The sequence below is a fragment of the Lates calcarifer genome, linkage group LG17 (assembly GCF_001640805.2).
Source record: "Lates calcarifer isolate ASB-BC8 linkage group LG17, TLL_Latcal_v3, whole genome shotgun sequence".
Taxonomy (NCBI): domain Eukaryota; kingdom Metazoa; phylum Chordata; class Actinopteri; family Centropomidae; genus Lates; species Lates calcarifer.
In genome coordinates this window covers 11,843,179-11,965,074 of record NC_066849.1, presented here as the reverse complement: position 1 = coordinate 11,965,074, position 121,896 = coordinate 11,843,179, and the positions used below count along the sequence as shown (strand labels likewise).

The window sequence follows — 121,896 nt, the reverse complement described above, 5'->3', positions numbered from 1 at the left end:
CGCTGTTAACCTAATAGCATATATCCAGTACCAGCACACTTCATTCACTCCATACCAAATCGTCTGTTGTGCTTCAGCCATATATCTCTCTAGATGTCTCTGCCTGCCTGAGCCTTGCTATTTACAACCTCCTGCTTTTAGACTCTTGAGCTTCTGCCTGATCCATTTTTCATACGTTTCCCTGCTTCTTCCTCATCTGCCCAGTTGTGATCTTTGCTTGTTTTTGACCAAAAGTAAACTTCACTTTTCTGTTTCGCCTGCTTGGTCTCTGAGTCGTGCTTTTTGGATTAAAAAGAAGAGATTTTATTTATCCATTGCACATGTAGTATAAACAGAACCATATGCTCGTCCAACGTCTGTGTTTGTATCAGACGCAGTCTAAAACAAACATTTGTTGTTGCATTTGTTGCATATGGCCTGTGCAGCCATAAAGTTTGGGGTCTAAGACTCAGCTTGTCAGATTCAGTCCTATATCAGCCTGAGCTTTGTATATGGACCTATGCTACTGTTAGCATTAGCACGCTATAGTCACATAATCTCAAAGTATAATTGAAACTGACAGAAACTGTAGTTTTCAGATTAGATTCATTAACTTATCTCAACATCATAACCAAAGTCAGCGAGGTTCATTCCTTAAGAACTAGGGATGGGTATCAAATAATTTACGTAATTTAAATAAGAATGCACAAGAGTCAGTAAACCAATGTGAGCATGCATTAAAAAACTGGCTATAGAAATGAAATAGGAGGAAGAAAATGCATTCAACATGTTTCTCAGACCATAAAGCTGCATTCTGTACATTGTGTTCTGGTGAGAAACAATGCGAATGAAAATGTGTTAACAATAAAAAATCCACAGGGTACCTTTAACTCTGGATATTTGTGTCATGTTATTCAGTATGGTGTTTTCCTATATGTGACTTTATACATGATTGTTTTTTTTAATTGAAATACTGCAGTCCCATTTCAGAACAGGATAAAACTCTCTGAATCATGCCTGTCTTTACTCTGATTTCCTGAACTGTTGAAGAGGATTTTGATTTACAATAGTGTGAATCAAATACTAATAAAATCAACTCCATGCATATTAATTTAGAGTCACAATCAAATATGGGAAATGCTCTAGCATTAGCAAAATACTGTATAAATCTAGATACAATGTACTTATCAAGACATAAAGGGTAATCATGCAGAGTTGGAAGAGATACTGACTGTCAGTCAGTGAACATAAAATAAAACAAAACTGTTTTTATGGTGTATAGTTTAATATTTCTGTGTTTTGCTTTTCTTACTTCCATTTTGATAGATTTACCACTGTCAGTCTGAGTTTCAGGAGCTATTAACCTCTGGGTCTTGATTGTAGATAGGTGCTTCAAAGGGACTGTCTGTCATCACTGACATCTTAACATATTTTCACGCTCTTAAATCTGTTTAAATCTGATTGCACTGACATGCGACAGATATATATGTGTGTATGTGTAAGTTATTGGCCATATTTTTACATGTTCAAGAAAGTAATTCCCATCCTTGAGACGGGTCAAGTGACAACTTCAACTCCAAAACAGTTCCACAACCTTTTGACGAGTTAATTATTAAATATTATCTAAAAGCAACTTAAGCAGTCTGGCAGATTTAAATATGTGGTTTATCTCTTTATTAATCCATCCTGTGCTCTTTCTTTACACAGTGCACTGCATTTCAGTTCAGAAAAGTAAATGCACTCAACAGCAGGCATGGAGACCGATTTGATCGATCGTTCCAAAGCCTTTTGCATAAAAATCACAAAACGCTTCATTTATAAAAATACAGACGACAATGGAAGCCTGCCAACATATATTACAGCTTAATATACAAATATATAAATGTACATTCAATAAATACAAAATGAACTATTCTTGAGATGTATTATGGCTATCACGTAGGCCAGTCCATCACAAATTACAAAGGTTTGCATTTTTAGTTCTTTGAGCAATTTTGTAACGCTTGACCTTTCAATATAAGGGCATGTTGTAGACTGACAAGGTAAACTGTTTCAGGTGAGACACTGTTGACCCATTCATAACGTTTTTAGGCTGAACTGCGCTGTCATTGACCTCAAAATCTAAAATGGCTGAAGGGGACTTTTAAAGTGACCAGTGACACAATAACCAAAACGCAATCAAAGAACAAGCAAGGCTTCAAGAGATCAGATATTAACACACGACTCATATTCAAAAAATATATATATAATACTGATTAAAAACAGGTATGTACAATGACCAATGTGATTCTCCATTCAGTAGATAGTAAATATTTCTTTGGTCCCTGTTGATTGTTGGCAATTAGTGGTTAGGAAAAGACAAACATGAGGGACAATGTGATCATCAAAAAAAAAGATGTGCCTACATTATGCCTGTCACTCTGAATCTTTTTTTTTTTTTTTTTTTTTTTTTTTTTTTACATTAACAATAATCCAAGTTCACATAAGCAAAGAAAACACACCAGTTCTGGGTTTCAAATTACATTAAAATCAGTATAACATAACAGTACATATGGGTTACAAAAGCATAAACAAATGATTACAAAGCAAAAGCTGCTTAGAGCACATCATCACAAAGAAACCTGTAACATTTTTCAGCAGCAGAGAGAGAGCTTTCAGAGACAGGGAGAGCTTGTGAGTGGACTGATTTCCAGCACCATGGATGAGGTTGTGTTGGTTGCACTGGGAGTTGAGGAAAAAACAGGAAGAATCAGAGAAAAAAAAAAGCAGCAGTTCACTATATATGTCCTGTTACTTGCAATAGCTTTCCCAGTGTTGCAGTGTGCTGTCAATCTTTGGTTATGTATGTAGAAATGGATGATGTGCATGATGTGGCTGTGTGGCCAAGTGCAACTTCAAGCGTCGTTCTGCCCAAAAAGACTGCCCTGCATTTTCAGCTTGTGCATCCTAGAAAGAGCAAAAGACGACAGTGAGCAGGAGAACGTCTGCTTCTGATTATACATATCAAGGCTCATTGTTTTTAGGTGGCACATCCAGACTCAGGACTTAACTTACAATTTCTCTTTACGGCTCATATTGTCTTCCTTTGACTTGACAAAGACTGCTTCCTCTCCGCCCCTGACAAGGTAGGAAAACTCCCCTTCCTTCGCACTGAAGATCACCCTGCAGTTACACAGGAAAACAATAGTTTTAAATGTCATGAAAACTATCACCAGGTTCTGTTCTGCGTCTTGGTATCGCTGACGGCTGCTCACTTGGACTGGGTCTCCCCGGACTTGACGCGCAGTTTGCGGATGTGGAACTTGTTGCTGCCCCACCAGCTGGACCAGCTGATGATGGTGTCCTTCTCCCAGCGCAGCTTCACGATCATCAGGTCTCCGATGTCGACGTCGGTGGTGATGAGGAAGGACAGAGTGGTGTTACTTTTCAGCTCCGGCCTACGAGAATGGGGGGGGTTAAAGAAAGAGCAACATTCAAAGGTTAGCTGCTCAGATTGGACGATCTTCTCCATGGAAGCAACAAAGACATGTGCATGTGTGTGTATGTCAGCATACTTGTGTATGACATATGAGTGACTATGGTTTTTATTTAGAATTGGGACAGTTGGAAACACTATGCCGACCATCTCTTTTCGTCATACACGTGTGTGTGTCTGTTTTTGGTGTTCATGAGGCAGAGGTTAAAACATTTCACTGTTTGTTTGCACATACAGGACAAAGGAAATGTCCTCTTTCTCTCCGTGGGTTCCATACAGAGAAATCTTCATCGGCTGCTCTGTGAAGCTCAGCTTGTCCTTACTGAAGATGTGGACCTTCACTTGGTAATGGAAAACTGTGAGAAGGGAGGAAACAAACAGTTTACAGAGGGTGAGGAATTCCACAGCAACTGACCCACGTCTCTCGTAACTCTACTTAAAGTTAGTTTAATGCTACAAAAGCCCTTATGTAACCTTGATCTCTCTCTGTCTTCATGTGACTGTCACAGTACTGCATTTAAACACAGCCGGGATTTTGTGCAAAATCCTGATCGGTTTCACTCACCCACACATTTGCATCTCTAAAATATCAACATCATTCCCCTGTCTGACATACATACAGTTGACTTGTGCCAAAATCCTAAATAAACTTTTCCATTCCATCACATGCAGTGGTATCGCATTACCTCAGTGTACACCCTAGCCACTAAAATACCCATGACCTCCTCTCCCTGTGACCTCCTGAGCGCTTGCTACTTGTTGTACACATGTACTTGCAGCAAGTGTTAAGAGTTTCCCTGTCCACAAATCCTGTGCAGTTTTTTTGTAACAATGCTAACTGCACTAATATTAATTCCACCTCTGAGCACCCACATCCAGACTATAAACATTCAGCAACAGTAGCTGATACGCTGAGGATTACTACATACAACTAATGTATGTTGCAGCAATTAACTCAACTCTCTCTAATCCTCAGCAAAGTACATGAATCCAGACAGATTTTCCTGCAGTTTTTGTGTGTGTGTTGCACAGGACACAGAACCTACACATCCCCCCTCCAAAACTTACCTTTGAATGGCATCATTTCACGGGTCTTGAGGTACATCTTGGTGCTGCGGGTGGTGCGGACCTTGTTGATGTTGTAACCAAGCTTGTTGCAGCGATTCTTCCTGCAGTTGAGGCACAGTCCCTTGTTGAAGGCCTCTTTGGTGCCGCAGCGGTATGCCATGCTCTGCTGCTGGGTGTTCAGCAGAGAGTCGATAAACAGGTGGATGGAGCGCTCGTGGGAGCATTTCACCAGCTGGTCCATGTCTGCAACACACAACAGAGCAAAGAAAACTGTGAAACCTCTTCACCTCACTCAGATGACGTCATGTGACAGAGAAAATGTCTTCCTCGTGTGTTGGGTTTTTTACGACTCCTCGCAGGTCAGCCTCGGCTAAGCGCCGACCCCGATGGCGTTTCTCACTTAGTTCTGCCTTGCTCAGTTAAAGCACTTAAGGACATCAGGCAAGGCTTTCATCTCTACATATAAAAGAACATGTCTGTGACATACTGTCAATCTGTAGCTGTTAAGGCTGGAGGCAGGCATATTTTAATTGTAGCCCCAGAAACCTTTTTAAAGAGTGACACTTGATGATTTACATGACTGTTGTTACAAATAGTTCACTTTAATGTGGGCAGAGATGTGTATTTATGCTGTCACACAGAGGAGGTGGAGAAGATTGGTACCACCTGCTGGAGTAACAAGTTGTCCTTAAATTTAACTCTGACCACTGTAGCATGGTGGGACTACATAATAAATAATGAGGGCAGATGCCAACATAGAGGTATGAGGTGATCTGGTGTGTGGACTCCATACTGACTCTATGTACCAAAGTAGTTACAGAGTAGTTTATGGTACATACTTTGGAGGCCCTTGATCCCTTCCAATGCAATCCCCAGCAAGGTATTCTGGATGTCGCAGCCCGGCTGGAAGGTGCCTCCATTGGGGTAAATGTCGATGTGGCCCACAGGCCTCTGGATGCCGATGCTGCGGTCTGGGGAGCCCCTGGTGTTGGTGTGCAGGACGTCCACGAACTGGGCGTCATTTCGGGACAGGGTGCTCTGGTCATCTGCATGCTCGAAGGTGGGACCAGCCGGATCCAGACCTTGGGTTGGAGAAAGGGAGAGTGGAGAATTTGTTTTACACTAAAGCTGTCAGACTGTACATTTAAAAATTTGAGTGCGCGTTTGATTTGGCCTCTCTGTGCCACGTGCAGTTCTGCAGAACCACTGAGGCTCAGAAACAATGTGAAGCAGTGATTATGGGCTTCCAATGGGCTGCTTCTCTCACAGCAAACACACCATTATTCTAAACCAGGTCAGAGTGATTTCAAAGCTTGATAAACTTCACAGTGACAAATCGGGGGGATTGGACCTGCTAACTGGCTACATGCACACGCACAATACAGGCCTGGAATGTAACGGCCGACAGATTATATTTCACTTGAGAGTTTCACGAGCTGGACTGGAAGGAAAAGTGCTGGTACATTACAGTACAGGACAGTCTCTATCAAGTAGGCTGAAATGCACACGACACATGGTCGTAACTAGATTGATTCATCTGTAAAGAGGAAGTAACACGCTGCACTAATAAAGGCAGAATTCACTCTCTATAAATCTGTTTAAATCAGTCATAACGAAACAAAATAAGCGGCACAGTTGTGTATTTTTTGTTCATAAATTCATGATTTAATCAAGTGTTAACATGTGAAAAGGTGCAGGTTTATCTAACATACGCTAAATCGATCAGAACTGAGAGCATCAGCACCTATATATCTACACACGTGCCTTTTTTTCCATATGTAATGTAATGTTAATCCTCTCACCTGTGATCCTGCTGATTTTATGGTCGGTGAGGTCTCCGGCGATTCCAGCTACATGTGCTCCCAGGCTGTAACCCAGCAGATGAATCCTCTCCCAGGGCAACTGCAGCTCTTTCTGGAAGTGAAGAGACAGACGAGACGCGTCAGGACACCGCGACATGTTAACCTACTTAACCTAAAAACAATTCAAAGTGAGTCCTGCAGACTTGCTAAAGGAATTAAAACTAATAACAGGCTGTACCTGGCAAAGCTCTGCAGCAGCTCTGTTCAAGTCTTAATAGATTCTGGGACATTATCCAAGACAAGGATTAGTTTGTGTAATTTTATGCTTTGCCAAAACTTTGCAAGCTTTAAACCTGGAAGTCACGTAAACAAAGGACAAACATATGAGAGCATTACTCATGCGTTGAAGTTGTTGTGCTCCGCAAAATACTGAGCCTTGTAATGAGAGGCTGCTATGAGCCAGAGACACGGCTATAAAAGGTCTTTATGGAGGTTTTAAAATCATAACCAGTAGGAAAACATATCCGCAGCAGCACCGCTGGGCACAACAATACTACATCATCACCTACAGATTTCACCGGCTGCTCTAATTTCTTCTCTGGCAGGTTTATATCAAGGGAACGTGGTCATGATTTGGTCATCCAAAAGTCAACAAGAAAGATGTGGTTAAATGTGATCCAGCTGTTAGCTGGCTGTCAACCAGCTCAGATGCTGCTCAGTGAAAAACACTCACTTGTAACCAGGTGACGAACTTGGCGACGTCACGGCCCACTAGTTTGGTGTAGGCAGCGGAGGTCGGGTAGTGCTGGTTGGCGCGGGTCAGCCAGTCCACCACGATCACATTGGCAGTGGGCTCGCGCTCGTACAGCGCAGACACCAGCTTGGGCACCCAGCTCTCAAACATCCCTGTCACCTATAGTAAAAAAAAAAAAAACACATACTCATGGTCACACAGATTTCTAAGGTCAGCTGCAGTATGGCGTGATTTACTCTGACCTTGGCCCTCATTCTGCGTACTGCATTTGGAGAGCAGCCAGGGTGTCATCAGGTTAAGATCTTGTTGCGTGACTGGCTGTAAATCTCATTATAGGAGAGGAGATGCATGAACTGTTTGCTGCTAACTCACCACTCGCAGCCTGTTTTTTGAGGATATTTGTTGTGACGTTTATCTGTTTACTGAATGGAATTTCGTCAGATTTGGCTCAATTCAAACAGTGGAAAAAAAAGACAACTCAGTCTGGTTGTAAGGCTGCATCAGTTTGAACATGACTCAATATTTGATTAGTTGTATTGGCAGGACTCTTATTTTATGTTTATGCAACATAGTGTTTTATTTAGTCTTTTAGAAGTTATTTTGTCAACTTAATTAAGGAGGACTGAATACAGAAGCACATAATTAAGTAATTATACACCTGTACTATAAAGCCTCTAATATTCCCATGATGATTATAATGCTGCTCTAGAATAAAGTACCATGCTGACTGACATACCGTCCAGCCGTGTATCACAATGAAGCTCTGTGTTTCTGCATTGAATTCACACTCTTTGATGGTTTCTGGCCTCCCAGCCACGATATAGCACATGTCATCATCAGGGATCTCTGCCGTGCGCAGGGAGAACTTGGACACGATGTCACTGAAGTCTGTGATCCATTCAGCTGTGGTTGGCACGGGAGGAGTGGTGACTGTGGTGTTTACTGTTACAACACACACACACACACACACACACACACACACACACAAAAGACAGTTTGCAGTAGATTATTAAATTGTTGTGGTATGACAGGAATGCAGAGAGGACTGTTGATTCTGACCAAGGAAAACATACATTTTCTGTCATTTTTACTGCACTAGCTACATCCTATGCATCATGCAGCTGCATGCTGTTTGAAACACTGATGCCTGGTCAAAAATGTATTGTAACTGTTCAACACAACAAGTTTTTCTTTCATACAAAATAAGTTATAAGCTAACTTGCTGCTATTGCCAATTATATTAAATGACCACTAATCTCACCAGCGTGACTCAGTCAGCCAGCAACAGCTCTGACTCATAGAGCATGGCAGTGTCGCCCCCTTTTGTCTCCCCTGCATTTTTACCAGCATTTGCTTAATGACTGAAAATACTGTTAATACCTGGGTTTGCTAAAATAAAGTTTATTAGCAGTGGAAACAAATTTACCAATGAAATCATCGCATTGTTTTCAGTTCACTTTTGTAGCCAAAAATATAAAAAGAAAAAAACTGGAGAGAAGTCATTAAAAGCAAGTAATGTTTTTCTAATTAAAGACTAAAACTGGTATATTTTTCAGTTTGTAGCATTGACACTAATGTGATTGTAATTTTTATTTAAAATATTCCGTTGTCCACTGTTAATGGGTTTTTTTTTCACTCTTGTCTTTCTTCAGACAAAAGGCCTGTAGCAGCGGCTTTTCTTCATGCACATATGGAGCTGAATGGTATGAAATGGGATGCAGACCTGCAGACCTGAAGTTTTTCACGCGGTTATTCCCGGTCAACACGGAACAGCATGCATTAATTAACCTGCTTCCCGCTTATGTTGATTTCATTGGAGCTGGTGAATCATGAGAACAATATCCTGCTAAACAAGGTACCTCAATTAAAAAAAAAAAGAAAGAAAGAAAGAAAGAAAACAGAGTGAGGTCGGTCTTACCAAACACAGTGGTGGTGGTGGCTTCAGGGACAGAAGAAAAAGTTCCAAATATGTTTCCCAAAATTATCCAAATAGTCAAAAATCTGATATTTTCTTCTCCCATATTATTAAGACTTCTTTTTTCTAAAAATGAATTAAAAATAAAAAAAGTTCTCTGGATGTCGGTCGATCACTTATAGTATATCCAGTCGTTTATTTTAACACACAGACCACCAGTCACTTCGTTGTATGGAGTTCTGGTAAAGGAGTGAAGTTTCTTCTTATGGTCTGTCACAGTTGCCGCTCCAAGTCATCTTTATGGGTGGCTCATTTGAATATCCAAACGTGATTGGCTGGAGTTTTTAGAGGGCGGGGTTTAAACTTTGTCCAAGCTCTGAATCACTGAAGAGCAATCATTCACAATCTTCACAGGGAAGCTGAAGCACTACACCCCCCCTCAGGCAGTCTGCATGTAGTCTGATTTACACGGTATTAGTAGCCTTTATTATCAGCTATCAGTTAAATTGCTCGACTTCGGAGGAACTATACAGGATTGCTGCATTTACACTTTGGACTTAAGGCCTTTTTTGTGTGTGAAAATGTATTTAATTTAGTTTTTCATGACTTATGTTACCCTGGTTCAAAAAACTTTGAATTTATGATATTTGAATAATCCATTTATCATGCAGTATGTTGCATTAACAGACTCATCTCAGGGTCAGAAGTAAAATAAGTTAATTGAATTTCTTATCCCTGTCATAATAAACATTTTATGCATTTCACTTTCCTTGACACATAAAGTTGAAATAAACAAAGAACGAAGGGAAAGAGTATAGATCATATATCACTGATGTTTATTATACCTGAATTCAATTTGTATAATTAATGACCTTAAGTGGTTTTATTGATGGTGTGGCCTAAGAAGCCGCGACAGAGGTAGCTGATGTTCATGGTATGCAGCAGGAAATCTGAGACAGATCTTCTGAGGGGGTGTGGGTGTGTCGCAGAGCCCCTCTCTCTCATTGGTGGAGCTCCCTGTATCTCAGAAACAATGACAAAGCACAACAGGATAACAAAGGATGCAACAATGTCTCGTCCCATTCCCTCAAATCACAAGAAATAAAACACATTCCTGTCTCATATCATGCCATGTAAAATAAAAACAAGATGTTGAGACACACAGGGTATGTATTTTATGACAGCAGTTAAACCCTTTTGTGGCACTTGGGGGCATCAAAGAAGCTCAACAACAACAGAGAAATCAAAGACATGTGGAGGAGAGGAGCGGGCATGAGAGAAATATGGCCAAGTTTTATGATGATTTTCATCCTAAAGTACCTGTGTGAGAAGAATCTCCACACCGAGGGCTTCAAAACCTGGCTGGCCCATGACCTAGATATTTTTCCATCATAATATTATTGTACAGTGTGTTCTCTGATGTCAGCACCATTGTACTGCCTAGAGTTTGATATTAAAGGATAAGGTTTCCATGTTTTTAAACGTGATACATTGATTTTTCAGAGAATTACTCCTGCATGAGAAGAACTGTCATTTGACCTTTGTGGTCTGTTGACACTGGCTTTAACTTCTCATTGTATGTGGAAAATCAGTCTTTTTAAAACCCAACATGTAGAGAAGCACTGAAGTGATGAGCTCTTACATTTGATTAAGGTGGCAAAATATGTAAATGACCATATGATTTGTTATCACACCAAATAATGAAATATGTCATGTTTTATGTTATATAATTATCTGTCCCCTTTGTTTGCCAACAAGTAACTCATTCTATTATATGTATATATGTTTAACAGTTGAGTCATTAGGTATCACAGCTGCTGAAGTGGGCCCATTATCTCCAGAGCGCCATAAAGAGCAGAAAGTTAAATGCAAAGATTGGATGAATAAAAAAGAAGGAAGTAACTGGTTCACTTTCCCTCATGAAAGACTGACATTTTCTGCATGATTGAACCCTTTTCCTCAGTAATCAACCACTGCTCTGTATTTGCCTTCTCTAAATAGTCGTTTGTTTCTTTTTATCTTACATGTTTGAGTATATATGTGTGTTCCTATGTATGTTTAGGTATATAAGTATGCATGTGTGTGTGTGTGTGTGTGTGTGTGCTAGGGATTGTTAGGGGAAGGTGATGCTTATGGGCAGACTGGCAGGCCCAACCCAGTGATTAGACTAGAGCGACGCCCATCCCTCTGCCTCTGATCTCAGTTTTGATCTCTGCATTCACTGCGGTTAGTGAGCTTGACCCCGGGGGAGAGCCGGAGTGATAAACGACACGGCAGAAATGTTTGAGTATGACTGTTAAATATCACAGAAATGATGTTTAGCTTCATGGAAGATGAGAACAAGTGTAGCAGAAGCAACAGTTGAGAATAATTATGTAGTAGACAGAGTGCTGGTGGCATTTTGGCCTGTTTGCAGATCTGATATGTCCCAATTTAATGTTATTCATTCCCTCTGTGCTCCATTTAGTTTGGCTTTGACCCCGAGACCTGCTGAGGAAATTAAAAGATCACTGCAGAGAGAGCATAGATTTCCTGCTGGGGAGGAATTCCTTCACTCTCCCGTTGCTCCTTTTTCTTCTAGAGCCTTTGCAAAACCCTAAAAGGCTGCACGTTTGTTTCACATTCCTCTGTTTGCACTTCTGATAGATTATGTTTGCTGCAGCCTGTGAAAAGCACAGAGCAAAAGCGCTAAGCCACACAGGCTACTTCATGAATCTACTGGATGTTTTGAGGTCAATGTGGTGTTTCTGAACTAAACTCAAATATTTAAATTGGGAGGTAAATACACTCCATGTGTTTCTTTATCTGTTTCGCCTCCCTCCTCGCTTGCCTACAGATTTTTATATGTGTTTACAGGATTTAAAAGAGAGAGAAGGCCGCTGTGGCAAACACTCACACTCTACAGGTGTGGCTACAGGTGCAACTTTAGAACACACAGTCAGGCGTGCACACACAAATCCTCTCAAAGAGAGACGTAAACCTCATGTACGTGTGTTTGAGCAGCCATGCAAACACACACACACACACACACACACACCCTGACTGGTAAAAACCTTAATCTATAACGTCCACTCTGATGACTCACTGAGAGGGCTGTTTCAAGGAAAAACGGAAAACAGGGATTTGGTTTCACAGCACGATGCAAGGGTAAATATTCTGGGCCAGTGAATTTGCAGGAGGCCCCTTGCGTTTCACCATGTGTGTACAGTATGTGGCTTCGATGCTAAAGAGGGTGTTTGATCCTCAGCCAGCAGAGAGGAGATGCAACCGCTGATATCCATGTTTACCGAGTGTTTTCTGATAACTTTTAAACGCACGGTCACTTGACTTGATCCACTCTTACTGTATCTCCATCTCTTTTCCTTAAAATGCTTTCCTTGGCACGTTGCTACCTGTGCAAGGCCATCCTCTCATTGCTTTCCATTACCCTGTTGACACGAGTCATTTTGTGTTCTCCTTTATCTCAGTGTTCTCCTCTCATTGCCATCTCTGTCCAGACTCAACAGGAGATGAAAAGACCTTCGGCAAAATTCTGCTGAAACCTTGAAACCAGCTGTTGGAAATAATTTAAAAGAAAATCCCATGAATCACGGTGTCACCACCACAAGTTCTACTGATGTGGCGTGAAAACTATCAAACACCACACTTAATTTTAGCTGTAATTACCCATTCAGAAATCCATTAGAGAGAAAAAGATTTGCAGGGCAGGACAGAAGGAGAGAAAGAGAGAGAAAGCCGTCTCTGTGGGAGCTCAGTCTTTTACGAGTCTCTTGGGGTCATAAAAGAGCCACAGAAAGACTCGAGGAGGGGACGGGTGTGTGTGTGAGGAAGGCAGTATTTTACTCCTCTATTCAAGGGTGACATGAAGAGGTTGTGTTATACACTCACACTGGCAGTTTAACAAGGAAACTAATTGATGCACGAGTCGTGTGCTTGCGGGTTGCACGGGATGTTTGGGTGTTTATATCTGAAATACGCAGAGCAAGTCTCTTGTTTATATCCACTGTGCACTGTGTACACAAATTTCATGAAGCTTTGAGTCACTTTCCTGTAATTGAAACAGCCCGACAATTAACATCAAGCACTGCATTGGGAAGGAAATAATCAACATCTTCCGGGGGAAATAAGTTGTGTCAAAATGTACTTCTCTGAAATATAGGAGCTAAAAGATTTTGTTTTCAGCAAAGTCTGAGATAAGTTTCTTGGAAAACAGAATGCAGTATGTAGAGAAACAACCAGACTATCCATTGTTTTTGTTTTATTGCACATGCACATGCTTTTACTGGTGAAGAAGCAGATAAAATCACATCTGTGGTTCTGCTTTTTCTTTGGCAGAGCTTTTTTTTCTTTCTCTACCAGTGAAGTGATCTCAGTGAGGAGCATACACAGCAATACACATTAGCAATGTCTACTACATGAGAGTGGATGTGTGGTGGGGTGACTTCATGAGATCAGTGGGAGGCCAGAAACATCAGCCTTCTCCTATGTCATGTTTGACATATATATATATATATATATATATATGAAACCTAAGTTTAAGTGCAGAAGCCAAACCCCAAAGTGGTACTGTTACATGTTAATACTCTACTGTGTGTGTGTGTGTGTGTGTGTGTGTGTGTGTATACTATATGTGCAGAGGAATGAGTGTGAATAGCAACTACATGTTCCTTCCAACATCACATTGTAACATAATGATTCTGTCGTCGTTCTCACACTAAAAATGTTAAATATATGTATGTGAACACACACACACACACACACACACACACACACACATATGCAAACACAGGGGAACATATGGATTGGAGGCTGCACATCTGTTACTGTGGGTCAGATCGTACAGAGCTTCCACTGTCTTTCACACACTGTGTCCAGTTTACACATGCCTACACACATTCGTCACGGATTCATGCACACAGAGTCCCAACAGTGATATCTGAACATAAAGCAAGCATGCACGTATCTGTGTGTGTATACTGTATGTGCACACATAAGAAATACACACTCTCCAGTAGCTGTGTCTGCTCAGCGGAGTTTCCTGCAAGTTTTCTATACTCTCACTGAAAATCCCAATTTCACGCATGCGCATTACATAAGCACTTTAGCACACATGTGTTGTTGGTTTATCTGCATGTTATGATTGGAATGCATCAGACCAGAGACCTGAATGAGTCCTATGTTAAGTCCAGTTAAGTCAAGGCAGTTGGTTATGCCAGTGGGGCTAAAGGGAGACTTGGGACGCTACCTCTGGTCTGACCGGACTTTCTCAACTCACTGATGTCCCAATTCAGAATAAAGAAGGGGTTTTGTAACTATTAGATTTCAGCTGCTACAGGAGCTGCCAGTGTGTGGGTGGCAGCAGAGAGAGGGGGTAACACATGTGGAACTGGGCATGAACTTCTTACAGCGTTAATTTCCTTATTTAAGAATAAACTGCAACATATACACATGCATTTATCATTTTATGTTAAATTTTGGATTATTGTACTGTAATTGAGATATTATGTAAAGTTAGCTGAAGAGTTAATGGACTTCTTAGGTAGTTAACTAAGTTGTTTTGTTCCCTTGTGCAACCAGACAGTTTAACATCACATTTATGGCCCTGGATGACACACGCCTTGTGTTTGACTCTCCACTTGTTTCTCTCCTTGATGAGGTCCTGGACTGTGATGACCCAGCTTGGCTCAGATCTGGTCTTTGCTCTCTTTTCATCAGTCTGGCTGCTGTTTTTGGCCGACAGGAGACTTTGTTTGCATCATTCCTCTCATGTCGCCACCCAGCAGCCCAGCAGGAAGACTGGGTGTTCTGCACGAATGATTGTGAGAGAGGCCTATTATTTCAACAGTGATCGGGAACAGCAGACAGCAGACCTCGCCTAGGTGAGGTTGCCCCGTTGTAGCTGGTTATCAAATACCTGTCTTTTAAGATTAGAATTAACATACTCATAAGTTCATGAAAGATCTTGCCCTGATGTAGAACTAAATGTAGATTTCAAGGGGTACACATCACTATGTGTATTACACTACATGTGTACTATTTACCATGTGTGATGTCATTTCAGCATTGTTTGAGGCTGGAGAAAGAGGTGAGTTTACCAGACCTGCGTCACCCTCTCCTCATCTCTGCTTGACGCAAGGCATTAGTCTATATTAACATAACACATCTGAATCTCTGACCAAACTACTGGCTGTCAAATTTTATTGTAGATGATGTAGGGTGCCAGGTTTTAACAAGAATGTGTGAGATCTAAAAAAAAAAAAAAAAAGTCCATCTACAGTGTTATAGGACTGCTGTGCTAAATCAGTACAGTGCTCTTTAACTGAAATTACATCTAAAACAGACGGATATTTTTATTTTTCCATGAATTCTTCAAATCATCTCATGACACATGATCAAAACACCGGTCAGGAGCAGGGCAAACTGCATGCGTCTGTTTATGTCCCTATCTACCGCTCTCTCAGCAATTCTCTGTGGTCCACTACACCCGTGGTCTGCAGACCTCCCTCTCTTCCCTGCAGGTCAAGCTTCTGCTCTGAGCTTCACTTCAAAATAAAAATGATGTTATCTCAGCTTTGTTTTCTCTCTGCTGTCCGAGGAAGTTCCTGGTGGATCCACCTGTGGTGGGCTCAGGTCTGGAGCCTTGCAGACCAACACACAAAAGAGCTTAAGCCCATGAACGTAAAATCAAATGCAAACATGCAATGCAAACACACGACTCTGCCTCAGCTCCCCTGCTGCAGCGTCTCACATTCACATGCACCACCACTGATTCAGACATGTGAGCCAAGCAGTGTGTTGGAACGTTGTGGAAGATCTTACGGACAACCTGCTGCGTGATAAGACGTGAATTCCACCGTGTTTGTCTGTTTCTCACGTGCACGACAGAGGTGTGGCTCTGGCTCCTGCTGCAGACATCAAATTACCTGCTGTATATTCACATATGATCATGACAGGAAAGAAAATGCTGATTGTAAAATAATGAAAATACAGAGTAGGTTACAGCAAATTACAGCTTGTAAAGCTGCCAGTTACAATAGATAAGACCTAAATATCACATTCCATGATTAATTTACAGCTCACTGCTCAAAAGTTCTTAAACCCACATGGTTAAACCTCTTTAAAGATGCAGTCTGCAGATTCAGACTGTCCTCATTTTAGAACCCTTTTGTGATTTACAGTGGCTTCAGAAAGTATTCACAACAGTTCACTTTTTGCACACTTGTGTTGTAGACTCCATTTTAAATTGTCATTTTAGCCCATCAATCTACACTCAATTATACATAATGCCAAACTGGATCCTGTTTGCTTTACAGCCAAGTACAGAGAGGTCATTAAAGAAAACCTGTTCCACTGAGAGCACTGAGACTGGAGCAACAGATTCACTTTTCAGCACAACAGTGACCTTGAGTGTACAGCCAAGACAAAGCTGGCAAACTCAATCCTTCTAGAACGTCTGTGGAGAGACCAGAAGATGACGGTTCACAGGTGATCCCCATCAAATCTAACGGAGCTTCAGGGGATCTGCCAGGAGGAACTCGTTAAGCTGACCCAATCCAGGTGTGCAAATACCTGAAGCAAAGCAGCTTCTACAAAGAACTGAATTAAGGGGAATGCATTTCCAAATGAGAGATTTCAATCACTAAAATCTTTAAAAAACCAAACCTGCACACTCTCCTGTTGATTCACTAAAACATCTGTGCTACATATTTGCAGCTGCAGGGCAATGAGCTTGTGTGTCTGTGTACTATCCTGCATATAGACATACATATATAAGAGGACATATATAAGAGTGAACAGAGACACACCAGGCACACAGACATGAAGGAGTCTCCGGTTAGATGACCCATCAGGACAGACGTCAGAGAAAATAAACACAGTCATTTCCCAAAGTGCAGGAATCTGGGTGAATGATTTAGTACAGCACAGGGGTGACACAGAGGATCAGTGTGTGTGTGTGTTTGTGTGTGAACCTCAGTGTGAGTGTGTGAACCAGTGCTTCCATTTACATTTTTCTGCCTTTCTATGTGTGTGTGTGTGTGTGTGTGTGTATGTGTTACTTGAGGTGTCTGCGACCTCCTCCACCTCAGACCCTATGACCTCGTCTCCCTACTGGTCCCAGTCATGTTGATTTAGGTTGTTCCCTCTACATCTGGTGGACTATTTGTAGTTCAGAAGCGGTCAGTCAGGGCAAGGGAAGGTAAAAGGCGAACAAGCTGCAGGGACCCTGATACATGTCCTAATTTTATCCCCCGACACCCTCTCACCCACAAGTCATGTCCTATAAGCCTTTTTCCCCCTTCAGGATGCAGTGACTGTCACCCTCAGTCATCATAGTTACCTGTAATTTCTGTTTAACCTGATCCTACAGCTGCACTCATAATCACTGAATATGCACTACAGCATCAACTTCACTCTAACAAATAAATAAAATGTCAAGTTTAAGCTTGTATTTGTGGTTATATGGCACCCTCTTGTGGACAAAAATAAAATCAACAGATCAGCTGTGTTGCCAAAATGAATATGGTATATACAGGAACAAAAGGAAACTGCATTTTTAAGTGCACCAATGATTATCTTTGTATAATGTTATGGTATAAGTTATGATAAACTACTACATTAAGTTGTCTCTGTAATCTAAATAAGTCAGTTCTCATTTGTGAACATGAAACTTTCACTTTGAGGACCTGTCATGCTTGAATGACGATACACAGCCTGATGCTGGGCACCAGTTCCCCATGAGTATACCGTATGTGTCATCCCTATCACTTGATGACATATGAGGAGTCGGTGTCTTTTGAAAGAGAGGAACTCAACTTCTGGAAAAGGAACTTAGAGACACTTATAGATGAGACTCAACAAAGTCAGGGTTCCTCTCTTTTCGTAAATGTTGGAGGAGGAGTTATATCTGGAGCTGATTTCTAATCCAGCACTGACTGTAGGTGTCCTCATGACCTATGAGTGTGACGCACAGAGGTCAAAATCATTTCCTGTTACAAATATATACACCTACATAATCATAAATGAGCCACACAATGTGCTATTTTGCAATGCAAATATTAGATGAAACACTGAAATGCACTGAGGTACTGTGTGTAGAGATGGCATGGCTTGACTCCAACCAGTCCACTGGGTTTGCTGTTGCAGTCATCAGCTCCTCACCTCATTTCTTCAGTCTAAGCTGGAGGTCTACAAGCCATGTGTGATAAGTCATTTTCATTGCACCTCCCTCTGCTATTTGGAAAAGCTTTGAGGCACCAGAACAGCGTCTGACTTCCCATAGACAGTATATGTGATACTGTAACTAGCCATAGTTTGGTTAGCGTCTGGTAGTGAAACAATGTTGATCAAACGTCATGTTATGTATAAAATTTATATAATTTATCTATTTGTTTATGAGAACTGTATAGATAGAACTGTAAAATTCAATAGTTGTTTGTACTAACTCATATGCTCTTTTGTGCTTCATGTTAAACCCTGAAAATAGATTTTTGGCAACATAAGACACGAGGCATTTGTTTCACGCTGCAAAAAGATGAAAAATCTTTTATTGTTGTAGGCAAATTCACCTGGTGAATTTTACATCTGTGCTCCAGCAGACCACTGAGCCAAGCATGGCATTAAAATAAACCAAACAACACTGTCAACAGAAGGTCAAAAAAACAAAATTTTATGCAAAAAAACTAATAACACATTTGAGTTACAGAAAACTTTATACATTAAATTTTAGATTTTATCACAGATCTGTGCACACATACGCACTCCAAAGGCATTTACTACCACTATCCAACAATCACACAAATCAAATCTATGTACAAAAAAAGATTGAAATATAAAAAAAGTCTAACAAGTTTGGATAATCAGAACGTGACATTTAATTTAAAAACCTTTTCTTCAGCAGGAAAATTTTTACCACCCATCTGTTTTAAAAAGAACAATGTCAAAAAGGAGCCTCAAGCTCTGAATGAGTTAATCACAACAAAGGCTCATATAATGACTGTGAAAACAGAAAAACAGAGAGGAGACATGTGAGGTCCATCAGGCCAGATGTTTATAAAACATCTGAATTTACAACAGAGCTCTGGTGTGACAGGCCAACCCGTGCACACAGCACATTCTTGCAAGACTGTCATGTTAAACAAACAAAACAGGTTGGACTGACTGATAAATAGAAGGCAGGAGATCACTACATCGTAAAAGGAAAATGAGAAATAAAGGTTTCCATCAACAATGGATTGGAACTGTGTCAAAAAAGAAACATTTCTGATTTTAAAAAATGTACAAAAACAAGATGGCCACATCCACCCGCCCCTCTTGATATGACCCCTTGAAACAGTGTTGTCAGACAGACATCAGTAGCGTCGACCAAAAGCTCCACCCTGAAGCCCGCCACCCTGCATTAGCTGGTTCTGTCTGTTGAGAGCTCCGGAGAGGGACTGAGATGTTCCTGTGTTCATGTAGCCACCACGGCTGGTGATAAAGAACAAAGAATGATCAGCATTGTTCTAACAAACAATGGAGGCTGCTCCTATGAGCTGCAGTTTGTATTAATGAGACTTAAATAGAGCAGATGTTCACTACTCACCCTGCCATTCCTCCACGTGCCATATGGCTCTGGCCTGGGATAGCACCATCTCTACCTGGAATTGAAAAGCAGACGATCAGACACAATCACCAAGACCGCAGTAAGTAAAGCTCTAGAGCGCCATTAAGCAGGTTAGTTTAAAAATGTGCATCATGTTATCACAAAAGCCTGTAACTGGCAGTTCAGACATTACACACACACACACACAATACAGCACAAGTATTCATACTTTGCCATGCTCTGTCTCCTTCCATCTTCCGTCCAGACTCCCAGTCTCGACCTCCTTCCCTAAAAAAAAAAAAAAAAAAAAAGTAATAATAATAATAAATAAATGTTTTTTACATTTTCTTTTCCTGCTTCAGGAAAATTGTCAGTACTTTTCAAATGGCTTAAATTGAAGAAGCTCAGTGTGATGCTTACCTCGGGTTCATGCGCTTGTCGTAACCTCCACCCCAGTCTCTGCCATGTCTGTCTGACCTGTCTGAGAAGTGCTGTAAGAAGAGACGAGACAGTTAAAACTCTCTCATGCCCTGCTCCTCTGTGGTTGCTACAAACTTCTTTAGGGCAGTTGGCTAACCACTGATCTTTGTAGTCACACTTAAGCCAATGACACGGGAGGAGGGTCTACATCTCTTACCTGACCATCTCTGTCTGCACCCATGCCACGAGCGTTGTCCCGCCTGTCCATCATCATGTCATCTTGGTAACGACCCCGGTCTCTGTGGTCAAAGTCCTGATAACGCTCCTGCCGGCCGAAAGTCTGTGCGGCCGTACCGGTCGTCCATGGCCATGCGCTTCTCAGGCCAATCATCTTTCCTAAGAAAACAGAGCAGGCAACAACAACCAAAATGAATTTCACCCACTGAGCCTGTCTCCATCTGCATCTAGTAGATATCCAGCACATACAGAAGTACTGAAGCGCACTCTCCATTATTTACCTGCCATCCATGTCATAAGGCCTCTTGATGGGCCGTCGCTCCTGTTCATAACGCAGCTGCTCCTGCTGCCGTCTCAGCTCCTCGCGCTCCCGAAGGATCCTCTCCTGCTCGCGCCGCCTCTCGTACTCTATACGTAGCCTTTCACGCTCCAGGAACTGACGCTCCATACGGTCTGCATCGAGGCGCTGCTTCTCAGCCTGAGAATGAAACCTTTCATGACTACAGATATCGCCTGATAACTTCTATATAAAATAAAGAATGTCTGGCACAATGAGAAATTTGACAAATGGCAGTATGGGAGCAATGAAAGCAATAATGTATTCCTATTAGCATTTTAATTGGAAACAGTGTATGTATTCAGCAAGCTAATTTGCACTAGAGAGTACAATGCAAGATATATATATATATATATATATTTGACAATACCTCCAGCCAGTGTCTTTTCCTCATCAAGTGTTTCCTCTCCTCTCTCTCTCTAAACAGACGGATTCGCTCACGCTCACGGTCTGGGCGGTTGTCACGTTCACGATCGCGGTCACTGAAAACAAAGATCAATCACTGCTTAGAGAGTAACTAGCATTAAGTGTTTCCCAAGTATTCACTGTATTGAAAGACAGATGAGTAAATAGATTAATAGTTTCCAGTGTAGGATCATATTAATCAAACATAACCAGTGAGTTCTTCAGTGTTACAACAAAGATCTAAGATTTATTATTCTCTAACCCCTTCCCATGGTCCTTACGTGTATCTCCGTCTTTCCACCTCTCTGATTTCCCTCTCCCGTTGTCTCTGCCTTTCCCTTTCTCTCTGCTCCTTGATCTGGTCGAAATGACAGGATGTCTTTCTTCTCCTTACTAGATGACTTGCGGTCCCGACTCTTTGTGCTCTGGAGAAAGGAGAGAGGGAAAGAGAGAGCAGAAAAAAGTTTAAGTTTAAGGCCACTTACAAAAACACATAAATTACATATTAAAGTATAGCGGTTGTACTGTATGTATGTTTACTTACGCGCTCCTTGCTTTTGGTTTTGACGCTAATAACAGGCTCTCCCTTGGACTTGTCCATAACGACAGTCCTCTCATTTCGCACTATGGAAAAACAAAGATAGTTGACATTGTCAAGAAAAGAAAATAAGTAAATGTTTTCACAAGATAATTTTTTTCAAGTGTTAACTTGACACATGAGAACGATCAAACTTTTCTCACCTTTGCCATCTTTTCCCTCTTCAGATTTCTCATCCTTTCCATCAGACCTACGAAACATAACAGTGTGAGCTACAGCATAATAACATTTTAAACAACACTTCAGTGACTGATTTACTTTTCTCCCCATAGTTGACAGCTCATTCACTCTTGACTTATGTAGCTTCAGGATCTCACAACTGCAGAGGTTACAGGTTACCACTGTGTCACGCTATGCTAAATATGTGTGTACCCGTGATATTTAAAGGCACGCTGTATAAATATTCTGAGCTGCTGGGTCATTTTTAGTAACAGACTTTACTCAAGTATGAGGCAGCTTGAAAGCGGTCTTACTTGGAGTCGGAGGAGTGTCTCCTGTCTCCGCCAGACTTCTTGGTGTCATTCTTGTCTGCTGGCTTCTTCCCCGCTGGCTCATTTTTAGCCTACGGTATTTAAACAGGAACATATTTATCCACAGGAGCTGATTGAACAGATTCAGTTTAACATACTGATCGTACCACACAGTGAAAGTGAGCAATTATGCCTCTTTTATAGGTATCAGAATACTTGTGGAAAAAATACCTTCTGATTGATGATATTTGCTCTAAAAGGTTAATTTGAATCTTAAGAAGATCACATTATTCAGGTTACAACCCTCTTGTGTTAATGTGCCTATTGTTTTCTACTGGCACCTCTTCCTATCAGTGCCTACTATGGTAGAGTGAGGTCATAAACCCAAAATTTAGCAATGAAAATATGTTTAATAAAAGCTTTGCTGGCATTTTGGAGAACTGCGTAATAAAAATTACAACTAAAATGCAAGTAAACTAAGTAAGACTTCTGTCTGCAGCTGCTAAAATTCAATCAGATCCACAAGGTGTTCATCTGGGTGCGACCTTAATAATAAAAGCAGTATAAAGTAAGGTTCTTCCCACAACACTCACCCGCTCCACAGAGATCATCCTGCCATGCAGTTCAGTCCTGTGCAGGTGGCTGATACACTTGGTAGCCTCCTCTGTGGACGACATGGTGACAAAACCATAGCAGCGAGCGCCGGGGCTCTTGGCATTGGTCACCACCTTAGCTCCGACAACCTACACGAAATAAAAAGACAGAGGGGGGGAAACGAGAACAAAGAGGTGAAGAGGAGATAGGAGGAAAAAAAAATGATCAATTTTAGGTTAAATATAAAAATGATAAGTAAATTTGAGGCCTGCTGACAGTGGTGAGGGGCAGTTTGCACAGACTAACCTTGCCATATTTGCTGAAGAGGGTCTTCAGATCAGTCGCTCTGGTAGTGGAGGAGAGACCGCTGACCCACAGGTTCCTGCTACTGCTTGCTGCAGCACTTCCAGCGGCTACACACGCATACACAATAAATTAATGGGCATGTATCAACTGACTGTGAAGGATCAGAACAGGAGAGAAACCGCTTTATTCACTCACCCTTTTCATCTTTTGACTCGGTCTTGCCATCTTTTTCCTCAGCGCTAAAGACAAAGGAAAAACAGCCATGAACGTACAGCAGTGAGGACACCTGGGATCTCCTCACAAAAAGTGTATTTACTTATGTGTTTTATGGTTTAATACAAGAGTTGACAGTGATCAGCCCATCACGTAGTGCCGTGCTTTAAACAGTGAATAAATGGATCTACACCCTACGACAATCCCAATACATTATGCATTAATGGGTAAAAAAGTGGCAATAGGTGAGTGTAAGGAATGACAAATGAAAACAGACAAATGCACAGAACGTTTTTACCTCCAAAAGAGCATCCAAATTTTTCTAGCACAAAGGAGCCAATGCAACAGAGATAGCCATTTTGGTTTCTAGTAGACAGAAAGCGACAAACCTCTTTTTCTGATCATCGCCCTCTACAGAAGAGGACTCTTTCACTGTCGAGGCTGAATCCGCAGCGGCTTTCTCTTCTGTCTTCTCATCTTCCTCACCCTTCTTAGACCCAATTTCTGAATCAACGGTCTCACCCACAGCGCCCTGTTCACTTACACTAACAGCCTGCGAGCTTTTGTTTTCAGCGTCAAATGTCTCTTCTGGGACATTCTGTGAGTCCCCAACCTCTTTGGTGTCACCCTCCACAACATCCCTGTTGCTCTCCCCATCCCCAGAGGCAGCTTTGTCGTACTTGGCACCAGTGTCGGACACACTGTCTTCCCCTCCGGCGGTGGCGGCTTGCTCTTCTTCAGGGCTCGTCTCGTGGCTCTGGTGGCGATCTTCGTTAAGCGGCTCAGCTAAACAAGACCCGGCTACTTTGTCATTTTCTACGGATTTAACAGGAATAGAATGGCACAGAGTTTAATCACTTCTGAAACACAGCAATGGTTAACGAGGAACTGGCAAGGCCTGGATTAGGAACGTCATGACCACTGGCCTGTGCTCTTAGATCTATGTATTAAAACGATGAAGTAGACCCTAATGAGAGACTGGAAGAGAACCCAAAGGCTGGAGGACAACCCAGCAACTAGTGCGACTAGCACTTTGGCTCAATTCTCAAGTTGAGCCACTTCAATCTGTTCACCTGATCCAAAGCAGACAAAGAGTTCAGTGCTGAAGAGATCCACAACATCAGCAGAGGAGCAGTAGAGGCTCACTGCGGTCCCATCTTCTTTTGGCCTTTGACTTTCCAAGTGTCCATTCGTATATCAACCAGTACTTCAGCTCAAGTCCAGCATGTTCATATCCAGCTGATTTCTGAGTCAGTGTCTTTAAAAAGATGCAATAGCTGATGAGTCTTGATGGATCTTCTTAGTCTTGATCTTCATGTGGCAACCTAGAAACACTGCAATCACCTGCAACAGCTCAAACCACCCTGACCATGAAATTTAATTGCTGTCATTGTGCAGCAAATTGTTAACCACTGCCATTTTACAACCTCAACAGCATCATTGGTAACTTGACCAATATTCAATGGCAAAATTATGAATTGTGGATAATCAAATTTCAGCACAAAGCCAGCAATTTCCTTTGGGTTTCCAGTCTCTCTTCCTAAACAAAGTGTTTGCATTCCAAGCACAACACGGTAAAAAGATGCTTCCACCTTTTTATAAGCCATTTTCTACAGTACCTGTTTCTTCTTTGAGGTCGTCTGCACCTGGATCCTGACCCTAAAACAAACAAACAAACAAACAAACAAAGAAGATCTCTTCATGAAACTGACTATTTGTGACCTTTTTTTGCTACAGCATCACAAGCCTTGCATAAATGTTAAATATTTACAAGGGAACATACCATATTGATTGATGAGCATGTCATATATTCATCCTTATCTAGCATCTCAGACTCATCCATCTGTTAAAAAACATACAAGGGCAGCGACATTAAAACTTGCCGAGTTAAAAGATAAAAATTAGTAGACACGTTTTTCATCCTGTCTCACCTCTGGGCCTCTTGCTTCATCCTCTGAATCGAAACCCCTGCTGTCATGTTCATCATTCATTTCTGCGTCGTCTTCTCCGTGGAAATTCTCTGGATAATCCTCATCATCCTCAGCTGGTATTCCATTGTCATTCTCGGTCTCATCCAGCACGTTCATGTCGAGGATGTCCATTTCCTGCATGTTCTCATGATCATCCTGCAGATCCTCCTGACAAAGAAAATTAAATTATTAAAACTGTAATGTATATAACTGTGATAATACAAAAGTAAAACCAGAGCCTAACAACTCTGCAGTTGCTAAAGAGAGCCATCAATTGTGCTAAAAACTATTTACAGCATTACACCCGTAAAAATAAATTCAATCTGTCGAGAAACTCACATGTCCATCACGGGAGTCCTCTTCAATAGTGCTGTCCTCTGGTTCATCATTGTCTTGTCTGGTATCTACAGAAAACACACTTTAGTTTAGACCAACTCCTCATCAGGTGTCTTACAGGCATCAGAGAAAACAGTTGCATGTATACCAACTACATCATCCAAAATTACCAATGGCATTTACAAACAAACAAACCAAGCAATATTTGTCATCATAAAAGCAGAATTTGTGGCAGGGCTGCTCCCTGACATGTGGCAGTCAACATACAACCATTCTACTTTGTGCAGTGAACAACACACTTAAAGCAACAATATACAGCCCCAAATCAAATGTCACCTCATTGCATGTGTGGGTTTGACTACTGCTCTTGACACAGAAACTCAAGGCTCAGAAGCGAGAAACAGCAAACAGATTTTGAAGATTTCTTCATGTTCTGAAATGTCTGAGGAAACCTGTTCATTTATATTTAGGCATAATACTGTTCATCACAGCCAAACATTATAACACAAGATTTTTACTTGTGGTATTTAAGTAGTGTCCTTGGGTCACATGAAAGGTGCTTAAATGTTTAAATGTTTATTATTGCAAATTATAGAGAAATAAAAAATAAAAAATAGAGAAGTGTATATCATTCTATTAATTTTACTCAGCTTTTAATCCAAACTTGGATCACACATTCTTGACATTTAAAAAGTCTTATACGACAGCCCTGCAATAAATCCTACTTTGAAGTAGGCTTTAATGTTTAGCTTTAGTTGTAAGTGCTTTGCAGAGTCATTTGGAGGATTGTAGTTTCTGGTGCTGTTGTGTTATAATGAGAAACATAATCCATCCTCTGTATAACACTTGTAAAATGACCATCAGCCATAAGGTTGAATCATGAACTCTCCAAAAACTGAACATTATGAATCCAGACTCTATACTCGAGTAGCTACTCGAAACTGAATTTTAATTATAAGTGGGTGTGATATTATTTATATAAATGTGTGTATATATATATATATATATAGACGATAATTAATAGAATGTTATATATTAATTTAATTAGTAAACGTCAGATGAGATTCTCAGACACAAAGTTTAGTTGTTTCTTAACGCAACGTGCACATGCATGAAATACCACGAAACCTAGTATCACGTGTCATGTGTCATCTGGAGAGCGGCGGGCTCTCTCACTACTGTTTCGCTTAAACAGAAACTAAAGAGACAAGTCCATTGTGCCACACTGTTCATGTATGTACACTTTAGGTTGAGGCATGTTTGTGCAGCTTGTGCAGACTTTACCTCTGGCAGCCCGTTTAGGTGTTGAGCTAGCTTTCTTTGGGGCTGAATCCGGAACCACAATAATCTCATCAGGATTTCCACCCTCCTCCTCAATGGCCTGTTTATGGAGAATAAAGACACGGACTAATATGTCATTATACTGTACAAGTACGGAGGAGTTGAAAATAACAAGTAGGTAACGAAAATGAGAGCATTTAGCCGTTTGGCGCAAACATTAGCTTATAGTTAGCGTTAGCACACAGTTCGGGTCAGGTTCCTAAGCTAGCATAGCTTTATGTTTGTATTGGGTTTGACAGGGTGCATTGACAAACCAGTAAATGCAAACTTATGTGATAATTCTGTGCCTAGTTGTTAAACAAGAGAGCAGCCTAGACCTTTTTCAAACGCTCGGACAGCACACTCTTGACGCCCGTGGTGTCCAGGCTTCGTTTCTTCAGCTCGGCCTTCAGATCGATAACTCTCAGCTCCGACAGTTTGCGAACCTCTGCGCCCTCTGGCACCTCCACGTCCGCTGATGGGTCGGCCATCGTTTCGTCCGTGATATTATTTCTTCAGCTTGAAGTAACCGTTTTATGCACTTTCATTTATTGAAGCTGCACCACGAATGGGAGCAGCTGGCTTGCAAAACTACTGCAAAATGGAGGCCGCGGTGAGCCAGTGACGTCAGCGCGCAAGCGTAGTACAGTTGTAGTGCAGGGACGAGCACACAGGTTCAACTTGCCTTAATTTTAAAAATACATACATGATGAAATGTACATGCCGAGCACACATTCAGCAGGAAGAACAAAAACAGTCATAGTCAATGATGGCAACGAACTGTTTTTTAACGTTCATGTAAATGCATGTGAGATGTAATAAACGTTTCAAAAAGCCTAAGACACAGAGCAACAGTTTGTACAATTTATCTACAAAGGTTTGCCCATGTTTTATTTCTTCCCTCTTTCAAACAGAACTCATATCAAACTTGATTGCAGTGTAATGTGTCACAATGTATCGATTTCTTATGAAAATGTTCAGAAAATATTACTTAAAAACTTAATGCATAGTTAAAACAAAGATAAGTGGCCATATGCAATGATCTGAGCCCTGGGTCAGCTTAACTGAAATGGCAAATTCAAAGGCTTTTTACCCATGTTTTGACTTTTTCAAGCAGCTTTCATAACGCCTAGTGAGAGTGAAAATTGTACATGTCACTGAATTTGTAGTTTGTGTCATTCACTTGGCTGTGGGGCAAGCTTTTGGTGGCAACAAGAGGTTTAGGGGCCTCAAATAATTCAGCACTGTCAGTCTCCTCTGGTACATTGGCACTCCTGGATGAAGTTGGAGACTCTCTGCCAGATTGTGCATAATACGGCCACGTGTTGGAGGCTGACCCGACAGAGGTGAAGCCGTCGGGGAAGAAGGAGCACTCAGGAACGTTGAAGGAGTCGAGGCTGAAGGATGAGGACTGAGAGCAGGTGCGAGGTTGTCTTGCTTCGTGGAGGTTGAGTTTGGAGACCAGTGGTTTCCCAACTGTCACTGATTGCCTTTCCTGCACTTCTTCATCCATGTTGGAATAGGTGTAATGAAGACAGACGGTGAACGTAAGCTCAGTCTGTTAAGACAGTGAAGAGCAGATTGAAAACTTTGATTAAAATATTCAAAAAAGTAGTGTAAGCCTTATTTCTGACTCTGCTCAGTATTAGTTAACTGTAATCTGGAGGGCACATTAACATTTACCAGGTTTCTCCTAGGACAGAAATAAGAAAAGTAATTATCAAAACAACGACCAGTGTCTGACCCTGAGTCTCTGCAGGCTGCGGATGCGGGTGTAAAGACTGGGGACCTCAGGTGAAGGAAGAGCTTCCTTGATCAATAATAAACTGCCGGCATCAAGCAGAGTCTCCTGGTTACTCTTCTTCAGATCGACATCCACACCCTGCCAAAGAAACACAGATCACAGCATAAAGGTCAGTGCAGTGATCAAGTATCCACAATAACAAATTATCATCTCTGTAAGTAATATCAACTAACAAACCTCAGGGAAGTCAGTAAGCTGTGCAGAGCAGGAAGCAATTTCTTTGGGCTTCTCAAGTATCCGAGTGTAGATGACCATGAGGTTGGAGAACTCTGCAGCAAACCCAAGCTGTACTGTCACTCCACAGTCAAACTGCAGATAAAGGCTCTTAGGTAGCACTATAAAGACAGGCATTGGAATTAGGTATACTTTAAGACATGCCAACATAAAGTAACCTAGAATAGAGACATGACAATAACTCTCTCTATATTTAATCATTAAAAGTTTAGGAGTACCGTGAGCGACGGCCCACTGCAGGTTGCGAGCTGAATAGGACGCGGAACATTCAGCGGTCTGTATCTTGTCAGTGAGGGAACGTCTTTCAGACAGATTGCTGCGGAGCTCCAGAGCCTGCCTCCCTCGTGTGATTACACAACGACCCATGTCTGGTGAGAGTGAAGAACTTTTAATGTGCAGCATGCATTCACTAGAGCTGCTCAAGAATAATTCAGTATTAAATTATTGAGGAGGAAACAACTGCTGTGTTGAAATTCTCAAGAAAACTGCTCATCTGGCTGGAAACCAAACAGCGTGCACAGCAGGTTTTTGTTCCATCAGCTGTCTGTCCTCTAACATGACAGCGTGAAATCAGGCCAGATCTGCAACATGCTCACATTTTCCAACCAGCTGAGAGGAGAACAGCAGTTATTGCTTGTCCTTTGTGATCTTTAGTGTGTAACCAAATCTCTTTTCTGAGTTGTTATATTGCCGCACCCAGAGACAGCACAATTGCAGGTGTAGACAATTAAACTGTCATAGCAAGAAAAACACAGGTGGAGCTAATAACAAGAATGATGACTGTGTGCCTTCCAGGTGTTCCAGTCATGTCAGTGAGCCAACAAGTGCAAGACTAAATAAATTATAAAGAATAACACCAGAGTGTTTGATTAGGCTAATGATATGAGAGGTTTGGCTTGCTTCACTATCAGATACAATGCAGGATAGAATAAAATGAATGGATAAATGTCATATTTAAATACATTTACATACAGAAGTTGGATGTGAGTGATTTTCAGGCCACATGTTGATGCAGAATAATCTGCTCTAACATCCTAGGATGTACAGAATCATCTCAAAGACGCTGAAAGGTCAGGTGTAATCACACCCTGTATAACAGAACAGTAAGCTGCCAGGCCAGTTGGTGCAAACCTGCTGTAAGACGAAAGCAGAGATGTCATGCTCCACATGTGTGCTCTACATACCTTCAGCCACTCTGTCTAGCATGACTGTGACCTTCTCATCTTCACAAACTCGCTGTTTGAGGAAGTTTATGAAGATGCCATTGGACTCGTCTTCCTTCTTTACTTCATACGCCTCTGCATCTACACATCTAGACACAACCGAGTACACATGAGTGACACTTTACAGGCTAAAGAAAGACTGTTATGTAATTCATAAGTGTTTTAAATATTTTTTTTGTCTCAAGCGCTTAGGAATGTCTGATACCAACGTGGTTTAAAAATCCCTGTGTAGGAGGACCAGCAACTTACGTGGCATAACCAAACACTATATTTGCTGTGACCTTCAGCAGGCCCGGTTGGACGATGACATCGTCATTTGGGTTTCTAAAAAAAAAAAAAGAAAACATTTGAAGCACTGAAGCACAAATGTGCACAGCAGATAGTCTAAACTCAACATGACATTAAAAAAAAAAAAAATCAATCTGGTACATCTGTGATGATACCTTTTGCGACACATGTCCAGCAAGAATACGTTGAGTCCCGTCTCTTTCTCCTGCATCCTGGTGAGTATGTTCTGTACACACAGACAGTGCTCTGATGTGTAGGAGGCCGGAGCATCGATGGGAACCATGAAACTGTTGCCGTAATTCTCATAACCATGACCAGCAAAGTATAGCAAGCCTGTGCAAGGTAAGGACACAGTTATAAAATCTGATGAATGCTGTTAATATCCCTAGAGAGTTTTTTACCCTTAAACAGTCTGTTTTTAGAAAGTTAATCTCTATATTGTATTATAATTAGGCAAAGTTGCTTTCATTTATTTCATTAAATGTATGAGTTATTGTGACAGATATCAAACCATCTCCAACCGTACCCCGAGCGCAAATTATACTGTAAACAAAAACACTACATCAACTTGGGTTAGAGCAGTATACAGCCTGTGTAGTCTTTAAAAGTAAAGACACAGACACAAAACAAGTTCTGAACATATTATCTACATGGACCAGAGACACACCGTAGACTCCCTTGTCGAGCAGCAAGAGGAACTCTGTTACAGCGCTGTGCATCTCCTGCCAGTTGAGGTCGAGCAGGGAAACCACCTTGAAGTCCATTTGTCTGAGGAGATTGGTCAGCTCATGGACGTCAGCGATGGGAGCGCACAGCTGAGTGTGGTAGACGTAGTTCATGTTGCCAATCAGCAGAGCAACTTTGTCTGTTGCTGTGGAGGGGGAGACAGGGCATCTTGAAAGGTTCACCAGTCTAATAGATTGTGTAACATATTTATTTACAGTGTATATCTGTTGTACAGATACTGTATTTGTTTGGACAAAATTCACCATAGAAGTGCTTCGCTAACTGGGGCTGCTTGGTCATCTGTTGTAGTGGATTTATCCCTTGTCCTGAAAGTTGATCTGACTTTCTGTGAGTCTGGTAACACATGAAAAGAGAAAAATAAAAAATGTCCCAAACTCTTTGATATTACATCAGAATGTTTAATTTTTCTACAGTGCTGTCTTTCAGTCAGATTGGAAAAACTAACCTGAACGAAATCCACACTGATCAAACAATAAGAGCGTGAACACACACACAGCAAATGTTTCCGAAAATGACAGGGGAACTAAAACACTACTTCCTTTGTTCCCTTTCCAAATATAAATAAAGAATACCTGAGCCACGGTCGACTTCTTCCCAGGGTGCATCAGTAATTGAACTTGGGCCTGCATAAAAGTGCAAAACAAGAAGTTATTCACTTCACAGTACTGCAATTACGCTCATGTGTGACACTGATCCTGTTAAATATGCAGTGTCAAATTTACTGTACTTGGTCTATGCATGTTCACAAAAACCACAGAAGTATTTACTTGATATTCATACAGTTGTTAAAGGAATTTTAACATTAAGGTTTCTGATTTGTCTCATCTACACATTTACATTCTGAATATAGAAAACAGAAATTATGTCTCACCAATGGTGACTGTTGCCGTGTCGCTCCACTCCTCGTGATAAATATTGAACGCTTTACATCTGTATTGTCCTCTGTGTGCTGTGGTCACACAGGGTATCTACAGGACACAGAAACATACACAACATTAACTACACACAGTAGGTAAGCAGCTCACAGCAGACTCTGTGGATATACACTTACTTTGAGTGAATGTGTCTTGTGCTGTGGCATGAGCTCCGAGTTGTGGTACCACTCGTACTGGGCGGGAGGGTTGGCCTCTGCTTTGCACTCCAGCGACAGAGCGTCACCCTCAGAGATCGCTCGGGACTGAGGCTGGTGGATGATACGCAGCCCACTCACCGACCCCGGAAACAGAGCACTGCTGCAGCCTGAGATGACGAGATTTACCATGACATTACATCACATGTAATGAGATGACATAAAAAAATAAAAAAAAACAGGAGGAGAAGATGAGAGGTACCCGGACTTGCAGAGCGAACCAATCGAACATTAGCCCACTGAGAGAAGATGCAGTTTTCTCCATGGTTGACCCTACAGATGTAGTGACCCTGGTGGACTGTGGCCAGAGGACATAGAACCAGCTCTGGTGTACACCCTGTCTCATCCAAAACCTAGAATGAGAAAATAATCAGCACACCCTCAGCCTGCATGATCATTTATAACATCTGATTGTAACCATCGAGAGAACTATTTATTTGTCTCATCACGACACTGACATGATATAAAGGTGGCAGATTTAGTGAAAAAGTAACAAATACAGAACACTCTGAACTGTTTTGTTACTTTTTATAACCCTGTACTGACAAGATGTTGAACTGACCTCCTCTTTGCCTCTGAACCACTGGTAGCTGAGCCCTGAGGGACCAGTGGCTCTGCAGGACAGTACCACCCTACCTCCGACTGTGGCCTGCTGGGACTGCGGCTGCACTGTGATCCGAATCGTCTCTGCCACTACCACACACACACACACACACACACACACACAACACCAACATTCATGAACGGACAAGGTTGCACAGGTATTTCCATTTTAGACATGTAACCACAGAGGATGTGGCATAGTTTTAGAATGACACATGTTTTCCAGGACTTGCTATCAGTTTGTGTGGTGGATCTTTATGACTTACTATAACACATACATGTAACAGAGGCACCATTCATTTATGTCACTAGTTACACCAGTGCTTTTACAGCTATGACCAATCAGACCATGATGAGATAATGTCCGTGCCTAAAAATATACATTGTACTAAAGTAAAAGTATTATTAAAAAAAGTATTATAAAAGTTTACATTTGAATACACATAGCACCACATTCACTTGTATTTTACCCGTGGTGGTCAGGTACTGCACAGCCTCCTGGTGGTCCACCTTTCTCAGGCAGTGGAGCAGGAAGTCCAGGGAGCAGGAGCGATCAGCCAGCCGAGCCAGGAGGGCCCGCCCAGGGCTACCTGCGGCGCTCAGCACCTGGAGCGAGCAGCTGGTAAGCTCACTTTCACTGCAAGGAAGGTAGAGGGAGTTTAATAGGCAGAGGTCGTAGAAGTGGTGACAGACCCCGGGGCCCAAAAAAAGGAATGTACAGTGGTATGGGGCTGGGTGGGGGAGACAAACCTGTTAAACATGTCATACATCAAAGGAGAATCCTTGTAATATATATACAAATGAGTTATAATGGTCATGAGAAGGTGTGGAAACTGCTGTAATCATGTGCTGAGCTGCTTCTCCTTCTTGGCGTGATGCCTTCAGTGTCTCACCTGCAGCGGAAATTCGGTTGCTCGGACACCGCATCGGCCAGCTGCCTCCATCCGCAGGTGGAGTTGTCCAACATCTTCGACAGCCTGTTCAGGACTTCTTCACTCAGAGTACCAATGCTCATTTTCGACTCCTCCATCTTCTCACGTGTCACCACTAACAAACCCAGAGATCTACTGGACGAACGGGGACATTAAACTGAGACTTTAACGCGCTGAATCCGCCCTCGAGAAGACTACACCATGTAGCAACGAGTCCAGAAGGATTTTCCTCCGGTTGTGACTGATAGTAGTGACCGAAAACAGCGGTTTGTATTGTTGAATCACTCTCCACCCCGGCCGCCTACACGGCTGGTACGCTACTAAACTAACAGATTGTAAACACAGCTTCGGGTTTCCCCGTGGTCAGCGGAGGAAAATCCGCCTGTACTTTAACTGTACACATGCGGCGTTTTAACCATTAAGGAAACAAGACATGTAACGGCGACGCTTGAAAATGAAACTATAAGTCGTTTTTAGACCAAAACTAAAACAGCACGTAGTCGCGCTTGCCACTTACCGCTTCCGCCATTAATATACTGAAGCATTAAAAGTCGTGAGGAAAACTTTGGACTTACCCACTTTACAATATGTGGCCTACAAGCCCGTGGTCAAATCCAGTCGTAGAGACAGACGAACGGGTGACTCTTAAATAAAAAGAGATGTAGATGCATTTTACAGTCCATCGCTCTTCCAGTCTTTCATGATTTTGTTCCCCAGATTATTTGCTTTTCATTTCGGTTCCTCTTTTCTGTCATCCCCCACAGGCTCGATCATTTGCATGAAGCATTGTCATGGCAACGCCATATATTTAAGTCAACTTTTTTTACAGAGTGATCAGTGCAGAAACATTTACAAACTGGCAACCCAAATGTTGCTCTATGATTACAACTGCTCAATAAAGCATTAATAAATCAATAAAACCATTAACTATAGTTTATAAACCTTTTATATTAAAAAGGATTAATACAAAGCATAATTTGTTGGATATTTATTCACATTTATTTGTAATAAGTCTTCAAAAACAAAAAAGTGATTTGTGGAAATATCATCAAAACATTATCGCTGTACAAATGCATTAAATCCAATGTGATAGCCCTCTATCTAATACAGTGAACACTGCCTTTCTTAACTCTCACCACAGGGAAAATTTAATAGCCATTCTGAACTTTCGATTGTATCACACAAGCTGCTAAATTTACCTTTTAGTGAAATTGTTTCCAAGGTCAGAGTGCACTTTCAATCTACTTTTCTGCTTCCTCTTGTTGAGTGTGGTGATGTATTGGATTCCCCTGCAATGTGAGTTTCAGGTCTTATACCCCCCCCCCCCCCCCCCCGTATTCAACATAACCAGTGATGAACTTCCTGAAGTCATATACTGCACTGAGTTATAAGCTTTCTTTGAGCTTACAAATACTGTACACAAATGACTATGATTTCAGATTACTACAAGATAAATGGAAACCATTAAAGAGTTGGTCTATTGATATTTCATCCAGGAACTTGGCATACGATCATGTAATTCAGTTCATAGAGTCTGAAGCACATCACTGCACAGGAGGAGATCTGCCCACTGTCAGTCCACTGATGGCTTAAAACTTTTTCCCTTTATATAATCTGTTGTGACGCCAAATGTTTTCCTTCCTCAGACGTTTCCAGTATTCCCAGGTGTCTGACTCCAGCTCGTGCAGCTTTTTGGGCGCTCCCAGTTGCAACTGGAACAACCTGAGTAAAAAAAACAAGAGGGTAGTCTGATCATTAAGGACACATGAAACAATGTGCTTGAACTATATTCATTACATGTAGGTGGAGAGAGCTGCAGTAATAGCAAGAAGGAGCATATGATGTTAGAAAATGTGTAGAATGCGATAAACAACTGGGGTATTATATGTGTAAAATGGGCCTGTGGCCAAGAGTTATACAAGAGTTATACATATATGTAGATGACACATTCATCATTATATCTTTACTTATTTTTGGAAAACAATAGCATTCTCCTCATTGTTGGCCAGGAGACTGATTTTATGTAACTGGATAAAACATAAGTATAGTATGACCTGTTTTGTTATTGCAGGAGTCTTAATGTCTTCGTCTGAATGGGATGTTTGCTGTGTTGTATAAATATGAAAAATCAGTAAAAAGACTTTGATTATTATTATTTCTTTACTTATTTTTAACCAGCTTAAAAACGGGTTTCTCAACAGCTAATTAAAAAAGGAGGAAAGGAAATCATACAAACAGAAACAGTTATTTCTAAGTGATGATAAGGTGGCAAAAGAAAAAAAAGTGGCTGAAACAGAAGAAGTATGTGCTCTCACCACTCTGGGTATTCCTCAGGAGGCTTCAGTTTGGGGTCTTCTCCTTGTTTGAAAATGTTAACCCCTACTGCATGAGTAGTAAGTCTGACAGCGTCTTTACACACTTCTGGACCTTTCAGCTCCTCCTTCGCCATGCCTTTACCTTTTCCTTTGGCCGCTGGAAAAGATAAGGAAAAGAGTCAAGTGTTATCATGTTATACAAGGATGTGTTCATTGAGAGTGGCTCCAGATTGACTATAAACAAGAGCTTTGGGAGAGGAATGTGAATTAATTTCATATATTGTATATATTATTGCTAGACCACAACAGCTATTATCCACCACCTTAAAAAAAACTTTAATGGCACTCAGTGATGTAAACAGGTTATAATTGTAAGCTTAGCTTTGCACATATATTTCATCATCAGAGACCATTTAAAACTGGCACAGAAGAAAAGAGATTTGTAGTAAATGTATACTGTATAAATATGTCCTCTTTACTCACCAACTTTCTTCGCATATCCACATGTCTGTACTCTGTTTAACATGTTCGTCCGACAGAGCGCTGTCGTCGCGTTGGTTGAGATGTATTTTGTTAACGCTACTACCCTAAACAAACTGTACCCAGACATTTTGGTTTTTGATTACTTAAAAGCGCAAGCCACCATGCTACAATTTGACTTTCATAGCACCGCTGAACTTCCGTTTTCTGCTTTGTATCTGGCTCCGTGAAAATAATATACTGCCCCTCTCTGGACGGGAAGACACACTACAAGACGGTAAGTGCTTGGGTCATTTCCCTTTATTCCGACAGATGGCAGCATAGATGTAACTGTGCCGGTGCTGTAATAATTAAATACACGAAGGAGAGGAGCGATAGCTCGTCGTCAATTTCAACAAAAGAAGAAGAAGACTGAAAGCTTCTCGAAGATGTCGGAGTACGCTATGGCTCAGAAGAGTGCCCTGAAATTAAAAGGCGTAGGAGCGGTTTCATCTGGAAAAAAGTAAGTATTGTGGTATTTGGTAACTTATTTTAGTAAAAGACTTCGTATTAAAACTGACAAAAATACATAAATACCCGGTCGCCACTGATAAAAACCCATGATATTCATGCGAGGCTAATATTAGCCTGTTTGCTAACATTAGTAGAACAACAGTGTTGATGTTACGATAACGTATATTGAGACTTTGTGAGCACGGCAACCGTTTATTTATGGAAATTCACTATCAAAATTGTATTTCACGTTGGAAAATAACTGATCTCGTTGGTGACGTCGTCACAGTTCACCTTAATATCAAGAGGTGTTTAGAAAACATTAGCTAGCTAGCATTAGCTACATCAAAAACAAACTACATAGAACTAAGGACTCAACATGTCAGACTAACTGCGAAATACATCATAGGCTTATTAACAGATACAGTCAATTCACACAGGACGAGTATAGTAGATATGTACAATTTCAGTAGGATAACGAATAGTGTATTGGTCAACACAGACTATGAGTTTGGACGTGTTTGTGGATGCGAAAGGATGGCCTGACACGCCACTTGCCAACTTACGTGTCATTACGTGTCTATTTATTAGGAAGAAAAAGAAGGATAAAGAGAGTAAGCATCGCCTGGAGCAGGTCGTCACCAGTCAAAACGATGAAGAGGTGAAAACGAAGAAAGCATATATTGACAAAAGGACACCGGCACAAATTGCCTTTGACAAGATGCAAGAGAAGAGGGTAAGTTATTGTTCTCCAGCATTAAATAGCTGCAAGGACTGGTTAAGGATTTGAGTCAGGGGCATAGTTAACAGAGGTAGTTGTAGGCTGTAGAAATCAAATTCAACAGCTACCATAAATCTCTACTATAGTTGCCACAGTGCCATATTAGTATGGAAGGTATGGAGGTCCACTGATTAACAGCAGCACACAGAGTTGATGTAAGAGTAAACACAAACAGAATTTTAAACAAAATAGCGACCTTTTGGATAGGAAACTTTCCAGGCCTGTGGTAGATGTAGATTCCACACTTAGCTTCACAACAGGCAGTGCCACAGTGGACCAGAAACACCAAGTTATCCATGTGGAGGCAGTAGATTATTAACTTACCTGTTGTTTTGAACTTTCCAGTGAGAGAGGGAGAGACAAATGTGTCCAATACAAGTCTTAACTCAGCAGAGTGATTCCAACCTGAAACAATTTCAGAATAAATTTTATTAGCTCTGCAGTGTAGTTACTGATGTTTCATAGCCTCAGCTTAATAGTCTTCACACCGTATAATGACAGCCTTTATCAGTCCATTTCCACTCAAAGGACAAAGTCCATTGTTTGAAACAGTTGCAGTATAATGTGCTGTGCAGCATGGTACACATAGTGAGGTGAATATTCTTACAAAGTAATGATCATCATGTCTACTGCCCAAAAGCATGGGGTAACTTCAAAAGGTAGCGTATACCATACACATGCTTTGTGTATTTCCAACTACAACAGGTAATTGGCACTGCAACAGTTTGAGAGCATTATGGCAGTTTTAACATGTGATTTATTGTGAACAGGTGACATTGTCTGTTGTCACTGACAGTCACAAATGGTGACAAGCCCACCTACCTTTTCTTGAGTTTGGAGTATTTGAATGTAGTCATTGTCAACACATGGTGTTTGTGAAGTGTTTACAGTGTGCCCACACTGACAGTTATAATATGTATTTTTCAAGGTTTCTTTTGCATTCATTCTGCCTCTGTCTCTATCTCTTTCCTCACAGCAAATGGAGAGGATTTTGAACAAAGCATCAAAGACACACAAACATAGAGTTGAGGTAAGTCATGCATCAGACCTCGCAAAATTCAATTCAACTTCATACCCACTTGTAAAGTAGTACAAGTGTTCAAGTAAATAACTTGGGAGATTGACATACATCTAATTGTTTAAAAAATATGGAACATTTCTGTTTATATGTTTCTACTTTTCAAGTTGCATCAGAAATGCTCTCTTATTTATGTACAGAGAAATGATTAATGTATCCTCTGTTGTTTTGTTTGCAGGATTTCAATCGCCACCTGGACACCCTGACAGAGCATTATGATATTCCCAAGGTCAGCTGGACCAAATAGAACTGGGGCAAATGTTCACTTTGTTGTTTTTTTTTACTGCTTGTACAAAAACATTGCTTTTTTTCCCCCTAAATGTATATTTGTCATTAGCCAGCTTTCTATATATCTACAATTAAAATTTGTTCAACTGGCATTCTTTTATTCTTTTGTTGTATATCTTGCTCTATACAATAAAGGATTTGTGTAAACTTATCATTTGTCTAATTTTTCTGTCTTACATAAGGTATATCTTTGGTGACATAATAATGACTAATGTTTCATAAATTAACAAATACAAGTGTGTATGTGTAAACAATAGAAATGTCACAGAAATGCCAGAATATATTTTCTTTTTAATTACTACACTTTTCATTGAAGTGGAACACTGCACAAATGGCACACATGCTGTAAACCAGATAACAAAGTACAGTTGTCCATGTTGAATTATTTGGGATGGCACAGTGTGAACATGTGAACTACCCTGAAGGTTCCAACTAAAACCTGAACAGAGTCAAAAAGTATAAGACTGACCACCAAAATCATAAGATTATATAGAAATGTACACATTTTACTACAGAAGTATCAATGGTGAAATGTCACACTAGTGACCTTAAGCAATAGGTGTATCTGCTATCAACACTACATTACAGGCTAAAACAAGGAGGTTTAAGACATACAGGTGTATATGTGACAGACCTGGGTGAAGCTACATTCAGAAATATGTGGGATTTACTATTGTACTACATTGATTTTCAACATTTTGACTGTCCCTGCATCATGTGTTGCAATTCTTTAACCAGCTAAATAAAATGTTTTAATTCCACTTGGCTCAGGTGTAATATGGACATAAATAAACTTTTGTTTTTCTCTCAAACGTATTCAACTGAAGTGAACACCAGTAAGAGGCTGCATCAAACAACAGCAAAGGATTCTCAAAAATTTTATTAAGAGATAGGCGATGTAAGAGATTCAGGATTCAGAGCATGTTTCGTTCACATAGAAACACTCTTTTCTAACAGTAGAAAAGGTATTTTCTTTGCTTTGTAGTGTCCTTGTGTTATCAGAGTTCACTTTGGCCCCAGCATGTCACTTGGCTTCACCCACTGGTCAAACTGCTCCTCGGTCAGATAGCCCAGCTCCACGGCCACAGCCTTCAGCGTGGAGCCTTTCTTATGAGCCGTCTTGGCGATGGTGGCAGCTTTGTCGTAGCCGATGTGTGGGTTGAGAGCGGTGACCAACATGAGAGACTCATTCATGAGCTTGTTGATTCTCTCCGTGTTGGCCTGGATGCCCACCACGCAGTTGTTGGTGAAGGAGACGGACGCGTCGCCCAGCAGCCGCGCGGAGTTCAGCACATTCTTGATCATCATGGGTTTGAAGACGTTGAGTTCAAAGTGTCCGTTGCTGCCTCCGATGGTGACTGCGACATGGTTCCCCATCACCTGGGCTGCGACCATGGTCATGGCCTCACACTGGGTGGGGTTCACCTTGCCTGGCATGATGCTGCTCCCGGGCTCATTCTCTGGTAAGATGAGCTCCCCAAGGCCAGAGCGGGGTCCTGACCCCAAGAAGCGGATGTCGTTGGCGATCTTCATCATGCTGACAGCCACTGTGTTAAGCGCTCCGCTCAGCTCCACCAGGGCGTCATGGGCTGCCAGGGCTTCGAACTTGTTGGGGGCTGTCATAAACGGCAGGCCAGTGAGAGAGGCGACGGTGGAGGCCACTTTCTCAGCAAAGCCAATGCGGGTGTTGAGTCCTGTTCCTACTGCTGTGCCTCCTGCTGCCAGCTCATACACCCTGGGCATGGCGGCCTTCACTCTCTCTATGCTGTACTTCACCTGCTGGACGTACCCGCTGAACTCCTGTCCGAGAGAGAGCGGCACAGCATCCTGGGTGTGTGTGCGCCCGATCTTGATGATGTCTTTGAACTCTTCAGCTTTTGCAGCCAGAGCATCGTGCAGAGTCTGCAGGCCAGGTAGCAGGACCTGGTGGACCTCTGTGGCTGCAGCGATGTGCATGGCCGTGGGGAAGGTGTCATTGGAGCTCTGACTCTTGTTGACATGGTCATTTGGGTGGACAGGATCTTTGGAGCCCAGTTTCCCTCCCAGGATCTCAATGGCTCTGTTGCTGATCACTTCATTGACGTTCATGTTGGTCTGAGTGCCAGAGCCAGTCTGCCACACCACCAGAGGGAAATGATCATCCAGTTTACCAGCTGAAACCTCATCTGCAGCCTGGATGATTGCATCTGCTATCTTCGGGTTGAGGCCGTAGTCCTTGTTCACCTCGGCGGCCGCTTTCTTCAGGATACCAAAAGCCTTGATGACTTGGATCGGCATTCTCTCACTTGGTCCCCCAATCTTGAAGTTCATGGTGGATCTGACAGTCTGGGCGCCGTAGTACTTGTCAGCCGGGACCTTGAGCTCACCGAACGTGTCCCGCTCAATCCTGTACTCCGAACTGGCCATTCTGGACGTGCAAAAGAGGAGTTTAGAGTCGACGCTGGGTCTTTGCAAAATCAGGGGGTTGCAGTTAAACTGCTGGACGCGTCTCAGAGACCGAAACATGGCTTCTCATTAGAGGTGAATCCGGGGGGAGGTCAGTGTAGCCTTCCACATTGTAATCTGTCATTGGACGAATAGGAAACTGATCACAAGTCAGCCAATAGTGAAAGAAAAAAGGCGGGATTTCCGCTCAGGTTGTCGTATCAGGTGGAAATGATCAGGTCGCTTTATCCGGATCAGTAAAGCTTCTTACAACATTGCACGACTGTATATCCGCTATGGCAACCAAGTTCGATTTGCTTTGTAAAATAAAAGTCAATAACTTTACATAATCTAGTAATTTACCTGACAATTTTTTAAAGAAACATAAATATGACATTTGGCACTGAAACATTCTTGTATATACTGAAGAATGTATGAATCAATGTGTATGTGCAAGACAATTTATTTATTTATGTTTTGTTTGTTTTGTTTCCAGTACCAAGTTTTATACTCATATTTTTCTTGGTCATTCTTCATATTTCTTTTAGAATTTTGTACATTAAAAACAGTCAGTGACTGTTTAGTGACACTGGAACATATGAAAGTTGACACCTTGACAATGATGAGACTGGCAGCTCTTCCAAAATAATTTCACTTTACACCTACACTGTATATACATGGAGCCACCTGGAAACTGTTTACCCTTTTCATTGTCTATTCAGCAGTTGAGACACAATTTATGTTTATTATAACTAAGATTGATTGTTGTTTGTGTGTCCGTTTATTTTTGTTGTCAACTAACCAACTGAGTGCATATAGCCTGCTGTAGTTTGTACCTTTACTGTGATATTGTATACTGTGCTAAAATATATGATTGGATTCCGTTTTTCACTGGTTTTGTGTAATTTCATTGCATTTCCGTATTTTGGCTTCGAGTAGAAAGACCTTTATTTTGAAGTCTCAGAATGAACCTTCACCGGAAGTGTTTAGTGCGTTGTTGCTATCTTCATTCCGCTGTCTCTTCTCGCGGTAACGTTAGTACACTGTTAGCTTGCTAGCTAACCCCATCGTTTCCAGGTTTCGTGTCGACCTGAAAACAGCAAACGAAGAGAGACACAGAAAGGCTACGCAGCTGAATATTCTTTAAACCCAGGCTGCATAAAGGAGCGGGACAATGCCACACAATTTCCAGCCCGGAGACCTGGTCTTCGCTAAAATGAAGGGATACCCCCACTGGCCAGCCAGGGTAAGCAAGTAACGTTAACAGCAGCCGGAGGGGCGGAGGGGGTGGGCTGCTCTGCATGGGACGCTGGAGAAGGTTCTCTGTGTATCTTCGGTCCTGTCCAACATGGATACCTATCACACAGATACATGACTTATTTTATACTGGGCTGACAGACTGCGTTACAGGCCCACAGTCAGTGCACCAGCAGTGTAATTTGCATGAGATGCTGTCGGCCTCATCTATATGGAGACGCAGAGCAGCAAAGCTAACGCTTTTACTTTGGAAATGACGTTTGCGATAACCGCGTAATTGTTTCTAGATAAAAAAAAGGCATCTCCTCCAAGTTAAGATTGTTTATTGTGCACTACATATCCCTAACAGTTTAATTATGTTAAAATTAATCTATACCGTTTTGTTTTCTAGAAGTAACCCACATCAGTTAATAGTACTATCATCATGTTTAAGTCCCAGGTCCACAGAAAACTTGTGTGATATTTTCTGTTTGCCACTTGGTTTTTACTTCAAAGTTTTGCTTGTTTACAGATTGAAGATGTGGCTGATGGGGCAGTGAAACCACCTCCTAATAAAATCCCAATTTTTTTCTTTGGGACACATGAAACGTGAGTACAGCACTGTATCATCTGTCACTGATAAAAGTTCATTGCATTTGCAGAAATGTTAAAAGTTAGGTGATTACAGCTGACTCAACTTTATCTGCTTGAAAGGAAAGGAATTAAATCACATTACTGGTTGAAATCTACTAACTGTAGTACATTTGTTTTTTTGTTATTCATTGTTAGATTGGCCGCGCCAGGTTTTAAATTTAGGCCCTGACTCATTTGTTTTTAAACCTGATATCCTCTTTGTGAGAGCAACAGTGCGAAACAAAAACAAGAATCACTGCTTTTGTCTCACACCACTGGGTGATAGCTTTCTTAGTAAGCTTTGCTCTTTTCTGAAGGCCCACTTTTAACCACTGACTTGTGTCAGTCAGTTTGCTTGTGCATTATGTTTCTGAGAGATGTGTTGACATGTTTGATCCAGCATCAAACACCATCTGTTTGACAAGATGGCATCTGCAGTATAATAATCCATCACTAGGTGGCACAGTGTACTGTTCTAAAGGCTCAAGTCAGTGCAAAACCTCCTTAATGTCAATGTAAACAACCTTTTATATCAAGATAACATTGATTTGGTTTTAGTTAAGTAGGGAAATTGTTATAATTTTCTTCATCTTGCTGTTTCACAGAGCATTCCTTGCACCAAAGGACCTTTTTGCCTATGAAAAGTACAGAGAACGCTATGGAAAGCCCAACAAAAGGAAGGGATTCAATGAAGGTTTATGGGAGATTCAGAACAATCCACATGCCTCCTACAGTGCCCCACCTGTAGTAAGTCAAAGCATCCATAATTCAGCATTATCTCATACTTACAAAGATGTTCTGTTGATGTTGACTTGGTGTGATACTGCACCCGCCTCTTATTTTAGTTTTGGTGCTGGCTCATTTGTTATTTCTGATCTGAATTTCAATCAGTTTTAGAAACTATTATGTCCACTGTTTTAGAATTCAGTGGCTTGTCTTTACTCAGTGGTAACTAAGGAGTTTCCTCTGATTATAGTTCACTGTATCCTGGTACCCAACTGTGAAAGATGTAATGGAACCGTAACTTCACTCATTTGATTCTGACCATATGTTTTTGTTTTGTTTTTTTGCACAGCTCTCCTCTCCCTGTCCCTGTGTTTACTAAAGGCAAAATGTCATAAAATTGTCCTTAAAACACTGAAGTTGCAACTGAGAGACTTGATTTTTTTGACGGACTTTGTAGACCGCATTCCATTTCAGTGAAAATTTTGTGTTAATCTTCTTGTCACGCTTCGTCTGCAGCCAGCCAGCTCATCTGATAGCGAGGGCAACAATGCTGGAGGAGGAAGTGATGAGGATGAGGATGATGAAGAGGTTGCGGTTCCTCGGAAAGCCGACTCAGGAAGTGAGGTTGACTCTGATTCTGGGAGTGAAGACCGTGGAAGGGGAGGAGGAGTGAAGCGAAAGCCACCAGCACCAAAGGTAGTTTTTCAGATTCTCAGTTTCATGAATGATTAATGCCTGTGATCATGATATAACTGTGTTGTTGATGTGAATGGAAAAAGACATTCTTGGTCACAGTTAATGGTACAAAAAGGATGCACTTAGCATAATAGGCTACCAGGTTCTATCAACAACAGGAGATGAGAGGTAAAAAAAAAGAAAAGAAATTAGCTTCCTTTTTTAAATCAGAAGTTGTCATAGCAATGACAAAAGCATAATCTAACTCATCTGCATGGCTTGAGTGCAAGTTTGGCATAAACAACTGACCGCAATGACAAATAACTGCAATACTATAGTTAATTCACTTCAGTTATATTTGTACTGTTTGTGTTTTCTGTTTTAGCGACCTCCCCCTCCAAAAAAGGCCAGAGGCTCGTCCAGTGACCGAGACGAAGAGGAGAGTGGATCCCCATCTGAATCAGAACCCACACCTTCAGAGTCTGACTCTGGAAAGAACAGTGACCAGGTAATTACACACACATGCATGTGGAACATTTTGGGGCACTCTGAAACTAAACAGCCTACAAATGTTACTCATTTGTTTTTTCAATAGGATTTTACTCCAGAGAAGAAAAGCAGTGGACGAGGTGGAAAGAAAGCAGGAGGCAGAGGGAAGAAAAAGGTGAAGCACTGCTCCCCTTATACAGCAAAAGTATTTTGAATACCTTTTGTGATGGCAGTTGTTGATGTCTTGCCTCATCCCCCTCCTCTGTCCCCTTTTCTCTGTGATGTTGCAGAAGGCTTCGTCTGACTCAGATTCAGACTCAGGATCAGGGTCAGAGAAGAAAGTAGTGGACAGCGACTCAGAAGACGAGAAACCTCGACCAGCTCTGTCCGGCTCAGAATCCCAGTCTGGTTCAAAGTCTGAATCAGAGTCAGATCCGCCTCCTAGGAAGGGCCCACAAGCACGCAAGAAAGGTGCAGCTTTAGCCCAGTTTATTTATCAAGTACAGATTCACACAAAATCATAGATGTGTATAATTTGATATTAGAAGGAAGGTTTCACATCCATGTTTTTGCTTTTGTAAAAATGCTTGTTTTTCTCGTCCACAGAGAAGCCTGCACCAAAGCCTCGTGCACGGAAACCCAAACCCACCCCGGCAAAGCGAGCACCTTCATCATCCTCCGACAGCGACAGGTCAGGCTGCTTGAATGCTTCTTTTAACCTGTTCTAACACACTAATATTGAATTATAAGGCACATTTTAGCTTAATGTAAAAGTTTTCATGTTTTTGTCACAGTGATAGTGAACCCGACCGTATCAGTGAATGGAAGAAACGTGACGAGGAGCGCAGGCGAGAGCTGGAGGAGCGGCGGAAAAAGGAGGAGGCAGAGGAGATCCGCCGGCTACGTGAGAGAGAGAAAGAGGAAGATGAGAAAAAGAAAAAAGACAAAGATAAGGGCAAAAAAGGGAGTGACAGTGATAGCAGCAGTAGCTCAGACGAAGGTGTTGATGATCACCCGCTAAAGAAGTCGAAGAAACCTCCTCCACCTCCGATCCCTGCACCCTCCGACTCTGATTCTCCACCACCAGCTGAGGTACAGTCTCCTTTATAAAAAAAAGTCAATTATTTAAATTGTGTGTTACATTTTGTTTTGTATTTTTTATAAGTAATAAGACTGCAGGTGAGTCTTGGTGCTATTGATAAATGCAGCTTCTTGTGCTTTTCTCATCAAAAGGTGAAGAAACCACCCAAAAAGCCAGACAACCAGAAGAAGGCGAGAATAAAGAAAGAGAAGGAGAGAAAAGAAAGAAAGGAGAAAGAGCTGAAAGAGAAGAAAGCCAGACGGTTAGAGGAGAAGTCCAGAGCGAGGTGAGCACACAATGAGGAACAGACTACAGTATGCAAACCTCATTAGAAGAACTTCATTAAAACTTAATACACACAGATCACAGAGTTCCCTCTCTCTTAGGTCTAAGCCTGAAAAACCCAAACGCAAACCAGAGAGGCCACCAGAGAAGAAAGTGGAAAAGAAAAAGGGTCAGTGTCTCATACATTCACCTGCATTGTTCTTGTTTACCAAAGCTGACCAGCAGTTATTGCCTGGAGAAAACTTATTTGCATAGAATGAAACCATGCAACACTTCATGCTTGGTTATGTTTGTTGTTTCAGTGAGAGCGACAGTAGTGACTCAGTACACTATATTGACTATTACTTTGTGTGTCCATATGCAGAGCCATCACCGGAAGAACGGCTACAGAAACTCCACACAGATATTAAGTTTGCACTCAAAGTGGACAACCCAGTAAGTGACAGTTTTTATTCTTTCTTTATTTTTATGTCTGCCTGAAAACTAAATTATGATGTATGTATTTGTGTGTTTTCCAGGACATAGAGCGGTGTCTACAAGCCCTGGAAGAGCTTGAGGCTGTGCCTGTCACCAGTCAGATCCTCCATAAGAATGCTGAAGTTATTGCCACGTTAAAGAAGGTGCATTTTCTTGTCTTTTTTACTATGTTTGTAAATTCATCTTGCATTAAGATGGGATAACCCAAATGTTTAGAATGGAAAATGGTATACATGGTTTCCCAATTGTAACTGGTACATATGTTTTCTTATAACATAAACTGTATTGGCCACAATACTCAGGAAATTATACTTGGAAAAAGTGGTGTCCCTGGATGTGACCCGTTGCTTGTTGAGTGTTAATGATGGATACTACACTAATCCACTGTTAATGCAGCCTCTCTTTATGATGCTAGTTTTCTTTGTTTATTATATCATATTTGAATAACTCAATATTTTTTTAATGGTTTTTGTCACTGACAATTTAGATCCGGCGGTATAAAGCCAGCACTGCAGTCATGGAAAAAGCTAGTGACGTCTACAACAAGTTAAAACTTCGCTTTGTGGGCAAGGCAGAAGTGGCAGCTAAACCTCAAACAGAGAACAAGGAACCAGAAGATAATGAGAAGCAAACACAAGACACAGGTAAAAAAAAAAAAAAAGCGCCACATTTTGGATCTTGGATTTACATTATGTGGTTTGCCCTGCATGCTTATATCTAAATTGGTCTTTTCTAGACTCCACTCCAGTGAACGGGGAATCAGACCAGAAAAAAGATGATATGGAGGTAGAGGAAAAACCAAAATCACCTGCCCAGGAGGAGAATAATGACGATGCTGCTTCAAGTCCAAGCAGGTGAATATCCTGTTTGAAGCAATAGACAGTATCTTTGTTGTTGTGACATTTGCAGAAAAAGGATAATAAAGCAGGTATCTTATTGACAATAAAAAAAGACAAGAACCTCCTTGGAAAAATGTCATACTTAGGTTTAAGTCGAACCATTGTAGATCATCACTTAGCACTGTGACTTGCTTATGTGAACATCTTCCCTGTTAAACAGACCAGTTAATTAAGCACAGCAGTAGTTGCAACTGACTGCATACTTTCTCTTTAGAAGGAGCCCAGACTGCCCTGCTGAGCAACAGACACACACCTACGAAGAAGCTGACAACTCCATCTCTGCAGAGGTGGAACCACCTGCTGTTGAAAGCTGAAAGACCCTTAATCTCCATTGCAGTGGACCAAGTACTAAAAGATGGTGGCCTCTTTGTTTGACGTCATACAGTGCCCCTGGCCCAGCAACATAGCAACACACATCCAGCATTTCCTACAGTATCTGTTACATCAATGTTGATGTTCTGGACATTTTGTACTATAACGATATCAAGCCAGAAGGCCCCCCGTCTCTCACAACCCTTTGGTCCATTATTTATCCCAGCAAAGATAAAAACTTATTAGTGTGATAGTTTGTGGCGCTGCGCGACCCCCCTTTGTTTCTGAAATGTACCTTTCCTTTTATACGACACTCGGCCCGTCCTGGATTCTGAACCCAAACCCCTGCTCCTGGCTACTTTGTTCTTTCTACCACATGAACTCTTCCTTCGTCTTTCATACCGTATGTATGTTGAATGATTACATTTTTAGCACTTCTAACCAGAATACAGGCTTTGAGGATTTTGCGCAGCCCTTACATCTGTTGGCTTATTTTTTTTTTTTTTTACAAAGCCTACAAAACATCACAAAGGCCCCTTGTCTGTGTGTATGGCATTGTGAGAGTGGTGAAGTACTATTTGTGAGTCTTTTATGTTTAAGTATTTTTTTAATTATCTGGCCTTGATCCAGTTAATCCAGTCTGAAATGTAAAGCCATGAGTTGAGTCACTTAAAACTGTTTTCCAACTGAGGTCCACTTACTTTTTTATAGCCTTGTTTTCAGATATTTGCATCTACAGTTTTGTCTAAAATAATAATTGCTGTGGAGTTACACACCTTGCACTCTCATCTCCCCATAGTGTCTGCATTCAGTAACTTGCATAATAAATGGAATAAATGTACAGATCGCAAACTGCCCTTACAAGCAACTGAGATCTCATGTAGCTGCAGCCTATTTTGACATTTTCCCATCATATGCATACAACAGGTGTTTTTAGTGCTATGTAAATTGGTAAAGCATTTCTATCACTTAGTTGAGACTTGAATAAAAATCTCAGCATGGTTTTGTTTCTATCTCATTTCTTGGTGTTTAAAATTTGCTTTTAGTTCATTTGCTGTGCTTGTGTAAAAGAGGGAGGTTTTCCAACAACAGCATCAACACTTAGTTGTTTGTTGGTTTCTGGTACTCAACTGATCTGAGTCAGACTTCTTGTATGCCACACTCCTATTTACTCCACTTACTATAGCCTTGTGAATGACATTAGACTCATTCAAATTAGTTTCTTGCCCGACTGCATGCTAGATTGTATATGTTGTTATTATTTTGAAATTAACAGTGAGATAAAACAGTTCACAGTTCTGAACGGGTGGGGGGGTAGTCCTTTAATTCCCCCGATTCCCATATGAGAATCTCGCATAATACTCAAGTCAGCTGACTTTAGACGCCATTTTGTCAGCCATTTCCTACACTGATCCATTGCCAGCGTCTCTGCACGGCACGGGACGCCCCGTCTGGCCTCAGCTTCATCTGCCCGGGCTTGGCGAACAGCAGCGGATCCTGCACACACGGTACCCGGGTGGATGAGAGACAGTCTAGCGGGTCGGTCGGCACCCACTAGACCTCCGCAAGGCGCTTGTCCCCGCAAGACAGAAGCGGTACAAGTCACAGACAGACATGGCTTTGAAGATTGTCAAAGGGAGCATCGATCGGATGTTCGATAAAAATCTTCAGGATTTAGTACGTGGCATTAGGAATCACAAGGAAGATGAGGTAAAACGACCGTACGGCAACCGCTGTCACCTGCAACATTTTTAACTTGACGTTCACAAATGTGTTTTAACTCACAACACACACTACCGTTACCGTTATCGTTGGCCAGCTAGCTAACGTTAATAGCTAACGTTAGGTAGGCTGGTCAGCTAACGTTAGCGTCCGCTCAGTCATTTCACCCGCTAGCTAACAGCTACTCAAAACAGTCGTTTCCAGCCGCTAGTGCAGCCGACTGAGAGCGAATTTAACGTTTGCTAAATAACAGTTCATGGTATGCACACGGTTACTAACTTTACAGTAATGTTACCAGTCAGGTTTTAAGCAGGCAATCTTAACGTACGGTTGTTGCTGACAGCTAGCTAACCTAGCTAACTGAGAGCCAGTTAGAGGAAGCAGCTCGCCAGTTGATCTCGGTTTTCCAGATTACCCTCCTTCATCACACCGGAAGGCACTGCTGCTGTCAACAACCCTACCATTTGACAGCTGCTGATAACTTTATCGATTATTGGCTTTCAGTGACTGCCTCATGTTGGGAGAAATACCCAGAGGTCCTGGCTTTAACAGTGATATTTGTCACTTATTCGAGTTGAGGACACCAGAGTCACTTGACCGCTGAGTGGATGAGGTGATGCTCTGGTGACACTGTGTGACAGAGGCCTTCAACTGGGAGACTTTAATCTTTCAAATGCAGAAGATATGACCACTTTATATGTTGTTGGTAAAAATCATCTCATAATCATGTATGAGTCATTCAGCAGCTCGGTTTGAGCACCCCATTAGTGATCAAAGGGTGATGTCATCCCTGTCACAGCTCTGTCTGTGGGTGAGGATGGTGAGGAGTCAGGCTCCTGGCTTCATCACAGCACCGGACCTGAGTGGGAGTAGGGTGGGATGGGCCATTAGAGGGCACTGTTTGGGGGCCAGCCACGTTTCCATCTCTCACACGAGCCTTCTCCTCTTAAAAGCCCCATCCTGGCTGTGTCTAACTGTAAAAATGTCCTGTCTGGTCTTAAACATGGTGCAGGATCCCTGGGTTGTTGTTGCACAGAGCGGCAGAGCTGTGCACACCTGTTTCAAGCTACAGGTCAGGTGTGAAATGTAGAGGATAGCGTGTCTAACCTGAGGGTAGCTTTCAGTTGCAATTTCTTTCTCAACGTGGCAGATTTATCCTGGTTACTGTTTCATCAGGGAAGCATTTTACATTCAGGGCCTGAAGCAGCAGGAAATCAACTATATGCACATTTTCCTGTTATATAATGTCACCTGTGTTGCATCTTAGTGATTTTTGGTTATAACAAATACGCACCTAGCTTAACTATGCTGCGCAAGGCCATCAGTGCTTGATCTCTTGATTCAGTATATGTTCTAAGCTGTTCGCCACTGGTAACACAACCTGGGCAGCCTAGATACGGTGGTGGTTGCCCAGTCAACAGTGGACAGTTTGCTGAAATATTCATATGCTGTGTGTGTGTGTGTGTTTGTGTATCTACACTTGAGTGTGTGTTGACTTTTTCCTGGCCAGCCCACAGTTTCTCATACACTCTATTTGCTTTTCACATGTATGCTGTGCAGTCTTTGCACAGTTCATTCATTCACTCCCCCCTCCCACGCCTTTGGAACAGCAGGCATATTGAAGAAAGGTGTGAGGATGTCCTAAGTGTAAAGCAAGGAGATTACTAATAATCTATTTCTAATTGCTGTCTGTTAAAGGTGTGGCACTACTTAGTATCAGCTCACGCCGAGCCTGCTCTTTCTTTACTTTCAGTATATCTCCAGTTCATCTTGCATTACTGGCAGAAAGGATGTCTCTGTTGGCCCTGTGACAACTATTTCAGTTATTTCAATGAGTTCTGAATTGGTCATTGAAGACGAGTGAGATGGTGAAGCACCGTGTGTGTGTCTGGTGATAGCGTTTTGAATCCCTCCTGGCTATGGCCCTGCTGGCCACAGCTTCTCCAGGAGCAACAGCAGAACTCACCCACCCCCGTGTCACTGTGCTGTCTCATGACTGCACACACATGACCAGCACACTCTCACAGTCTACACAACTATATGTGTGTGTTTGTTTTGCAAGGTTGCTCCTCTCAACAATGGTTGACTGATTGCCCTCTCTAGAGTTTTCACTGTTCTTGTCCTCTGCCTTCTGGTTTTACTGTTTCAGGAAATAAAATAAAAAATCTTGAGTGTTATAACAGGGGTTAGGAGAGCAGCCATTGTTTTTCACTCATTCATTCAGACATGAGGCTCCTGGAAACACTCATTTGTTACAATGCCTTAGGTAATGGAAGAGCTGTTTAGTCACCCAAATCCCCTGTAGACCCACATAAAACAACCTGTGTTTAGTAACTGTGTAATTAGAGTGACACAGATGAATTTTTTGCTCGTGATAATGTTATGGTGTCAACAGCTTTTTCCTGGACCTAAACTGTTTCAGCAAGTATAGCATGTTTAAGTGTGTTCTAGCCATCAAGCCATGGATGATGACAACCTCATACTATTCAGTGTTTCTCAGTAATGGCCATGAAGGGAGGAAGTGTTTGTGGGCTTGAAGCCCAAACCACATGGCCTATTTCAACTGCAACTTGTCCCACGGCTTCAAAATGTTGTGTTTTAGCAGTCAAACTGTGCTGGCGCAGCTGTGGAGCATATTTGGACACAAGTCATGAATTTGATGACTTTAGTCTTGGCATAACTTTGAATCCCGTAACCAATGACTCCTGACTTGGGTTTAACTTAGGACGTTATGACTTTATAAAATCTAGGATGAAGTTTAGGACCTGCCTGACTTGACTTGAGACAGGCAAAACAATCATTCAGCTTCACCTCTGCTTGCCTGTGTCTTGCAATAGCAACAACACGCACACCAGGATTTTCCAGCTGGTTCCTGGTGCTCGGTACCAGCCTCCAATTCCGGGTATCACTCCAGCTAATCTGATTTTGTGTCTGTTGTTTGTCCTCTCCTTTGTCTGCCTTCAGGCCAAGTACATCTCCACATGCATCGATGAGATCAAACAGGAGCTCAAGCAGGACAACATCGCTGTCAAAGCCAATGCTGTGTGCAAGCTCACCTACGTAAGATCTCTCAAAGCCCTCCACTGATTCACTGACTCTTTCTGTCTGACACTTACACTTGATACACAGGCATTGATAAACTTGAGGATAGTTACTGTCTGTCTATGACTCTCAGTGCCGTACAGGGTAATCAGTATTCAGCTCTGATGATTACATTTTAAAAAACAATTGTGTGGTTGGGAACTTGAAACTAAATATAATTAACTGAATTATTTAAGTCAGCTAGAAAAGATTTTTTTGAACAGGTAGTGAATTTGGTGCCTTCCTCTATGCTCAAACTTTGTAGGTGTGGCATTTTTTGTTGATACACACAATGGAAAACTCAGTCAGACTGTGATAACTGTAGAAGGGAACCACACACAATCTTTGTATATTATCTTTTCTGTTCAAAGTGTGCATGCTGAATCAAACCCATTGTTTTGGCCCAGGCCTTCATAGGGGCAGAAGAAGGGACTGGTTAGAAAACCGCCTCATGCATTTATAGAAATTATGTACAGACTTACTTGTGAATATTTTGTTGTTAGAGCTGAAGAATAGTCACTACAGAGGCAGATAGCCAGCACTTATTTAGAACAGTGTACAATTGCTGTTTAAATGAAAGAATTCTCTCTATTTATAGCCTGGGCCTGCATTTAGGTTTAGATGACTTGTTGCGATGGGCATCGGTGCTCTCTATGAGAGCTTTCTGCTCGAATCATTTAGCCTCTCTGTGCACCACAGGGACATCTTAGAGCCCTTCTCCTCATTTTCTTTACCCACATTTCTCACTCTGTCTCCTCTCTTTTTTGTGTTACAGCTGCAGATGCTGGGCTATGATGTCAGCTGGGCCGCTTTCAACATCGTTGAAGTCATGAGCTCCTCTAAGTTCACATACAAGGTACGACTGCAATATAGCAACTAATCTTAGAATTGGTCAAAACACATTAAAGTATAAATATGCCAGATACCTGTTCCTTAGTTACTGAGGCTAATAACAACCACAGATGCTAAAGAAAAATACAGTTTGTGAGACTAAGGTCTCTTCGTATTTAATCACCCAAAACTAGTAGAAGGACTAGTCAGAGCAAATTCTTAGATCTGTACAGGTAAATCTCTATGGACTGCTGCAAGTTGATGGATGCTTGTAATAATAACATTTTACTGAAACAGTTAAAATGCAGCATAATATGTAATGCTCCCTGGTTGTTGCCTGTCATACAGAGGATTGGCTACCTGGCAGCGTCACAGTGCTTTCACGAGAGCACTGATGTCATCATGCTGACAACCAATCAGATCCGAAAGGTCAGTTATACTCTTGGTCTGGTCGCTGTGTGAATATCTCTTGACTGTTATTTATCCCTCAGCTAACCTTTTCTGTTTTATGGACCTTTTTTTTTTATCTCTTCTCTCTCAGGATCTCAGCAGTCCCAACCAGTATGACACAGGTGTTGCCCTCACCGGTCTCTCCTGCTTTGTGACCCCTGACCTGGCTCGGGACCTGGCCAATGATATCATGACACTGGTGAGTCATGGAGACTGTGTCAAAAGGTTTATCCACAGGGCTTATTCTCTTTATTTATTTTCCCTAGCTGCTCTTCGTCCCCCCTTAACTTCCCCTCCATCTTTATTTGTCAGGAAGAGGTGTTGCTCCTTTGCTCCTATACACACTGTCTCTTCTGCATTTGCTCCCTAGATGTCCCACACTAAACCCTACATCAGAAAGAAAGCGGTGTTGATCATGTACAAGGTGTTTCTCAAGTACCCAGAGTCCCTGCGCCCTGCTTTTCCCAGGCTGAAGGAGAAACTGGAGGATCCAGACCCAGGTATCAAGAAATGCACCATATTCTGCATAATCCCAAAACTTTTGCCCCACAATTTACTGCTGTGAGGGTTGTTACTTTTTGAGTGTGGCTCTTGGTTTCGGCCAGATATACTTTTTCTCCTTTCACGTAGCTAAATCATAGACACTGCTGGCACTGCTGGTGACAGGTGCTCTCTGTCACCTGAACCCCTTGAATTATTCAGCAGTTAAGAATATGAGATTAAGGAAGGCTCATTTGTGATTCTGTCAGGGCTGCCCGGGAATATTCAACGGTTCACAGAACTGTTTTTGTTGCACAGATACAAACATCTCACAGAACATTTATCTGGCTTTATTTCATATAACAAGGACGGTGCCGGTGGTGTCTTACTTATTTACTGTTTTTAGTGAGTCAGCTTTTGCCGGTCTGAGATTCTGAAAACACTTTATCTTAAAAATAAAAGTGGCTTCCAACTGTCAAAATAATGTGTCTACTATTGCTTCTGTTTTAAAACTTTAAAATGTTCTGAAATGAACTTTCTCCAACTACAAATATTTTATAAACATTTTTTCTTTACCTTGTTATACTCTCATATTGTTGCACATCATTGTCTTTTATGCTCATACCCAATTGACCCTAACCCTGTTAACTAACAGATCACAGTTTTGAAATGCTGGTTATATGTAAATAATTATTTTGTCTCTCTTTTTGAAACTTTCTGATTAATTGCTGTTTTCTGATCATCCTTGGTCCTGTGTTTTCTCCTCTGTAGGCGTCCAGTCAGCAGCAGTAAATGTCATCTGTGAGCTGGCCCGGAGAAATCCTAAGAACTACCTGTCTCTGGCCCCACTGTTCTTCAAACTCATGACCTCCTCTACTAATAACTGGGTTCTCATTAAGATCATCAAGCTGGTTAGTCAACAGGACACAGTGGTTGAGTGTTGCTAAGCTGTGTTGGACGCTCTCACAGTATTGCACCAATCACACAGGGATGAATCCATTAGAAAAGAGGAATTGATTCTAGTTCCTCCATCATTGTCTGCCTCAGTAGAACAAATTGCAGTGAAGTCATGTGACAGGTTGCATTGCATATTAGAAATCTATCTTTATGTTAAACAAACTGTTCTTTCATTTGTATTTATTATAAGTGCAATGCAAGTAGAAATTAGATTATAACACATTTTTTCAACATGATTTATTTAATGCGGTTAGGGTCATCTGTAATGTTGAAAAGGCAGAACAGTACCTACGGTGCTTTCATTTTAGAAAACTAATTTTCCCCATTATCTAGTTTAAATGTGTCATGGCAGTATTTGTGTTTTTTACAGTTTGGTGCTCTCACACCACTCGAGCCACGATTGGGGAAGAAGCTGATCGAACCTCTGACAAACCTGATCCACAGGTGAGATGAAATCTTTCAATTATAAACTCCACAGTAAAAGTAGTCTGAAGTGACGAATACACCAATAATAATCTTCAATCTTTATGTTTCATCCTCCTCGCCCTCTTATCTTAACAGTACCTCGGCCATGTCTCTGCTGTATGAATGTGTCAACACTGTGATTGCAGGTCAGTACTGTTCTTCTGTAGGCAGCGTAGTGGCCAAACTCAGCAAAGTGTGTGTTTGGTATAGTGATGAGCACTACTCTTTTGAAAGTATTGATTATTTTAAAGCATGCCAACATTTAAATGAACTGGAATATGCTTATAAATTCACTCATTTGCAAAAATATAAAATATTCTATAGCAAGGCTGTGTGATTTACAAAAGTATCTGCATTTGCTCTTTTTCTTTCCTACTAAATACAAAAACCATTATTTTGTAAAAACTGTTCAACTTAGTTAACTTGAGTTCACTAATTCACTTGAAAATTGACCTTTAACTAATCTGCAGATTTGGCAGGATACTTTTTTTTTAACTACTGAGAACTTTGCCTCGCATATAGATCCTAATCTTTAGACTTCTTTTTTTTCCTCCTTATGAAATGTTTTGGTCATATTCAGATCTAATTTCCTCTTTTTCCCACATTACAGTGTTGATTTCCTTGTCCTCTGGGATGCCTAACCACAGTGCTAGTATCCAGGTAAGCCTCTGAGGTCCTCTCTGCATTTCAACATGGTTACATGTTCATTTTAACCCTTTCCACTCCAGTTGCATCACAATGCATGCTTTCACCAGTTTCTTTCTGTTCACGTGTCTGTCTGTCCTAACAAAGAAAATGTCAGACAGACTAGCAAAGCTGTTTTTCTCTTGCTCTAAGTCCTTGTGACTGTCAAATATATCCTATGTCCTCAAATATATGTCCCATTCCACTCACTTTTGTTTGTCTCATTTATGTTCTTTGAATTGTGCCCGTGTGACGAGACTGAAACTGGTGTGGAAAGGTTCATGGTGATGTTAATGGCCTTTTCTCCTGCTCTCTCTCTTCTCTCTCTCCCTCTCTCTCAGCTCTGTGTGCAGAAACTGCGAATCCTGATAGAAGACTCGGACCAGAACTGTGAGCCCTCTGTCAATGCCTGCAGTGTGTCATTTTCTCATTGTCTGCGTGTTTCTAACTACGGAACAGTCCGCCCTTTTAGACGACAATAACATAGACCCCCTGACTCTGGATAACTCGACCATTTTTACCTTCCCACTTTCAATTAGATGGCCTGCTTGGAATACCATGTCACTTAAGTCTCAACACAAAATGCGTGTGTGACAGAGAAAGTCAGCAACTTACAGCTTGTTTTTCCCAGTTTGTTGCGCCAATCTGAGAGTGGGTAAAGTTGCCAGTGTGCAATTATCAAACATAAGGCTTGGCTCTATAAAAACACTGCCAGCAGGAGCATCCAGCCATTCGAGTTATCTGGATCCCCCATATGTAGATAGTTATGTGTGTGGAGTAGACTGTAGACCCCTGGTGTTCATAGAGCAGACTGTGAACCTGTGGTTTAAGGTTTTCTTTATCCACTTTAATAATTTGCAACACATGAGATGAGTAAAGGGGTGAGAGAACATGTCTACCTTGGATTTTGAAGATACTTCACTGATAAAGTCAGTAAGGTAAAGTAACAAACTTAAGGCTGTCAGAGCCTATTTAAAAACCCTGAGTAAAGAAGGAAGAGGACACATTGGAAGTCCATCATTGTTCAAAAAACTTTATGCAGGCAAAATATGTATCAAACAAATTTAACTTTAATTTAGATGGCTCAAAGAAAGTCAGCTGATGCACTTGCAATATCATTAGATGTATAAAGTCTACAAGAATAGGAAAATCAATTGCCATAAAGTAAGTGTTTTAGATGCATTATGTGTTGCTGCAAACACCAGATGCCTTAGATTTATTCTACTTGCATGTTAAATGCAGGTTGTGTCCGAAACATTTTTAATGAACAGCAAAAACCCTGGGAAGGAATCGATTGAAGGCAGCACCGTAGTAAACAATCTTCGCTTGCTCCTTCTCACATTTTAATGAGCAGTTGTGCTTTTGTTACTCATACAAAGTAGCACATACAAGGTTTTTTTTTTTGTCCCAAACATTTTGCTGAACTGCCCCTGTCGCTTTTCCATAGCTGAGGTAGATTCAGAGGCAATGCCTGTCGATGTCCTCTCCTGCAGCTGTGCTGAGTCCATCTCCCTGGTCATTTCTGCAATGTATTCACTGCAGTGACCAGCCTCACCTCACCCCAAGGTCACTACCACACATGCACGTATTGATCCAAGAACCTGAGAGGCATTTGTCTCTGCCAGATTAGATGATCGAATAGAATGCAGTGATTCAGCAGATTTCTGAATTTTTAAAAATCCTTTCGGTGAGTAGGAAAAGCTGCCAGGGTCTACGATGGAGGATAAAGCAAAACAAAACTACTGTGTCCAGTGTGTGTGTGTGTGTGTTGTCCCATGTGTATGTGTTTGTATGTCTTTTCCATTTTTGTGTGTGTTTTGTGTTCCTTTCCTTTTGGTATTTAGTTTGTGTCATTTCCTTTTTTAAAAATTATTATCATTACAATTGAAGATAAGACAACAGCAAATTATTCATAATCTATTTTCATGTAAATTATTTCTGCATACATTCAGCTAGGTTTTGTTGAGAATAGATGTCAGGAAGTGTAAAGTGACATTTTGAACAAGTCTTAGCACATTTTCTATAAGCAGATATTTTACTTGTTTTATAACTGCAGTCACAATCAAGTAAGTATAGTCAGGTTTATAAAGGGCACGATCTTGAATAAGAAAATATCACAATAACAGATGTCATTGTTAATGCAGAGAGTAACATCATGTGATAGAAGTTAGAAGTGAACAGACGTTTTGTTGGTAGAGTGCAGAGAACTAAGGATGTGTGTCAATCTGTTTTTAAATGCTCTAAGGCCATGCGTGTGTGCTCGTTTTTGTAGTGAAGTACCTAGGCCTGCTGGCCATGTCAAAGATCCTGAAGACCCACCCCAAGTCAGTGCAGTCTCATAAGGACCTCATCCTCCAGTGTCTGGATGACAAGGATGAGTCCATCCGCCTCAGAGCTCTGGACCTGCTGTATGGCATGGTATGAAACCAAAAATTTGGGCTTTTACATCACTACAGCTATTCAAGTTTAATTTTATTGTATCATTCAAGTATTGTTAAAGACTTTTAGGTTCAGATTATCTTTGATAAAGTGTCAGGTTTTAGCAAATCTTCTCAGTTCTAAGGTTATTTTCTGCTTTATGAAAAGAAAAACTCTAGATTTTCGTTGTGCATTTGATTTGATTATTGTTGCAATGGTGTCTCCTCTCTTCAGGTATCCAAAAAGAACTTGATGGAGATTGTAAAGAAGCTGATGCTGCATGTGGACAAAGCAGAAGGAACCACCTACAGAGATGAACTTCTCACCAAGATCATTGACATCTGCAGTCAGAGCAACTACCAGTACATCACCAACTTTGAATGGTCAGTCTCTCAGCCAGTTACTCCACACCCGCCTGGTCTCATGTTTCACCCCCAAATTTTTGTTTGATGCTGGTACATGTTGTTGAACTGCACCTTTCTTTGTCTCTGCTCGACAGGTATATCAGTATCCTGGTGGAGCTGACCCGATTAGAGGGCACGCGGCATGGCCATCCTTATTGCCTCTCAGATGCTGGACGTTGCTATTCGGGTCAAAGCCATCCGAGTGTTTGCTGTCGCTCAGATGGCCACTCTGCTGGACAACGCCCACCTGCTGACTGGCAGCATGCAGCGAAACGGCATCTGTGAAGTGTTGTATGCCGCGGCCTGGATCTGCGGCGAGTTCTCAGAGTAAGTTGATTTCTCCCACTGGGATCTCCCACTGGTTTACGAAGACACAGTTGAGCAAAATAAGGCTTTAAAAGCACTCTCCCACACAGTTATTTGTACACAAGTGGGGCTGTAAATTTGTAAAGCAGCAGACCTGTATAAAAATTTCATGAGTGAAAAATAGCAGTAATAAGTTATCCTGTCACCTCCATTGTCTACAAAAATGATCTTCAGTTATTACCCCTTTGGTTTCTTACTCTGTTAACGGAAACACTTCTCCTCCTCTTAGACACCTGGAGAACCCATTGCAGACGCTGGAGGCCATGCTGCGGCCTAAGGTGGCAACCCTACCAGGCCACATACAGGCAGTGTATGTGCAGAATGCAGCCAAGCTGTTTGCCACTGTGCTGAAGAGCCAGGAGGGGAACACGGACAGCACAACCGCACAAGAAACCAGCCAGCTGATGATAGACAGGCTACCACTGTTTGTCCAGAGCGCCAACCTGGAGGTGCAGGAGAGGGTAAGAGAGGTTTTTGAGAAACATCTGGTTTTCTTTTGCCCCAAACCATCAGTAGAAATGTGAACTTAATAATTACCTTTTGGCCTGTAGCATTAAATACCTCACAAGATTACTCACTGCATGCAAATATGATGAATGCCTTTGCTAATTTACATGTGTGTCTGACATGCTGTCACGTCCGCAGGCGTCTTGCATCCTGCAGCTTGTCAAGTACATCCAGAAACTGCAGCAGAAGGATGTAGAGGTAGCTGAGGAGGTCATCGCTCTGTTTGCTGGAGAACTCAATCCTGTAGCCCCCAAGGCACAGAAGAAAGTGCCTGTCCCCGAAGGGTACGTTAGCGCTCTACGTGAGGAACGCACACACACGCAAAAAAACTGCAACATTACACAGTTAGACTTGACTGTATTTTGAATATTCAGTAAGATCCAAGGCATTTGTTTTTGCCATTTGTGGTGTACCAGCAAGAATAGCTTGTGTCTTGATCTGTTAAGTGTAACTGAGTTTCTTTCTCGCAGTCTGGACCTGGATGCCTGGATCAACGAGCCTCCATCTGAGAGCGAATCAGAGGATGAGCAGCCCAAGGCTATTTTTGCAAAGGAGGAGCCCAAACACTCCCGCCCTCGTCACACAGAGGTGGACGAGAAGGAGCTGGCGAGGGTAAGCTGGTCAATGATTGCTGAATTCAAAGATGATTACTTTTTTAATGAATAGTTCAGGGCTACAGTACTGGATGTTAAAAAAAAAAAAAAAGATTAAAATTTGAGTTCTTTTTGAACTGAAAATTTGAAAAGAAATTGTTTTAATTGTTTTAGTGTTTAAATGTGTATTTCAATGTCAGTTTATAGTTTGCCCTTCCAAAGTTTAAATTTTTTTTTCACCCATTTGCAAATATTTAATTTCACTTAAAACTGGGAATAATCAAGACATCCATGTAAGATGCAAAAATTAGCTGTAATAATGCATATCCTATCTCCAAAGCAAACAATAGAGGCACTATTGACCCTCTCTACTGTGAGTAAATCTGGCTTCCCATGTGGTTCCCCTCTCATGCTGTAACCAAGGCTGGCTTTTTCTTATTGATTTCATTCATGTTGCTGCTTGCCCCCCCCACTCCCAGAGGAGAGAAGCCAGAAAGCAGGAGCAAGCCAACAACCCCTTCTACATCAAGGCCTCCCCATCCTCTCAGAAGGTGTGTTTACTGGATTTCCCTGGGCTATTTGTTTTTTTTGTTTTTTTTTTAAATATACAGAGTACATGTCTCAGTTTAATCCAGTCTGTTAAAACCTCACATTTATTAGTAATAATTACAGTACATTGAATAAATGCAGTTGGACTTGTGGATGAAATGTACACACTAACAAACATTGCCTGTTTGCTATGTTTTTAAATGGGTGTTTTTTTCTGTGCAGGTTTACCAGGACGCCCCTGGAGTGGAGCACATCCCAGTCGTGCAGATTGACCTCAGTGTGCCTCTCAAAGTCCCAGGTGGGACACTACCACAAGACACAAATATCATACTTATGACTCTTAAAATTATGCTGAAATGGTTTACTTTTCTGCAATTGTGCTAGAAGCCAAAATATAATAAATACTAAGACACTAATGGTAATGGTTCACTTTTTTTTTTTCAGTATCTGCATGTTTGTAATACACCCATGGCTTTTTCCTGTCCCACAGGTCTGCCTATGTCTGACCAGTATGTCAAGCTTGAGGAGGAGCGTCGGCAGAAAGAGAGAGCAGAGAAGAAGAAGAAGGAGAAGAAGAAGAGGAAAGAAAAGCGCAGTGGACGAGGGAAAAAGCATGATTCGGGCCCGGAGAGCGAGGAAGACATCACACCTGCACACATGGTCGACATAGTTACCGAGGAGATGCCAGAGGTACGCTGTGTAAACACCATAATACATTTTTAAAGAAATATCACAAGTAATGTTATAAATAATAAGGCACACTTCAAAAGCCTGAAATGTTTTTTTTCCTCCCAGTGTTTGTTTTTGTGTTGTTAAAATGGATCCAAATGTTGAGCAACATCAGTTTTCCTAATTGATAATCCTTTCTAAATTATTTTGTTGTTTACATATTACTCTGACCTTATTATTGTTCCAAGCACAGTAATTCCAACTGCGAGAAACTCTGAGATACTGGGAATGTTTCTCTGTCAGAATTAAATACCGCAATCATTGCTTCATTTATTGGTTTCTCAGCTCCGAGACTAGAAGTCAATATCTCAATAGATCTCTTCACATTTTGTGTGGTAATAGATTCATTTAGAAAGGAATTAACTCTGTTTTATTGATTCCACCTTCTGGTTGCTGCAGAATGCCTTACCCAGTGATGATGATGACAAAGACCCCAATGACCCTCACAAAGCCCTGGACATCGACCTGGACAAGTGAGTTTACACTTCATAGATCCTAAGTCTACATTTTTTCGGACCTTTGTGTACATTTAATTAATTTCAGAGCATCATATTTACATTGTAGAAACTCATCAGCCAATCAACCAATCATTGAAACTTTGATTTTCAGCCCAAAGCTGAAAAAGCCGAGAAACTCTGAAGCTTGTATGGATTGATTTTTAATCTGGATATTTCCTTATCTTAAGAAATTCAGCATTTATTCCTGATTGTGTCTTGAGCTTCCCGGCCACAGCATCACAGCCGATGCGACTTGGCCCTTTCCCTCCTCTGACTCCTTCTCATGGCATTCTGCTTTGTGCTTCCTCTTTTCTATGCCTTACACACACCCCATTACTGCCCTTCTTGTGTGGGCAGCTTGGTGGAAACAGCTGGGCGTAGGTGAGTAGCACCCCAGCCACAGGACCTGGGCTCCAACATGTACATGGACTGCTTCTCTCTCTCTCTCTCTCTCTCTCTCTCTCTCTCTCTCTCTCTCTCTCTCTCTCTCTCTCTCTCTCTCTCTCACTAACATAGCTGTCCTTTCCTTACTCACTTGGAGTTTGCAGTACCTGCTTCCTCTTTTTGCTCTCTTTTCCTTGCATTTTCAATATCTGTCGTTTAACTGTAGCTTTTCACCTAGTATACTATCTAGTATCCCTCTCTCTTACCTTCCTTATTCCTTATTATTTTGTTTTACTTATATAATCTTGACAATATCAGCAGCTCTTTCTAAACAAACAGCACTATAATTTCTCTGCCCTTAAAAGAAGAAGGGTTTTTTCAAATAGATGTCCCTTTGATATAAGGGACATAGTTTCATAGAAAACCGTTTTTAAGTGGCTGCTGCTGATCTTCCCAAGACTTAATCTTTCACCACCTTTCCTCCTGGAATAGGCTTCTAAAAGCATTTTGGCACTTTTTTGTCTCAAAGAAGATAATCGGCATCAACATGCTTTTAGGAGGCCTATCCCCGGAGTTAGGTCTGGTCTAATTCCTTTGCTCAGAATTCACAGATCCTCCTCAGTTGACTTTGTTAGTCTAGCCATACCTCCAAATTTTCACCAGCTGTTATTTCAAGTGAATCCACCTTGCCTGCCCTTGGTTGAAATGACAAGCACATGTGCCTTTAGACCAATGTTTTCATTTAAATAATTTAAAGTTATTTTAATAGTATTGGAGTAATTGAAAACACTTGGAGGGACTGTCTGCAGTATATACTGAACATTTATATCCGTATCTATAACTTAATAGAAAATTGGCCTTAGTAGTAATGACTTTGTCTCTTTTTTTTAGGCCATTTGTCAGTTAGATGACTGCTTTTATTCTGTTACTGTAGAGTGCTGCTGGTGTCAGTCTCTGGATTGTTCAGTATGTCTGATGTTTCATTAGTTTAAGAACAATCATAGATACTGCTGGATGTATTGGACATTATCATTATGAATGTAAACGAGCACATACACTAAAAAAGTTCCTGTTCTGTTTTCTGTTTTTTAAAAAACACATTTTGTGTGACAGTGTAAACTAAATTAGCCAAAATTAGCCAAAATTAAAACAAAGTCTGACAGTAAATGCATCTTCCAACTACACTTGAAAAAAAGACAAAGTTATACAGTTAGGTGTAATGACAGAGCATGTGTCTTTATGGAGAAGAACCAGCAGGGGGCTGCAGTGAATTGGTTGCTGCTTACAAGGGCCAGGCTCTGGGGAAATAAACTTGACAGCTCTTATCAGTTCAATATGGAGGAATTTATTAGTATAGTTTCTAGCTGTCTGGGAATGTCCAGTGCTTCCAGCTGTGCCGGAGGAATGGCTTAACTCAGCGCTTTGAATGAGACCTGGCTGCTGCACAGTGCAGAATATGTGCCTGAATACTCTAGATTGCTGCACCCTACAAGCCTTGTGCACCTTTTCTAACAAATTGATAACTCACTAAAAGAAGAAAAATGTATTTTTCAGATGATGGCACTAACTCCAGATGGACCCTAATCACCTCATATGCGTTAATCAAAGCAAAGTTCAAATGCGTATCTGTGTTCTTTTGTTTGTTCAGGCCTCTCGCAGACAGTGAGAAGCTACCAGTCAGGTCACACCGTGCAGCAGAGGCTCCCAAAAGCCCGGCAGAAGATGGAGATGCAGAGAGTGCTGCCACACAGGAGCCCAAGAAGAAGAGTGGCAAAGAAAAGAGGGAGAAAAAGAAGGATAAAGACAGGGATAGGAAGGTGAGTTTAAAATGTTCTGTTTTTTTTTACACTCAATGATTCTCCTCCTCTCTTACTGAAAACCACACTCGCCTTCTGTCTAGCTGACGGAGCTGCTTCTTAAAAGCAGTAAATCAGATTTATGGAGTGGTTTTGAGTGAGGGGAGGACAACAAGAAGCTCTCAGCCATTGTGATGTGAGGACTCAGCAGTGGTGTTTCCCAACCTTGCTGTGACAGAGCTGAAATTTATTTTCCTGTTTTTGCAGAAGAGCAAAGAAGAGAAGAAGAAGAAAAAACACAAACATGAAGAAAAGGAGGAGGATCTTCTCGGGGGTCAGGTGGAGGAGCCTGTGGTCCAATCAGAAGAAACCAGTGAGGTGGCAGCACCGCCCACTTCCACCACTGCTGAGGTATACCCTTATAAAAGGGTAGAGCAGGGCTGTTTTCTACCTAGCAACAGAGTTTGTGTCTAATATTTTATTCAATGCCAAAACCCAATTAAATCAAATAATCTGATCTAAAAGTTGTATTTTAAACTGTCTCTTCTAAATTGTCTAAAATACAGTCACACATAGCCTACAGTTTACATGCAAACACATATCTTTGATCATTTTCATTGACTCAGCACTTCCATTGCTTCGTCCCAGCCTCTCTTTCAATCAGCTTTAGTGATCAAGTATCAGTTTCCTCGTAGCCGACCGCGCAGTCTCTTGCCAAATACTTGATTTATTCATGAAACTGAACAGTGTAATCTCTGTATCCATTTTCATGAATAGTAGTAAGATACAGTACCTGTTTGGCCCTCACCCCTCTCACCTCCTCGCATTCCTTTCCCTCCCTCCCTCTTCTAGGTATCGGATCTGGATTTCTGGCTCTCAAACGCACCAGTGCCCTCTAACACCCAGGTTGAGTCGCGCCCCCCCCTCCCTGTCTCTCTCTCTCCTTCTTCCTTTCATCTCCTCAGTTTAACACATTCCTCGTTCATAACTCCCATGTTTTATTGATCTTCCACTTCCATTTTTTTTTTTTTTTTTTTTGGGCCATTCGTTCTCCCTCTATTACCTCACCTTTCCCTCCACGCCTCAAAATTTTTGACACAACTTCCTCTCTTTCACAGGTCACATAACACTCTCCTCTCTCATTCTCCAGCCTCCCTCTGTTTCCTAGCATGTGTGTATGTACGTATGTGTGTGTTTGTCTCACAGTTCCAGTGGTTCTCTTCCTCAACTTTTGTTTTGCTCACTGGATGTGGTTGTCGGTGTTGAGGTCAAAGTGGTGGTTGTAGTTGTTGTGTTGCTGGTGGTGATAAGTGAGTGCAGGTCGCCTGAGGTTCCCCTGGAATCTGGCCTGGAGTCAATCCCTTTTGTTCCTGTCACCACCGCCTCACCACCGTGTGTTCTCTGACTGCTTTCTCCATGGTCACATGTGGGGTCATGCTCGTCTTTGTTGCTGTTTGAACTTTTTAGTGTGAACAGCTGAACACATCAAATCAGAAAAAACATTCATAGAAGTAGTGTCTAATTAAAGGTTCCCTAAGCACATAACCTCTATGTCAAGTCAAATTTTATTTATATAGCGCCAATTCACAACAGAAGTTATCTCGAGGCACTGTACATATAGAGCAGGTCTAGACCGTACTCTTTATCTTATAAAATTTACAGAGAGAAACCCAACATATCCCACCATGAGCAAGCACTAGGCGACTGTGGCAAGGAAAAACTTCCTTTTAAGAGGCAGAAACCTCGAGCAGAACCGGACTCAAGGTGGGCGGCCGTCTGCCTTGACCGGTTGGGTTTAGACAGAAAGAGAGGGGGGTGGGGGAATGGGGTAAGAGAAAGACAACATTGCAGATACACAGACTAAGTCAAAATGTAAATAGTAGTAGTAGTAGTAGTAATAATAATAATAATAATAGTAATGATAGTAATAATTATTATTACAGCTATCTATGAAGCATACTATGTTGCTTTTCACTGTCTGTATCATCTCATCTTTACATAGAAGGCGTGTTCAGTAAAACCAGCTCTGTCAGGCTTTTTAACGCTGGTTTTGACACATTCTGTTTTCAATCTTGTGAGCTATCAGCCCCAGAGTAAAAGTTGACCTAGAAATATGACCTCTCAAAGTCATGCCTCAACATGTTCGTTTTTATATTGGCTGTCACACAGATGAGAGTTTACAGAGGTATATTTGTAGGCTGTCAGTAAGATCCTGTAAATCAGGCTCTGAAATATGCGAGCAGCAGCTTGTATGGCTGGTTAGCACTACCAATCATGCACACAGCATGCTTGTTGGTTTCTGAGGCAGGTTCATTTGTGGTTTAGCACATTTGGCTCCTTCGTAATGTTGCATGAGACCTGTGATTAAGCAAATCAGGTTTGTGTTTGTGGCGTCACAGAGCTCAGTAGATTGCAGCTTATCACAGATGACTCTTTTATGAATGAGAGAACTCCCTAACTTCACTTACCTCCATCAACACAGACGTGGCACACATTGCCGTAGGTGTTAGATGTTATGGTTGCTCTTGCTAAAGCCTTTATGTGTGTGTGTGTAAACAGGAAGCAGCAACAGTAGCAGCAGCAGAAGCAGCCCCTGTGCCCGAGGCAGCCTTGGGCGCGGCGCCGGACTCGGAGCCCGATGAGCCCAAAGACACAGAGATGGAGGAAACTGTGAGTCACCGCTGATGACTTGATAATTGCAAAGTAGAAAGTTTGGCTGTGGTGCTAGAGATCCCAGTTCACAGTGACCTGACAGGATGCAGCACACTGGCAGCTCCTCTTCATCTCACAAGTCTGTGTAAATGATGTACCAGAGACCTGTCAGTTCTAATGTGTTCTCTGGAGGAATATTTCTACCAGCAGCCAGGTTTCATTACAGATTCAGTTCTCAACCTCTAGAATTTTTAATGAATTGTCTCCTTCTTCCTTTTGGGTTTTCAATGAAAAGAAGTCCTCCAAACACAAGAAGAAGAAGCAGAAAAAGGAGAAGGAAGAGAAAGAGAAGAAAAAGAAGAAGAAGAAGCATCATCACCATCATCACCACAGTGACGGTGGTGGAGAGGAGTCAGTGCAAAACGGCACTGTGGAGGAGGAAGAGCCTCTGCCGGTCAGTGTTTTTCATTTGCGGTAGTGAAGTAAAAAGTAATGTAACATCCTTGTGTCACTCTGTAGTTTCATTTTTATTCAGTATTCCAGTGTGTGTTTTTTTTTGGTGGGGGGCGAGTCACTGACCTCAAAGCCCTAATGCTGCATGTAGGCAGCAGAATTTATCATCGTTCTGATCTTCCCAGCTCCTACTGTTTAAACCCACTAACCGCTGCAGACACACCACACACACACACACACACACACACACACACACACACACACACACACACACACACACACACACACACACACACAGACACAGCCTCGCTTGTTATGCATCAGCCAGGTAGAAGCAGCTCCTGTTGCCTAGTTAGCATACTGAGTGACAGAGAATGCCTGATCTGACCTGAGCTCTTCTCTCCTTACAGCCCATGTCCAATTACTGCCTGCTGGCTGAGAACTCCTACATCAAGATGGTGAGTGATGGCGAATGGGATGCTGCTGAAGGAGGGACTTATTAATATTTGTTATTTTCACAGTTACGTCACCATTTCTCCTCCTTCTGGTCATTATTTTTAAAGATGTAATCAGTATCATTGATGCTAATATCAGATTGTTGTACATCCCTAATCTGCCTGGTGTTACTATGTTTATATCCTTTCACTCATTTTGCAATACATGGATTATAAAGAGGACGGCACCAGATTTGACAACAATACACATTTTTGTCTGGTTACTGAAAAGGCAAAACATATTTGATTTACCCCATGTGATGTTTGCCCTCAGTTGACTCAGTTGTTATGTGGCATTACTGTGTCACTACATACCCATATCTCTGCAATAAGATTAATACGTAAAATGTCATAACTAATATTTCCTTTAATACTGAGTAAATTCTAACCTTTGCACTTTTCCTCTGCATAGATAAATGTGCAAATGTTTGTCTCTAGGTTATTGATATCAATGTCCAAGTTAACTAAGACAACAGTAGCAGTAAGAGAGCACACACAGATTTCTACTTTCTCTCCCTCTCTTTAAAGATGATGGAAGATGCTGATCAGGTATTGGTTAAAGTTCTGTCAGTGACAGAAAATTATTAAAACTTCTTCCCTAGATGTGTTTCTTTGTATTCTTGTTGCTCTTCACAGCCTGTCCTCTGAGGCAGACTAGCTTAATATTTTTGCAGCACAGCAGTGTTGCATCAGCTTCTGAGAATGATTCTGTTCTTGTGACTTTCTCTTTGCACTCTAACTGGTTTCTTAGAGGCAGTGGTGTGTGTTTGGTGTTGTGTCGGACTTGCTGTGTTTACTGTTTGCCTTCTGAAAATAATCTGTGGTCAGTTGTAAATATACAGGGAGGGAGGGAGGACTAGACAGCCTGACTTTGAACAGTAATTCCAGCTGCAAATAATTTCTATAATAAATTCTTTTCTCCCCCCAACCCCCCCCTTTCCTCTTAGGTGTATGACATCCAGGGGAACCTGCAGGACGGCAGTCAGGTCGTGGTGTCTGTTATATTTGAAAACAAGTGTGACAGCTTCCTCAAGTCCATGGAGTTCAATGTCCTGGACTCTCTCAACTCCAAGCTGCAAAGGCCAGAGGGTTCGGGTCCACATGATGGCCTCACTGTCCCCTTTCAACTTCCGCCAGGTCAGTCATTATCTGCAGAAAGCACATCTTCAATATAAGACAGTTTCACAAAACAATAGAAATATACAACATACAGCTTTTGAGCTTTGTGTATTGTCAGTGCATTTCATATCTCACTTTGCGACGTTTTGGTAAGTCTGATCACTGATGATGTTGCAGGGGTGTCCAATGAGGCCCGATTTGTCTTCACCGTGCAGAGCATTGTGATGCCACAGAAACTGAAGGGAACACTCACCTTCATAGTCAAGGTAAACACGAACACACATACATGTGCACAAGAAAAGCTGTTTTAAACATTGCAGGAAAAGTCCACACACCAAAACAAACATGATTTACAGTTTCTTTTGAGTATTTTGTATCATTTTTAAAACCAATCATAGTTTCCAACTTTTCAGTTTTTTTCTCTCATATTCTCCACCTTTTTTAGAAAATGTATTTTGCAGCTGCCAATCCTAGTATGACAAACATAAATCAGAATGGTTGGATATTGGGAACTTGGATGTGCAAATATAATTTTGTTTGGTGGTAGCAGGGTGGATGCAGCTGGAGCTGTGTCACTAATCCTTCACCCAGGTCTCTACAGGTCAGCAGGCAAAAAGAGGACAACTTAATTTGTTACTGATTATGTTTATTTGTTGTTGTGGTGTGTTCCCACAGAATGAGGACTCCTCTACTCATGAGAAACTGGACTTCAAACTGCACTTTACCTGCACCTCGTACCTAATCACTACTCCTTGCTACAGGTTGGTTATTACTTTTCTGAAGTCACTGGATCACTAAAAACTTGGGGACTATGTTTTTTTGGGGGACTAAACTCTTGGGGCTACGAATAATAGCAATGTTAAATTTAGTGAAAATCAGGTCGTTCGTTTTTGAGTTGGCTTTGCTCTTTGTCCTGGTCAAGAAGAAACTGAAAACTGGTTTGTTTTCTGTTGTTTTTGTTTGGCCAGTGATGCGTTTGCAAAACTGCTGGAGTCAGGGGACCTGAAGGGCAGCTCTGTCAGACTGGAGGGAGTCAACATGCCCTTCCACCACCTACTGGCCAGGATCTGCTTCCATCACCACTTCTCTGGTATGTGTACACCAGGATTTGTACTGTGTATTTGTGAAAGACTTTTGCCTTAAAACGTCAAGGTACCAGATACAGAAAACATTAACAGGAGGTTATAATCATCACAGGAAAGTTTAGAAGTGACGTATTACTTTTCTGTGATGGTGAATTTAACTTGGACCATGTGTTGATCTAGAAAGCCCTAGCTGACAAGAATTCTCATAATCACATCCGATTGTTCTGAACATGGCTGACGAGTGCATTCTTGATTTGTGGTCTTGTTTGAGCAGTCGTGGAGAGGATCGACTCCTGTGCCTCCATGTACAGCAGGTCTATCCAGGGTCACCACGTCTGTCTGCTGGTCAAAACTGTAAGTCATCTCTGATATTCGTATAATTGTTATCGTTGCACCAGTAATGAATAAAGTATAACAGTGAATTTCCTGCATGTGACCTTGGCTTTGTCTTTCTCTCTCCCTCTCTCCCTCTCCTCTCCCTCTCTCTCTTCCTCTCCCAGTCTGGTCAGACAGTGTCCATTGACGCTAAATGTGATGAGCCAACGCTGCTTGGGAATGTGCTGGATGAGATCAAGCAGACCTTCTCTCAGTGCTGATTGTGTCTGACAGCCCCAGGGTGCCCCCAGCCCAGCCACATCACCCTCCCTGCCACCCTCCCTCGCTGAAACACAACATAATCATGTTACGAAACACTGCGGCTGGCACTTCCAGTATCGCCCTATTTATTAGTCCTGAGATTCACAAAAGATTTCTTTCCCCCGTACCTTCTACTTCAGTGCCCCACACTCTGTTGTTCCTCTGCACTCTGAGCTCTGTGGTCACTCCCTGACACTCGATGTTGTTTTACAGACTCACTGTGTACACGCTCCGTCTTCTCTGCAACGCACTTTCATTTTTACATCCTGGTTTTTTCAGCCCCTAACAGCCACCCCTTTTCCACCCCCCTGACTCTAACACTGTACTGAGCTCCTGTTTCTGGATGTCCCACATCCTCTGCTCTTTCCTGTAAACCTTTCCACCCTCCACTCTGTTGGCAATTCAGTCTATGACAGTCATGTAATGTAATGTAATGTTGGCAACTGGACTTTTGCTGTTGATGGTTGAATTGTGTTTTTACGGTTTTGAAGTTTGTTTTTTTTTTTTTGTCTTTGGTTTGTTTTTGTTTGTTGTTTTTGTCTTATTTTTGTTTTTGTCTAAAGCCTGTCTGCGCCTTTGTCTCACCTTCTTCTTTCTGCCCACTAAACATCTGTGTGTGTGTGTGTGTGTGTGTGCAGCTCATCCATGTAAGCCTGGAAAAAAACCATGTGACTGACTCCTTCTCAGACTGGTCCTAGCTGGAAAAAATGGGAACTCTTTTAACTTGCTCACCCACCTGACAAGGTGCCTAAGGGACACCAAGACACACTGGGTGACTGCAGTGAGGATGGTGCAGAGATGAAACCAAAGCTTCATATAAGGCATGGGTTTTTAACTAGTATCAGAGCTGTTGCCCTACTTGCCTTTTGGCAAGGCTCAGAGCAGATCTGCAAGTGTTAGTTTAACAGAATCCTTGTGTGGCACCTTGGGTGATTTGTATAGTAGATCAGTGGTTTTGCTCTGTGCCTTAGCCGTGCAGTCCGACCTACTCCAGCGCTTCATGAGTCTCATAGAGCCCCACCACCTTCTCCAGTGCATTTGTTCCCTGATCCAACTGTGCTAAGTGGCAATTCCCCCCCCACACCCCCATTCCAAGCCCAAAGAACTTCTTACATATCATTCCTTTCACGAATCAAAGAGGAATTTGAAGATGGGACAACATAAAAATAATTGAAAGAGACTCTGACACCAGAGTTGAAGCGTAACGTCAGATTTCTGTTTCAGCACAGGACAGTTTGCTGTCAGGCCAATGCCAACTTTCTCAGCCTCCTCTTCAACTCACGGCTAGAGTTGTTAGTTGTATAGAAGATGTTATATTGTTGTAATTATAGAGAAGTATACTCTTATTCTTATGAAGCCTCTATGGTGACGACGGCCCTCGTCTGCATCACCAACATGGTCAAATTAGTGACAGAATAATCTGGCATGAAGAGAGCTGCTCATGTTACATCACTGTCCTGACTCCTCTCTCTGAAAAAGTCAAACTGTGACTAGCTACAGGACGACAGTTACACTATCAACCTTTCTCCATTTTTAAAACCAGCTGCTCCACATATCAGGTTGCTGAAGTTGTTCTCTCTGTAAGCAGAGACTGTGAAGTGGTCAGTGGTTTTAGGTTCCCTCTCAATCAGTATTAGGCAGCGTGGCTTCCACGTTCTGTCAACAGCAGGACAGAATTTTGTCCGTCTTCATATGAAATCATGTGAAACATTTGCGCCTGTGCCACTTTGACATTTGCATCACAGTAGCTGCACTCAGGCTGGCTGACATGCAGCTGGTGTGCACCCAGACAAAATCCCCAATGTTTCTTTTTCCCTTCAGTAACTGCCTTGCCACTTTTTTGTGCATTGACATGTTATGATGAACATGAAAGGCCATTTTATTTCAAAAAAGAAATGGCTTCCTCTTAGAACTCTCTGAGGTACTTGATGTTTTAGTTTGTGTCATTCATGTCACTGCCTGGTCCAGCACGACTTAGTAGTAGCAAGATAAAAACTGACTTGGTAGCGTCTCTGTTCATATATACTGATAAGGCCCTGTCACATCTGTCTGCTATTGTAGATAACAACTATGATAATGATGTCTGTGACCGGAAGGTCAGGTCAGCCATTCCATGAGATCTTCGGTAGTAGAGTCTGAATACAGAGGTGGCATACAGCTGTACATCAGGAATGTCAATAGGAAATGAGTATGTATGTATTTCCTGTTCCTGAAAATGACTGATATCAGTGGAACTGAAAAAACTCCCCTAATCATACATTGTCCTAATTCTGATCATTATTCCTGTGCATAATATTTGATTAAAATTTGTATATTGCATGATTAGGAATGTACATTTTTTATTTCTTTTTTTTGGTTCCATGGACATGCTTACACAAACAGAAACTTATCATTCCATCTTGTCCTTTTTCTTTATAGTCTTTTTTTTAATGAAGTTTACTTGACCATTCTCTGTTTTTGATGGTATTGTGTTTTTATCTATTCTAAGATCAGACAATTAAAAAAAAAAAAAACAGTGATAACGTTGAATGTTTTAAATTATTAAACACAGGGAAAGGAAGGGGGTTCTATTTGCTGTCATGACACAGAGGCCTCGGGGCTCCGAATAATACGTCGAATACAACAGGTCACGTGAAGCAGTGTACTGAGAGGCAACCCACTCTGTCTTAATTCTCTATTGGTTCAGTTGTAGTGAGTTAATTTACCAAGTTTGGCTTGTGACATTGAAATATACTCCTATATGACTCTGATTTTTGAAGGTCCTGTCTTTTTATTTCTCCATACTCAGTCCTCCAACTGTATAATGTCATATGTTTTAAAGGGGGAAACATAAATTATCTACATTCCCTTTAAAGAAAGTCCACCCAAATTAAAAATAAAGGCTGTAAGAAGCTGCTGTAGTCCTTTTTTGTGTTACAGTGAACCAATAAACACCTACATATGCCAAAACGTTTATCTTTTTTGTGCAATGAACAGAATGATGTGTGTGAGGAGTGTGTGTTGTCACAAATGTGTCATTAGTTTACATAGAAAGAATGCTGCTGGTACATTGATCAATACAGCAATTGTAGATGTATAATTGTGAACTTCAATTCCCAGAAATCCTTGCCTGGCAGCAGAAGTAATCGAGACCTCCTAACTGACTGACAGCGAGCAGCTGAGTTGAGTAAAGTTCAACAGACAGAGTCACTGGCTTTAGTTGTGTTGTTTCATGCTTAACTAGTTTGTTTGAACGCAAATGTCGTTAAGCCGATCTCCTTTTACTTTTGACCCGAAAGAGGAGACGGGCTAGCTTTCGTTAGCATCAACACCAAGCCAATCAGGATAAAAACATAAGCTTCCGGAGTCTACTTTCAAAATAAGACATCCACTCAAAACCGACGGAAAAGGGACGTAAGAATTAATGTGAACGTAAATTAAAAAAAATAAAAGTTAAGTGATACTGGGGTGTATTTTACAACAAACAAATACAAATACACTATGAATATGTAAACTGTTAACTATGGAACGAAACTATATTTTAAACAAATAGGGGCTAACTTTCGATGGCTGTAACCGGAAATGGAGTAACCGTGTCAGTGTCTGGCTTGATAACAGTAGGTTTAGATGGTTGTTAATAACTGGGGCTCCCCGGGATTGTTCACAACAACAGAGGAAGGCGCACCAGCTCTGACCAAATAAAGCGCAGTCGCGATTTTTTAGATCCTGATTCGGAACCACACAAACGGAAACTAACGTTAACGCGTTCTTGTGCGACAGGGCTTCGTTGTTCTACGGAAAGCTATTGTTTGTTACCGAGCTAGCTTTGTCCTTCTTCGCAGTCACAGCTGTGGTTGGTTGTGTTGCTGATATATTTATACAAATCGTTGTGGAATATGGCTCAGCATGGTCATCATGTAGCCAGTTCCCAAAAAGCACTAATGCTGGAGATGAAAAGTCTCCAAGATGAGCCGGTCGAAGGGTTCAAAATAACTTTGGTGGATGAGTCGGACATGTACAACTGGGAAGTAGCGATATTCGGACCCCCAAATACACACTACGAGGGTGGTTATTTTAAGGTGAGTAGCTAATGTTAGCTAGCAGTCGATCTATTGTTCTTTAGCTGGTTGATTTAGCCTACATTTAAGTAATTTACTCTCAGAGGACATCTCAACGGTTAACCATAGCCTTTCAGTAACCGTCTTCATAAACGGCAGGTAACAGTTAATAACGTTAACTTGGCTAATTGTCAGTTGTTCCCTGTTTACTGTGATAAAACAGTCTGCCCTTCTTTGTTCAACTTTATATCAACTCAACTCAATCGGGACTATTAGGTTTTAGTGGGGCAGGCTGGTAGACACCGAAACTTTTTTCCCTATGGCTTATTTTTATTTAAAATACAAGTTAACTAAGGGCCATTGTAGTGACAGTCAGCGCATGATCACGTCTGACAGTCACTTTTGTGTTAACATGAAACAAAAGGTTGTTCGCACAACCGCCTTAAGCTTATTCTGATTAGGCGAGCTCATCATTTAACTAATTCACTCATTTTCTTTGTGCTTTGATCAGTACAAATCAACAGCCCTTGGACTGTACGACGAAACAGGCTTTTTGTTTGTTTGTATATTCAGATAAACTCAAAAGCGTGGATTTCGTTTGAAAATGTAGACACTCGGTACTTGCCTAACTTGGGCAAACTCAGAAGCCATTTAATTTGTTTTCTGACATACTTCCTCCCTTGAGAGTGAAGATGTGTTGGTTTCACAGATATGTTGTTCCCGTTTGTGAGTATTTGTGCAATTGACCAAGAGGGCTGGCAGTTTAGAAAGCTCCTACTAATGTATTAACTACTATCTTGTCTTGGCTGCATTTTTTTCTTCTAACACTTAATATTTGATTGTAATATCTTGAAAAGAATATCAGGTCACATTTGTTTACATGGCACTCATGTCTCTGACCCTTGACCTGTTTAGTGGTTGTTTAAAATGTTTTTGCTGTAAAGGTTGGAGCTACAGAACCTGACTCATTTTAAGTCCCACTGTAAGCTACACACCTACATTGTAAATATAGAATAGCCTCACATTTGTTGGCTCAGTTGTCTGAAACCCAAACGAGTGTGTGAAAATCAGCTTCAGATGTTGCCAAACACTGAGGGGATTGTTGTTCACCCACATTTCAAGTCCTATACTAATGTGGTTCTTTATCCTGTAATCCACTTTGATTTATTACTTTGTCTGGCAAAAAAAAACACCTGGTGGTTCTTAATTGTACATCAAACAAAAGATAATCAGATAATGAAGGTGGTGTAATAGTCCCGTCTTTCTGAGAAAAAGGCAAGGATAATAGGTCGGGGTCCTGAAAGAAGATTTAAGTATGTTGCAAGAGTAACCAACAAAAATAACAACACACTCAAGTTGTACATGGTCTATACACAAGGGCTTTTTGTCATGGGCTCATAATGCCCATAAGTCCCACATTAGCCACAGTTGTTTCCATATAACAGCAGTAATGGGACCCACTGTGTTCAGACTATCCAGCATATTGTATCACTTAAGCTTTACAGTGCTTTGTGATTCCCAGTTCTTGTGAAGCCTGTTCATTTTGCCTCTAGTCTTTTTCAAGCCTGTGAACAGAGGCAGAGGGCCACGGCCAGGCTACCGTAGACGGTGTTCAGTGTATCTGTGTGGGTGCTGTGTACAGGATTCCTTTGTCGGGCCAGGAATGCACAGCCTGGCTGTGAAATCCACCGCATGGTTGTGACTCATTGTTCTGTGCCGGGTTTCCATCCAACCAGTTAGCCATATTCTAACTAAAAAGAAAAGCCAAAATAAAAAAATAAAAACGCACATACACAACTGTTAAGGCCAGGTTACCCAAACAAACAAGCAGCTATGACACACCACAACTGCCTGTTCATTGGAAACACGGCAGGTAATGACAACACATGAAACCTGGCTGAGTCAGGTATTTATTTCACATGGGTGTTGCTCTCAAAGAGTCACACCATGAATACATCATGACTACAGGCACACTGTAGACTGAGAAGTGTCATTCAAGCGGCATTAGGTAACTGTCCTGGATCCTCAATACATATGTAAACACTGCCTTATCATAATGTGGTGACCACTGACCTGAAGGTCTCACAGCAGGCCCTGATGATGATGTCCATTTGTTGGTTCTGAGACATTTCCAATTTTAAAATCCTCTGTGTGTCATGTGCATTAATCGTCCAGCTTCGTCGAGTCTGATGATTTCTAGCAGAGCATTCAGTTTTGAATGTCCAGACTATACAGTGACTATGAGCTTTAAACAAAATATTATATTTAGTCCAATACGATGTTAAGCCTTTATTACAAAAACCTTGAAATGGGAACACTGTTTATTTTATTTTTTTTTTTTTTTTAAACCGTGCTAGTCATTTTCTTGCTCAGCTTATTTTCTAGTACATATCTGGTCCGCGAAACATTCTTTCTCTTTCTCTGCACACTTTTTTCTTTCTCTTGAACATTTTCTTGACCCCAGGAACAATTCAAGATGTGATCATTTGTTTTAACACTGTCACATTCCTGTAAACAATCACTCACAGCTTACTTTACTCTATTCAAGATTTCACGAGGAAAAATCATGCTAAGCCTTGTCCCTTGCCACAGTGTTTGCTTGTTTGTTTTGGATGTTTGGGTCTCATCAGAGTCTGTATTTGCTGTTGAGCTCTTTTGGATCCCCAGTCAGTCTTCTTGAGAAATGTGATATCTCAGAATTTGTTAGTGCCTCCAGTTTAATCCTGTATCTGCATTCAAGTATCCAAGTGCAAGAATAGTAGTGAATCACAGCACTGCTTGTAGTAATGTAATCCAGAACTGTTGGTTTGACCCCCAGTTCAAAACAAGTCACTCTTCAACAAGCCAAAAGTAATCACTGTACTTTCCAAGGGGCCCAGGCAGTGTACTGCAACAACAGGCTCAACCAATAGGTTTTACCTTACATGGCATAAAGTACAGGAACGTACCTCTGTCACAAGGTTTGAAGCTCTGATGTAGATTTGCTCTTTGTTTGTTTGTTGAACTCTAACTAATATTAGATTAATAACAGTTACAACCATAAAGAGCTACATTGGTCTATGAACTCCTCTTGAGAACTACGACATTGCTTTTTCTGCGACTTCAGTGCAGTCACAGTTGACGCCTTGACCTCCTCCTGCTGTGTTTTGTGCCATGCACCACAGCAGCAGAGAGAGATGCTAGCTACATGCACAACTATGAGGTCATGTGCTTGTGTTTCGCAGAGAAGTTCCTCATGCTGACGTACAGCAGCAGCTATGCTGTGTGTAGTGACACAGGGCTGAACTGCACTGCTGTGGAAGTGCGTGTGAAATTGGATGGGTGGCCGTGTTCAAAGTGCTGCTGTGTCAGCACCTGGTAGCTTTAACTGTAATTTCTGTTGCATGTAAAAAAATATTTAAATGGGGTCTCTGCAACTCATACTGTGAAACAAAACCCTCTCCTCTGTCAGTCGAGTGGTTTTCACGACCAACAGACCAAAGGGAGGTGTTTGCCCTTCACTTTTTGGACTGGGCCTCTCTTGTCTTTTTTCAGCCTCTGACAGACTGGAGTTGTGTTGAGCAGCTGACTGTGTGTTTGCGACTGCTTTCCTTCCTCCTCGGATGCGTGCTACATAATTTGTGCAGGCTCTGTGTGTTAGTCTTGCAGTAGCAGCGGTGAGGGGAGGGAGGGCACAGGCAAAGACGACCCAACCCGGGCTGCGGAGGGCTTGGCTGGGCTGGGCCTGGCCTGGCTGAGTTGCTGAGAGTCATGTTTCCCCCCCCTCTCACTGTGTCACAGAGAAACGAGAGCAGGATTGGGGGGTGGGGGGGCAGATCAAGAACAGGCAGAACCTTTCCTTGCAGTGGTGCCCCTTCTGAAAGGAGAGCCTGCTGCGAGTAGAGGTGAGCGTGAGGCCCCAGAGGAAGGTTATAACTGTCCCCTGAAGCCATGGCCATGCGTTCTTTTTCTCTTCCTGTTTGGGCCACCAAATATGGGCTGGTTGTTTTAATTTTCCATGTGTTACAGTCACCTAGGAATCAGTTTGTAACATAACACCAGCTTTTGATCTTTTCCCTCTTCTCTATATCCTCCTCCTGAGTTGTGTTAATGAGGCTGGGGGTGTTGGGTATGAACATGATAATCTCTGGGACCTGTGTGTGTGTGTGTGTGTGTGTGTGTGTGTGTGTGTGTGTGTGTTATGGAATTTGCTCTACACAAGGACCTTTTTCCTCATTATTCTGTGTGTGTGTGGATAAGGTCTGTAGAGAAGGCAAAGAGGTGCACAGGGAGAACAGATTTTTTTTTTTTCCTGTTCAGGGTCTTTGCATTGACCTGGTTTACTTTGCCTTGCTGTCATTTTCCACAGGGTGGGCACGTTCATTCTCATTCCCATTATCTTTTCAAGGCAGCTTTTTTAGGTCACAATCCAAGAAAAAGTTTCATAGAGAGAACAAATTGATCTTGTATTCTATATTCTCAGTAACAAGCCCTTCACTGGTCTTTTCCTCCCTCCTATGCATGACTGGAAATTTCTGCATTTAATGTCCACCGTTCAAATGAGCTGTTCAGAGCGAATCACCTTTTGTCCGTGGATGCTGTTAATTCTGTGCACAATCCAATTATGAGGCATGACACGCAAGCCAGCGGTGGCATGTTGCAGCAAATTTACTGAGGCTAGCACTTTGTGATGGGCAGAGATCCTGGTTGAACTGCCCTATGTGAAGCAATACCTCATTTCCAGTACCTGTTACTGTGTGATCCAGAGGGGTTGTGGTGTGGGGAGAAAGTGAGTGTTATGTAGAATATGCTCAAATGTCAGTCTGTAATAAGGACAGGAACTCACATAGAGAGGATGATCCAGAGAGGGAGAGATGATTTCCTCCTATGACCATGCTGTATTATCCCTTTCCTCCTCCTCCTCCTCCTCCTCCTCCTTGTGTTTCTTTGCTTCTGTCTGCTCGGTGCTGATGAGACAGGAGACAAGCTGCTCGCTGCTGCAGAGCAAATGAGCCAACCAAGCAGCCTGTCTGTGTTTAGGCCAGCTCTGTCACTCTTCTCTAAAACCATCCATCCTTCCTCTACTCTTTCCCTCCCTCCATCCATCCACCACAGGTTTGGTGTCAGCTCGCTGGGTGGGCAAGTCAAGAGTTACAGCACTCCGATCTTCCGTCCAGCAAAGTTTTACACCGCATTATCAGCGTTTTATGGTCTCCACTAAGGTTTATAACACACCCACTGGCTAGAGTGAGATATAGGATCATTTTTTATTCAAATATATACTTTCATAAAGATGTTCCTGATAGAATGAGAGCGTTGGTATCATTTCTCTGTGGATCACCAAAGCGCTCTGGTTTGCTTTCCACTGTTGGACGGAGTGTAGGTTTTCTTCCATGTCTGGTCGTATTGTCTGTTTCCAAGATAGCTCAAACAGCTTTAGATGAAAGTGGGTGGGCAGACAACTCTTTGCCAAAGGATGAGTGGATTAGATTTTGGTGGTGTTTTGGGATTTTTTTAAATCAATTTCTTTTTTGGTGAAACTTTTTAGTGCTACTAAAGAGATCTGGGCCTTTGAGACTCTAAGCTGTTGAAGAGCTTTTCATTCACACACTGTCATGTTGGAAAATCATACCTGGAAGACAAACATAAACCACTTTGCCCCACTGGAAATGTTGGCATAAGTTTGTGGCCTGCCAAACGCCCTCTAGTTGTTTTTTTTCCCCCACCATTTCTGCCTCCATTTGAATTGGGCCAAATGGTTTCTCAAAGTAATGCTGAATGGCTACTGATGGGAGCTGCTGTGGCTTGTTTAAAATACCCTCGCTGGCAGATGCTGTAGCTGTCCGCTCATCTTATCGAGGTCAACAGAAAAACCAGCACTGCCTTGTAGAATTCAAACGTGATGTGACGGAGAGTGTGTTTTCCCAAACATATGAGCAAAGATTTTGGACAGAGTGGACAGATATGATCTTGATGCTTATATTGTTAAAGACTAACCAAGCTCTCACTGTTGCAGCCTGCCCCCCCCCGACTGGCTGCTATGTGTTGCACTGTTGCCAGTCTGTAATGTGTACAATGTTGGCTTGAACCCTGCACTCTGAAGGGCCGCCTGTTTTTTTGGCAGGGTCAGTCAGACCCTGGGATTTGATTGTGTGTGTGTGTGTGTGCATGTTGTTTTGTTTTTTTTTCTTTCCTACAAGCGGCATTCTCTCAGGGCTGAGTCACTATTTCCTCTCCGGTCTGATTTTTATATGGTGAGAACAGGTTTATTCTGATTGCAAATCACAAAAGACATCCAGCACAACAAATGTTGATTTTGTACTGGAGGTCAGGAGATACTGACACACACTTGTAAAGACACAAGAGCCTTAAATACAGCTATAACAGACAGACACTTGTAGAGTTTTGGCTTGAACATTGACATTCAGTATGTTTATGCTGCATACAGCCTGATATAAATACCACAATGCAGTCAAAGAGTGCTAAAAGCTTACAGTATTATATAGAGCACAACTCCCTTTTATTCCAAGTAAAATCCCCCTCTCCTCCTCCCACTACCACTCCACCACCTCCCTGCTCCCATGCAGCCAACAACCCCCCACCACCACCACTGCCATCACCGCTCAACGGTTCACTGTGGCGAAGACCAGCTGACCATGCCGAATCAGCAAATGTGAGCAAGTATGTGTGTGCACGTACCGTATATGACGGGTGGGGATGGGGGGTTGTCAGCAGAAGGTTTCATACTGTGAGTGACGTGAGTCTGTGTAATCGGTGTAGTTGGTGTCCTCTACACATAGTAGGATTTATACTGTGTGTGTGTGTGTGTGTGTGTGTGTGTGTGTATGGGTGTGGTTTCAGTGTGAGGGCATATAATAGCAGAAACATGGGTGTGAGTAGTGGATTGCCTTGGGTTGCAGTGACAGCTGGAGAGGACAAACCCCCACAATGTCTTTATACCAGCAACTCACCACCACCCTCACCCACCCACCACCACTGGTGTTTCTCTAAGCTCCACGCACTCGGCAGCTGAATGCACCGCGAGCCTCCCTCCCCTCTCCCCACACCATATTACATTACACTGTCATTACCTCCTCCAGTGTTCAGCCACCTCAGTAGGGTTTGCTGTGACTCTACAGCTACTATTTATAGGTTTCTTTTGGTCACTATTGAAGCTGATCAGCACGATTGTGGACAAGTTCATTGAGCTGCTGTTTGTTGGCAGCAGAGTCGTAAAATGTGTGTCCCTCAGAATGAAGCCCTCTCTCTCTCTCTCTCCTCTCAGCAGCTGTATGTGTGTGTGTGTGTGTGTGTGTGTGTGTGTGTTTTCCTTCTGCAGCACTGTACAGACTTGAATTCAGTTAACCCTGGGAGACTGTGGCCACCAGCAGGACAATTTTTAGCAAATATATATGTGGATCTGACGCACACTGCAGGTTTTCTTGAGGCAAACAACTCCACTGTTCTGCTAAAATTCCATGCAGCAGCTTAACTATGATTAAAGAAATCGCCCTTTACTTTCCTAGGATATTTTAAGCCTGCATGTCACTAGAAATGGTTCTCCCAAACGGTAAACAGTTTAGAGGGAAGTAGTCATGACTTGTCTGTTGGCGAGGCAGAAGTGTAGATAAACCGCCCCTGTCTCACATTATTATGTGTCTTCTTTCACCCTCAGGCTCGGATCAAGTTCCCCGTCGACTACCCATACTCCCCACCTGCTTTCCGCTTCCTTACCAAAATGTGGCACCCCAACATTTACGAGGTAACTCAGACCAGTGTAAATGCTGATTTAAAACTTGCAGTAGCTCCTCATAGCCTTTGTTAATATACACATGAGCTACTGCTCATATAAGTAGGGCATATAAGATTGAAAATAGGAGAAACACTAGATCTCTCTCTTGTGATTCCTAGGTAAAAGCTCTAATGTTTTTAAATATTAAGACATTTAAGACAAACTGTGTAGCATGTCCAATCCTAATATTTAAATCTTAAACTGTATCTGAGTAGTAATGATTAAATTATCATCTCGACATGTTGGTGTTGGTTCTCTTGCGTCCGTAGAACGGGGATGTTTGTATCTCTATCCTGCACCCACCAGTGGATGACCCACAGAGCGGTGAGCTGCCGTCAGAAAGGTGGAACCCCACACAGAACGTCAGGTACGCAACATAAAGCTCTCTATCGCATCCAAGGACCTTTTGTTTAAGAGTGGTACACAAAACCATATCAAGTTACTTTGTCCAGTGCCTCCTTAAGTATAAGTATTTGAATTATCTATCTGTTCTTACAAATTGATGGAAGTGAGCATTACTTCCATTTGAAGTACACTGAAGTGCCAAGAACAAGCTTTAATTTGAGTAGTTTTACATCAATATAGACAGAACTGTGGGTGATACAGACCTTTTAATATATTTAATATTTTCATACCTTTCCATTTGTTTTCAGACTTTCTTACAATCATAGCAGGATTTTGATTGATGTATTTCATATGCCTTCCAGGCAACTCTGATTTACCTCTTGTTGTGGTATGACAGTCAGAGACCTGCAAAGACTTGAAAGTTTCCATTTTCTTTTGGATTTTTCAAATATATTAATGTGTGCTAACGTAGCTGACAGCACCAGCTCTTTTAAAATGCCTCTCTTGTGGATGTGACTGACTGATTCCTGAGTTCATCAGTAAAATTAGGGAGAGACAAACTTACACATCATGGTTGGTGAAACTATTGCCACTACAGTTGTTTTGGACTGACTGATTTGTCAGTTGTGCACTGAATACCCAACCTGGTTTTCTCACAGCCTCAGACCAGACAGGATCCAGGAGCAACAGCACTAATAAGATAATAATCTGCTGTGTTTTGGCTCATGGACATAAGCATAAAACCAGGCAGTTGTTTCCTGATCTTCCCTCAGTTGCTAACCAACTTGCTGCAGAGTAAATGCAGCAAACATCCAAACATGATGTATAATTCATATCCCTTTTATTTCAGATATTTACTTGACACACATTCATTCAACCCCTGCAGCTTCCTCATTCTCTCTCTCTCTCTCTCTCTCTCTCTCTCTCCTCTTTCTTCTCTCCTTAGCTTTTCCTTTTAGGCATTTTGTTCATGCACAAAGTCTCACAGTTGAATAGAAGTGCGTACCACAATAATGGGTCCTTTGTAGCCCCCCCCCCCCGAAGCTGATGATCAAAACAACAACAAAAACAAAAACACATTGCCACATTTTTGCTCAAGGAAAGAGAAGATGAGTTGAGTGAACTGGTACGAGAGCAGTTTTAAGGATGAGGTGTACTGTAACAACCTGCCTTTTTACTCCTTCCTGTATAGTGATGAGTCACTTGGTCAGTCCAACTAGTTGATTCACAGAGGCATAAATAATATATGGTAGTATTGTCTGTTAGTATCTCTCTTAGAGCTAAGAGCTAAAATCAACAGATGACAGCAGAGACAAATGAATGTTTTAGCAGACTGCTTCATATCTCCCCCTCCCCCCTCTCTGTCTCTCTTTGTCCATATGTCCTTCTTTCTTTCCATTTCTGCGCACGTCTTTGTCCTGCCTTCTCAATGTCTCTTGTCTCATCTTACCTCCGTCTTTGCGTCCCTACCCCCCTCTCTTCCTCTGCGTCGCCCCCACCCCCACTGTATTGCTTTCCTCTATTTTAATCTCTGCCTTCATTTTCCCTCGTCCGTTGTCGTCTCCCTCCCAGGACCATCCTGCTCAGCGTGATCTCTCTGCTGAACGAGCCCAACACCTTCTCCCCGGCCAACGTGGACGCGTCCGTCATGTACCGCAAGTGGAGGGACAGCAAGGGCAAGGACAGAGAATACATCGAGATCATCAGGTGCCCAAAGGACACGCAGCACTCTTCCCTTCACACTTCAGGGAATTTGTTAGTGTAGCAGGTACAGAACGTACCAGCTCTCAAAGCTCTCTGTGGCCTCATCTGACTGTTTTTTATCTCTCTCTCTCCCTCTCTCTCTCTCCTCCTCTTTTTTTTCTCTCTTTTCTTACTCACAGGAAGCAGGTGCTGGCTACCAAAGCTGACGCAGAGCGGGACGGCGTCAAGGTTCCTGTCACATTGGACGAGTACTGTGTCCGCACCCAAGTCCCGCCCACAGACGACGGCTCCAACCTCTTATATGACGACTACTACGACGACGAGGAGCTGGAGGATGACGACGAGGACGACAACGAGGACTGTTGCTATGATGAGGATGACTCGGGCACGGAGGACTCCTGACCTCGCCCCCAACACCCCCACACCCCTATCCCACCCCACCCCACCCCACCCCTCCCCTCACCCCTGACCAGTCCCTGTCCCTCTCAGCCCCGAGCACATACACACACACACCTCCCTCTTCTGTCGTGGACTGAACTTTAATTTCCTGCTCCCTCTTCTTCCTCCCCTCAGACTCCCCTCATCATCCTCACTTAGCACAGCCCCCCACCCCTCCTCTGTCCACCTCCTGTCACATGTGCAGTCACCGTATGCACACTAAAACCTGATGCATTGAAGAAAAGAAAGCTACAGAGTTGTTTTTGTTGGTTTCTTTCTTGTTTTCTTTTGTTCTTTCATTCAAGTAGAGCTTACACACACACACGATACACACACAGCAGGAAAACGTCTAGTAACAAGCGCTTCCTCGTCTGCTTCTGCTTGTCTGCACTGGTAACTTGTTTAAATTCCCACAAAAGTGGTTTTAGCTCCAAGACTTATTTCCTCCTCTGGCTTTGAGAGGAACAAAGCCAAGTTGTTGTTTTTCATTTTTTTGTCTTTTTTTTTTTTTTTTTTCTTTTCTTTTTTAAATTTGACCAGTGGTCACGTCTTTTCTTGACATCATCAGCATCAGGGAGGAATGTAACGTCACAGGTCAGATCAGAGTAAAACAAGCGGAGAGCATTTGCAAAGGAAGCTAATTTTGAAAAAAAAAAAAAAAAAAAATTACACAGCGTGTGTGTATTTGTGTGTGGTTTTTTTTTTTTTTTTTTTTTTTTTTTTTTTTTTTTTTGTGGAAAAGCTGAGTCACGTCCGCCTCTGAGCCACCTGTGTGACCTCCAGTTTTCCAGGCTGGTCGAAGCCCTTCCATGCTTCACCTCTGACATTTTTTTTTTTTAATAGCCCCAGGGCTTGTGCTGCTCCGAACAGGGAAGCTGTTCACACTCCCTTGTTGTGCCTTCCCTCGCTACCCCGATACCACAGATCTGAATGACTCATGGGACAGACCGTTCAAAGCAAAAAAAAAAAAAAAAAAAAAAACCTACCCAGCAGCCAGACAAACAAAGGTGGCAGAGGGAGATGTTCAGGCTCACAAGGTCTCAGGTGGGAATAATTGTGCAAACAGCGCCCTCCTGACAGAACAAGTTATTTATAGCAGCACCTGTCAGATTTGTCCGGGTTGTGAGTGAGAGAGGTAAGATCCAACAGCTGAACTAAAAGAGTGGAATGTAGATCAGGATCCCGCAGACGTCCTCTACCAACTGCCACACAGCCTTCATCACACAAGCACGTGCTACCAGTGGCCTGGATGCCTGGATGCATTAAGAAGCTAGCCAAGCCTGCTGCTGCTCATGAAATCCAATGTACTGTATTTAAGAAAACAAAACCTATGCAGTCAGTGCTTGAACTCCCTTTTATGCAGTGCTTTAAACGTGGCAGTGAAGCTGAGCCTTTCAACACTCTGACCTGAACTCCAGCTTGAGTTTTACAAGCCAGCTACGTACCCTGTTAGGACTTTGGACTGACGGTGTCTTCGGTTTAGAGATGGACGTGTGTGTAGTTGCATCCGTTTTCAGTGTTTGTCAGTGGGTTTGTTAATCTAAACCAGAGTAGCACAAGTCTCCAGAGCAGCAGAACCAAGAGTGAGATTGTGCACTGGCCTTCACAGAGCACACCCCCCCTAGTGGTGGCTGTGTGTACAGGTGGTGTTTTTGTTTTTGGGTTGTTTTTTTTTTTTTTCTTTCCTCCCCCTGCTCGGAAATGTTCAACTGTGCCCCAGCCATCTTGACTCACCTGAATCAATGACCCCCGTTACCTCACAAGGAGATCAGGTAGCAGTGCGAGTGATTCAGGAGAATGAAAATGGCCTGATGTTTTTTTTTTTTCTTTCTTTCTTTTTTTTCAGTCAGCGATTTCTTCGCTTCAAAGACACATTACCACCATTCAGCAGTATTTCCGATGAAACTCTCAACATTGCTGTAACCATGTTTCCGTTGTGTGTGCGTGTGTGTGTCTGTGTGTCTGTGTCTGTGTGTGAATCGTTTATGAGACGTGCCGAGAAGTTGCAGAGAAGAAGAAGAAGCGCCGAAATGGGAAAGGCGTTGGGATGAGGGTTGATCTTTTGAGCATGAACAGGAGAATGTGGTTCTTCACTAGCATGCTGTTAATGACGTGTTTGTGGTTTTAGATCTGCTATAAGGGTCGGGGATTGTGTCCAGGGACTGAGGTTCTCAATTTTTTTAAAAATCTAAAACTGTTGCATTGTGAATGGGCTGAGGGTCGTCCATTTTTTGGATTTTTTTTTTGTTTACTGTTTTTGATGTAATCTTTATTTCCAAATTGTGGTGTGAGCTGCAATGCTTTCTGTCTTATATGTATTAAAGTGCTAAGAATATTGACCTGATTGTTAAAAACCCAGGATTGTTCACGGACGAGCGGATAAATGTACCAACCGATCTCACACACACACACACACACACACACACAAAAAGAAAATCAAACAGAAGTCACACAGAACCAAATTGACACAGCACACCACACAAATTCTTACAGCCTTTTTCTTAGCCCTGAATGCTCAGAAATGAGTCACTAATACTCAGTAATTGACTGATGTCCGTTACACAGCCTATGAATGATTCTCCCCCCTCAGTTTTGATGTTTTAAGGGTGAATGGGATTTCATTTTTTCTTCTTTTTTTTTTTTTTGTAAAACCACTGTTATTTTTATCGTCTTTTCCTCCCACTTCCCACTCGCCCCCTCGTTCTCTTAGCTCTGATTGGTGGCAGCAGCATCACTGAGGGAAAAATAAAAACCCAGCAGTTAATTACAAAAAACAACAAAAACCTCAGGAAAATAAAAAAAAAAACAACAACAACAACCAACCAACAAACAAACAAATCCTTTTCCAGCTGAGTGAACCTGACCCCGGGGAGTCTCACTTTTTGGCTTCAAAGGACTGTTTACAATCCCTTGATATGCACATGTGGATATTTTGACGATCACTTGATGTTTTTTTTTTTTCTTGTTTATATTTTCTTTTTTTCTTATGGTTTGTAAATCTATTTAAAATCTGAAATAAAGATCTTTATTAGATATTGACTGTTTTTTATTGAGAAAGGAGGGAGAGGAGTTGGATAGCTCAGTTTGAGAGTTGTCACTGATTTCACTGGTTTCTCCCTTTCCTCTGTTCTCTTATAGACACTGAAAACGCGAGAGTGAATGAAATTTGAGTGAAACTCAGGGCTAGCTCTGAGAGGTAAGACTCATGTCCTTCCTTTTCACTTTCACTTGATGGTTTTTCGAACCTTTCAGTGGAGTTTAAAGTGTGAGGAAAGTGCATGATGAGATGTGTACCCAGTAGTCACCCTGCTGCACTCAGAGGGTGGTGGAGACTTTAAAGGATTTCCTGATGCTTTCCATGTTTTATCTGTTAAAAGTGAGCCTTTAAGAAATGCCCTCTCTAAGTGGCCGTGGTTTCTTTTTCCATGTCTCCTGTTCCCTTCTTGACCACTGGCAATTTGAAGTCTTGGAAGAGAAATTATGGTAAGACATGTCTGTGTGTTTTGTTAAGTTAGCCCTGCTGTGCATGAAATAAATGCATCATTTCTCTCTGCCATTTCCTTTTCGACTTGTAGTGAAAAAGATCAAAAATAGTAACACGTTACACATGCAGCTGCACTATGCAAATCAGATTTCCAGTAAAGGGGCTGAAAAATGAACATTTAAAACCCTTCCAACTAGTGCTGAAATGATAAATCACTTCATTGATTAGTATTTACTCATCGTAAAGTGAATATATTTGAGTTTTAGACTCTGGGCTTCTGGGAACTCTTGATGGACATTTTCAAACAGATTACTCCGTAATGAAAACAATCCTTGGTTGCAGCCTATGTCACTGTCTTTCTCTGCTGTGACAGTCCGTGTATTGAAGGTGAACAGGCTAAAGGGGCACTCAGCCAATTTTACAAGTCAATTTACTTATCAGGAGGGGTGCTACTCAGCCTGTGAGAACAGTTATAGAAGATCTTTGTAAAGTCCAAAAAATGTACCCAAATGGCATCACTGGAGTCATTCATTTGATATAGAAAAATGTAAGGAGGATTTAATAAAAGATACTACTCAGTGTCATTATATGAAGTGTAGCATTAGGTTCAGTGGCTTTGTAAAAGCAGAGTGCCTTGAAATGTCACAAAATGAATGAGAATAATTCATTGTTGCTGGAAAATTCTGCATAAATGTGATGGTTAAAAAAATGCTGGAACTAAAGGAAATCCAATTTGCTTCAGCGTTGGACAAGTGTAATAATAATGTTATTAACTGATCATAATAACAAGCAGCTTACTTTAAAAGTATAGTATAAGCATAAGTAAGCTATTGACTGAAAGCAGCTCTAGTGAGCCTCAAACAGCCTAGAGCATATTTACAGCACTAAATGGGAAGTAATGAAAATGCAAAATAAGAAAACAGGGATTGACAGCATATCAGTAGATCACAGATCACACTGGTGACAAAACCCATTTCACACTTTTCCACATGTAACTGCCTCATATCTGCGTGTCTTCAGTTCACCTCTGTGTTCGTGTTCTGCTGCTTTCAACTTGTTGTTGACACTAAAGTTTCAAAGCTCCCATCAACTTTTCCTGTGTCAGCCTCCGTGTAGACAATGAGTATTTTTCTAGTATGTAGATCCTGCTTATTGGACAACAGAAAGTAATAAAGGCTCCTGTCACTGTGTCTTTTCTTACAGATGCTGTAAGGCCTGCATGTGATCCTGGAAGAAAACTGAGGTAAGACGGTGTTTGTTCTTGCTTGAACAAATGTGCAAACGCCAGAATGCAGTAGGTTTTTCTTAGATGAAACAAATGAGCTCATATTAACTGCTCTCAGGGGAGTGCTTTTCTGTGTTTTGTTTTCCTCAGCTCAAATAGTTTAAATCCTTAATTTAATAAAACAACTGCTGGATGACAGCACTCCTTTTGGTGTGTAATTATCTCCACTGTGTTTCAGTTTATCGTCACTTTCTAAAGGCCATTATTTGTACCAACAATCCCACATTCAGCAGCAGCTCTGGGAGCTTTAAACATATTTTTCCCACGAGCCTGTATTGGTTTTCTGTCCTGTTTTTTGGTGTGTTCAAACTGTGTGAGGAGTGTGTGTGTGTGTGATGAGATCTGTACCCTGCAGTCACCTGTAATAGATCAGGTGGTGGAGACTTAAAGGACGCTCTCCTCATATTATGAACACTTGCACCAAACTCCATGCTTTTTTCCTCTGAATTTACTCTGTGACAACTTTATGCCTCTAGGGGGCAGCAACAGCTTGTCTTTAGAGCTTTTTGTCAGTGGTTTGTACCAACCTGAGTGTACCAAGATTAAAAAAGAAAGAAAGAAAGAAAGAGTCAAAACAGTCTCTGACATAAGTGTAGTTTTATACTTGTGTCTTTTGTATATTTATTTTCAATATGTCAGCGTATTAAAGAATCTTTTGTTTTCTTGCAGTTTAAACTTCTGTGATTCTGCAGCTCAGCGCCACAAGCTGAAGCCTGCAACGTTCCCCTGCCTTTATTCTCCAGTTGGGGGCGCTGCCATCCTTTCACATGTAGAGAAATAAGAGAGTAATACAGGCTCTATAATTCACCTTTTCATATCAGAGTGTCAAAGTATCATTTCCACATTACTCATCACCCACTGTGACTCTGTGAGTAAACTGTCAGTATAACTCATGCACTGTGTGCACTTATATGCTGCTCCCTACACATGACTTATGTGGTTTATTATCTCCATGTTCTTATTTCTTCCTGACAAAACTGAGTCCCCGCAGTGTGCCAGTAATCGTGAAGCTGGAAAATGAAAATCATCAATCTGTGAGACGCTGTAAAGGAAGCTTCACCTGACAAAAATCTAGATGGTCGTACTGTATGCCGGTGTTTCAGGCCAGCTCAAACACTCCTCTCTTCAATATGTTTTTTTTCTGTCTTGCTTACTCCCCTAAGCTCCTAGGTCATCCCATCAGCCCCTCCCTCCCCCAGAGAGGTATATCAACGTTGCCGCTGAGTCCATCAAATTTGTTTCCTGTGGCGACAGGTCTGACCTTTTGCCCCGCATGTGTCCAATCCAAATGCCAGTTCAGCGGACCAGAAAAAGCAAGACGGTCAAATGGTCCTGGCATTTGCAGAAGTGCCTCTCTCCCTCTGTGGTTTTCTTTCATACATCGTGCTGTGTTTTTGTCCTGAAAGGATAACACTCTGCTTAAACTGCAGGTTATGCACCCGACACCCCCCCCCCCCCTCTCTCTGTGGTTTCACACTGTGAGCCATTCAGTCACATGTGTTACTCCTGTCTTCTTACTCCAGAAGCTGGTAGTTTGGCGTTGATCTCCTCCAGGCTGCCAGTGACCAGAAGCAAACTGAGTCAGAGCCGTTGGTGACCTGTGAATAGCTGCACAGCCTGAGGAATGAACTGTAACAGACCGCAGAGGTGAAGAAATGTGAGATGAGAGGAGTGGAGAGCTGGTTAGTGATGGGGGGAGGGGATTGATCCATATGTCAGGATATGAGTCTCCAAGGCAACAGAAGTTGTGTGGAAGGTGGGAGTGGGTTGGCAGGAAGGAAGAAAGATGGATGGTAACAATAAGAGGCAGTGGGGTAAAAATGGACCCTATGATGCTGTCAGGCCTCTTCCTTTTTTTTTTCTTGCCATAATGAGTGACCATATGTGCTAAGAGTCAATGCAGACACACACACACACACACACACACACACTGTAAAAGGAATAAGTGAGAAAAGCTAGAGGTATACCCGACCTCCTGCAGAGCTTTTGTGCTGCCCCTGTTCAGTCTGACATCTTAGTTTCCGCGTACAGGCCCAACTCCTCCTTCCTGTCCTTCCAGGAAGCCAATCGAACGTCAGCAGGGGAAAGATGTCGCACCACAGTGGTGAAACACTCTCTGCATTGACTCCTCCAGCTGTTTTTTCTTCATATATAATTGCACCCCCCACCATTGCCTGTGTGTAGGTACATCTGTGTATCTGGAGACGACAGGAGAGAACACACGAGCACAGCTACAGTGAATCAGATCTGTATTACTCAATGACAAAGTTCACCCTCTGTACTTTTGGGGTTTTATAATAGCTCCAGTGTTGCTCGCACATTTTCGGACAGACAGAGATGTAGAGAGCGGCTCCTTTAATGAGAGCAGAACAGACACATTAACCTTTTCTCTGGGCTGTAGCCTGTCCTCGTCTCAACGCTGAAGATTCTCAGACGCTTGAGTATCGATCTCATCACTTTGTAAAGGAAGCTGTTAACAGTGTGAACGTGGAGCTCTTCACAGAGTGGTATGACATTCAAATATTCCCTAGGAGAGACTGTTTCCCCTTTTAACACATTTTAATTGTATGTTGTCTTCAGAAGATAGTCTTTCCCCTTTTTTTGTCCTGTAATAAAGTTCTGTTATAAACTACAGTGTTGAATTGATTAGTTGATTAATTGATTAGTTAAGGGACAGATCATCAACAGTTATGAAAGTCATTTAATAATCCAGTGAGAATGCTCAGACATTCACTGGTTTGTGTTTTTCCAAATTTTTGTGACAGCTTTTTTAGTAAATGTTTCTATGTGGTTTGGTTGGAGCAAAGGGACACAACATACAGATTTTAAAGCACTGGTGCAGAGAGCGTACACTATATAATTGAATATATACATACATGTACACAAACAGGGGACAGTTGTGAACAGCACCTAACAGTCCAAATGTCAGTTCCCAGCAACGTACTTTTATCGTCATTTTCAGATCTCTGGGTTTTAGTCTCTTGGTCTCATGAAACAAACAATTTGAAGATGTCACCTTAAAAAATTTACAGCAGATTTGTCAGCAATGAAAGAAAAAATATTTGTTGCACCACTAATAAATTGGGTCCCATTTTTTTCTTAAAACCTTAAAACACATTTTGCTCGACAAGTGTAACAGGTCGGGTTTCTCTTGGCTGCTGAGTGACACGAAGGCAATGACTGAGTCTCTGCTCGCCTTAGATGACAGACAGCAGTGGGTGAGAGTTCAAATGTGCCTCTGCAATCTAAATGGTAAGTGGCTTTTTGCATGAGTTGATTACATCAGATAGTGGCCTCTGGGAAGACCTCTGAAGGCAAGATGTGTAATTATCTCCCCTCAGAGCTCAAACAGCTGACATGTTTTACATGCTATGCCATGGTTCTCATGTACGTCCCAGTCACTGTATGTCCAAGCACACATAACATCTGCATTTGGCAAGTTTATCTTCCTCTGTGGATCCTGATTTTTATGTGTGTGCATATTTGCACATGCATGTGTGAACTGGTAAAAGGCTTTGTAAAGATTAATATTATACAAATATAAATGACGATGGTTACATATGGTTTATGTGCCTGAGAGCATGTATCTTACACACACACACACACACACACACACATTATTTATCACATATTTTTGCTCTGGTTTGAAGTGGGGAGGCCCTTAGCTGGAATGTGCATTAATCAGGGTTTAGCAATAATCTGAATCTAATGATGTGAGACTGTGGTCAGTGTCACTCACTTCTCATCCAATGACATCCATGGTCCTGATGAAGTAGTTCAACTAAGGTCCACTACTTTGATCCAGACTGAAATATCTCAACTATTTGATGGATCACCACAAACTTTTCTACCGACTCTGGTTCCCAGAGGATGACCCACTCTGACTTTGGTGATCGTCTTTCTTTTCCTTTGTGAACATGGTAACACACTAGCATGGCTGTAGACCTTTAATCTTACTTTTCCATAACTTCATCTTTCATTGTGGCTCATATAGTCATGAAATGCAAATGGAGGTTGAATCCAAAGGCTCATTTACTATAGTAATGCTCTGCTTGTTTTGCTCTGCGAGCTCCCAATTAGCTGTGACAAGAAGGGCAACTCCATCTAGAACAATCAAGCTCATTTCATTTTCCATCTGAATGAGGTAGAGACAGGCAGAGCTGACACCTATTCCAGGGCTAAACGCATTAAATGTTTGTTAATCCGCTGTTTGTAAAGCTGCTGTTGTCCCTTCCTGTCACCAGGTATCGACTCTCACAGCGGCTGAAATCTCTACATTTCTAAATTCCTCCCCGTTAAGTCGATGCAGTGCTGTTTTTAGCTCTATGAAACTGATCTCTGATAAAGCAGTGGCCCGTAACCCTCTCAGTCCACACAGGGCTGCATGGCACTTGACTCAAAACCAAGCAATCTGGACAAACAAAGTGCTTCTTGTCCTGTGGATCAATGAAGTCAGCGAGGGCCTTCCTATTTTAGACAGACAAATGTATTTGTTGCCATAGCAAAGTTTCCAGGGAAACCAATCTGTTGGTTTAAACCCGAAGACAGACAGACCAAAAGAGAGAGAGAGAGAGAGAGAGAGAATGAGGGGAAAAAGCTGCTGTAAATTGAATTAGACCACGCAGCACACAGGTGCATGCTCTCCACACTTCATTGTCTGTTGAGCTGCATGTGCTTTTCCTGGTCAAACAGGAACAGTCTTATTAGACATTATGGTTTACTAACACAGAGGAGCGTTGTGTTGTGTGTGCTAGTGAGGAAAAGACAAACAAATTTGTCCCTCTGAATGGGGTTTGAGGCGATGAACAAACTGTCACATCTGTCTTATCTGGATTTCATGCATGTCTTTGGCTGAAAGTTTGACTTGAGTTTAAAGTGTTAGACTGAAGGCTTGAAATGTAACAGGAAAAACAAAGAAAGAAAAAAAGGAAAAAGGAAATAAAATGAGTGAAGTATTTTTATTCTTACACCAAGGTAATATGACAAAGAAAAAACCTACAGCTGTGATGAAAACAGCGCAAATACTCCCATAAAACACCAGCTTTCTTCAGCAACTAGCGCCTGTGAACAAACCTGTTAGACCTACCTGTAAGATTCCTTTTCCTTTCACATGTCACCAGCGTGTTTCTGTCTGCTTCTGCTGCCAAACACGGAAACTCTAAGTTTGATCTTATTGGTCAGCCGTATCCGCGTGCCGTCTATAAAACGCGCGACATGAGCTGCGGAGCGGAGACCGCGAGCGAGGGCGCAGAGCAGCGCCGCGGAGCGCACGAGCTTATCCGAGGAGGAAGAACACCTGTTACTGACAGAGCAAGCTGAAGAAGAGAAGGACGCCGCTCTCTGTAGAGCTGTAAGTGTGTTATTTATGTGTTTCTGTAAATTGGAGCGGTGTGTTCTCTCAGATTTCAAAGCGACTTAAAATTTTAGAGGTTTTGAGAAACGGACTGGTGCGTAAAGGGAGGAATCCTACTCGTACCTGCCGACGTGAATTTACTTTGAAACTCTTTCTTTCTCTATTTTTCTTCATTTTGTTCCCTCAAAACTTACAAATGCATATATTCTTTAAAAAAAAAAAAGGGGGGGAAAAAAGCATATAGATAATCTGTAATTGACAAAATATCAACTGTAAAGTGATTTTTGTTGTGAAATCACTTTTATATTTTGTTTTTTATATTTAAAACCATGTCTAGTGAAACTGAAAGTGAGAATTAAATCTGAATTTCCTTACTGTAAAGAATAAAATGCACATTAACAGTTCTCAGTTATATCAAAAGAGGATGTAGCACATATTTTAGTTAATACAATGTCAATACAATGCGACTATACTGTTTAGTCCTTTAAAATATCAAGGAGCAAAAGAAAACAGAGAAGAAGCCCCTTTATTGTTGTTCAAAGATTCACACTACCAATCAGTGAAGCCTCTCTGCTGCCTGAAAACAATTATAACTCTGTTTCATTTGTTGTAAATGTTGTAATGTAGCTGAATTCTGCTTGATTTTGTATCATTTGTCAGTTTAAATATTGCTGCCTATTGAGACCTGTTAGTTCCCCTTTCCCACAATGTAGTAAATGAACAGCAGTTCTTTGAAGAAAGCCTTTTCAAGCATTCATAGCATCTGTTGCAGTCAAAGGCTCCATAAGTTAAGCTCAGATTCAGTCTGCTGTAGCTGTAATATTTCTTGTTTATTCAGTCTTAAGCCTTTAAATACTTAGAATTTAATCATAGTCTGTGTTTGCTCATCAGAGCTACACCACCTCAGGTGTTATTTTTATCTTGCTGTTCCCTTCTCTGATCATTTACACCCCCTCCCCTGTGTGTTATTAATTGCAGACACACCTGACTGCACTTAGCCCACACACCCACACATCCCCACTGTCTGGTGGGACCATGTGGGTTCTGGATAAGATCCGCGGGTCGGTGGAGACCGGTGTGCTGCGACAGGGAGAGAATGGAGACAAGAAAGGCGTCGCCCCAGGCTACAGCAACGTCCTCACCCCCGACAAGATCCCAGATTTTTTCATTCCCCCAAAGCTGGTCAGCTGCCCTCCAGAGCCTGAGATCCCTAATGTGAAGCCCAAAGAGGGGCTGCAGCCGTCCACGTCAGAGCACACCATCGGCAGTGGGAAGAAGATCAGCACCCCAAGAAGTCCACGTCTGGTGGCCAAGATTGCAGGAGACACCAAGAACTTGCTGAGAGCAGCAAACCGCCACATCATACAGATAGAGAGCGCTGATGATGTCGTGGCTGGAGACACCAATGCAGATCCCCAGTCGCAGACAGCTATGTCCCTACCTTATGTTCCCAAGACTCAGACATCTTATGGCTTCGCAACCTTGAAGGAAAGCCCTCACACTCGCCGAAAAGAGTCGCTGTTCCACTGCGAACTCACCAGTCCCATCACCTCCCCAAACACCCAGAGAAAGACCTCGGGGAAAAGCAGCGATGCAGGAAACCACCTGAATCCCGCTGACTTCAACACCTCTCACATGAATCCTTACCGATACTTCAGCGGCGGGGAGAGTGACACCTGCTCCTCGGCCGAGTCCTCTCCCTTCAGCTCCCCTCTGCTCTCCCGTTCTGCGTCCCTGCTCAAGATCTTCACCCATGAGACGCAGGCCAAAGTCGTGAAAGCCAAGCGGACGTTTGCCCGCCACAGCTCCCTCTCCACCGACGAGTGCAGCTCGGCCGAGCCGAGCCCCAACATCCAGAGACGGCTCCATATCCACGGCGGTGCCGGGGCGTCCGACCACAGCCTCCACCGGGAGCACACCATCAACCTGCACAAGGGCGGTTCAGTGAGGATCAGCGCCAACTACGACTCCGGCACCTCCCGCCTGCTCATCCGAGTCCTGGCGGCGGAGAGTCTTTACGACAAGCACTTCGACATCAAGAGCATCAACTGCTGTGTGGCTGTCTACCTAAACCCAGGCAAGCTGCAGAAGCAAAGGAGCAACATCATCAAGAACAGCCGCAACCCGGTCTTCAACGAGGACTTCTTCTTTGACTCAATAAGCTCGGTTCAGGTGAAAAACTTGTCGGTGAAGTTCAAGGTGGTGAACAAAGGCACCAGCCTCAAGAGGGACACGCTACTGGGAGAGCGAGAGGTGCCGCTAACAAAGTTGCTCTCAGGGCTCTAAAGCTGCAGGACCTGGAGGTCGAAGGAGGCAAAAAGCAAGGATACCGATTGAAATTTAAATTAGATGTTTGCACTGGTTTCTATACAATCTGCTCTTTTCACTCTGTTAGATTAAATCTCTGAACACAAAGATAAAGAGAGAGGAGAAATGAAGGGTTTCCAAAAGAAAACAGATTCCTAGAGGGAAGAGAGGCTTTATTCTCACATCTGAAAAAAAAAAAAAAAACACTCAAGAAAAGTCTCTTGAAGTCCGAGGCCCAATGAAGGATTTGCAGTGGCTGACGTTTTTCTGGTTCCTTCTCCCAATAATGAATGCTTATTAAACCAAGCTCGGCTCGACAGCCAGCAACAGATGAAAGCTTGTTTTTTTTTTCTTTCTGGACTTGTCTCTCAGCCAACTTCCTTGGCCAGGTCTGGTTCAAAGACACCTGAGCATCAACCTGTCTCTGTGTCCTCGTCTGACGCTGTTTTCGTCACATGTGCCGTGGTTTTACTGCTGCAGTGTGACATAAATGCACAGAATGGGATCCTACATTAGCTGCGCGGTGTTCAGCACAAAGATACCTTTGTGAATCAGCGCGAGCTTTGAAGTGGCACTACATCCTGATGTGCAAATGACCCTTTGATCCCAGTTGCCATGGCCCACCTCCTACAGGGGAGGGCGAGGACAAACAGAGCAGTCACGATAGTCCCATTTACACACACATCAAAATACAATTATAGTGCAATTGATAACGCAAGTAAGACTAAAACCTATGATTGCCATAATCTAATTTCTGTTATGCTAATGATCTTACTGAAAGAAAAAAAAGTCAAATGATATACATGCCCTTCAGAAACATTTTGTCTGTAAATTAAAGGTGGCCTGTGGAGTGAACAAAACTTATATTCCCACCAAAACACACTGTGTGTATCCTTGAGGTCTCTCCAATTTGTTGAGTGAATTTGCCTCCTTATGACTCAATTTTATAAATGTTTTAAATCCTTCAGTGTTTGCATTAGCGTTCACTTGTGAGTGTTCTCGGTGTTGACTGCCCTTTTTGTCGTGTTATAACCACTAGCTGTCAATGACATGAAACCAGTAGCGGGACGAGAACAAAACAGGGGCCCAGTAATAAAAACATTGCTCCATAGCGCTAATAGTGGTCAGAAACTCCACAGGGTGCCTTTAAAGTTTTTTTTTTTTTTCCTTAAAATTTCAAAAATCTTTATGTGTAGAGGGAATATTTGAACGTGTTTCCGATACAGATTTTACAAATTTGTATTGATTTTAGAATAACACTGAGACACTAATTTCTAGAAACAATCTTGGAAACAGGTTGAAATATTTTTTCTGCACTTGCACGTTTTTTCTCAAAAACAGAGATAAACTCTTTAGACAGAAATTATGTAGTAAGATGTGATTTTATGGAGTGTGGGTTACATGGATTTTAATGTCTTTAATAGCCACCAGTCATGTCTTTAACTGCATGAAATCCAGCTCACTGAGTTGATGAAATGAAATGTGGAGCACAAAGGAAAAAAAATGTTTGCAGGGTATATGCGAAAAGGTCCTTCAATTATTTTACATATATATATTTGTTCAGTTGATAAAATCTCTCTTCAGCCTTATGAAGGACCTGTGCAGATTTTCAAGCCACAGCCAGTCGCACATGCCTCATCCAGTGTGGGCACCTTGATTAAATCTTGTGCAACTAGGCAACGGGCTCCCACCAAATAGGTGCGCCAACATCTTTGCTCTGCATTCAGACTGGTTGGCATCACCTCGGCATTGCTGAGCCAAGTCTCAACACCAGGAACACAGGAGCAGAGAGGATTTCAATCATGTAATCGGTCATACAGACACATGAAAGATCCTCGGGGCATTTAAAATTTCTTTCCGCTCTGCTCCACTGAGGTCCCTCAGGAACATTTGTTCCCTCAATTCTTACTAATAGATATCTCAAAATGTTCATGCTTCAGCTGAACACGTCAAATTCTTCTCTCCAACATTTTATTTAGCATTATCATTTTAACAGATTTAAGCCTGTAGCTGTGACAAAGTGCTTTACTTGCTTTTTGGTTAAATCTGATAGCAGTGGGACATGGACCGAGGTTATTTAAAGTCACACTTTTTAATCGTATAATAAAATTAAATACATTGGTCATGTAAACATAATGTAACACTCAATTTATGCAACCGGGCTGTCGCCTTAGTCACAGTATCGGCAGTGGACAAATACAGTACTTGTGTGCATGTAGTTGTATTAAATGTCTCACATGAGAAGATTAGAGCACCATAGTCAAAGTGCAGAGTACCAGTTGCATGGCATGAATATGTCAGTAATACACTGGTGTTTGCATGACATGCTCAAAGTTTAATGAAACCCTAAAGCCTTACTATGTATGTGTGTGTGTGAGAGAGAGCGATATAGAGGGAGTGTGTGTTTTGATTAGCATGATATTTTGTCCAAAGTTGTTCTTTTCTATGTAGTATTTTGTAAAATGCTTTTGGACGGTTTGAATCGACTGTAAACACGTGTTGGATTTGTACTGTATATAACTACATATGTACTAGTTTCTACTCTTGTCAGTGAAGTGCCAATTATGCACCAGCGAGTGAGAAGTGCTGATGAGAGGCATTTTAATTATGTCTGTTTCAACTGTAATGAAGCCCAGGAGACTGAGAAAGAAATATGAGAAACAAGGCAACAAAGAAAACAATATTATGCGTTTTGACATGAACGGCAGCCCCTCTCCTGTCTCCGTGTACTCTGCTGTCCTTCTGAGGAATTAGAAGAAATTACATATGATTGTAGCCTCGAGTGCTCGGAGGAGGGGGAGAGCAGCTGCAGAGTGAAAAGAAGTCGGAGACATCAGAGTGATCCAAATTACTGAGGTTTCTTACACACTGCCCCAAAGCTTCACTTTAACTCTGCTAGGAGGACTCTCACCTGGTGTTTGTATCTCACTTGTAGCACTGCTGTTGATATGCTCTCTATATATTTTATATACTGTGACACTGCTGGTTGGCTTTGTGTGACAGTCGGTGATCTGTTGTAACCCCTGTTGCATTCGTTTGTCCGAACATACAGTGCCTGCTCGTTGAGTTATTGTATTTTCTACTCAGACTTCCTGAATTCTACTCAACCCTGGTGTTACCAAACTCTTTTCTGGGGTTTCTTAGCATGACTTCAGTAGTGTCAGTACTAAATTTCAGTGAATTCTTATTGTGAAGTGGTGGGTCACCTTGTGCTCTGATTCTAGGTGAGGATTTGCACAAATGTTCATAATAGTAATGCACTTAAAGTATGGGTGGCGTGTTCTGCAAATTGTCACACTGAGTCCTATTTTTATAAGTAATTGCTTTAACTGTTTACATGTGGCTAATCATTTAATAGAACTGAAATGTAGGGTGGAGAACAATAGGCAGTTATCAGAAAACCTCTGCATGGGCAGGCTCACAGCCTAACTGTGGCTGCTTCACAGCTTCACAGTCTGACAAATGGTAAGACAAAATGTCCACATCTGAACAGAACAACCTTATCAGTAAACATATCGGAAGAAATATCTGTCATAGCCGAAGGAAACAGTCAGAATGAAATGCCACTTGTTTTCTACTCTTAACTTGACAGGAGTTAAAACCATTGCTCCACTTTTTTCTTCATTTGCCACAAGCTTCCAGTGGTTTAAAAAACTTTAGAAAAGTCACAACAATATCTGATAGGAAGCCAGAGTCATGTTCCATTTCTGTGCTCTGACCGATTTCATAAAAAGGCAGAGACCGAAGACAAAAGTTTAGCCTTTATATTTTACATTTGAGACACAGAGCAGCACAAAGTTGCATCATTTCTGCTGCTGTGAACAGGGGATTTAGTAAATTGATTTGTGCAGTTTTTATTGCTCTTTTTGTCGATTTTGAGCTGAGCTGGAAGCTTATCTCTAACAGAAATATATTGGACACTGTTCAAATCTGATAAGTTCTGATAAGCCCACTTGAGAAAAAAGTCCTGTTTTTTCCCCTTGCTGATTATTTTTACTATCTGAAAACACGTCACATCCTAATGATCTATACAGAAACAGTTAGGTTGTGAGGTGCAGTCAGACTGGAAATGGAGAGATAGGCAGCAGTTCAAAAGGGTTCATCCTCTGTACAGTCAACATTTCAGACTTGGCTCTTCTTCATCTATTTAGGTTCAGTCGAACAAGTCCTGCAATCTGAATGACCATAGGTCCTGATGCAAACCTTTTCACTCTATATACTACGCCACTTATTGTAACTTCCTCTTTTGCTCCTGTATTAAAGACTATGGCCACTAGAGGTCGTCTAACAATAAAATGTAACTCTGCCGCAACATGCTGCTGAGATCTCCTTCTATCATTAGCATGTTAGCGTTTTATGTTCAGTCTTTAGTTTTAAAGAGAATAACTTGCTATTTTGGGATATACGTTGTTGTTTTTTTTAAGCTGAGCGTTAGTTGAGAAGATTGATACCTCTAATGTTAGTATGCTAAATATTGAGCTGCAGTCAAGAAGTGATTAGCTTAGATGAGCTAAGCTTATTACCATCGTAAAGACTAAAAGCTTGTTTAATCCTGCACAGAATAAACTAAAAACAATAAGTTGAGGTTTCAAGAGGAGTCATGTGCTGTAACTAAACATATTTCCAAAAGGGGTCAAACTATTCTTTTAAAGGTGTTCTAACAGAAGTGTTAGACGTGTTGGTGGTGTCAGAGAAAATGTCCAGCAGAGTCATCCTCCGAGGACCATGAATATGTGTACCAAATGTGATGACAGTTCAGTCAATATTTCACTCTGGAACAAGGTGTTGAATACCCAGACTAATGCCACCAGTGACACTAAAAACAAGTTGGTCATTTTAAATGCCAACCTTTATTTGATCCAGTGAGGAATTACCAGAATTAACTTTCCCAGCATCCAACTCACTGTGATAAAAATCAGTCCTTATATCCCAGCACTCAATAGCTGTTTAATTAGGTAAAGGGGGGCAAGGCTTGACTGATGACATTAAAACTGAGTATTGAAGAAAGCGTTAGTGTCTGTGTGTGAGTGCTGGTCAGTTGGGTATTGTATTGTTTTTTAAATATACTGTATATATATTGAAGTGTCTCTCAAGTCTTCCTGTCTTGACAGGTTCTCTCTGAAAAATGAAACTGAAAAGTGCCGGTCCGTTACTTGACACTGAAATCTTTAATATCTCTCCAGACGTAGATAAACAATGGAGGCTGATTTCCATGTGCTGTTGCTGTTCTTGTGTCCCTGGCCTGTGCAGGTAGATACTTTAATTCTGTAATGCTACAACCACTGACAGCTGCTCTGTGGTTACTTACTGTGTTAATGGGTGTGAAATACTTTAATTAAAGGAAAAGTTCCACAGCATCTCTGCTCATGTCATTATTGATTTTCAATTAATCAGTGCACTTATTGTGTATATATATATATATATATATATATATATATATATATATAAAGAGAGAGAAAAAGACACACTCTTAAAAAATGCTTTCAGATAAGCCAAAAGGTTAAATGTTCTTTTTACTTAATAATCTTACTGGCAACCTTTACCAACTTCAACAATTGCATTGTGCTGTAAGACCAAAAGTTAAAACAGGCTCAATAAACACTCAGTCATTTCAGAATTTTCAACAAATTGCATTTGCTTTGTGTATAGAAACTCAAGTCTAACCTCAACAGTTGTTTATAGCCTCAGCTCAGTGTTTTCACAGAGACAGCCATACAGGCATTCTATCTGCACATAATAACTAAGAGAGGAAAGGGTGCTCGACACTCAGGGGTTGAAAACGTCTGTGTGGCCCTCAAGGCTTGCCTCTGACTCTGAGTAAAATCTCAACATTTTCAGTCAGGAGAGCATCACCACCACCGCTTTCTCCCTCTTTGCCTCATCTCCTGCTGCCCTGCCTCTGTCCTTTCGGTCTTTATAATTGCTTGATTCACCACAGTGATGTGACACTCTTGCTCCCTCAGACTAACCCCAAGTCTTCTTAATGATGTCTTCCCACTTAAAATCCCATAGCCAGCAGAGTTTTAAGGCCTCCCATCCTTCTCAACCCCTGTCCTTCGTCTCACCTGAATTAACATTCACGGCATTCTACAAACAGCAACATTAAAAATCTCAACTCTGCCAAGCTGTCTTTAATCACCAGGGCAAAAATACTGCTTCATCACCATTAGCCTCAGGGAGGAGTTAGTCTTGGAGTCGCTGGTTTGGAGAGGAAGTACGTGGGAGGAGACAGGAGCTGATACACAACAGAGTAACACAGATAATAACCACTGCCAACTTCACATTTCTACTCCACTGCAAACTTTTTTTTTTTAAAAGAAACTTTAAAGCTGCACTGATCAATATTATATTAACAATAGCTAAAATGTATAATGTTAAATTGATCGCTTGTGAGAGAGAATTGCTTTAGTTTCTTGCTCGTCGGGCCCCAATTTTTAAGCTTTGGTCATGTGTCACTGCTCTCATCAACATTATCAGCATAAAAACCCTAATAAAGCATAAATAAACCATGGTCACAGTAATTAAAACATAAGAAAGAGAACATGAAATAAAAGTCTTAAAGATCATTTTTATATATATTGTAACATTCATATGAACAGATTTAAAAAAAGAGCCTAAAAAATATATTACATTTGGTTTCATTCATCATTAGTTGATATGAATCTGTCATTCTACTACTATTTTAATCAAATTAATCTTACCTTTTCGTCGGTGGAAACAGCTAAAAGTGTACAAAAACGAGCCCAAAGGAGCACAACCCACCTGAGACAAACTGACCTGCCGGTTGAAATAACAATTAGGCCAATTAGGCGGAAAACCGCCCGATCTGGCAACACACGTAGATACGCAATGCGCACTGGGAAGCGTGAGCGTTGATACTGTGTCGCGTTAGCTTGTCAAGCTAGCCAAAGTAATCGATGAAATACAGCCGAAACTTGCAAAAAGGGAATTTCTTAAGATCCTGAGTGATTCAGGGGGAGCCCATTGCATCGTGGAAATGTTAATACCTCGTTGTGACAACAGAGGAAAGCCTCCAGCCCTCCATAAAATCGGGATCGTGCCCGTTCTGGATTATAACCGTTGCTACTGTTGACATATTCACCTGGGACAGACGTGTAGTGTTTAGCAGTTCATCTGGTCCACACTGGGAAACGACTAAGTTGAGCTACAAACCGGTAAGGAAAATAATTTATTATTTTGTGGCATTGTGGTGTTCCATGCTGGTAGTTTAGAACAATGTAGGACTCTGAAGTTAGCTTCTGGTCCGCAGCGAAGTTTCGCACTAATGGGAAAGCTTACAACACTTAAGGACAGGTTCTCAGTTTTTTGTATTTTCATAAATAGAAGGAAAGGTTTACAGATCTGACAGTGTGTTTCAAGAGTCTTACATATACAGTTTTCACAAATTCATAAGTGTCTTTCAGTGTTCAAGCTCTAACTACAATGTCTAACACCCTGTCTCAACAGTAAAAAGTTCAAAAAACAGAGAAGCTGTGATTCAGTATTTTATGATAACTTCACTGCAGAATCAAACTTCAGCCTGTCACTAAATGTAAGGCTTATTGGCGTAAATAATAACTTATGTGCTGTGCCACTTTATGAGCTGGTCTACTGGCCTTGTAAGATTTGTTATTTTTATTTGTGAAAAAACTCTCCAATGCAGCAATATGACTAAGAGCCTCCTCTGAGACAGGTTCATTTGAGTCTGGTCTGAAAGGTACAGGTATGTTATTGAATGGATTGGATTTGAGCTGTTACCAGACTTTGCGCCATGATAATTTTTTGATCACACAAATTTTGTTATTTCTGTCTGCCTACATTTGTGACCCATGAGGCTCTATGACATTAGAGGTGTCGACGAGATACTGTCAGGTCTATAGACAGCCAAACCCAGGTAGAAAAACTATTTTGGCAAATACTTGGGCCACATATTTGTGTTTTTCCAGGCTGAATGTATGGACATTGGATGTATTGCATATGTATGGTTCTGTGCCGGGACAGAAGTATTCACCAGAATAATTTTATCATCAGGGTATACACACAGCTATCTAAATTTGTGATTCTCTATTATCTGCATATTTATGGTCACACTTTTTTAAATGGTTTTAATGACTATTACCATTTGTAACCCTGTCTAAATACTGTAGTGGCACAATTTTTGTCAGTACCCACCAAAATAAAATATATGATGAAGTAAGATCATTTACATATTATTTAAAACTTTAAAACGAGCTGCCTAGTAGGAAAAACAGTTCACATGAGAACTACAGATAACACTAATACACTCCGTTCAGCTAATTTAATAGGACCTATCTGGTTTCACTTGGTAACAAACTGCTACAAATATGTACACAACAAAAGTAGATAATTTAGGCTGTCAGTGTGATGTGACTACCAGGGCTAACACCTTGGAATAATAATAACACCAAAGCACTTTCATGTCAGAAAAACAGGTGTTTTTCCATTCTTTCCATTCTGTGGACTTTGCATGAATGCAGCATAATTTATTTATTTATTTTACAGTGACAGTGCAGCTAAGACTCCCATTCAGATTGGCAACATGTCCTGGTGACAGAAACATGGCTGAAACCTTACACTTTGACCTCACTGGTGAATACATTAAGCCTTTGAGTCTTTAAGGGTTGATTGAGGTGATAATCTCCAAATCAATAGACTCAATAGATCCACAGGAGCCACAGCGCAATACACTCACATCCACATATTCACTCATGATAGCTGTGGTGGATGTGACCGATGGTTTATCAGAACTGAGAGCTCTTTTTTCACCTCTCCTCCACCACCTCATTCAACAATTGAGTTACCTCAAACAACTTTGCCTGCTATGACTGAACATTTCCACTATTTATTATTCAGGATCCCACACCAGCAACAGACTCAATAGTGATCCTCTTCCTCTCTGCTCCTCCCTGCCGTCCCTAATTCATCACCCAACACGCGCACGCACATGCAAAAATACTATTAGGTTTCCTGTGCCAGCTGCACACGAGATGCTGCGACTGCCTACACCCCGCTCACTGTAGCAGCAAGAAAATGTTTTTTCAATATCCTTCATCTGCCATTGTTCATTTCCATCCTGTGCCGGATGTCTCTCACAGCCTGTAAATTGATTTATAATGCTGTCTTCTCCTTAGTAGGGTTGAGGATGAGGTGGGGGGAAACACAGTGGAGGTAGGGAGTATGGAAGTGTGTGAGTGTGACGTGGCGGCAGCAATGAAAACCTATATTCTGGAGGGCAAATTTGATTGGGGCAATTTTCATCCCTAGCTTCCTTGACTTCAGGGAGGAAAGGTTTAGGGCTGTTATTGGCTTTGGGATTACTATGGCAACCGCAGAGCAGAGTGCTCTCCGAGTGAAGGAATGAGATAAGTGTGTGTGTGTGTGTGTGTGTGTGTGTGTGTGTGTCTGGTGGGGGGTTGAGTATTGCTGTTTAAATTGCCATCTAGTATAATTGTAGCATGTTGTGTTTTCCCTTTCAGTGCTAACCATCAAACAAAAGACAAAATTTGGGGAGATCTTTAATTAGCGGCCTTCACATAGGTTTGCAGTGCGTGTGTCCAGTCACAAAATTATATTTTTTGTTAGCTCACTGTCAGAGGCCAAGAGTAGAAACTATATAAACCTGAGACTCCCTTGATGTAGTAGCGCATCTGTTGCTTCTGCTGGTGTGCTCACTGAAATTTCATGCGTCACAGTTGTTTGCTGTTTACTAGAGACTGTGCTACATTTTATACACATCATATATACAATAAACTCTTTGTTATTAGAGATTGTTTGGTAGCACTTTATAACATAGCCTGTGATTTACAGTGTAAATCAGTGTATTTTGTTGTATGAAGAATGTCACAATAGAACACTTGTACTTAAATGAAGTTACAGTGGAGGGGAAAAACATAATAAATAGTTTCGAGGGAAAAATGGCGTTAAACAAACATTAAGTTGTAAAGTTCTTAAGTGGAGGTCATGTTACGTTATGAAAAAATTGTAGCAGTCTAATCCTGTTTGGATTTTTCCTTGTACAGTAACTGCAAGAGCTGACTCGCTCTACCTACCAATATCAGCATCAGGGATGCTCCTTTATAACCATGCTGTGAACATATTGGATGCAGACATTTTTCCTTAGTCCAGTAAATTGTACACAGCTGTGCTGAGATAACATGATACAATGTATAAAACCATCAAATGAATAGTAAACATGCCTCTCCAGGATTATCATTTTCAGACAGAAAAAAAATCACCTGGAGTTTTAACAGCTCCTGGAATTGACGTTACTTTGCTTGCTACCTACAGAGGACAACATTAATTGGCATCTGTCATTTTCAGTGGCTGAAAAATAAAATTTTCTACAAATGCCAACTCTTTGATTCAAAGCTTTACAGGCACAACAACAGTAACTAAGGGAGGTAGGGCTTAGCTAAGGGTCAGTTACAGTCACATTTTAACGAAGTCCTCCGTCATCTCAGTCAGTGACTCTGGAGAGTATGTGACAGTGACTCCTGACAAAGGCAGGGCGCCCACGAGGAGCATTTGTGCTGTATTTATCACCTGGCAACCAGCACTGTTAATGATCAGCTCTCTGTTTCTTTGGTGGCCTGGCCTTAGTGACCTCTAGCTCCCGGTGGCTCTAACCAGTAAGATGGCCAACCCTCAGCCACCAACTGCTGTGATCACATGCGACACTTGAGCAGTAAACTCTGTTAGGGCTAAAAACTAGAGCCGACTGTGCTGTCAGACCAAACCCATGATGTCCGTGTTACCATAGCAACCCACGGGACATTTGCCACAGGTGAGGGGGAAATCAAGGTACTCTGGACGGGAAGAGGGTCATCCTTTTCTTTCTTTCCTGCTTTCTTTTCTTTTTTTTCTGTTTTGTTTTGGAGGAACATCAGGTGGTCAGTATTGCAGAAAAAAATCCCAAGCATTTGGAATCAGGTGGAGCAGGCAGGGAGTGTGTGATTAGCTGCCAGAGAACAGCTCATGTAGAAACTGGTTTCTTGACAGAGCTAAAAAAGGACCTCATCGGGGGTCATGTGATAAAAGCGGCTCATCCTCACCGCTCCTGCAGCTCGCTATTGTTTTTTCTGTGTTTATTTTGAATTTAAGCTGATGGGGAGAGCATGAACACTGGGCCAGTAGTCAGAGGATGCCTAGCACCCAGAGGAGGCTGCCTTGGATAAAATTGATGATTTGGAGAGTGGACAGAGGACAGTGGTGCAACATTTGTATCAACAGGCTCCCTGAAGGCAGTGAGGGCAGCAACCCTATTTCCTTCTTCAAAACCTGGCTGCCTGAACTTTTGATAGTGGACTTCAAAGGTGGAGTTGTAAAGTTAGATTGTGCCCTCTTCTGCCGACCCCCTCCCAGACAGTGGCCCCATGCTGTGATTATAAATGATCATAACTTTCAGGATAAAGTCCGGATCATGCAAGCAGCAAGAAATGCACAGGCTCTGGCATACAAGGGTGCTCCTATCATGTTATTTGAGGATTTCTCTGCAGCTGTTGTAAAGATCTACCTACCTCACACCTTTCAGCAGTTATCACTAATGTGCACAGATCTAGTAATTTTAGAACTGGACGGGGCACTAGACAGTGGTGCCCCCTGAGCCCATTGTTGTTTGTGCTGGCTTTGGAACCCCTAGCTGCAATCATAAGACAAGACGACAGCATAAGAGGAATATAGGACTGGGATCAAATCAAAGAAAAGGTGTTACTGTTATCAAAATAGTTGTTTCTTTCCACCAATTGACTAATGGTTGCAGCTGTAGACTACATTGAATAAAGGGTTAGTTTCAAAATAAGACATTAATTGTTAGAAAGTGTTGGCATCTACTCTCCCAAAATAACTCACAGAATAAATACAAAGCTCATGACAGAAGATTATTGATGTCATTATTCATGCTGAGATGTACTTATAAAACCGTATCATGATATAAATTAGAATCTGAATTAGAATCGTCCTGAAAATATTTAGTGATAAAGATGAGGCATTAGGCTATAGCTTTTTTAAACAGAACAATCAATATTCATCGTGATTTACCCGCTTTTTTTCATTTACCAAACTTCACTGCATTGATGGAGGAGGTGCAGTGATGGAAAATTGCTTGTACTCGTCTTCCCTTATTTGTCACTGGAAATAAAGAACAGGAAGAGTCTCACCTCCGCGGCACCCGTATTGATTTTTATTATGGAAGTAAATTTGCCATTATTTCCCCCTTTCCACTGAAAAAACAATAAACTGGATGAAAGGAAATAAAAGCAGTTTCATTAACTAGTCATCAACACCCTGTAGACAAGGTGAGGACTATTTTCCTCCCCAGTCTCTCCTCATATTAGGATGATACTGAGGGAAGTACAGTGCTGTTTGTTCCCTCACAAAGCAGCAAATTATTCATCTCTTCCAAACAGGGTGACAACATCCAGACAAGACGTCTTTATCAACAAATGTAAATGACACTCTTTCAACTCCAAAACTCGTGTTCTTGCCTTCACACTCGTACTGCATCATGTTTCCTTTTAAACCTGCTTCTCTCCTCATCACGGCTTCACAGGTAGAAACAGCATCACATAAGGCTTTGTGATTGACATTTTGACCGGGAGCTGAGATGAAAGAGGCTCTTTGTGTGCATTTGATTGCACAAAATGTTCAATCAAAGACAAAAGGTTCTGTACAGACCAAATTGTTGCAATCATCCCAAAGGATCATTTTTAAAATTTGTCTAACAGAGTCAACCAGAGACTATTGACGTCAGCTCTTTGGGAACGAGTCCTCAAGACATTGTTAGTGTCCGAAATACAGTGCAATGAATGAATAAGTGACATTTTCTTATTGTGTCATCCATACAGCTATTCTTAGTTAATCACGTAACCTAGACTCAGGATGCTGTGTTTTTATTTTCAAACAAAACAACAAAAGTCTAAAAATAAAGAAAACCAATTTGAGCAATTTTCACAATTAGATTTCCAGACCTTCATGTCTGTGATAAAATGGATAAATCACTAACAAAACATGGACTGTAGAACACTGGAGAATCTGAATAAATACTACTTATATTATGCCTTCTTTTCCAAGGCAAAATTAGCTGGAAGTAAAAAGATAAATAAAGTCTGCAGACTTCTGAGCGATAATGGAGTAGTTTGACATTTTGGTAAATATACTCGTGCTCTCTTTCTGAGAGATGAGAAGATTCTTCCATGGTAAATATGACAGAAGACAGTGAGGTTGGTATAAAGAGTGGAAACAGGGGAAACTGTTAGCCTGGCTCTGTCCAAAAGCATCAAAATCCTCTCACCACCACCTCAAAATCTCACTCAGCATGTTATCTTGTGTGTTTAATCCGTACCAAAGTCAAACTGTAACCATGGATGTAGAAGAGGGCACCAGAGTCACAGATGGTGCATAAACAAAAACGTATTCTAGCTTTCTGATCCATCACTCATGTGTACTCACGTTTCGGCTTGACCCATAGACTTTACATTTGGATTATTATTATTGTTATAAAAAATAAATAAATAAATAAATAAAACTTTTCTACGCTATAGGAAACTTTTACAAATTAAGAACCTGAGAAAAGAAAAGAGTAACAATCCTGTCAACAGTTTTGCAGATGTTTCTATTGAAGCAGTGGTCTAATTGTTGGTTGCAATACTGCACGTGGCCACTGAGACAAATCAGTAGCAAGACATTCTTGATTAAAAAGACACAGTGTTATTTATGGAACTGATGAAACCTTTTGGATGAGTGGTGAAATGTCTTCAAAAAACAAAAAGAAGTCCAGTTGCCTTAAACTTGAGCATGTAAGACTATCATGAACTGGATGACTGAGAATTCACAGACATCATTGAGTACCAGACTATACACTGGTTGGTTTTTACTCTTCAGTTTTTGTAAGCAAAGGAGACATAGCGTGCTAACTAGTGAGCTCTAGAGGTGTTGGTAGACAGATTTTGGTTCCTTTCCTTTTTCCCCGTTTTTGGTCTTTATGCCAAGCTAACCGAGTGTAGCTGTAAATGAACTGTACGGATAAGAGAGTGTCACCAATCATGTCATTTTATCTCTCTGCAAGAAAGTGAAAAAGTGTATTTCCTCAGAGTTTGTCAAATGAACACTCTCAAATCAGTATGTTCAATACAAAAGACAAAGGGGCGCTCTTTACACTTCTCCAAAATCACATAGCTCACACATTCTATTTTCCTTCTGAATATTTTTTTATTTTTCAAATGTCGATATCTAGAATACCAGGTCTTATTTGCACAACTAAAGATCTTTGGCTTTTAGATGTAAGATATGTAACATATGATTCAAAGCCATTACTATGCAGTATGGATTCGTGTATCACTAGCACTTAACACAGAGAGAGGTGGAAGTAAAAACATTAATGAAGACTGCAGACCTCTGAGTGATGAAAGAGAGAGATGTAGATGTGTAGTGAATTAACCCCTAATTCCCATGTGAGCTCATCAATCTGACAAGCAGGTTTTTGAGCAATATAAATGTCTGCCCGCCCTGAGACTGAGCATTAATGCTGACATTTACGGTGATCTGCTCTTCATGGTCCAAAGTAAACATCAAGGGAAGTTAGGCAGCTAAGGGGCTTTAGTGCTCTCTCATGAACAAGCCTTTACGATGTGTTTACTATCCAGAATGCGCTTTAAGATCTGACTTAAACCAGACAGCCCCAATTTCCTGTTCAGGAGAAATCAGCGGCAGGTTGCCCACGCCAGAGCGAGCATTGTTTGTTGTCCAGATTAATCAGTCCTGATAAGAGGACGAAAATATATATATGTGTGTGTGTATGTGTATGTGTGTGTTACAGATGAGACAGCATACCTTGAGGTTGCCATGGTGACTGGCAGGCAGCAGACACCTGTGAATTAACATTTGCGCTGCAGCACCGGGATCTTAATTAGAGACGTAGGGAAAAAGCAGGATGGCCGCATGATTCAGTGCGTTATCCCGGCCCTTTATCAACATGCTGCTTCCATAAAATCAAAGAGAATTAGCTTTCAAATGAACAGGTGATAAAGACACTGTGAGAGGGGGACGAGGAGAGGGATGGAGAGAATGAGTGAGGGGGAGGTTTTTACATTCACATAAAAACTGTTCAGTCCAAATGTAACTCGGTCCTCAGGATGTTTAATGCAGCAGATTGAGAGGGTGAAGACCTGCGAAATGGAGGATCCTGGCTGCTTCCCAAGCAGGGTTTCTTTCTTTTTTAAAAATGATTTTATTTTATGTCTAATTTCTGGCACAGCTGCTTTACTCATGTTTGGTGAAAACAGATGAAGCCGGTGGAAACATTAGCATCTCTGTGCGCTCACAGGTACTTCTGAAGAAATTTTTGTTTGTTCTTGGCACACCAGTGCAACACTGACTTCTTTAGAAAGAGCTGAAAGACATTGCAGTTGAGGTGTCAACAATTACAGGCCAAAACAGATACATGAACTACTTTGATATTTAATTTTTTGTCTTAACTTGCAGCTGACTGATTTTGACCCCTACATACTGTTCATACCTTTCAGACTCAAGGACTGTAACAGCATTTTTAAAATACTGGGATCATTGATCTGAGCAATTTCCAAATAATGTTAAAATTCCTCCATGTGTAATTCCTTCATAAATGCTTAAAAACAGCTCAGCTTCACATGATGATCTATATGAGATGTAGCTGGAGCTACACTTTATTTATTAAATAAACATGGCTGCCTCATGTTTAACAGGAGTTAGCTGATACAGATCAAGATACACCTGTAGATAAAGAGAAATCATCAGTTCCAGTAATTCTTATCATGTGATGTTAGGCATGAATAGTGTAATTATTTAGTTTGGTGAACCAGCAACAAGCTATGATTAGACTGATAGTAAAATCTGAACTTCTCTTATATCTATACTAACATTTTCTTGAATAAATAAATGATTGTTGGCAGAGCTACCGGTATGGTTGGTCAGGGCAGCCTAGGCTAAAAGGTTGATTTTGATTGGTCAGTGCCAAAACACTGAAGCTGGAGAAGTAAACGCTGCATTGTGCTGCTTGAAAGTAGTTCCTGAAATATAACTATCTTATTAAAATGACATTTGTCCTCTCTGTTGCCTCCACCTCACCTGAACTGGGTCTTGACTCATTTTGGATTAAGATGTTTCACTTTAATAACGCCTCATTTCCTTGACTTTAGTAACTCAGCCTGGAGGGTAACAGCAGGCTTGTTAAAACCCTGAAAAAGTCTCATTCATATCCGTCTGATTCAGGTGAAACATATCCCTGCTGATCAGTTATTGCACAGTGCCGTTCTGTGGAATTTCTCTCATCGTTTCTTTTTCTTCTTTTCACTTGTGACTCATGTCATGGATCGCTGATTTATTCATTTTCTTCACAGTCCTGCTGATCGTTTTATTGATCCCAGGGCTTTGCAAATTTCTCTCTTTGAGCGCTCTTATAAAAGCTCTTGATTGCTCAGAGAGCGTGCTGCGACTGTCACCTGTGCATGAAGTGTGAATCAGAACCAACACTCGACACAGTTGTGTCATCTTCCCCTGATAAATTATTAATCATTGTTCGCATTTAATGATCTCCATGATCTGGCTCCCAGGTAGATGAACATGACTTAATATCCTCTGATTCAGTGTTTGTCACCCTGATGTTCACAGTGGTGACAGGTGAGTGGATGTTTGCTGATAGAGTTTAGTTACGGCCTTAAACTCCATGACTCGGACCTCCTTCACCTTCTGCAGACAAACAAGAGCTTTAAGGCAAATTAAAGTGGGTGAGAATGTGAAAGCGAGCCGCTGGATTTATAGATGAGCAAACGACTAATTGTCTTATATTATTCCATTATTGCCTTATTAATTACGCGTGTTGTGTGGCAGGAAATGTCAGATTGGTGCCCCTTATTCTGTCTGTCACCTCTTTTAATGAGCAAGTACAGGACGATTTTTAAATTGACACGAAAGCTCCTGCAGAGAAGGTTTTCATGGAAACTCTGGAGGGTGCTTATTAAGGTAATTTATGTTCCAGACAAAGTAAATAGAGCTGTTTTTTTGCAAACTGCATGAAGATACACATTAACTTTTTACCTTTAAAACCCTTAAAAGATGGAGGAGTTTCATATTTTCTGTGTGCGTAACTGTCATACTTTATCTCTTAATGTTAGCTGGTGGAAAAATGGAGAGATGGGTTTTGAAATGTATGTAAATGTGGATTTTTTTAAAAGCTTAAGTGCCTTTTCAGAAATCTCACATGCTCGTGGTTTTGAATTCAACAATGTGAGACTGACGTTTAACACAACTGAAAGGTTTCTTTGCATGGTGTCTGCAACTGCTATAATGTTTTGTGAAGCTTCATCATGGTGAGGATGCAGCAAGAAGTCAGAAATACATGAAAGAGAAACAAATATTTTATATACAACATATTTAATGTAATCATATCTTACACTGATAGAAAGCAGGGATAAATGGCTCTTTAATTTGTTCTTTAATTTGTCCTAAAATAAACAATTTACCTCTGAGTTTATCTGAATGTACTTCTAAATACAAATTGTAGTTGACTGTATGTAGATAGAGCCTCGCTTTGTCTCATAGATTTAAACTGTAGTTTGACTATATAGATTCAGACAGAGCAGTCAAAACAAAAGACCTTTATCTCTGTTATACTTGACAAAAACAATGTGCAGGCATCCGTTGTGCTAGACTCTTAAACATATGATTTGTCCTCACCGCCGGACAGCCACAATGCTTTTTCTGAAAGTGAATTTTTATTGGCAAGTTGCATCTGCAGGTGCAGGAGACAGCACCTTCTGCCAAGGGAAATGTCATCAAATCTCTCACTGAATGCAATGCACATCCAGTTTACTGTTGGCTGCACAGTGTGAATGCAGCCTCACGGCTGTTAGCTGTACAAGGATATTCATTCTTAGGTTGCAGCCGAACACAACCCACACAATTTACAGTCGTTTCCACTGTCCACATACATTTCTGGGAAAGGTGTTATTAACTGTTGACTTACTGCGTGTTTTCTCATGGTCCCGTGTGGTCGGGTGTGGCAAGGCACATCAGTGATGTTTGCTGAGTTCACACAAGGATAGGGACTGGGAAAACTACCCACTGAGATCATGAGGGAATCAGAGAGAGAAATCAAAGAGACATTTGTGACATGAAGAGTGAGCTACAAGTGAACAAGTTACCATCTCATTTAACTTAGAAAAATATTATTAGTTATTAATTAGGTTACAACCTATCTTACTACAGTAGTAATGCTAACATTACTTCCAATGCCAAAGAGCAAATCATTCACTAACTAGAGTTTACACTATAGTTACATTACCAGCTCGGTCCAGTAGTATGTAAAGTGTCATGAGAGTGAAAGACACAGGGTGAGATTTACAACATCAACAAGCATGGCATATTCTTTTCTTTTTCTTCCTTATTTTTCTTTTCACTGCAAATCTACGCACAAATGATCTCTGCACGTAATTGTCTGTTTAAAGCTTGATTTGTACTTCTGCATTGGATCAACACTGTAGCTGGTAGACAACTGCGATGTTTTCACCTGGTTGGCCCGTACCAGGTTGTACATGTCTCTCAGTGGCTGGACGAGCATGGAAAACTCACCCTTCCATCTCCCTCACTCAGTTCAGTGGTCATACACACCATCTCCTCCAATGTCTTCTCTCTTTACTGCCTTGCAGTAATTTCAGCAAAAGTAACTGTTATTCAACATAATTAGCTCCAACTCTGACATTTAGTACGTGAAGAAACTCAACACAATGGTACAGAAATCCCATCGCCAGCTAGCATGTTGGTGTTGGTGGTATAACTGCAGATGGACACAGACACACCGTGTTTAAATGCACATGACGGCGTAGGCCACTCGTGTAGGCAACGGCGTAGGCTCTCTGTCAATACTATACAGAAGTATGAATGTCACTCCAGTGACATCACCTGTAGGTTTTTGATGGGTTGTTTTAAAGCCTGAACTCCTTTCAAGTTGAATAATGGGTGCCTGTCAAGAAGATGAACAAAAAAAATCTCCATGTTCATTGTGGTTTCAGTCAGTAGGAGTCATTTATGATCACTGCTTCAGTGTGGGTGTTTCTAAAGTGTACATGTCATGGTAACTTCACAGGAAGTGGACAAAGTTTTTCTCTCTTGAGTGCGTCACAGGTCGAGCCTGTTACAGCTGATAATAATCACAGAGTGAACAGAGTTTAAGGTTGACTGCACTTTGTTGATCCATCTTTACTTTCAAACTTAAAGAGCAGAGTCAGTCTCACTGTCTGTTTCTGCTGGGTGTTGCTTCTATTTCAGTCCAGCTGCCAAGACAGAGAGAAAGCAAACATGAAAATGGTCTAGTGTACATCCAGTTTCAACAAGAGCGTTATTGTTAGTGTGTGTGTGTGTGTCTGTGTGTGTGTGTGTGTGTTTGTGAGCGAAAAGAGACAGACTGGTGTTACTGGTTATTAGGTATGTGTGTGCTGTGTCTGTTGGCAGTGCTGCTCAGACTCAGCCAGGCAGGTTAAGACGCTGCTCATTAGTTAAGGCTGGAACTCATTATGATTTCATCACCTAATCTGTCAGTTTTTACAAAATAGATTAATTGTTGCTTAACACCAAACAGCACAAAGACAAATTTAGCAACAAACAGGCGAACACAGTGGAGCATTTGGCAGCTAAATATTTAGCCAAATATTGCTCTCTGGAATTGGCTACCAGAGCTAAAAGATGAACAGTTTTACAATAATATATCAATAGTTGAGTTTCCATAATTATCAAGCAAGTTTAAAGCAAACTTTTGAATAGCGAACTAGGCTAGTTTGCATCAACTGGTTTGGAGCAAATAGATGTGGCTGCATAGTTTAAAATGATCAGACTTTTTGGAGATTTTATGTTCTGCTAATTAACTAATTCACTTACTTAACTGATAGTTTCAGCACCAGCTTAGAAACTACGTGAAGTGCTGGGTGCTGATACACAGACACACTCACACACAGACAGGTAGTTGTAAATCCCTGTCTACTTCCAGCTGGGCCGATTTCATGACTTTCAGGAGGAAAACGAGCAGCCTTCTTGCTCTATATTCATTCATTCACAATGGGTCGAGGGCAGAGGGGCTTAAACGTATTGATTGGTCACAGAGCTGTGAGAAGCACAGATAGGAATCAGACCTCCAGCTGCATTTGGGGATTGAGTGTGATGGTGCTGATAATGATGGTCTCAGCTCACTGTGTCTAATTTCTCTTTTTTTGATCACAATAGCCCCGACACTGCAGCTCATGTATTTTTATACACTGCTTCTGTTTCTGTGATGGACTGGCTCTCTGTTCAAAGTGTTTCCCTGCCTTCTGTCCAGTAAACGAATGCATGATTTAATCAACGTGTCTATTTTGGGTTTGCATATTTATTCTGGGCTTCGGTGTTTATTCTGACATGGTATAATAGTCTCTTACAGTTAGCCAGTCGTGAACCCTCATCACAACAGGCGGCACGAAATTAACCTGAAAGAGAGAAGGAAGCACAGAGACGAGAGGAATGGTTAGAGATGCAGTTTTTCCTTCAAGGCCATGTGAAGGACCTGGTTTGGTAGTTAAATTACAAAAGGCCATCACAGCTCGTCTATGAGCACATGCAGAGAGAAATAGCTGTGCATTCTGGGTTTATCTGTTTGTCTCACAGCACACTAGACGAGACAAATGTTAGTCTCTCCATGGGCTTAAAGAACACCACAAAAGGTTTTATCATATTTAACTATGACATTTTGTATATCGTGTAACTTAATAAAAAGCAACAGTTAAAACCAAGTCCTTAAAGCAGGAGTTTGACATTTGATGTCAAAATGTTGATGAGAACATTAATCCCATACTCATATCTAGCAGTTGCTTAGCTAAGCTTATTTTAGTTTAACTTTACTTACAATAGCTTAGCTTAGCATAGACTGAAAACGGGTAGACAGCTAGTTTTGCTGTGTCCAATAATAACTACCCACCAGCTCATTAATGAAGACATTATATCTCATTTGTTCAATCTTAATCTTCAAAAATCTTCATATCTGGGAACCAATGTTCCCTCTAAGCTGCGCGCCTGCTGCTCCCGCTTTCTCCGCGCACAGCAAAACTATGAAGCGCATAAAATTGCATTGTGCGACAGTGTGCACGTCTGATGTTGCTCACAGTGGTCCAAGTAATTCTCAGGGAGTTTGTGTGTATGCTCAGACACATGAAAAATTAGGGGGAACATTGCTGGGAACCCCTGAACGTCCTTCACATCCTTTTCTGCCACAAAAGTTAAAAGCAAGTGGGCTACTGCTTTAATTTAGCTTTACCCGACAGAACTGTTACATTAATTCTTCTAAGGGCTTGAGCACAGAAACATAAGTGTTTTGAAGTATGGATAAATAAAAGATTGCTCTCACACTTCACTATTTTCTGGCAGTTGCCAGGCAACCAGTGCGGACTGTGCTAGGCAAATAAATGTACTCCCTTAAAAAATGTCAAATTCACATTTTTATACATGTTTTTGTATGTACTAAACAAACAAGTGATAATGTGTTAATTAGCTTAAGAGGTGCTGGGTGGTGTATTTTATTAACTTTGGACCGAGCCAGGACTAGCTGTCTCCCCCGTTTCCAGTTTTTACGCTAAACTAAGCTTATAGCGCACCAGCTGGCTGGATATTATATTTACTGTACAAGAAAGTGGTACCGCATTAATTTTCCTCATCTAAAGCTCAGATAGAAAGAGAGTAAGTGTATTTCACAGAATGTCAGACTGTTTCTTTAAGTCCTACAGTTATAAACTTAACAGAGGAGTGTTTCCATTGTGATTTTATAGTTTCATCTGTTTCATCTCTGCCTTCTCTACTTTTCTTATTCAGTCACCTCCACCTTTTTCTTCTTCTCATTACCCTCCTCTCCCTCTCCCCTCCAGCCTCATCTGGTCACATGGTCTCTGGCTGCAGATTTAGGAGAGCGATGAGAGGATTAGCTTTAGATTTGCTTTGCTTTTTCTCTGCAGAGCTGAGGGCCATGTGCTCCTAAAAAGGCAGACAGACAAGGGAGTGTAGCTTTCCTTTGCAGGCTTAATAAATCTGTCACTTTTACTCTGCATTAGCACCCACACCATACACCACACAGCAAGAGCTGTTTAAAATAAAGGCAATGCACAATGTACAAGCTAGTAATGTGCAGTCAGAAATTTATTGGCATCATTTAAGATGATGAGCCAACATGACTATGGCAGCTGAGTAATACCGATAATGAGCTGCACTTCATTTTAGTTTTTCATTTTTAATTTCCCTTTTTTGAAAGCAGCTCTTCAAACGTGCTTTCATGGTGTGCAATAACCATTCTTCAAAGGTCAAACTTTGTGGCAATCTTACACAGCTAATTAAGGTCTTAAAAATCAGATGAGGAGTATATTACCAATTTGTGTCTCAGCATTTCACATGAACCCCCCCCCCCCCCCCCCCCCCCCCCAAAAAAAAAATCCCAATCAGCAAGCCTGCACTTAATATTGCCATCTTAAATTTAATGAAACTTAAATCAATTTTTTTTTCAAATCATGTTTTTCAACCAGTTGTTCAGTATTGTTTTTTGTAAAATGCCAAACAAGAGGAGATGTCAAATTATCATGATGATATTTAAAACAGTTTAAAGCAGTTACTTACATGCACTACTATATCAACATAAAACTTGTGCATTTCCTCAAGTTATTTTACTATTGTTCTGTATTTCGACTTATTTTTCTCTCATTTTTGATTAAAATTTAATTTAATGTAATTTGATTTGAGTATGCACTTTAACGCTAGTCACCTGTCAGCCAATCACCAAAGACATAGTGATCATCACCTGTCCACACACCTCTCTCTGTCTCTGCTAATTATCTCAGTCTGTTTTTGGATTGATCTTCCTGTACTCTTTGTGGACCTGTTTGCTATTGCCGACTACCTGTTGCTGACCTTTGTTTATGAATCAAGACCAAGTAAACTGTCTTGTAACCTTCCTTGATTTTAAACAATACAGGTTCCAAATCTATATTTTTTTGTACTTTATTTAATCTTTAATTTAATCAACTTAATAGACAACATCATAGACTGATCCTGCTGTCAGTTAGGGTAGATGATAGTAAAAAATGGGCCACACAACATACTTCAGGCTTTATTTATTGTCTGTGAAAAGCTCTGCAGTCTCTGCTGAGGATTAAAGGTCTAACTCAATATATTTGTGACCTTCATGGTTTGTTTGACGTTATATCTGCAGCTAAAACACCAAAGCAAAAAGGACAAATAATAGAGACGTGTGTGAGCTCACATACTGAACATATCAGCAAAGACTGGCCCAGAAGACGGGAGTTTTAATTAATTTTACTTCCAAGTCACAGATGTATCAACCTTAATTGTAGATC

General features: G+C 41.5%; 10 protein-coding genes across 11 annotated transcripts; 5 read left to right on the top strand and 5 right to left on the bottom strand.

The window, feature by feature from the left end:
• Window positions 1–1,638: 1,638 nt before the first annotated feature.
• Window positions 1,639–9,283, bottom strand: lpl (lipoprotein lipase). The gene is made up of 10 exons (XM_018673395.2): window positions 8,997–9,283; window positions 7,815–8,020; window positions 7,058–7,237; window positions 6,325–6,436; window positions 5,362–5,604; window positions 4,523–4,765; window positions 3,690–3,810; window positions 3,234–3,416; window positions 3,034–3,141; window positions 1,639–2,925 (listed from the first exon to the last, which is right to left on the bottom strand). The coding sequence occupies exons 1-10, from the start codon at window positions 9,097–9,099 to the stop codon at window positions 2,874–2,876; spliced, it is 1,551 nt and encodes a 516-aa protein (XP_018528911.1). The 5' UTR covers window positions 9,100–9,283; the 3' UTR covers window positions 1,639–2,873.
• Window positions 9,284–18,504: 9,221 nt separating this feature from the next.
• On the bottom strand, window positions 18,505–27,414 carry safb (scaffold attachment factor B). Its single transcript, XM_018673396.2, is given in 23 exon segments — window positions 18,505–19,460; window positions 19,576–19,630; window positions 19,805–19,863; window positions 19,996–20,066; window positions 20,213–20,332; window positions 20,334–20,391; window positions 20,514–20,710; window positions 20,940–21,051; window positions 21,256–21,341; window positions 21,343–21,399; window positions 21,519–21,598; window positions 21,716–21,762; window positions 22,046–22,134; window positions 22,636–22,785; window positions 22,943–23,049; window positions 23,138–23,181; window positions 23,545–23,971; window positions 24,775–24,814; window positions 24,939–24,998; window positions 25,087–25,293; window positions 25,465–25,529; window positions 26,746–26,842; window positions 27,120–27,414. Coding segments are annotated over 23 exon segments (2,499 nt in total). The 5' UTR covers window positions 27,273–27,414; the 3' UTR covers window positions 18,505–19,342.
• A 38-nt stretch (window positions 27,415–27,452) lies between these two features.
• On the bottom strand, window positions 27,453–34,517 carry malt2 (MALT paracaspase 2). The gene is given in 18 exon segments (XM_051077372.1): window positions 27,453–28,339; window positions 28,526–28,663; window positions 28,763–28,920; window positions 29,038–29,187; window positions 30,004–30,131; window positions 30,292–30,366; window positions 30,486–30,663; window positions 30,998–31,201; window positions 31,320–31,377; window positions 31,379–31,410; window positions 31,650–31,700; window positions 31,949–32,045; window positions 32,129–32,316; window positions 32,409–32,559; window positions 32,769–32,899; window positions 33,280–33,446; window positions 33,703–33,876; window positions 34,317–34,517. Coding segments are annotated over 17 exon segments (2,472 nt in total). The 5' UTR covers window positions 33,840–33,876; window positions 34,317–34,517; the 3' UTR covers window positions 27,453–27,910.
• Window positions 34,518–34,714: 197 nt separating this feature from the next.
• On the bottom strand, window positions 34,715–36,754 carry mrpl54 (mitochondrial ribosomal protein L54). Its single transcript, XM_018673401.2, has 3 exons — window positions 36,540–36,754; window positions 36,057–36,213; window positions 34,715–35,463 (listed from the first exon to the last, which is right to left on the bottom strand). Exons 1-3 carry the CDS (start codon window positions 36,664–36,666, stop codon window positions 35,331–35,333), a joined length of 417 nt encoding a protein of 138 aa, XP_018528917.1. The 5' UTR covers window positions 36,667–36,754; the 3' UTR covers window positions 34,715–35,330.
• A 128-nt stretch (window positions 36,755–36,882) lies between these two features.
• On the top strand, window positions 36,883–39,326 carry fam32a (family with sequence similarity 32 member A). Its single transcript, XM_018673403.2, has 4 exons — window positions 36,883–37,038; window positions 37,620–37,764; window positions 38,786–38,839; window positions 39,066–39,326. The coding sequence occupies exons 1-4, from the start codon at window positions 36,965–36,967 to the stop codon at window positions 39,132–39,134; spliced, it is 342 nt and encodes a 113-aa protein (XP_018528919.1). The 5' UTR covers window positions 36,883–36,964; the 3' UTR covers window positions 39,135–39,326.
• A 714-nt stretch (window positions 39,327–40,040) lies between these two features.
• Window positions 40,041–41,747, bottom strand: fh (fumarate hydratase). The gene has a single exon (XM_018673400.2). The coding sequence runs from the start codon at window positions 41,678–41,680 to the stop codon at window positions 40,181–40,183; it is 1,500 nt and encodes a 499-aa protein (XP_018528916.1). The 5' UTR covers window positions 41,681–41,747; the 3' UTR covers window positions 40,041–40,180.
• An 861-nt stretch (window positions 41,748–42,608) lies between these two features.
• On the top strand, window positions 42,609–49,414 carry hdgfl2 (HDGF like 2). 2 transcript variants are annotated; one of them, XM_018673399.2, is made up of 16 exons: window positions 42,609–42,845; window positions 43,368–43,444; window positions 44,074–44,215; window positions 44,711–44,890; window positions 45,255–45,377; window positions 45,465–45,533; window positions 45,649–45,829; window positions 45,965–46,049; window positions 46,153–46,450; window positions 46,592–46,725; window positions 46,826–46,893; window positions 47,089–47,159; window positions 47,243–47,344; window positions 47,689–47,845; window positions 47,938–48,055; window positions 48,318–49,414. In XM_018673399.2, exons 1-16 carry the CDS (start codon window positions 42,774–42,776, stop codon window positions 48,412–48,414), a joined length of 1,974 nt encoding a protein of 657 aa, XP_018528915.1. In that variant the 5' UTR covers window positions 42,609–42,773; the 3' UTR covers window positions 48,415–49,414. The 2 variants fall into 2 exon arrangements, with proteins under 2 accessions (XP_018528915.1, XP_018528914.1); XM_018673398.2 differs by having other exon boundaries at window positions 48,315–49,414.
• A 374-nt stretch (window positions 49,415–49,788) lies between these two features.
• On the top strand, window positions 49,789–74,713 carry ap3d1 (adaptor related protein complex 3 subunit delta 1). The gene is given in 34 exon segments (XM_018673404.2): window positions 49,789–50,122; window positions 53,099–53,194; window positions 53,991–54,071; window positions 54,395–54,475; window positions 54,588–54,695; window positions 54,867–54,996; window positions 55,748–55,887; window positions 56,304–56,377; window positions 56,495–56,544; window positions 57,009–57,058; window positions 57,424–57,472; window positions 59,355–59,500; window positions 59,735–59,883; window positions 60,000–60,054; window positions 60,056–60,231; window positions 60,500–60,731; window positions 60,916–61,061; window positions 61,248–61,389; window positions 61,850–61,921; window positions 62,142–62,217; window positions 62,410–62,609; window positions 63,048–63,121; window positions 65,178–65,346; window positions 65,593–65,736; window positions 66,178–66,231; window positions 67,885–67,995; window positions 68,273–68,431; window positions 68,841–68,888; window positions 69,872–70,061; window positions 70,221–70,309; window positions 70,719–70,804; window positions 71,012–71,133; window positions 71,403–71,482; window positions 71,629–74,713. Coding segments are annotated over 34 exon segments (3,771 nt in total). The 5' UTR covers window positions 49,789–50,026; the 3' UTR covers window positions 71,725–74,713.
• Window positions 74,714–75,337: 624 nt separating this feature from the next.
• cdc34a (cell division cycle 34 homolog (S. cerevisiae) a) lies at window positions 75,338–89,092 on the top strand. The gene is made up of 5 exons (XM_018673405.2): window positions 75,338–75,822; window positions 83,456–83,542; window positions 83,842–83,939; window positions 85,490–85,624; window positions 85,801–89,092. The coding sequence occupies exons 1-5, from the start codon at window positions 75,640–75,642 to the stop codon at window positions 86,021–86,023; spliced, it is 726 nt and encodes a 241-aa protein (XP_018528921.1). The 5' UTR covers window positions 75,338–75,639; the 3' UTR covers window positions 86,024–89,092.
• Window positions 89,093–96,062: 6,970 nt separating this feature from the next.
• LOC108881408 (C2 calcium-dependent domain-containing protein 4C) lies at window positions 96,063–103,839 on the top strand. Its single transcript, XM_018673406.2, has 2 exons — window positions 96,063–96,178; window positions 97,160–103,839. Exon 2 carries the CDS (start codon window positions 97,217–97,219, stop codon window positions 98,465–98,467), a length of 1,251 nt encoding a protein of 416 aa, XP_018528922.1. The 5' UTR covers window positions 96,063–96,178; window positions 97,160–97,216; the 3' UTR covers window positions 98,468–103,839.
• Window positions 103,840–121,896: the final 18,057 nt, after the last annotated feature.

What these genes read in the sequence shown, in the direction of transcription:
- cdc34a (XM_018673405.2), top strand. Translation starts at nt 75,640, where the DNA reads ATGGCTCAGCATGGTCATCATGTAGCCAGTTCCCAAAAAGCACTAATG. An exon ending in ACGAGGGTGGTTATTTTAAG is followed by an intron (nt 75,823 to 83,455) that starts GTGAGTAGCTAA and finishes TTTCACCCTCAG; the next exon opens with GCTCGGATCAAGTTCCCCGT. An exon ending in AACCCCACACAGAACGTCAG is followed by an intron (nt 83,940 to 85,489) that starts GTACGCAACATA and finishes TCTCCCTCCCAG; the next exon opens with GACCATCCTGCTCAGCGTGA.
- fam32a (XM_018673403.2), top strand. Translation starts at nt 36,965, where the DNA reads ATGTCGGAGTACGCTATGGCTCAGAAGAGTGCCCTGAAATTAAAAGGC. An exon ending in GCGGTTTCATCTGGAAAAAA is followed by an intron (nt 37,039 to 37,619) that starts GTAAGTATTGTG and finishes TCTATTTATTAG; the next exon opens with GAAGAAAAAGAAGGATAAAG. An exon ending in ACAAGATGCAAGAGAAGAGG is followed by an intron (nt 37,765 to 38,785) that starts GTAAGTTATTGT and finishes CTTTCCTCACAG; the next exon opens with CAAATGGAGAGGATTTTGAA.
- hdgfl2 (XM_018673398.2), top strand. Translation starts at nt 42,774, where the DNA reads ATGCCACACAATTTCCAGCCCGGAGACCTGGTCTTCGCTAAAATGAAG. An exon ending in ACCCCCACTGGCCAGCCAGG is followed by an intron (nt 42,846 to 43,367) that starts GTAAGCAAGTAA and finishes GCTTGTTTACAG; the next exon opens with ATTGAAGATGTGGCTGATGG. An exon ending in GAGGAGAAGTCCAGAGCGAG is followed by an intron (nt 46,726 to 46,825) that starts GTGAGCACACAA and finishes CCTCTCTCTTAG; the next exon opens with GTCTAAGCCTGAAAAACCCA.
- fh (XM_018673400.2), bottom strand. Translation starts at nt 41,680, where the DNA reads ATGTTTCGGTCTCTGAGACGCGTCCAGCAGTTTAACTGCAACCCCCTG.
- lpl (XM_018673395.2), bottom strand. Translation starts at nt 9,099, where the DNA reads ATGGGAGAAGAAAATATCAGATTTTTGACTATTTGGATAATTTTGGGA. An exon ending in TTGTGATACACGGCTGGACG is followed by an intron (nt 7,238 to 7,814) that starts GTATGTCAGTCA and finishes TTTTTACTATAG; the next exon opens with GTGACAGGGATGTTTGAGAG. An exon ending in TCCGGGGAGACCCAGTCCAA is followed by an intron (nt 3,142 to 3,233) that starts GTGAGCAGCCGT and finishes GTGTAACTGCAG; the next exon opens with GGTGATCTTCAGTGCGAAGG.
- mrpl54 (XM_018673401.2), bottom strand. Translation starts at nt 36,666, where the DNA reads ATGTCTGGGTACAGTTTGTTTAGGGTAGTAGCGTTAACAAAATACATC. An exon ending in TGGATATGCGAAGAAAGTTG is followed by an intron (nt 36,214 to 36,539) that starts GTGAGTAAAGAG and finishes TATCTTTTCCAG; the next exon opens with CGGCCAAAGGAAAAGGTAAA. An exon ending in CCTGAGGAATACCCAGAGTG is followed by an intron (nt 35,464 to 36,056) that starts GTGAGAGCACAT and finishes TTTTTTACTCAG; the next exon opens with GTTGTTCCAGTTGCAACTGG.
- LOC108881408 (XM_018673406.2), top strand. Translation starts at nt 97,217, where the DNA reads ATGTGGGTTCTGGATAAGATCCGCGGGTCGGTGGAGACCGGTGTGCTG.